At 39.5% G+C, this 125,153-nt stretch overlaps 1 protein-coding gene and 2 pseudogenes across 3 annotated transcripts; 2 read left to right on the top strand and 1 right to left on the bottom strand.

Annotated features, from left to right (window-relative positions):
• Window positions 1-20,570: 20,570 nt before the first annotated feature.
• On the bottom strand, window positions 20,571-21,942 carry LOC129138445 (omega-amidase NIT2-like; annotated as a pseudogene).
• A 304-nt stretch (window positions 21,943-22,246) lies between these two features.
• On the top strand, window positions 22,247-115,284 carry GIPC2 (GIPC PDZ domain containing family member 2). Of its 3 annotated transcripts, none has more exons than XM_063817034.1 (6): window positions 22,247-22,400; window positions 57,649-57,834; window positions 71,965-72,145; window positions 96,209-96,315; window positions 102,712-102,793; window positions 112,418-115,284. In XM_063817034.1, the coding sequence occupies exons 1-6, from the start codon at window positions 22,383-22,385 to the stop codon at window positions 112,567-112,569; spliced, it is 726 nt and encodes a 241-aa protein (XP_063673104.1). In that variant the 5' UTR covers window positions 22,247-22,382; the 3' UTR covers window positions 112,570-115,284. The 3 variants fall into 3 exon arrangements, with proteins under 3 accessions (XP_063673104.1, XP_016776741.3, XP_016776748.3); XM_016921252.4 differs by lacking the exon at window positions 22,247-22,400 and adding an exon at window positions 23,188-23,640; XM_016921259.4 differs by lacking the exons at window positions 22,247-22,400; window positions 57,649-57,834 and adding an exon at window positions 23,311-23,640.
• On the top strand, window positions 68,403-69,133 carry LOC134810852 (translocon-associated protein subunit gamma-like; annotated as a pseudogene).
• Window positions 115,285-125,153: the final 9,869 nt, after the last annotated feature.

Genomic DNA, 125,153 nt, shown 5'->3' with positions numbered 1-125,153 from the left:
CGAGGTGGGCAGATCACTTGAGGTCAGGCCTTCGAGATTAGCCTGGCTAACATTGCAAAACCCCGTCTCTACTAAAAATACAAAAATTAGCCAGGCATGGTGGCAGGTGCCTGTAATCCCTGCTACTTGGGAGGCTGAGGAAGGAGAATCACATGAACCTGGGAAGTGGACGTAGCAGTGAGCTGAGATGGAGCCACTGCACTCCAGCCTGGGTGACAGAGTGAGACTCCATCTCAAAAAAAAAAAAAAAAAAAAAAAGAGAGAGATGAGGTTAACTGAAAATCATAAGATCTGAAAAGTTTAAACATTAGGAATGAGGTTAGACTTTTTAAAAATCGCCTTCTTGATGTGCCTATTATGTTTAACAAACCAAAAATGAATTTGCAAGCATTTTATTGAAGCTATGAAAATGGGAGATCCTGAAAAATTTCTAGTGATCAAGGAATTGTAAATCATATAGTATTTATTATTACTAATTAAATGCACTCTTATCCTCTTTATTTAATACAATCTTCATTTTAGTGAATCTAAAAACTGTCTTCTTAGGGTTCTGCCTAAAACTATTTTTTTTCCCTTCACAACTTAAATCCTAATCGTTTTCTTATCTCAGTGCTTTCAGAAACATATCTGCTTCAGACTGGGAAATTATATTTTACTATGGCTTTTATACATTTCACTCCCTTACTTATGAAGGAAACCTTGAAAATTGGCACAGCTAACTTCAGAGTAGTAATTACACAATAGGAATAGTTAGACATTTTATACTTTTTTCCCAGAATATTTTATGTATAAATTTTGGAAGAAATTAATCAGATGTTAAAATTGGAAACCAGGCTTAAGATGGGGCTTAGTATTATTTAAAATTAGTTGCTAGGTTATATAGGCTTATTCTCATTAAGTTTGAAGATGGTATATAAAGTTAAAGCACCTCTGTTTTGGCACCAAAAAAAGGTAGACTTATATATCACAAAATTTATACAATATAAACTGTATTATTTAACCAAAATAATGTAACTTAAAATAAGTCAAACATTTAAAAATGAAATTGATATCTTATTTTGATTTACAGTTAGAATCTTGAGGTGTTGCGTATGAGAAATGAATTTATTTTACTTATTTATAGAAATGAGGTCTTGCTCAGTCAACCAGGCTGGAGTGCTGTGGCACCATCTTAGCTCATTGCCACCTAGAATTCCTGGCCTCAAACAATCCTCCTGCCTCAACCTCCCAAGTAGCTGGGATTACAGGTGTGAGCCACCACGCCTGACTGAGAAACTTATTTATTTTCTTTCAGTTTTCAAATTTTAAACAATGACTTACTTAATATTATGAATAGATACCAGTCATCTCATTTAATAATTTGTCTTAATAAATGTGATGGGTTTGAATATTAAGAAGATGAACCATTAGCCAGGAATTCTAATTTTATGTTGCTAAGAGATTTTAAAACTTTACCAATCTTTTAATTAATATAAAAATATTTTATTTTTTACTTGTATTTTCGATAATTGTAATGGATGTGAATTATTTCAAGACCTATATGTAGCTTTAAAAAAAGGAATATAGACCATATATACTATGTAAATATCAATAATTTCTTTACATAGGTATTTGATTTAAAAATGTGTTTTTTGTTCTTATGAAATAACATTTTATTAATTTTTTTCTCTTTAGTCAGGGTCTCACTCTGTCACCTAGGCTGGAGTGCAGTGGCATGATTATGACTCACTGCAGCCTCGAACTTCTGGGCTCAAGTGATCCTCTGGCCTCAGACTCCCATGTAGTTGGGACGACAGGCAAACACCACCATTCCCCTATACTTTTTGTATTTTTTGTATAAACCATGCCCCAATAATTTTTGTATTTTTTGTATAGATGAAGTCTTGCCATGTTGGCCAGGCTGGTCTTGAACTCCAGGGCTCAAGTGATCTGCCTGTGCCCATGGGCATATCCCAGCATGAGCCCACGCCTATAATCCCAGTACTTTGGGAGGCCAAGGCAGGTGGATTGCTTGAGCCTTGGAGTTCAAGATCAGCTTGGCCACATGGCAAGACTCTGCCTCTACAAAAAATATGAAAATTAACCAGGCATGGTGGTCCACATCTTTGGTCCCAGCAACACAGGAGGCTGGCACCAGATAATTGCTTAAGCCTGGGAAAGTGAGGCTGCAGTGAGTTATGATTGTGCCACTGCACTCCAGCCTGGGTGACAAAGCAAGACCCTGTTTCAAAAAAAAAAAGAAAAAATTTTTTTTTCAGAAAAGGCACTAAATCAAAGAGCAACATATAATTCTAACTAGTAAATGTAGTTAGACTTAAATACTTTAATATTAAATATATCTAATGTTAAAACATTTTATCGTATCTAGAGGCACATGAAAGAAAAAATATTTCAAAATTACTGTGAATGTGTGACTATTCTGAAAAGATTGAACTAAGTATCTTATGCCTACCTATATATTGCTGTAAGTACTTTTTTCTTTACATTGACAAATAAAATTGTATGTATTTACTCTGTAAAACATGGTGGTTTGAAGTATTTATACATTGTGGGATTTGTAAGTATTTTTAAAATTCGAAATAAAGGCCGGGCATGGTGGCTTACACCTGTAATCCCAGCACTTTGAGAGGCCGAGGCAGGCGGATCACCTGAGGTCGGGAGTTCAAGACCAGCCTGACCAACATAGAGAAAACTCATGCCTACTGGAAAAAAAAAAAAATTAGCCAGGCGTGGTGGCTAATGCCTATAATCCCAGCTACTCGGGAGGCTAAGGCAGGAGAATCACTTGAACTCGGGAGGCAGAGGTTGTGTTGAGCCAAGATTGTGCCATTGCATTCTAGCCTGGGCAACAAGAGTGAAACTCCGTCTCAAAAAAAATAAAAATAAAAATAAAAACCCTGCCTGCTTTTGATTTTAGTTTATGAAATACTAACTTCATGAGAGCATAGAGTGCAAACACATAGTTCATAATCAACATTTTCAAATACGTGGCCCAATATTTTTGTATAGTAATTGATAATTTTGTGAAGTAGTTATTTGTTATTACTACTTCATGTGGCAGATGAGGAAACAGAGATTCAGGCATTCTTAAGTCCTTTATCCCAGATCACACAGATAGAGATGCAACTGAGATTCACGCCCAGATTGTGATTTTCGACCTGCTATTTCTACTGTTCATGGCTACATGGTTGTGAAGATGGTAGTTGTCTTCATTTGTTCTACCTGAACAACCTGAACCAATCCTTCCATATCCACTGAATTATTTAGGATAATAATTTTAGGAGATTGACAGAAGCCACCAATTTCTTTCAATGAATAGTGACAAATTCATTATGATGCCTTGCTGTTGTCAGTGTCAGAATTTTTTTTTGCATAGGGCACCAGGCTATGCTGGGGTCACAGATAAGAATGATCTTTATAAAGGCCTTCATAAACTTGAGAATTGAGGACATAATACATAAAATGCATGACAGTGGAAATGCACCATATGCCCTCCTCCTATGAGAAATGTGTTTTCTACCACTAGTAGTTGTTTCTGCCTAGGTATCATTTAGGGGCAGAACCAAGAATATGAGGTTATTTTTTCCTTTTGTCTAAATTGTATTAGTTTTATGATACCCAAATACACCTCTTTTCTCCTGCTTTGCACAAATTAAGGAAAGATGGGGAAATTTATTATTTTATATTAATTTGATAGACATAAAATAAAAATTCATTTCTCCTCTGTGCCAAGATCTGTGTTAGATGTAATGGTGAATTTAACCAACCTGTTCCTTACCCTCATAGAACTTATTATTATTTTTTATATTTTTGAGATGGAGTTTCATTCTGCCCCCATGCTGGAGTAAAATGGCATGATCTCGGCTCACTGCAACCTCCGTCTCCTTTCAATACAGTATGTTTTAAAATTTTTTTCTTTTGAGATTCAGGGGATACATGTGTGGGTTTGTTACATGGATATTTTGCATGATGGTGAAGTTTGGGCTTCTAGTGTACCCATCACCCAAAGAGTGAACATTGTACCCAATAGGTAATTTTTCAACTCTTACCCCATTCCCACCTTTCCTCCATTTGGAGTCCCCAGTGTCTATTATCTGTAGGTCCACATGTACCCATTATTTAGCTCTCAAGTATTTTATTTTCTGTTTCTGAATGATTTCACTTCAAATAATGGCTTTCAGCTCCATCCATGTGGCTGTAAAGGACATGATTTCATTCTTTTTATGGCTGTATAGTATTCTATGATGTATATATACCACATTTTCTTTGTCCAATCAACCATTGATGGACACACTTAGGTTGATTCCATGACTTTGCTATTGTGAATAGTACTGTGATAAACAAACAAGCACCAGTGTCTTTTTTAATATAATAATTTATTTTCCTTTGGGTAGATACCCAGTAGTGGGATTGCTAGGTTTAATGGTAGTTCTATTTTTAGCTCATTGAGAAATCTTCACACTGTTTTTCATAAACGTATCAACATTTATCAGTTATCAAATCACCTTTAGTTAGTTGTTAAACAAGTATTTACTGAGCACACTGAGGCTATAACATTGTAGGTGCTAAAGATACAGTCCTACCCTTAAAGACCTTACATTCTAATCATAGAAGATAAACACTAAGAAACATTACTTGCATTAAAAAACAAGTAAGTCATTTTTTTGAATAATGATAAGCATTAAGAAAAGAATGATAACGGCATAGAAACTGACTGGAGGGGGAAGAAGTGTGTTACTTTTTAGCTAGAGTCATCAAAGACAGCCTCTCTGGGGAGAGAGACATTTGCATTCAGCCCTTAATGATTCAAAGCGGGCAGCTGTTGGAAGAACATTTAAGGAAAAAGGAACAGCAATGACAAAAGTCCTGAGATGGGAACCTTTATTGAAAAGCAGAAAAATATATAATTTACTTCCTAATTTTCAAATCCTGTTGATGTTATGTTTCCTAATACATATCAAAGAGGCAGAAGTAGATGTCAGATAAAGAAAATGGGACTAGAAAATGTCTTTTTTTTTTTTTTTTTTTTTGAGATGCAGTCTCACTCTGTCACCCAGGCTGGAGTGCAGTGGTGTGATCTCAACTCACTGAAACCTCCACCTCCGGGTTCAAGATATTCTCATGCGCCATCATGCTGGCTAATTTTTTGTATTTTTAGTAGATACGGGGTTTCCAGGTTGCCCAGGCTGGTCTTTTAATCTTACCCCATTCCCACCTCTCCTCCATTTGGAGTCCCCAGTGTCTATTATTTCCATCTGTAGGTCCACATGTAACCATTATTTAGCTCTCAAGTATTTTTATTTTCCGTTTCTGAATTATTTCACTTTGAATAATGGCTTTCAGCTCCATCCATGTGGCTGTAAAGGACATGATTTCATTCTTTTTATGGCTGTATAGTATTCCATGATACTTGGCCTCCCAAACTGCTGGGATTACAGGTGTGAGCCATTGCACCTAGCCAAAGATATGACTAGAAAATGTCAAGTGTTGGCGCCTGATCCTGGCTCTTGCTGTCTATAGAGGCCATTTCTTTTCAGGCTTGTGTTTCCTATTTGTAAATGGAGAATACTTATCATATGTACCTCTTAATAGAATACAGTTCTCTATAAACAATACTGGGTATGGATGAGATAATGTTGAAAGAGAAGTTTACTCAGACATTTTAAATTATGTTACATTAAAATGTTATCTTCAAATTTTTTCAAATGAAGATTTTAAAAGATATATGATTCTATATTTCTCAGGCTGCTGATTCATATATTGATAGTCTCCCTCATACTCTTAAATTTTGAAATGCTTTACCTCTTGAAAATGAAAATAAAAATTAAATTACAGATAAGATTCATAATAAAAATTTTAAAGATCATGGGTATACTACATTAAAAATTTATTTCATAGCATTGGTTCTAACCTTTTTACCCCAAATAGGCCTTTTATTACATTCTTACCCCCACCCATATTAAATTAAACTTTTTTTTGTGATGAACAGGCTGTATTTATTAATAATTATTATATTTATATTTGGGGATGGCTGTTAGAATTATTATATTTAGGCCAGGCACAGTGGCTCATGCCTGTAATCCCAGTGCTTTGGGAGGCTGAGGCAGGAGGATTGCCTGAAGTCAGGAGTTCAAGATCAGCCTGGGCAACATAGTGAGACCCCATTTCTACAAAAAATAAAAATAATTATCCGGGCATGGTGGCACATGGCTGTGGTCCCAGCGACTTCAGAGGCTGAGACAGGAGGATCACTTGAGCCCTAGAATTTGAGGATGCAGTGACCTATGATCATGCCACTATACTCCAACCTGGGTGACAGAGTGAGGCCCTGCCTCTGAGAAAAACAGAACTATTATTTTAATATATCCAACATAATATGACAGCTAGTCAACTACTGATAAACAGGAAGTGAACAGCTAGAAACAAAAAATGTGATTTTATTTTTTTTTGTACAGACAAGGTCCTTGCTATGTCGCCCAGGCTGATCTTGAATTCCTGGCCTCAAGCAATCCTCCTGCCTCAGCTTCTCAAAGCGCTGGCATTACAGTCATAAGCTATAGCACCTGGCTAAGAATGCTATTTAAAAAAATTCACTCTATAATCTGTTAGGTGTGTGATTCCCATTAGGTGATTTCCGATACTGAAAGTAGCATCACTTATCTATGTTACCTACCTCCTTTGTAGTCTCCTTGGGATGTGGAGACATCAGATTAGGAGCTACTAGCCTTGGCTTTGATTATAATTTTGGCGACGGCCGTTAGAAGGAGATGACATTAGATGAGGTCTGTCCTTCTGTAGACGAAACTGCCTTTAGAGATCATACCAGAGTTCACCCTGGAAAATAGACTAGAGTAAAATTTAATTTGTTAGTGTGTATTTTTTAAAAATCATGGACTAGAAGTTTGTGTTGTTAAGAAATTTGGAAGTGTCGGCAAGTATCCTAACAAAAATAAAAAAATAATAATGTTAGGGTAGAAAAAAAACTTCATGTTCTTTTTAATGTTAAGAAATCACAGTAAATGATGCATGGTATTAAAGTTAGGTAGTTGACTATTTTACAATGCTTTGTTTAAAAAAGCTTGTTACAAAGCTTGTTTACAATAAATTTTTAAATATCCATCCACTTTATAACATAGTATAAAATTTAATAACCACAAACATTTAATAAATAAGTAAAACTACTCTGAAATTCAACAGAAATAAAAACTCTTTAGGCTATTTTCTAGAACTATGTAATATAGAGAGCATTCTTGGGTGTGTGGGGGGGTTGTTTTTGTTGTTACTCTTTGCCAGTAAGAATACATTTTACGGGCAACCCGCTCGGGGCCCCTTCCACACCGTGGAAGCTTTGTTCTTTTGCTCTTCACAATAAATCTTGCTACTGCTCACTCTTTGGTTCTGCACTATCTTTAAAAAAAAAAAAGAATACATTTTACAGTATTATCTACTAGTTTACATTGTGTGTGAATGTATGTGTATATTAGTTTAAGCCATATGAAATCACAGATACTCAACTTTTTTGATCTATAAAAGTGGCAATATGAAATTACCTATCTTTTACCTATGAAAATAATAATTTCATTTACATATATGTATATAAAATGGAAGTTTAATAAACCATTACTTACCATTCCTAGATAGAATAACTCTGATGTTTTAAAATTTTACTCTAGTTTATTAATTTTTTTCTAATTGCATCCCACGGCATTTATTTCATGATCTACATTTGTGAAACAGCTCCACAGTTTGAAAAACACTCCTAGAATTCTCATAAGGATATAAATGTAGTAATTGTTAAATTTTAAAACTTAAATGTCAATTTGTTTAAATTCATTTAAAAACTACTGACTGGAAAATTTTTACTCATTATTTGATTGTTGGAACAGCAGTAGATATAGCTATTTTTGGGTCATAAGACAAATTCTAATAAACGACCATTATTTCGATTAGTTTATAGATGAGTTTATTTCCCCCTTCAACTTAAGATAATTATAGATAGGAAAAGTAAATTTCTGTTGAATTTGCCCTATTAAATTCTCATGTCAGTGGTGACAATAACATTCAGATTTCCTTCAAATTCTGTCTATATAGTATTTTAGCAAACCTATGCTAGTAACATTAGAAAAAAAATAAATTTACTAACCAAAGACTTTATGAAGGTCATACATGAAGAAATGGGTGTTTTAGTAAGAAACAGAAATTTCTTAAGCTTCTCATTAGATTTCTTTAGATTTTAGTTCAAAATAGATTTGAGTGAGTTTATTTCTGATGCGTTGCTTTACCCTGATTACAGAAAAGAGAACTTCTAAATAAATCACATTTAAAAATTTTTAAAAATTTACTGGGGCTGGGTGCGGTGGTTCATGCCTGTAATCCCAGCACTTTGGGAGGGTGAGGTGGGAGGATTGCTTGAGCCCAGGAGTTCAAGACCAGTCTGGGCAATTTGATGAAACCCCATCTCTTCAAAACACAAAAATTGGTTGGGTGTGGTGGTGCGCACCTGAGGTCCCAGCTACTGGGAGGCTGAGGTGGGAGGATTACTTGAGCCCTGGAGGTTGAAGTTGCAGCCAGCCATAACCACACCACTGCACTCCAGCCTCGGTGACAGAGTGAGACTCTGTCTCAAAATAAAAAAGAAAAATAAAAAAGAAAAAATTTACTTTAAATTTTAAAATAAGCTTAAAATTTACTTTAAAAAATTTCTGCTCAGTTTGCCAGCATCACAACCATTCCTCTAAGGATTATATATGAGAAAACAAAACACCATTAAAAGTATCTGACTAGGCTGGGTGTGGTGGCTCACACCTGTAATCCCAGCACTTTGGGAGACTGAGGCGGGCAGATCACCTGAGGTCAGGAGTTCGAGACCAGCCTGGCCAACATATAGTGAAACCCCGTCTCTACTAAAAAAATACAAAAATTAGCTGGGCGTGGTGGTGCATGCCTATAGTCCTAGCTACTTGGGAAGCCGAGGCAAGAGAATTGCTTGAACCTGGGAGGCGGAGGTTGTAGTGAGCTGAGATCATGTCTCTGCACTCCAGCCTGAGAGACAGAGCAAGACTCTGTCTCTCAAAAAAAAAAGTATCTGACTAAATTTTATTTTCATATTGTTTCTTAATTTTATGGTTATCATCAGTGACCACAAATATAATGTAGAGGAGAGTTATTCAATGGTTTTCATTTCTAAGCATTCAGTGTAATCTTAATGTTTTAGGAGACTGTACATAGTATCTATGTGTAGCCTGTTAGAATCCATAGACCTTTAGGTAAGTATCCTCTTTATTATTGCTATTTCAGTCCAAAGTGTGCTTCTGGGATAGAAATAAATGGGCCACTTAAATACATCTCTGAGGCAACAGCCAAGAATTGTCTAATAATTGTTTTTATAAGTAAGTTAGAAATTAGAAAATTAATTTGCATTAAGTGGTGTATGTGCATACATGTATATTTTTCAAAGCCATCAAAATATATTTTCTTTTCTTTTTTTTAAATATATTTTTAGGGGCTGGGCACAGTGGCTCATGCCTGTAATTCCAGCACTTTGGGAGGCCAAGGCAGGCACATCACCTGAGGTCGGGAGTTCGAGATCAGCCTGATCAACATGGATAAACCCTGTCTCTACTAAAAATAGAAAATTAGCCAGGTGTGGAGGCACATGCCTGTAATCCCAGGTACTCGGGAGGCTGAGGCAGGAGAATTGCTTGAAGCAGGGAGGCGGAGGTTGCGGTGAGCCGAGATCGCACCATTGCACTCCAGCCTGGGCAATTAGAGCAAAACTCTGTCTCAAAAAAATATATATATATATATACATATATGTGTGTGTGTGTGTGTGTGTATATATATATATATATATATATATATATATATATAAAGAGAGACAGAGAGAGAGAGAGAGAGAGACAGGGTCTCACTATATTGCCCAGGCTGCTCTCAAATTCCTGGCCTCAAGCAATCCTCCTGCCTTGGGCCTACCAAAGTTCTCAGATTACAGGCGTGAGCCACCACACCTGGCCATGAAAATGTATTTTAAGAAAAACTAAAACCTTCTTTTTAGAAGAAAAATATCAGAGTATTAGTTGACTGAATATATTTGGAAGATATTAGACCTATTAGGTAAATCGTTATACATATTAAGCACCTCAATGTATGTGGTTATTATAAAGAAGTATGTTTATTTTTCTTATTTCTTACAGAACACGGAAGGAAGTCATAGTTGTTTCATTTATTACATGTATTACCTCTTTTAAAGAAATAAGCACCTATAATAGTGTTTGGCTCAATAATAAACATTAGCTATTATTAGTCACAGCATCTCTTCATTTGAAAGTGGACTTAGATTTCTGGTTTCAGAATTCAGTTGCCAGAATTTATTCACTCAATATTAATTAAAAATTTAAGAACAAACCATATGCTAAGTATGTTTCATGAGAATTTGAGGGTTTCTGGTTTCTGGCCAAGATAGGAAAGCAGCGGGAGTGGCAAGCTCCCTGTTGCATAATCAGCCCTGTAGAAACTATAGAGCTAGATGGAAGCTAGGAATCCTTGTAGAGATTTAAGGCTGTTTTGAACCATTTTGAGTGTTAGGGTAGGCTGGTGAGAGGGTTAGTCAGAGGAAAGCTTTTTAAGTCTGCCCTTGACTTTTTCCAGAATTACCTTGTAACAGATATTGCCTGCAGCTTCACTGCCAAAATTGGAGACAAAAGCTCAGGGTGTGCATGCTGATACTGCAGAGTATTATCAGGGCAGTGCAAAAGCCTTGGTAGCAAGAAGTGTTGATGGAAACAAATGTAGACTGACTTGTAGTCCTTGGATATTCATTTCTCCTCCTCTTTCCTGTCCAAAACCCTTGGGCTGGTGTATTTCTTTCCCAAGGAGGCTTCGCACTAAGGATTTAAAGTAAAAACTCTGACACAGGAGTTGCCTAATGTATAAGCAGCAAACCAGAATGATCAGTAGTATTTACGTGGTGCCTGGGGTTCTGTGGCTTTGGGCTCATCTCCCACGCCCTTCAACTCACTGATTCGGCCAGGGTCCTTGTTGCAGCCCCTTCCTCAATTCACCTTATCAGCTAGAGGATCAAGGGGAAGTGGCCAAGGTAAATAGATATCAGACCATTTTTCTTTCATTCAAAGTGGACAAGTGAACGGCCATAAGTTCTACAGCCTAGGGGGAATTTCCTGTTACCATGCCTTTCAGGGCCACCCATGAGTGTAGTAGCTGTCTACTTCTGGCTGTTCCAGTGTAATGTGCAGAGCAGGCCTGAACTTTTTCTCTTTTATTAACTAGTCATTACGTAGGTCCAGTCTTGCATATATCATTCATATTAAATAATGGAATGCATGTCTCAACTTGAAGATTTGGTTGAGGAGTAGCTCCAGTCACATCATCACTTGGTAGTCTATCATAAAGTTGTCAGTCTCTCCCAGAACTCACCAGCAAGTCAGGAGCTGCTTTTCAATGGGAAAAAGCCTGTTGGCAGCAGAGGACATGGCTTACTCCAAAACCCTAGGACTCTGCACCCGGATTCTCCTATTGGGATTTGTTAGAAGCTCCATATAGCTATATCTGCCACAACACTTCAGATACTCTTGAGTGAATTTTGAATGAGCAGGGAACTCTCAGGCTGCCATGTTGGGAAAGGGCTTTCTAGGAGTTCCATGAGCAAAGGGCACAGTGGTGTTTAGGAACTTCTAGCACTGTAACAGAGCTAAAGTATATCATTTGATTTGGGAGAGAGGTAGAGAAATATGTGGGGAACCAGTGCTGAATGTATGCTATCCTAGGTATTTATATTTTATCCTGTAAGCCAGTAGTTTCCAAACTGTAGGGTGCATCAGAGTGCTGGGAGACTTGGTAAAACGTGGATTGTGGGTTTGGGGTGGGATCAGAGATTTTGTATTTACAAAAGTTCCTGGGTGATGCTGATAGTGCTGATTTGGGAACTACACTTTGAGCACTACAGAAAACAAGTAGTTTTAAACAGGAGACTAACACAATCAGATTTAAGTTAACCAAGATCACTCACAGGCAGACGTATGGCAGATTGATAGGAAAGATACAGCACAGGAGAAATAAGGCTAGTTGGAAAACAATCAAAATGATTGTGTTAAGAAAGTAAAGGGCTTGAGTTAAAGTCAGCAATAGAATTGAGAAATAGGGAAAAAACCTCATTTCAATGAGTATTTAGCACTTAGTAAATGCCAGGTACTCCACTTTGAATTTTGATGTCTCTCTGGATTTTTTCAAAGCATCTGAAATCTTGGCAGAGAAGGAAGTACTATAATGGCAGAGAACAAAGTGCTATAATGGCAGAGAATGGGATAAACTTTCTTTGGGGGAACATAAATGTGATTTAATCCCTAGAAAGAAAATGTTTGTAACAAACTTAGAACCAGGTATCAGGCAAAACTAAATCATATTTTAACCACCACAGGATAGAAAAATTTTAGATTTTCTATTTAAGAAGGAAGAATCCATTTTCACCTTCTAAATGATGCTGAATGACAAAAAGTTATGGTTCTATAGTTTTATATTGAATTATAGAATTATATTACTCTTGTATATAAAAGAATCACATCATTCAGTCAAACACTTAGCTTTTGGTAATATATTTTTTTAAACAAGTGAGGAAAACATTGCGTAATGCTGGTAAATGACTTCCCACAAGCTAATGGGTAGTAGAGCTTGAACTGGGTTTACTCAGTGCTGGTCTGGTGTTCTGCAGTAACCACATAATTGGTTATTGTCAATGGCTAAAAATAAAATTCAAACTTCTTCCTAGTATTTATGACTGTTTGCAATCTGATATCAACTTACCTTTTCCGTTTTACATATTGAAACTCCAACTCTAGGCTTGTTTGTAAGATAAGCCATACATAAACCATCTACTTATGTTTAGTCTCTGCAAGAAAGAATGCCCAACAATTTTTCTCTTCATGGGGTTCCCATTCTACTCCCATCTTCTATTTGTCAAAATCAAGGTCCAGCTCATGTGTGAGACATTTCTGATGTTTTTGAGAACCAGTCATTTTCTTATTCTGCTCATCTCCTTGTAGAGCTTATTACAATCTGCCTTGCATAATAATAATTATGTTAATCTTCCTCATTAGATTGAGCCTCCTTGAAAATGGACTTTTCTTCCCCCACATTTAGGTCAGTCCTTATAGAAAACAATTTTTCAACAAATGTTTCTCTAATTCATGCTGAATAATTGAAATAGTAAACATTTTGTGAAATTAATTTGTTGATATTTTTATTTAAGAAAGACATCCAAGGAGGCAGATTATATAAAATGTTTTTGAAACACAATGAATTGGAATAATTTTAGAAAACTAGACTATTCTGAATTAAATATTAAATACAGTTTATCACAGAGTGATAGTTTAGTTGATAACTTGAAATATTCATTTGTCAAGTAAATGTACTTCAGGACTGGAATAAACAGATTAAAAATGTGATTAGCATGCCAATTGTTGAAATTTCCAACTAAACTGCAAAATGATTGCAAGTGTTTTTAACATTTCTCTTATAACTTATATTCACTATTTAAATAAACTTTTCTTAGTCCAAAATGCTTGAATTAGAATATTGTCATTCATTATTTTTGAACAACTTAAATATATGCCATGTTCTGATAGCCTACTTTCAATGCTTAAGAGTACAATGAAATATGCCATATGAAAATTATGATAAAAAACAGAGCATGTACTTGATTTAGAAGATACTACATCCAGCCTGGGCAACAGAGTGAGTCCCCCCATCTCTACAAAAAAATTAAATATAAAAAATTGGCCAGGCATGGTGGCACATAACTGTGGTCCCATGTACTCAGGAGGCTGGGGCGGGAGGATCACTTGAGCCCAGGAGCTCATGGCTGCAGTGACCCATGTTTGTGCTACTGCACTCCAGCCTGGATGACATAAAGCGAGACTCAACCTCAAAAAAAAAGAAGATACTACAGGATCTTAGAGTATGCCATTCATTTTCATTACGAACATCTATTGTGCAATAATAATATTTTAAATCATTTATTATGTGGTAGGTACTGTCACCTGATACACAAGTATATTTACAGTATGTTTTATGCAATATTTATTTTAGCTATAAGAACTAAATATCTTTAAGTGTGAAAAATTAACCGAGAGATGAAAAGATTCGCCCAAGATTGTAATCGATTACCACTGTACAAACAGCACAATGACTTGAACCAGGTCTCTTGGTTCAATCTAAAACTCGTGCTCTTAATTGGCATACTGAACAGCTTCCTTCAATTATAATAGTTGTGGAAATGATAGAAAAGTGACACATCTCATCATTTCAATTTGTTAACTTGAATTCTGAAGGAAAAGTAGAACGCAGAAGGCCCACCAAAAAATTTTACTTGGATTTTCACGTTATCTCTAGTCCATATAAATCAACATTCTCTGAATTTTTGATTGGCAGATATAAACTTCAGCCCTGCTTCTGCTAAAATTACAACAAAACCTTAATTATGTTATATTGAACTATTAGGGTTATATTTTAATGATGGTTTTCAGGTCAAATTCTTAATTTAAAAAAATGTACTGGGTAAGTTCAGTGTTGTAAAATTAATCACCAAATGTGGCAAAATATTTTTGGATAACATTTACTAGCATTCCTTTTCCAGTATAACTGAGGAACAAAATGAAAAATATTTGGCGGTTTTTGGGAACCTACACTTTGCATTTATTTCAAGTTTAAAATGGAGAAAATTATCTCATTACCAGCTAATGACTTTCAGGGGTTGACAATCTTTTACCTCCCCCCTACCCCAGCAAATGGAAGGAAGATTGACTCCAGGTTTCATGTTTTTGGTCTACAATAGAATTACTCAAAAATTTCTACTCTTATATCAAATGTTTTTTTCTTAAAGACATTATATATTTCTTTTTGTCATTGCTGTATCTTGGCCTTAAAATTACTGTAATGATTATCTTCAATAGCTTTAAGTTATTCTTTTCATTGAAAATATTTGGACTGGGTGCAGTGGCTCATGCCTGTAATCCCAGCACTTTGGGAGACCAAGGCAGGTGGATCACGAGGTCAGGAGTTCAAGACCAGCCTGGCCAAGATGGTGAAACCCCGTCTCTACTAAAAATACAAAAATTAGCCGGGTGCGGTAGCAGGTGCCTGTTATCCCAGCTACTTGGGAGGCTGAGGCAGGAGAATCGGTTGAACCTGGGTGGCAGAGGTTGCAGTGAGCCAAGATCGTGCCACTGCACTCCAGCCTGGGTGATAGAGTGAGACTCTGTCTCATAAAAATAAAATAAAATAAAATTGTTTAACTCTATCCAGTATTTTGGGTCTGTATAACAGAAATTATTTGTTCAACTCTGAGTCATCAAAGGCTTGTATGTCAACCAATTACTATTACTATTTTTCAGTTTTGCATACAGTGCTTGAAGATTAAAATGTGTGACTTTGAATGTGGCTGTGCGTTAAACCTCGTGCAGTTTTTCCATATGTATGTTATTGTAGAACTAGTGTTAAATTAGCTTACTGTCCACATTTGTTCTTGTCTTTTCAATGTTTATTCACCATAACCTTGGAGATGTGGAGTAATCTGGAGTCCGTGCCAGAGGGTTTCCTCTAAGTATACGCAGATGAGATAATGCATGTAAAATATTGAGGACTAAGCCAGACACACAGTAGTTGCTTGCTCACGGAGCACCTACGTATTCTTATTATTAAATTTATTCTTCCCCCTCTATCACCCCACCTCCTTTTCCTCTTTCCATTTTCCATTTCTGTATTTCCAATTACTCATAATAAAATTTATTTGAATTTCAGCTAAGAGTTATTTCCTCCCCCATTTGCCACCTTCAGTTGTTCATTGTTGCCATGCAACTATAAAACATGCTATCTTTAGTCCCTGGGAAAACTGCATATGGTTTAACAAATCCTGTGTTTATTTTCTCCCAAGTATTTGCTTACTGGATACATACATAATGGAGAGTGGGGCATAGAGGGAGGTGATCAGTGTGTGTTTCTTCAGTACTCCTAATGTTACATGTTGTAATTAGAGGCTATATTTGCTGGGAAAAACAAGTTAGTAAATTTATCTTATGATTCATTTATAGCTTCTCATAAACAAGACAATTTCTTATAAACAAGACAATGTCTTATAAATAATATTGCTTTTGGCAGACATTAATCATAGAATTTTTAATGACTCATGCTTGACTTTATAGTTGATACTTTAAGGTTGTTGGGAACACCAAATGCTGAGTGGAAATATTGTAGATTGATAATGTGGGTTGAACTCTAAGCCTAGATATAAATTGAAGACCTAATACTTTTAATTAATTGTTTTTAATTTATCTTAAGTAGTAACAAAGGTTAATCGATGTTATCCAATTATATTTACTGATATCTATTATATATATAATACTATGGGAGAATCTGGACAGGATACCAAAGAGGAATATGGAACATGGTTTCTATCATCAAGGACTTATCTTGCTGGATTTCATAATTTACCCTATGTGAAAAAAGTCAGTATATATACAAACAAAACTTTGTTGTAAATAAAGTTTTTTACAATAGATGTGTATTAGGAACTCAGAAAAATGAGAGACTAGGTGGGCTGATATGCCACCGTTTCTATTTACATCTCTAGATCCAACCTCCAACCCTCTCCTCTCTCCTGGAGGCATCTGCAGCCTGGGCCATATCAGCAGAGACTCCATTCCCTCTGGCCTTGGGCTTAATTCAATGTTGAGTCTAGGTAGGCAATCCGAGGGTGGGACTGGAATGAGGTCGGTAGGCACATTTGTGGAACCTGGGACAAGAATACAAATAGAGACCCAGATACCATAAGCCTAACTATTTAAAACTGCTTGATAATCAACTGTCAAATAATATATGTTTTATACTTCTATTTTGGCCAATATATCTTCATAGTGAGCGGAATGGATAAGTCCAAATTTAGAGTTCTCCAATTCAATAGTTCCACACTGGAATATAGGGATGTGGGAGAAACAGGTCTCTGCCTGAAGCGTACCCCATTCTTTTTCTATCCAGCTCTGTTCTGTCCTTCCCTAATCCCCACTTTACCCTGGCCAAAAGCTGCTCCTTAGCCATCTCTCAGACATAGGGATGCTGGCTACCTGGACCCTGGTGAAGCCTATGCACATTCTGGAGGCAGGCCGGGGGCCACTTGGGCAGGGAAATCAGGGATCCTGGGTGTGTAGAACGTGGTCTAGAAAGGAGGGCATGAATTCTGGGTGGCCATTCCCCCTTGCCCTTGTGGACTCCCTACCTTGGGTGGTATGCAGCTAAAGGAATGCCAGAGCAGAACTTCTGCCCAGCTCTAAGGGTAATATTGGGTCAAGGTATTAATTTCCCCAAGTGCTTTCCTTCTAGATTGCCTTGGCCTACATGTTTCCTTCAAGCAAATGTCATAGCTGCTCTTAAAATGAACTCTCTCTACAGAACTTTTTAATTCCTCATGTCTTTGGATTTGGGGATAAAAACAGCCCTGGGGGCCGGGCGTGGTGGCTCATGCCTGTAATCCCAGCACTTTGGGAATGCAAGGAGGGTTGATCACGAGGTCAGGAGCTCGAGACCAGACTGACCAACATGGTGAAGCCCTGTCTCTACTAAAAATACAAAAATTAGCTGGGCATGGTGGCGCATGCCTGTAATCCCAACTACTTGGGAGGCTGAGGCAGGAGAATCGCTTGAACCTGGGAGGCGGAGGTTGCAGTGAGCTGAGATCACGCCACTGCACTCCAGCCTGGGCAACAAGAGTAAAACTCTGTCTCAAAAAAAAGAAAAAAAAGAAAAGAAAAGAAAAGAAAAAAAGAAACAGCCCCGGAGTACTAATATTATGCTTACTCTCTGACTACCACCTGCCCAGTCTCTTTATTAAACCTTCACCAAATACCTTAACTTGGATGTACCATTTGTTTCCTGTGTGAGCATGCCCAATACAGCTGGTTCCTTAAGTGAGATTTTACAGCAAAAGTGAATTCGACATAGCCTTGAGGGGAACTTTCACTTTCTAAGTAAGAAAAAACAGAATTTAGAAATTGAAAGGGCACAAAAGATTATAGAATCCAACCTTTCCACCCTATGTCAATACACTGGCTTCTTCCTCTGATATTTTGACATGGCTGAAAGATATTCTTCTCTTTGAAGTTTTTCTTAGTTTCACACCTTCTGGTGTTCTGTCACATGCTCGCAGATATTGATAATGAATCTGCCATGTACCTTATGATGATTCACTTCTCTTCCTACTTTTCTTTAGTCAAATTTCTGTGAGCTCTTTATTCATACAATGCATTGTGAAGTCATTGTGCTTTCACTTGATGGGAATGCATCATTTGCTTAGTATTATAGGTTTTCTCTTCTCTTTTCTCATTAGTCCAAGACAAAGTAATACTATTTAGTGCTATAGCAATCATAACCATGAAGGCAAATTTGAGCCCTGAAACTCTGTGGTAGTATCCTGTTTTCAAAGAGTTATTCAGATGAACCAGAATATATTACATTACTTTTTGGGGAGGAGGTGGTAAAATATGTACATTATCTTCATTGAAGTGGTTTATCACTCTCTCTCTCTCTCTCTATATATATATATGTCAGATTTTACCAAACTGTACACCTAATTTTTTAAAAAAAGTCAGTACAGGCCAGGTGCAGTGGCTCACACCTGTAATCCCAGTACTTTGGGAGGCTGAAGTGGGAGGATTGCTTGAGCCCAGGAGTTTGAGACCAGCCTGGGCAACATAGGGAAATCCCATCTCCACAAAAAAATCAAAAGAAAAAGAAAAGTCCATACAATTATGTGTCAATTACAAATTTAAAAATATTTAAAAAGTCGTTTGTCTTTTTCATTCTTGTTCCAAGTAACCAGTGCTGTTTTCCAATGGTTAAATGACACAATGTCTTTATTACACCAGCTCCTGAGAGCTGATTGTGTACAACATTCCCAACTCTGTTTAGAGGTGTCATGTAGATAGCTGGAACTCAGCCATGGTGAAGTATTTACACAATGAAAATTAGCAAAATCGAGGCTTTTTCATGAATAGCTGGTTAAACGATTACCAGCCCATCACTAGCTGTTAACATAAATAAAGACTCATTGCAGTCCTATAATACATATATATTTTTGACATGGGATCTCAGGTTGAACTCAAGGTTCTGGACTCAAGGGGATCCTCTGGCCTCAGCCTCTCAGGTAGCTAGGACTACAGATGCCTGCTACCACGCCTGACAGTCCTTAATTTTGTGTGTGTGTGCATGTGTGTGTCTCACTCTGTCACCCAGGCTGGAGTGCAGTGGCATGATCTCAGCTCACTGCAACCTCTGCCTCCCAAGCTCAGGCGATCCTCCCACCTCAGCCTCCTGAATAGCTGGGATTACAGGCATGCACCACCACACCTAGCTGATTTTTTTTTTTTTTTTGGTATTCTTTTGTAGAGACAGGGTTTCACCACTTTGCCCAGGCTGCTCTCGAACTCCTGGACTCAGGCTATCCTCCCGCCTTGGTCTCCCAAAGTGCTGGGATTACAGGCGTGAGCCACTGTGCTGGGCCTCAGTCCTTAGTTTATATTTGAAATTTTTATTTTATTTTTTATTTTTTTGAGACAGTCTCGCTCCGTTGCCTAGGCTGGAATGCAGTGGTGAGATCTCGGCTCACTGCAACCTCCACCTCCCGTGTTCAAGCGATTCTCATGCCTCATCCTCCAGAGTAGCTGGGACTACAGGCGTGTGCCACCACGCAAGGCTAATTTTTGTATTTTTAGTAGAGACAGGGTTTCGCTATGTTGGTCAGGTCCTGGCCTGCCTCTGCCTCTCAAAGTGCTGGGATTACAGGTGTAAGCCACCACGCCAGGCTTCAGTCCTTAATTTTTAACTGTGTAAAAGAATTCTGAGACCAAAAAGTCTAAGAATCACTTGGTAGTGATTGCTTATCTATGGAGCGAGAAAGTCTTACTAAGGGAAAAATTAAAAAAAAAAAAAAAAAAAAGGGACTTTGGACTTCCAGACACTCGACCCTATCAAATCTTTTGCAGATTCATACTGTTGCCTTCACCAAATGCCACCACTGCCATTCTCCCATGGGGGTCATTGTTGACCCAGTCTTTCCCCCAAAGACCAAGAGGGTCTGGGGTTGAATGATGAGCTTCTTCTTAAATTTGAAGAGCCCAAAGGCTGCTAGGAAGGAAGGGGCTGCAACCTCCTCTAGCAAACACCAAAGATCTATCACCTTACGTTCTATAGCTACTTGTGGACAAAAAATGGAACTTTAAGGTACTGCTAGGAAAAGAATGGCATCAGATCAAGTTTTCCAGATAATGGATTCCAACTCCAGCAAGTGGGATAAGAGGTTCATGACACAAATATGTTTGTATTAGGTGAATCAATCACCAGGATACCAAGATCGGTTACTTTCACAAACTGCTCTGAGGCAACTTAAATACGGAAGGAACTTCAGAGCCAGCTCTTCGGCTCCAGGCTCCTTTTTAACTACTTACTGTGGTGTGGAAAATATCAGCTTGCTGAGGATTTATCATCTTAATAGAGAGCTCCTTGGGAAGGAAAAGGGTGAAATTAAAAAAAAGGATCTTCATTAAAGAATAGGGAGTTGATTATGTTGCAGAATCGTATCTTCTTGTTTTGTGACATGTTGGAAACATAAACTTTAGAGCTTTTTCGTTTCCACTGCACAGAGGTCTGATTGCTTCTGTTTAAAAATGGGGATCTGCTGATAGATTTCAGCCAGCTTCTTCAGGTCTATGTCTGAATACATGATTGTTTCTTCCTTGAGAGCCCTAGCAGCAAAGGTTCACTACAGTGCTGTGTCCCCAGGCAACATAGGAGGCTTTGTCATCTTGGGCAGGAGAATGTGGCCACATACACCTGATTATCAAGAGCCTGAAGCAATTCCCAGTGGGCTGGTCCAGTGGTCAAACTGAAAGCCCCTGGATAAACCAACAGCTGGCAGCCTTTCCGTGTGTAGATTTGTGCAAGCTCTGCAAACCAGTGTCATAGCAGATGCCCCGACTCATTCTGCAGTAAGGAGTATCAAATGTGGAGAAACTGTTGCCCGGACTCAACATTGTGGATTCTTGAAACGTCATTTTTCCAGGAACACCAGTGTTAAGCAGATGGACCTTTCTGTGCTTTACTAGTAAAGTTCCATGAGGTGCAAACACAGCACAGGTGTTATCTAATTTCTCAGCATCCTCTTCAGGGATGGAACCTCTAGTGAGGCTGTATTCCTTTGCTACTTCAGAAAGCTTCTGTGTGGATTTACCAGGAATTTTCGCTGCATATTCAGGAAAATATTTTGTGCCATATGGAGAATTAAAGCATTCCAACAAAGAAACCATTTTGGCTCCTTGCGTTGCTGTCTCCCGGACAAGGCTACAAGCTCGAGTGTTGTTATCTGATTTGATGAAGAAACTTGAAGCTGGATGAGGGCCAAGTGGAAAGTTGCCCTGGCTCTCCTGGGAAGCAACAGCAGCAGCACTGGCTGAGTGCAGGTATCCCTGTATTACTTTTCTAAGTCACAGAAACATAAAACAAAAATGTTAAAGTTATCCTAAAGCTTTTTTTTTTTTTTTTTTTTTTTTCATCTCGCTCTGTTGCCCAGGCTGGAGTGCAGTGGCACAATCTCGGCTCACTGCAACCTCCGCCTCCCGGGTTCAAGCGATTCTCCTGCCTCAGCCTCCCGAGTAGCTGGAACTACCGGCATGCGCCACCACGCCCGGGTAATTTTTGTATTTTCAGTAGAGACGGGGTTTCACCATGTTGGCCAGGCTAATCTCGAACTCCTGACCTCAGGTGATCCGCCCGCCTCCACCTCCCAAAGTGCTGGGATTACAGGCGTGAGCCACCGCGCCGGCCTCCTAAAGAATTCTTAAGACTCTCCTCCCCCAGTACATCTGCTAACCTTAAGTTGAGAAACATGGATTTTCGGGACTGAATTGATGTGAGAGGCGAGGGAAGAGGAAAAATCCTGATACGACGACTCCACAATGTCTGGTCTGGGAGTGCTTGGTGATCCTATTAACTGAAATCAGGAGTAAAAAAAAGAAAAGATAGATGCAGGAGAAATGATGAGGTCAGTTTTGTTCAGTCTCAATTTGGGTTTCCTACAGTACATTCCCTTTCTGGTAGAATAAGCTGGAGTTGGAGACATTTGGTAGACAACAACGTCTGTGAAACCGAGAATGTTGATGTGACCACACAGGAAGAACATGCAAAGCTAAGTAAGAAGGGAAGTTTGTCGAGGAAAAACTGTCGGTGAATGCAACTCCTGGAGACTAGCAGTTAGCAAGGAGCAGGGTGGGGGACGGGGAGAGGAGAGGTAAGGAAGCCAAAAGAGGACAAAACTTAGGAAGAATGAAATGGGCAACGCAGACCAAGTAAGATAAAAACCTAAAAGAATTATTTGTATTTGGTAATTAAGATATGATAGTGATTTCACTCCACTGAAATTGCATAGTAAGTGAAATTTCAGTAGAGTGTGGGGGCAAAGTCTGATCACAGTGCTTCTAAGAGCAGAGAAGTGAGGAAATTTCGTAGCTAATAATTCAAGACTGTTTTGCTTTGTTGTAAAAAACGTAGTTGGAGGGGACTGGACTTGAAAACAATGCAATAAACGCGAGGTAGGGAATTGAGGGAACTCACACTTCACACCGAATGGCCTCAATTTTCTTTGTACTATATGAGGCAAGGTCCTCTGTAGAGACTAAGAAGGGCAGAGCTGGGGCAAATAGCTTTGGAGGCGTGCTGAATGTTGGGAGAGGAAGCGGCCCAGGAAATAGGCAAAAGGGAAACTCAGAGGTGCCGAGGACCCGGCTGAGGGGGTTTATGAATACAACGTAGCACCAAGCTCAAGGTTATGTGACTTTCTCTTCCAATTCTGCCCTGCAGAGCGTAAGACGCAGAAAATGCAGACGAAGGTTGACTTCTACTTAAATCCCTATCCCCGAAAGTCCAGACGTACGGACTCGAAGGCCTGTGGCCAAATCATGAGTGGGTGCCTACTACAGATTTATGAAAAGCAGAGAAGGGCCAGCGTGTTTGCCTTCTAAGGCGTATTGTTCTGTGGCGTCGGCATCCTCAGGCGTTCACGTAAATAGAGCCATTTTTTACAAGGAGTAAGGATAAACCTGGTGATAGGATGAGGGACTACGTAACTTTCTTTCTCTCCAGATCCATCCCGGGGGAGGCTGGGCGGGCGGGCGGCTGCTCCGGTCCAGGGGTGGAGGTCGGGGCCCTGACCCGACGCAGCCAGGCGGAAGCGCGGCTGCCATTGGAGGCTGCTTTTACCTGCGCGGGGCCCGGGGCGCAAAGTCCGAGGCGCCGGGGGGGAGGAGGCGGCGGACGGCAGCGCAGGTGGGCCCGCGCTCTCGGCCCTGCAAGATGCCCCTGAGGCTGCGGGGGAAGAAGAAGGCCAAGTCCAAGGAGACCGCCGGGCTGGAGGGCGAGCCGACGGGCGCGGGCGGCGGGAGCCTCTCAGCGTCCCAGGCTCCCGCACGCAGGCTGGTCTTCCACGCGCAGCTGGCGCACGGTAGTGCCACGGGCCGAGTGGAGGGCTTCTCCAGCATCCAGGAGCTCTACGCCCAGATCGCGGGCGCGTTTGAAATCTCGCCGTCGGAGGTAAGGCGCCAGGTGCTCAGGCTGTCCCGCCTCTCCGCCGCGCCGCGCCGCGCGTATTTCTGTGGGCCCAGGAGGGTTGAGCGGCGTTTCCCGGAGCGCGAAATCCGATGCCGTGTTGAGTCCACCGGGGGCGTCCCGGGGGGAAGTGAGTGTGCCTTCCCTGGAAGGGAAAATTTAACTTGGCAGTACCGGAGAAAGTCACATTCCCCCTTGCTCCGAGATCTGGCCTTTGGGAAGCGGGTTGAGGGAGGCAACCTTTCTTCCGCTTGCAAATGTGTTTGCTCCAGACGTCCCGGATTCCGCCGGCCGTTCACAGACTCGAGATCTGGCGGGGCAGATTAATACCCTCCACTTCATCTGGACTTTACTCTCCTGTTTCCTCCGCAGGCGTGAGAGTCACGCAGGTCATCTCCCTAGATTAACGGGAAAAAAAAAAAAAATAGAAGTGCCTTGCAGGTGATACCCAGATTAAGTGGGGGGAAAAAATTGAAGAGCCTTCCAGGTAATACCAAACGGAGGCCCACTTTCCCCCAATCTGTCATTTCTAACATCAGCACCAGAAACCCTTTGGTGGTATTTCCAAGCAGTTTAAAAAGCTGGGCTGTTATTCCAAGAGTGGATAACCTAGAGATTCATACTTAATCACGTGGGACTAGTTAACAAAATTTTCATGAGGAAGATCAGCTCTTTTACATCATATCCTTAAAAAGGGACTGAAATTTGCTTTAATTAGATTGCATGGGGGCCTGGAACTAAGTTTGACACAGGCATGACCTAAAGCACTAGTTTATGTGAACGTTTATGTGACCACTTTATTTGTGCTAACCCAAGTGAACTGCAAAGGTAGGTGTGAGAAGTTAGCTCAACAAAATATTTTGTCCACATTTCTAGGAAAAGCATATAATTTTGTTGCCCTGGACTCAGAGGAGTGCAGAGAGCTGTCTTTGAGGCCTACAGCGGCACCTGGAGTTCTTTAATTAGTTGTTTATCAGGTCTGTTCAAGGGAAATTGAGGTCAAGGCAAAATTCCAAGAGGAGACGAAAGAGAGCTTAAAGTGTAACCCTTTGTTCTTTCGAAGTTCCCAGGCACTAAGGGGCAAATCGCAAACCCATCTGTGAATTATTTGTATTGATATAGGATACTAATAATACTTCACATTTATATAGGATTTTTTTTTTTCAAAAAACACTTTCACAGGACACTTTCCTTTGATCTCTAGGGGAGGCAGGTGGCAGGTTAAATACGATAACTTGGACATGGAGCCAGGTTCTACCCTTTACTAGCTGTGTGGACTTGAATGAGTTTAACTTCTCTCAGTTTTCGCCATCTATAAAATAGAGATTAGAATATTTGTCTTGAAGAGTATTGTGAAGAGTGGAGTCCGTATGTAAACGTATCAGATTGCATAGTTTATGGTTAGGGCTTAATACATGGTAACTAATATGATTAATACCTAACAGTTAAATGAAAGACTGAAGTACAAAGTGATTGGCCCTTAGCCAAGGTCACATACCTAGCAAAAAAAAAAACTTGACTGTAATTTAAACTTGGATCTTCTGATTCCTAAGCTAGTGAGCTTGTTAGCATACTTAACTGACAACTTTAAATGTCTTTGCTGTAACCAGGGACTTCAGTTTTAGTTACAGATGGTCCTGGGTTTATGATAGTTAGACTTAAGATTTTTGACTTCGCCATGGATTTATTAGGATGTAACTTCCTGGACTTAAGATTTTTCCACTTTATGGGTTTATTGGGATATTAAATGCATTTTTGACTTATGATATTTTTGACTCACAATGGATTTATTGGGACATAACACCTTGGTAAGTAGAGGAGCATGTGTATTTTGCATTAACACTTCTCATCATTATATATGACATTCTGAGCTCAAGGTACATGATTTTATTCAATCTACTTAATCCCTAAGAAGTAAGTATTATTATTAATATCCCCACTTCACAGAGAGGAAACAGACTTTGAGGTTCAGAATTTTTCCAGAATTACACATAGCAAGTGGCAGAGCCTGGATTTGAATTCAGTGTATTCTTTTTTTTTGTTTTCTGCTTTTCTTTTCTTTTTTTTTTAATGAGATGGGGTCTCACTCTGTTGCCCAGGCTGGACTGCAGTGGTGCGATTATAGCTCACTATAGCTTCAAACTCCTAGGCTCAAGCAATCCTCCTGCTTCAACCTCCCAAGTAGCTGGGACTACAGGCATGTGCCACCACATCTGGCTAATTAAAAAAACTTTTTTTTAGAGATGTGGTTTTTCTGTGTTGCTCAGCGTGGTTTGAAACTCCTACTCTCAAGTGATCCTCCTACCTCAGTCTCTTGAATAACACAGACACGGAGCCATTGTGCCCATCTTTTTTTTTTCCTCCCATGAAGCTATATTGTTTCCCAAGTTTTCCAGAGTCTCAGCAATAGCTTGGTAGCCACGTTCAACATTTTCAGTGCACTGACTTGCAAGGTCAGTTTCCAAGATAATATACACGAGTTGTTTTCATGTGTTAGATCAAAGTTTATAACATTTTATAACCCAAGTATATGGGGTATATGGGTAAAACCCCAGTTTTACCATGTTTATGCATATAACCAACATTAATGCAAGTTTTCCATCTGGATTAGAAAAAGTTAATTATATGCAGAATAAAGTATTGGTCATCATAGCATAGTACACATAATATTTCAGTGGTTCACTCTGAAACAGAAGTAACTCACTAAAATGAAATGCACACCAAGGGGATTCCATTTGCATAGCCCATTTCCCCAGCAAGCAATTACCTCAGCAATAATGATGTAAACAACTTTTTTTTTGGTTGGTTTTTGTTTTTTGAGATGGAGTCTTGTTCTGTCGCCCAGGCTGGAGTGCAGTGGCACGATCTTGGCTGACTGAAACCTCCACCTCCTGGGTTCAAGTGATTGTCCTGCCTCAGCCTGCCTAATAGCTGGGATTATGCACCACCATGCCTGGCTAATTTTTGTGTTTTTAGTAGAGACGGGGTTTCACCATGTTGGCCAGGCTGGTCTTGAATTGATATCCTGACCTCAGGTGATCTGCCCGCCTCGGCCTCCCAAAGTGCGTGAACCACCACGCCCAGCCCTGTGATGTAAATAACTTTTGAGATGTCAGTGGGGACAAAAACATTTGCCCCCCTTAATGGGATTGAATAGATAGTTAACTCAGAAGTCCTGCCTTTTTTCTAGAGTGGTGGCTGTAAGGATATAAATAGCACTACATGAAGAGCTAGCCACTCTTTATTGAGGAGAAAGGGAAAAGACTTGATGTCAAGTGGAGCAGATAATCAGGGCCCATAATGTGCCCACAGCTGTGCTAGGCCTGTAAGCCTACAGTGTGTTCACTCCATCCTCACCAGAATGTTTTCATTTTACAATTGAGTGAAATGAGACTCTGAGAAGTTAAATAGGCTGGTATGTGGCTGAGCCAGGATATGAATTCTGGTTTCCTGGTTCTAAGTCTATTACATAGCAGCTGTGAGATTCTTGGTAGCTGCATTCAAATTCCAAATACGAACCCAGAAAAACCTCCTTTTTTTTTTTTTTTTTTTTTCTTGAGATGGAGTCTAGCTCTGTCGCCCAGGTTGAAGTGCAATGGTGTGATCGTGGCTCACTGCAACCTCCGCCTTCTGGGTTCAAGTGATTCTCCTGCCTCAGCCTCCTGAATAGCTGGGATTACAGGCACGCGCCATCATGCCTGGATAATTTTTGTGTTTTTGTAGAGATGGGGTTTCACCATGTTGGCCAGGCTGGTCTCAAACTCCTGACCTCAGGTGATCCGCCCACCTCGGCCTCCCAAAGTGAGCTGGGATTACCGACGTGAGCTACTGCACCTGGCCGATTCCAAGTCTATTACATAGCAGCTGTGAGATTCTTGGTAGCTGCATTCAAATTCTAAACACAAACCTGCAAAAACGTCTTTTGTAAACAAATTTTTTTTTTCAATAAAAGCCTCAGACTTAGCCACAAAAATATTTATTGCCTCAAAAAGATGTTGATGTGAGACTGACAGTTGTGGACTTCAGCTAGTGTTTTGTGGTCCCTGAAGGAATAAGCTAATGAAGGCTGTGAATCAGTTAAGATTTGTTATTAAGTTGAGACAGATGGCCAGTTATGCAAAAATCCCTCATATCTGATGCCTTTTTTCAAAACAATTAAATGAACAATTCAGTAAAAAGAAAAAAAACCCTGTAAATTAATCTCATCTAAAGAACAATTAACTCCTACATAAATGCAAAGACTCTTCTTGAGAAAGTTTAATACATACCATCTTTTTTTTTTTTTTGAGACGGAGTCTCGCTCTGTCGCCCAGGCTGGAGTGCAGTGGTGCTATCTCAGCTCACTACAAGCTCCGCCTCCTGGGTTCATGCCATTGTCCTGCCTCAACCTCCTGAGTAGCTGGGACTACAGGTGCCTGCCACCATGCCCGGCTAATTTTTTGTATTTTTAGTAGAGGCAGGGTTTCACCGTGTTAGCCAGGATTGTCTCGATCTCCTGACCTTGTGATCTGCTCGCCTCAGCCTCCCAAAGTGCTGGGATTACAGGCGTGAGCCACCGTGTCCGGCCAATACATACCATCTTTTAAAATATCCAGGTTACATGAAACTCTCGAGCTATGGTCATAAATTTTGTTGAAGGGGCATTTTGAATATTTGACTACTGTAATTGTTTGGCAAGTAGTTTTTACCATGATATATTTTCCTAATTCTCTATTATACGGAAAGATTGTAGGAAAAAATAATGAATGTGAAAACTTAAGAAAAGACGTATAATAAAAAAAAGAACCCCACTTTGCTCAATACATTCATTTTGTAAAATGTAAAAAAAAAAAGAAATGATGTCATCATTATTGATCCTTGAACATTAAAAGAATAACAAAGAAATATTATTAACAAAAAAAAGATAAGTTTTATAGTTAGAAATTTTACATGTCCAGAAACTGGAGATTCAGATGCAGTTTCTCTGCAGAATTCAGAAATTACTTCCTTTTACTTGTTTAGATTAGTTTGTGTGTGATATTAGATACCAAATAGTTCATTGAATAATAAATGAGTAATTCAGTGACTTATTCTCTCCCCATACATAAAGCAGTCAAAGAAAGCAGAGTACTTGAGAAGCAGAAAAGGCAAGAAGTGTTATTCTTTTTTTTTTGAAGTGGAGTCTCACTCTGTCGCCAGGCTGGAGTGCAGTGGTGTGATCTCGGCTCACTGCAACCTCTGCCTCCCGGGTTCAAGTGATTCTCCTGCCTCAGCCTCCTGAGTAGCTGGGACTACAGGTGCATGCCACCATGCCCAGCTAATTTTTGTATTTTTAGTAGAGACGGGGTTTTGCCATGTTGGCCAGGCCTGTCTTGAACTCCTGACCTCAGGTGATCTGCCTGCCTCGGCCTCCCAAAGTGCTAGGATTACAGGCATGAGCCACCGCACCTGGTGTAGAATTGTGATTTTTTAAGGTGAGATTTTATCCTCACAAGCATGCTGTTATTTCTCTTAAACAGACAAACCTTTTGACACCTGTTCCCATCCCCTATATTACCACCTCATTTCTCCTTTTTAGCAAAACTCTTCAAAAGTTGCTGTCTCTGAGATACAATTTGTATCTCATTTTCTGCTCTAAACCTTTCATGGCTTCCCCTCTCACTTGGAACAAACCAAAATACTATGATGGGCTACGGGCTCTGTTACCTCTTCAGAATCGTTGTTCCTTCTGCTCCAGCCAGACTGGTCTCCTTGAATGCTGGAGCCTTAAGACTTTTGCATTGGTTTTTGCCTCCGCCAGAACCTCTTCCTACAGAATGCCCTTCCTTAAGTCTGTTCAAATGTCATCTTCTTGGTGAGGCTAGCACTGATCATCTCTAGGTGCAACACTCCCTGTTCCCTTCTCTGCTTAATTTTTCTCCGTAGCATACTATCCTATGTATATTTAACTTATTTTGTTTATGGTCTGCCCCCTTGCCCCAATAGAAGCTCCACAAAGGCAAGGATTTTTGTCTTTGTTTACTGATGTGGCCCTCAAGGGCCTAGACTTTGCCTGAAACATATTATAGTTGGAGTTTAAAAAATAGTTGTTGAATAAAAGGATCCTCACCAATTCAGTAGTTAAAACCTAGTGTCTTTAGCATAAAGCTTTAGTATTGGTTACAATACTAATATCTTATGTAGGTGTTAATTTTTTTTATGTTCTGCTATGAGGAAAGAGACTAGCCTTTAGGTGGGGGTAGTGAGGAACATCACTCATATCTTTAAAATTTTTTGAAAATAAATGTATATATTTAAGGTATACAACACGATGTTTTGATATAAATAGTGAAATAATTATTACAGTCAAGCTAATTAATATATCCATCTTAGAAACTATGAAATTTGAGGCTCTGTTTGCAAGCAAAGTCACTTCCTAAATGAGTTACAGCATATGAGGAGCTGCTTCCTGAGGCTTCCCAGAAGCTGCTTCCTTTTCTCAATTTGCTGACACTAGCACTGAGCTCTTTTGAAAGTCAATATTCTGTATTTATGTGGTACTTCTAGAAGACATGAAATGTTCTGCAGACTTTATCATTTCCCAGCAGTGCAAATAACTGGCAAGTGGAACTGTTATCTTTCTGGTTCACAAATGGGAAACTGGGACGAATAGAGAAAATAGGGTTTTACTGATTTGCATATAGCACCCCCTGCCCTGGAAAAACAAGTTACAAAAATCTACAAAAAATGAAAGAATTGGGAATTGGGTGTGAATATTACTATTGAGGTCTGAGGAATATGAAGTAAGCCCGTCAAAATTGAGTAGAAAAAGTGTGAGAAGCAGTCCCTGACATCTGGTAGGGGCCTTGGCACTTGCAGGAAGGCCTTGGCATTCTGTTGCACATAAACAATTGCACAGCATGTCAACAGCAGATAAGACTGCCCTGACTGTGGTAATTTCTCCTACCTTACAGATAGGTTCACTAAGATTCCTGGTCATAGAATTGCACCCATTTCCTGACAGCACCCTATCCAGAACAAACCCATGCTTTGGACCCTCTCCCAAATCACCTAACACAAGCCCAAATCCTTTGTAATGTCTCTTTCTGAAACCCCCAGGATTTCCCATAGAGTGCTGTCACCCTCCTCACAAGGAGCAATAAACTGCAGGTGAGAATCCCTGGTGGTCTTTGCCTGGAAGGTATTGGCAGTTGTCACTTGTCACTGTTGGGTTATTACAATGCAGATTCTAAAGAGGCAGCCTGAATTTGGTTTCCCTGACTCCACTCATCCTTTTAGTATTTTAATGCTGTGATCATACCAGTCTAATCTTAGCACTTTGGAAGGCTGAGAAGGGAGAATCCTTGAAGCCAGGAGTTTGATTGACAACAGCCTGGGCAACGTAGTGATACCCTGCCTCTTAAAAAAAAAAAAAAATAGCCAAAAATAAAAAAAATTAGCCAGAGGTGGTGGTACGTACCTGTAGTCCCAGCTATTCAGGAGGCTGAGGTGGGAGGATCACTCAAGCCGGAGTTTGAGGCTGCAGTGAGCTATGATTGTGCTGCTACACTCCAGCCTGGGCAACAGAGCAAGACTGTCTAAACAAACAAAAACCTGCAAGGGGCTACTCATTACTTACAAACCAATTACTACCAGCCAAACAATGTCTCATATTCCTGTCTGCCTCTTGAGTCCTCTCCTATGCCCACTGTTCCAATCTCACTTCTTAATAATCCCCTTTACATTCAACAATATTTAACTGTTTCATTCCATTGTGCTTTTTCTCATGCTGTTCTTTGTTCCAGTAACTCCTACTCACTTTTCTAGTCCTGTAATTTCCTCCAAGAAGCCTACCCTGTGAATCCACAAATCTGGATACCCGCTATTGCATGATTTTTAACATAGCATTTGCACATAAAATTGAATTTAGTTACTCCTCTATTTCTTCCTGAGGGCTGGGACTTTTTTCCTTTTTAAATCTTGTTCTTAGATGGTTAGCTAGATGGTTTAGCTGCTCCTTAAAAGTTTACTAAATAAAAGTAGATAATGGATATAGTAGGAGAGAAAGCTGAGGATATAGATAGTAGTAAGACTACAAATGTCCTTGAAGTTGTATGGATTTTATTCTGTAGGCAATGAGAATAACTCAGATCTTTTTCGGAAGAAGCAAGGATCCCTGACACATGTTTTACAAAGTAGAAGCACACTCAACCATTCATTCTCTGTATTTTCTTTCTAAATAATATTCAGTTTAAATGGAATATAATGGTATTTTCTGGATTTACATCATACCATCTGAGAAGTTATAAATATATCACAGTCATTATGTAGGCTTGATATCCCCTCCTGAGCACCAGCCTCATTTTTATATGAAAAATTCAGGCAAGAAAAACATGACTCATTTTGAGAAGTGGGAGGAGAATCCAACCAGCTGCCTTATAGACCTCATTGCTGTCAGGAGGGTATGAAATGGATAAGACTGCTGTTGTGCTAGAAGTACCCTGAAGAAGATATCTGAACAACCCTAAAACAAAGTTTACACCCTTGGGCAGGGGTAGACTCCTCTTCAACCCCTGGCTACCTGTAGGTTAATAGCCAGCCCCTTCACATTCTCTCACCTGCAATCACCAACCCAGCTACCCTGAGTGGAGTGGAAGGCTCTTGCAGGTTATCTTGGGCAATTTGTATGTATGTATATGTCTGTCTGGCTGCTGTAACAGACTATCAAAAACTGAGTTGCCTCTAAACAACAAAAATTTATTGACTGGGAAGTCCTAGATTGATGTGCCGGCCATGTGGTATCTTGTGGGAGCCCACTTCCTGGTTCATAGACAGCCATCTTGTTGCATCCTCATGTAACAGAAGGGGAAAGGGAGCTCTCTCTAGGGCCTCTTCTATGCAGGCACTAATCCTATTCCTGAAGGCTCGACCCTCATGACCCAGTCACCTCCCAAAGACCCCACCTCCAAATACCATCACCTGGTAGGAGGTGGGGGATTAGGCTTGGGGACACACACATGTTCAATCCATATAAATATTTATATTAAAATGTATAGGGAGGTAAGGAAGCTTAGGACAGCTTCTGCAGCTGCACAGTCAGGTTCCATGGACAGTTGGAACGTTGCTCATTCTGTTCAGGTTAAAGCAGTAGCTTTATACTGTAGAGAACTGAGAGCAAGTCTAGTTGTCCTTAACCTTCCATCTCAGCCTCTCTCTCTCCCTGCTTATTCTACTTTTGACTGATTCTTTCTTCTCATCCTCTTGACTTTGCTCCTCCCATTATTACCTCACCCCACTGTGTCTTTGTGTTTTTTTACCTCTCTACTTTCTGTGCCCTGCCTGTGTGTCTTATTAAACTTCCTAAGAAAGAGTCTTTGTTGTGTCAGGGTACAGCACAGGTGGGACAGGACCCTTGGGCCTGTGGGTCAGGTTCATCTCTGCTCCAGCCTACAGGGTCATGTGGTACAGAGGTAGGTGAGCAGTGGATAAGGAGTCCTGCAGGAGAGAGCTATGCACATGGTAGATATTCTGAGACATCTTGATTTAGGGGAACGTAAATGGCAGACACCTTCCATGGCCTGTTTAGAAAATGAAAGTATTTTCCGTTCTCTATGACCTTTATGCATTGTTCTCTTTATCTGGAAATCTCTCCCCTACTCTTTCCCTGTTAACTCCTACTTGTGCTGCAGGACTTGCAGGTCATTACCTGAAGCCTCCCCACTACCTCAGGACTGGGTTCTGTGCCTATCCTCTAAACTTCCATAACTCTTATCAGACTTTATGGTCGTCATTGCTTTAATGTCTGTCTCTTCCATAAGATTGAGAGCCACTCTGGGCAAAGACTGGCAGTTAGTATGCAGTAAAACTTATGGCTGGGCATGGTGGCTCACGCCTGTAATCCCAGAAGTTTGGGAGGCTGAGGCAGGAGGATCACTTGAGCTCAGGAGTTCTTGACCACCTGGGCAACATGGTGAAACCCCGTCTCCACAAAAAATACAAACAAATTAGCTGGGAATGGTGGTGTGAGCCTGTAGTCCCACCTACTCGGGAGGCTGAGGTGGGAGTATGGCTTGAGTCTGGGAGGTGGAGGTTGCAGTGAGCTGAGATTGCACCAGTGTACTCCAGCCTGGGCGACAAAAGCCCTGTCTCAAAAAAACAAAAGAAAAAATTATTACAGAAATTTTAAATACATGCAAAATCAAGGAAATAGTGTAATTAACTCCATGTGCCCAGCTTCGACAATTGTCAACATTTGCCAACATTTCTTTTCTTCCCTCATTAACAAAATTTTTATTAAATATAACACAAGTAGAGAAAAGCACATAAATGTGTAAATTAATGGATAAATTGAACACCTTTGTAACCACACCTATGTCAGGAGATAGACTTTATCAGCCACCTGAGAACCTTCCATGTGCCCCTTCCCACTTGCACCCAAGAGTAACAACCATCCTGACTTTCATGGTAATGAATCCCATTATATAGTTTTTTCATTTATGTGCTTTCCTAAACACCATAATTTGGACTTCTTTTAAATATGTTTTTGAGTCTTTTTTAATCTATAGATTCCCCTTCGTCTTGTTCTCTTTCCAGTGTATTTGTTGAAGAAGCCAGATCTTTTACCCTGTGTGTTTCACAGTTTGTTTTTTGCTGATTGCATTCCTGTAGTCTAGTTTGGCATCCCCAGTCACTGTATTTCCTATAAATTAATAGTTGTAGTCTAGGTTTAATCAGTTGGGGTTTGATTTTTTTCCCGATGAGACAATATCAAAAGTGTAGTTAAAATTTTATATTGAATGAATAAAATCAACAGATAAAATAGGGGTCTTACCTTTTAAAATGTCATCAGTTCTATTCTACTGGAATAGACTCCATCCCATTTTGAAAAGTCTCTCCTATGTTTTTTGTTTCAGTTGTCTGTACGGTGAAGCAACTGTGTTTTTCTATAACCCTCTGAATGTATGGCTGGGACTATCTGTGAGCCCTTTATCCCTAAGAAACCCTCTCAGCTATACCCTCAGCAGAGCCAGATGTGCTTTTCCTATATCTGAATGCTGGCAGAATTTTTCTGATGCATTATAATTGTACATATTTATGGGATATGTGTGAGATTTTGATACAGGCATGCAATATGTAATGATCAAGTCAGGGAATTTAGAATTACTGGTGGAATTTTAATTTTTCAAAAGAAATCACGTGGAGATATTTCTTCCTGTTATGTGTATAAAGAACCAAATACAGGGAAGAAAGAACTAAAAACCCTGTAATAAAAGGTGTGTACCACGTCAAAAAAGTTTACTTTGATCATTTGTACATGTTACGAATTTATAGCTGGAAAGAGTGACTATAATACAGTTTTAAAATGGAAGGTAGATAATTTAGGCATGTTCAATCTTATTCTTCATTAGAAAACTTATTGGTTATTGGCTTTGTGCCAGTCACTGCCCCAAATGTTGGGATACATCAATGAATAAAATAGACAATAATCCTTGGCCACATGGAGCTTACATTCTAGTCCTCCATCCTATGAGATGGGTACTTCTTGAGTCAATGAGACTGAATGCAATAGACATTGTTGGGTTATTCTCTGAACTCTTATAAATTATAGGTTTTCTTTTTATACCCACATTTCTTGCCTTAAGGACCTAGAAAAAAGGACCTAGAAGCTTTTGCTAAGCAAGAGGAAAACATAAGTATGTTTATACTTTTTGCGGGAAAATGTTCCATCATTTATATGGCCACTCTTAATACCTCCTCTGTGCCATATACTCTTAAACCTCCCTTCTGTTTGGAAGCATGGAATTATAGTATAGCTTAGTGGTTAGGAGTGCCGCTTACTATCTCTGAGACCTTGGGCAAGTTATTGGCTGCTCTTTGTTTCTGTTCCTCATCTGTAAAGTGGGGTTAATGATACTTGTCATCACAAAAGGTTGTCGTGAGGGGTACATGAAAAATCATGTATGTAAGATCTGTGCCTGGCACATAGTAGGTATTTTTTAAATGGTAGTTATAATTCTAGAGTTGGAAGAGTCTTTATTGTATTCTGACTTTTGAACTTGTTTACCAAATAGACAACCATCTTTAGTTACTTTTAACTGATTTTTTTTTTAATTGAAGGATTCACTCAGAGCGCTTATTAGGAGTTCAGCATTGTGCTTGATGCTGGGAACTTAAAGGTGAAGATGACATAGCCCCATCCTCCAGTGGAGTGCGGTTCAGTGACAAACAATTTGACAAGCTAGTGCAGGTTTCCTAAAATGTGTTCCAAGCAACATGAATCCCTTGACATATTATAGAAAAAATGCCTCCAGTTGTCAAATAACTTTGGGAACTGTATTTTGTAAATTCATGATACATATTAATGGCTTTGAGAAGTCCACTAAAAATTTAAATATCCAAGAATCTTGGTGTTTATTATTCCCTTCACTTATTTGAGTATGGTGCTCTCCCTTTTTTCCTGCATAACAAACACTCCGTGGACCAATATTCCAAGATATATACTTCAAAAAAATGCTGGTATGTTTTTTCAAAAATGATTCATCAGTTATTCTGTGATAAAAAGGGACTCTATGGTAACTCATAACGTTCTGTTATAGTGAATGCCCATTTAGCACCAAAGAACTCTGCCAAATAGCTTCCATTTCATCCTTGTCCTTTGCTGATCGTTTTGCTGCCCTGTCCTCCTCACTATCCAACTTTGGGCAAGTCTTCCCTCTTGTTGGGGTGGGTGAACTACACCAGTGGTTCCCAAAGCCAGTTGCCTCTTAGAATCACCTTGGTGACCTTTTTAAAGAACACAGGCTTCTGGGCTTCACCCCTACAGATTTTGACTAGGGCCTGAGAATGTTGTCATTTTAAAAAAGCTTCCCTGATATACTTAGGTGGCTGGCCTGTCATCCATTGGTAGATTGTGTGTTTGGGAGCCACTGAATTAAATGAAGAGATCCAAGGTCTTTCTTAGCTTGAATGTTCCTCCAGAGCTTGTGCATTCAATTAAAAATATTCCAGTGTCATCTTTATGTACAAAGTATTGAGGGACATACAATGATGACTATGACAGTGTTTTGCAAGTGGCTTGACTATAGAAATCCTTGAAATGGTAGAGACCCTGGTGTATCTAAAGTCATTTAGGCTGGGTGCAGTGGCACATACATGCCTGTAATCCAAGTACTTTGGGAGGCCAAGGTCAGCGGATCACTTGAGTTCAGCGATTCAAGACCAGCCTGGGCAACATGGTGAAATCCCCTCTCTACAAAAAATACAAAAATGAGTAAGGCATGGTGATGTGTGCCTCTAGTTCCAGCTGTAGTCCCAAGTTGAAGCTTGGACAGGACTCGGGAGGCAGAGGCAAGAGGATTGCTTGAGCCCAGGGAGGTTGAGGCTGCAGTGAGCCATGATCGTGCCACTGCCCTCCAGCCTGGGTAACAAGAGTGAGAAAAAACAAAAAACAATAACAAAAAGAAAAAAAGAAAAAATAAATAAAGTCATTCAGAGATCACTTCTTGTTAGAGACGTGCTAGACAGAGAATTTAAAACTGAAGTGCCAATAGCACTCTGTGAATTAGAGATTAAAAAATAAAGATGTAGTATTTTTGAACTTAATGAGGACTTTTGGAAAATAGAATTCTATGAATATAATTCAGTAAGGCATAGTAGTATAAACTTGAAATAAGGATTTTTTTAGAAGCTGAAACATATTTTCTGCTTTTCTGACATCAAATGTAATGTTTGGAAATTTGGGATGGTGATATCACACAAATTCTTTTATAGTTGTTTCAAAGCTTTATAGGTAAAGGATATAGGTGGGCTGTAATCAATTCATAAGTTCTATTCCTAATCTAACCTGTTTCATCTCTTTTTTTTTTTTGAGACCCACAGTGATCATCACTTACTGAAGCCTCAACCTCCTAGGCTCAAGTGATCCTCCCACCTCAGCCTCCCAAGTAACTAGGATTATAGGTGCGCACCACCATGTGTGGCTAGTTTTTGTATTTTTAGTAGAGATGGGGTTTTGCCATGTTGCCTACGCTGGTCTCAAACTCCTGAGCTCAAGCAATTCTCCCACCTCAGCCTCCCAAAGTACTGGGATTATAGGTGTGTACCACTGCAGCCGACCGACCCTCTTTCATCTCTTGATTTTATCTCAGTGTTAACTGCAACCTACCTCTCAAGTCCTCCTCTTCCCATTAACCTGTTGGCTCTCAGTTAATGAGGGCATCCATAATGTTTGACCAGAGGCTGCCAAAGGAAAGTGATCTCTTGCTTTTGTGCTGCATTCATTTACTGAAGTTACTAGCAGAAATTACTCTCTATAAAGCTGAAGTCCACTGTGGAGCTACACAGTAAATGATTATTTTAGTTGAAAAAGTAAGGTATATAAATTGAATTTTTACATGGTAAACATCCAAAAGATGTGGGCCACCCAGAACCATCTATTGTAACCACTTTCTTTACTGTCCTTCCAGAAAAATACTCTATAAATGTGTGTGTGTGTATATAGATAGATAGATAGATAGATAGGTAGATAGATAAACATTCATATCTGTGTGGGTATATCCCCCCACTTTATCTTCTTTTTTTTTTTTTAACTCAATTAAGAGCATATTGTATTCTGTTCTGTATGGTTGGTAGTGGGAGAAGAACAGGAGTAGCCCTAAGAAAGAAATGCTGAGGCCTGGGAATGGCAGTCACTGTATCCTTGCAGTGTCTCATAGGGCCACCAGGGAGTCCTTGTGCAAGGAGAGCTGCCACTGTGTCTTTAATGGTGATTAGACAAATTTTAATAATTTCTAAGAAGTCTACCTGTTTCCTGAAAGGGTTTCCTGTGCTGCCTTTGTTTCCCTGTGTCTTCTTAGTGTAAACCCCCATCACCTGATATAACCAAACTGTTCCTTGACACTGCTTATTCAGAGAGAAGTAACTAACAAACACCTTTGGGCTAGTTGCTCACTTAGACAAAGAAAAGAGGAAGCCAATTGAAGGTGGACGGCTCTGTCACTGCTTGTCTGAATTGGGATCCAAGAAACTGGCCTTCATTACTCATCTCAGAAACTTTAGCCCTGCTGTTTGGGGTGTGTGGAGTATTCTGAGGTTTGGGTGATTAAAATGTGGAGTGGGAAGTTGAAGGGACTTAGAGCTTTGTCAGTGGTAGAATGTTTTTTTTTTTTTTTTTTTTTTTTTTTTTTTTTTTTTTTTTTGCGATGGAGTTTCCCTCTGTCGCCCAGGCTGGGGTGCAGTGGTGCGATCTGGGCTCACTGCAACCTCTGCTTCCAGGGTTCAAGTGATTCTCCTGTTTCAGCCTCCTGAGTAGCTGGGACTACAGGCGTGAGCCACCAAGCCCAGCTAATTTATAATAAAGTGTTCTTTACACTAATTTTAAACAGGCCCCAGTTTCAAGCGATTTTCCTGCCTCAGCCTCCTGAGGAGCTGGGATTATAGGCGCACACCACCATGCCCGGCTAATTTTTGTATTTTTAGTAGAGATAGGGTTTCGCCATGTTGGCCAGGCTGGTCTTGAACTCCTGACCTCAGGTTATCTGCCTGCCTCGGCCTCCCAAAGTGCTGAGATTACAGGCATGAGCCACTGTGCCCAGCCTGAATGTTTGCTTTTTAGAAACATATTTGACCCTCTGTAGGTGGTGTGGCTAAGAGGCTTAAGAACTCAAGCATTCAGAATGTGTATTTGCTATGTGTATAAAAATCTCCCTGGAGATAAATCAAAGCACATGGAGAGGGATGACTAAAATCCAGGCTCTACATCTCAGTCTATAAAAGTCACAGGTTCTTAAGTTACAGTGTTAAAGTAGCCTTAAAGGGATACACGGTAACAAAGTTGAGGAAATGATAATTGTGTATCTATTCTTAAAACAGTTTACATATCCATATATTTCATTAATGTAGTAGTGGTTGTATAATTGGCGTTAACACTATGTCCCTCATGATCCAGGGCCAGAACCTTAATTTAACCACCTGAAGCTTCTCACATTTGATACTAGCAGTGTGTTCTGGGTGTGGTTGGGTATTAGGTGCTGGTCATGATTCCTGTTATTTCCTTCCTTCTTCTGTGTTCTCTGTGCTTTCCCCTTCCTTTCTCCATTTTCCTGCCTGTATGTAAAAGTGGGTGGAGGAAGGGAAGCATTTCTTAAGAATTGAGGAGAAGGGAATTACTGTGTTTTTTCTTTTCTTTTCTTTTTCTTTTTTTTTTTAATTTGAGAGGGGGTCTCAGTCTGTCACCCAGACTGGAGTGCAGTGGCACGATCTTGGCCCACTGTAACCTCCACCTCCCAGGCTTAAGTGATCCTGTCACCTCAACCTCCTAAGTAGCCGGGACCACAGGCGCGCCACAGTGCCCAGCTATTTTTTTTTTTTTTTTTGTATTTTTGGTAGAGATGGGGTTTCATCATGTGGCCCAGGCTGGTCTCGAACTCCTGAGCTCAGGTGGTCCACCCACCCAAAGTGCTGGGATTACATTCATGAGCCATCGTGCCTGGCCAAGGAATTATTGTTGAACACCTATTACCACTTAACCTATGCTATCTTAACGGAAATGGTAATTCTTGCCAGAACCACCAGAAATTATTACAATCTATAGAAGAGGCAACTGGAGCTTAGAGTAAAAGTAAATTACTCAAGTTTCACAGCCCAGATGGATATCTTTGACTTGAGGTCTATCTGACGTCAAAGTCTGTATTCTTTCCTTTACATAAGTGATTCTTAACCTTAGCAGACCCAAAGGCTTCCTCTAATAACAAATATTTTGTGATACCGTCTTTACTTTCCTGAAATAGGATTTTAAACAATGTTTTCTACCTATACGCATAATTGATTCCTTAACTCTAATATTAGAAACAAACTTGGATTTTAATATCCAAGTATTTGGAAAAGTTATCTTAAAAGGCATCAAGCGGCTGGGTGCAGTGGCTCATGCCTGTAATCCCAGCACTTTGGGAGGCCGAGACGGGCAGATCACCTGAGGTCAGGAGTTCGCGACCAGCCTGGTCAACATGGTGAAACCCCGTCTCTACAAAAAATACAAAAATTAGCTAGGTGTGGTGGCATGCATCTGTAATCCTAGCTACTCGGGAGGCTGAGGCAAGAGAATTGCTTGAACCTGGGAAATGGAGGTTGCAGTGAGCCTAGATTGTGCCATTACACTCCAGCCTGGGCCACAAGAGCTAAACTCCATCTCAAAAAAACAAACAAACAAAAAAAACCAAAACAAAAAACATGAAGCAGTTGCTTGTATCTACTTGTAGTGAATACGTTTGGATTTGAAAAGAGTAAGAATAAGATGAGATTCAGGTTGGGTGCAGTGGCTCATGCCTGTAATCCCAGCACTTTGGGAGGCTGAGGCGGGCAGATCACTTGAGGTCAGGGGTTCGAAACCAGCCTGGCCAAAACATGGTGAAACCCATCTCTACTAAAAATACAAAAATTTGCCAGGTGTGGTGGTGCATGCCTGTATTTCCAGCTACTCAGCTACTCAGGAGGCTGAGACAGGAGAATCGCTTGAACCTGGGAGGTGGAGGTTGCAGTGAGCTGAGATTGTGCCGCTGCACTCCAGCCTGGGTGACAGAGCAAGACTCTCTCAAAAAGACAAAAAAAAAAAAAAAAAAAAAAAAAAGATGGGATTCAATTGATTGTTTTTGTCTCTTTTTCCTCATATTCAACATTTTAAAATAAGAGATATTAATGTTTGTAAATGCTCATAGAATTGCCATAGTGCAACGACAGGAGCAGACTGATATAAATGTTTTATGTTACAAATCCAAATAACATGGGCAGCATTGCTGTCAATGACTTGATTTTCTGAAACGATAAATAACTCTTGGTAAGGCACTGCATAAAAAAGTACAGTCTTCCCTTGATTTACATGGTAATTGCAGCCCATAGAAATTCAGAATAAAAAATACGCTGTGTGTAACACAGAATTAGGGGCTAGGCTTAAATAGTTGATAGTTTCCCCCCATCCTTCCAGCATGAATGTCTAATAGGACATTTGAGCATCATGTGGAATACAAAGCAGTTCTTCATCAAGCTGGGCTTCTCAAGCATTGCAATTCAAACAGAATCCTTAACCCATGCCCTGCTTCCCTCAAATGCCAGTGGTGCCATACAATCATTTTAACAATCAAAGAGACCCCTTGATATTTCCACCTGTTTCCTTAGAGGCCAGTATTGGCTGTCACCTCCAGCAATACTGTTTTATACCTGGTTGCTAGAGGTTAAGTAATTGTCCTACACTGTGAAGTTAGAAGATGATAAAAAGGGAGGTGCGGGAGTGAGTGGGGATGGGAAACAATAAGAGGGCGAACAAGGAGAAAGACCTCCTGTTGGTTTTGTACTTTTAGTTTTAGGATCCATCTTTTTAAAAATGTTTTTTAGAGAGAGGGTCTTGTTCTGTCACCCAGGTTGGAGTGCAGTGGTACAATCATAACTCAATGCAACCTTTTTTTTTTTTTTTTGAGATGGAGTCTCACTTTGTTGCCCAAGCTGGAGTGCAGTGGCACAATCTCGGCTCACTGCAATCTCTGCCTCCCTGGTTAAAGCGATTCTCTTGCCTCAGCCTCCCAAGCAGCTGGGATTACCGGCACATGCCAGTACGCTTGGCTAACTTTTTTGTATTTTTGTAGAGACGGGGTTTTACTATGTTGGCCAGGCTGGTCTCAAACTCCTGACCTCAAGTAATCTGCCTGCCTTGGCCTCCCAAAGTGCTGGGATTATAGGTGTGAGCCACTGTGCCCGGCCCTCACTGAAACTTTGAACTCCTAAACTCATGTGATCCTCTCGCCTCAGCCCCTGAGTAGCTAGGACTATAGACAAAAGCCACCACACCCAGCTAATTTAAAAAATTTTTTGTAGAGGTAGGATCTCACTATGTTGCCGAGGGTTAGTCTTACAGGACTGTAATTAAAAGAGTAGAACATGTGTTTGGCTTGTTAAATTTGTGATATTCTTCCTATGCACTGACAATGGTCAAGCTGAGAACCAAATCAGGAATGCAATTTCATTCACAATTACCACATGAAAAAAAAAATACCCAGGAATACGGCTAACCAGGGAGGTGAAAGATCTCTACAAGGAGAACTATGGAACACTGCCCAAAGAAATCAGAGATATCACTAACAAATGGAAATAGGAAGAGTCAATATCATTAAAATGGCCATATTGCCCAAAGCATTTTATAGATTCAGTGCTATCCCTATTAAACTACCAAGGACATTCTTCACAGAATTAAAAAAAAAAAAACTTTTAAAATTCATATGGAAACACAAAAGAGCCTGAATAGCCAAGGCAATTCTAAGCGAAAAGAACAAAGTTGGAGACATCATGTTATCTGAGTTCAAAATATACTATAGGGCTATAGTAACCAAAATAACTTGGTACTGGTACAACAATAGATATATAGACCAATGGAACAAAAAAGAGAACCCAGAAGTAAGGCTGCATGCCTACAATTATTTGGTCCTTGACATACCTGACAAAAGCAATAGGGAAAGGATTCCCTATTCAATAAATGGTGCTGGGATGACTGGCTAGCCATATGCAGAAGATTAAAGCTGGACCTTTTCCTTACACCATATACAAAAATTAAATCAAGATGGATTAAAGACTTTAACAAAATCCAAAATTATAAAAGCCCTGGAAGACAACCTAGGCAGTACCATTCTGGACGTAGGAATGGGCAAAGATTTCATGATGAAGACATCAAAAGCAATTGCAAGAAAAAGCAAAAATTGACAAATGGGATCTAATTAAGCTAAAAAGCTTCTGCACAGCAAAGAAAACTATCAGCAGAGTAAACAGACAACCTAGAGAATTGGAGAAAATATTTGCAAACTAGGCATCTGAAAAAGGTCTAATATACAGCATCTATAAGGAAAGTTACAAGAAAAAAAACCCAACTCCATTAAAAAGTGGGCAAAGAACATGAACAGACACTTTTCAAAAGCAGACATACATGTGACCAACAGTCATATTAAAAAAAGCTTAACATCACTGATCATTAGAAAATGCAAGTCAAAACCACAGTGATATACCATCTCATACAAGTCAGAATGGTTATTATTAAAAAGTCAAAAAATAACAGATGCTGGTAAGATTGCAGAGAAAAAGGAACATTTAAACACTGTTGGTGGGAGTGTAAATTAGTTCAACCATTGTGGAAGACAGGGTGGTGATTCCTCAAAGACCTAAAAATAGACATACCATTTGACCCAGCAATCCCATTACTGGATATATACCCAAAGGAATATAGATCATTTTACTGTAGAGACCCATGCACATGTATGTTCATTGCAGCACTATTCACAATAGCAAAGACATGGATTCAACCTAAATGCCTATCAGTAGTAGACTGGAAAAGAAAATGTGGTCCATATACACCATGGAATGCTATGCAGCCATAAAAAGAACAAAATCATGCCCTTTGCAGGAATGTGGATGGAGCTGGAGGTTATTATCCTTAGCAAACTAATGCAGAAACAGAAAACCACATACTGCGTATTAGCACTTATAAGTGGAATTGAAATGGTGAGAATGCATGGACACATAGAAAGAAGCAACAGACACTGGGGCCTAGTGGAGGGTGGAGGATGGGAGGAGGGAGAAGATCAGGGAGAATAACTAATGGGTACTAGGCTTAATACCTGGGTGATGAAATAATCTGTACAACAAACTCCCATGACACAAGTTTATCTGTACAACCTGCACATGTACCCCGAACTTTAAATGAAAAAAATCATGTAAAATTGAGTAGCGATTTTAGAAAAATTTATGATGTCTCAATCTTTTGTAATATCTTGAAGTGTCACCTGTTGCTGTGGCTATTTGACAGGTTTATAGAGTCCTATAGCAGGTGCAAAAGTTAGGGTGGAATGATAGGGAAGCATAGGGTTTGAGATCAGATGGGGAGGAGGGTTTCAGGGTAGGGTGGCCTGTCCTGGGTTTGATTCCTGTAGATGACACCTTCTAGCCATTTTCTCACTAATAAAATGTACAATGAATTACCTTATAGGACTGTTGTGAGAATTAAATGAAATAGCATGTTAGGTGTCCAGAACAATGGTACAATGGTTCAATAAATGTTACTCCTCTTTTCCTCAAAAAAGATGCTGGATGACACTTATTTTTGCAAATTTTTCTTTTCTTTCTTTTTTTTGAGACGGAATCTTGCTCTGTTACCCAGGCTGAAGTGTAGTGTCGTGGTCTCAGCTCAATGCAACCTCCGCCTCCCTAGTTCAAGCGATTCTCCCACCTCAGCCCCTGCGACTAGCTGGGATTACAGGTGCCCACCACCATGCCCGGCTAATTTTTGTATTATTAGTAGAGACAGGGTTTCACCATGTTGGCGATGGTGGTCTTGATCTCCTGACCTTGTGATCCATCTGCCTTAGCCTCCCAAAGTGCTGGGATTATAGGCGTGAGCCACTGCACCTTGCCTCAAATTTTTCTTATAATTTTTCTATTCTAGACCAGGTACAGTTTTCATTCTCCCACCCTTTGCCTACATCCAGAAAATAAGAACAAATTTAATGTCTATCTCTGTAGATGGTCCTCAGTCTAAACTACCTGTTTGGATTCTGTTATAGTAACTAACCCGGACTCTCTATGGATGGTCCTTAGTCTAAACTACCTGCATGGATTCTTTTATAGTAACTAGCCTGGACTCTTCTGATGAGGGCTCTTTCAATCAAATTTAGTATAAACCTAATAAGCAATTTCAGTCAACTAAGTTGAACATTTCAGTTAAACTTGGGCAATAATACAATTTATTCAGAATTGTTTTGTATTGCATTTGTCAATGCTTATTCTTCTAAGCCAAAAAAAAAAAACCTTTTAGTAGTACATGTAGTTCTTCATGTCGTATTTCTAGGCATAGAGAGTACCTGTGACAGAATTTGTTTCAGCATATAATTCTGTTATTCTACTTCTTTCCCCCACTGAACATTTAGAGTTAATATCCAACTCTCCCCATACTCTTTAAGTCTCCTAGAATCTTGGTCATTATGCTCAAGTTGTGGGGACTTGTATTTTCTCCCAAGAAGCCCAGGATTGGGGCATGTGGGGAAGATTACTTCAATACCAAGGGATAGAAGAACTCTACTACTGCCTTTCCTCAACATCCAAATCACATGACTTTCCTTTTATCCCATGCTGTCTTAGTCTCAGCATCTTGAAGTGGGAGCATTCTTATTTGATCAGCTTAATATAAACAGGTTAGTGTAAAATTGATATTTCAAACCAACCCAGATGCTTCAGAGAGTGAAAGAGATAGTATTTATAATTACTCTGGAACAACAGGGATAAACTGGGACCTAGAGTTATCCCAGTTATAACCAAACTGCTTGCTAGAAAAGGAGAGAGAAGAAAAATATGATGTGAGAAAGTTTATCATATAATTATTAATTGCCAACAATATATAAGCCATTTTCCTGGGGAATAAGGAAGGTTTTGCATTATAGGCATTTTTTGGAAGGCTAGGGAGAGGGAGTATGTGTGCTCATAAAAATAGAAGCAGGTAGCAAGGGCTCAGTGTCAGCACCCAGACTGGAGCCAGGAGACTGGTACTCCTCGTCCTGGCTCTGGCTTGGTGACACATTCCTGGGAGTTGAGGATGGAGTCCCGTGGTAGCCTGTCAGCTTCTTCAGCTCCTGCCCCTGCTTGGTCTTCTCCCTCTCTTTTCTAAGTGCTCTGCCTCCCCTAGCACCGGGAGTCTTGCAGGCAGGAATGGCGGTAATGTTGGCAAGCAGAGAGTTGGAAGAAACTGCTTGGTAAGAGTAGGGAACAGGTTGCTGATAATCAACAACTCCGAGCAAAGGTCAGTCAGCCAGGGCAGTGCCTGGGTATCTCCAAGTCTGTGACAGAATTCTGTTCTTGGCTGCTCTTCACCCTTTCCCATTCTCAGTTTCCTGGGCTTATTCTATCCCTGGGGCAGGAGATGGTTCAAAATTGAAAAGTCTGAACCTAGAAGAATCCTCACATACACTCCAGATTGAGGGCTAACCTCACTTGTGGATTCAGTCCTGTCAGGCCCACCCATAGGTGAATTTTCTTATGCTCTCAAACTTCCTGATGAAAAATATAAGTGTGTGAGGTGGTCAGTGAATTTGCCTTCACCCTTTTCTCCCAGATCATTTGGCTCCCTCATCTAGGGAACCCTGTAGTACTTTTTTTTTTTCTTTTTTGAGACAGAGTCTCTATCTCCCAGGCTGGAGTGCAGTGGTACAATCTTGGCTCACTGCAACCTCTGCCTCCCAGGTTCAAGTGATTCTCATACGTCAGCCTCCTGAGTAGCTGGGATTACAGGCACCTGCCACCACACCTGGCTAATTTTTGTATTTTTAGTAGACACGGGCTTTCACCACGTTGGCCAGGCTGGTCTTGAACTCCTGACCTCAGGTCATCTGCCTGCCTCAGCCTCCCAAAATGCTGGGATTACAGGCATGAGCCACCGCACCTGACCCCTGTAGTACATTTTTATGATGACTTTTAGGTGTTTTAGTTTAGAAGAAACATCTTTCTCTCTCAAGATGTTTGATATTTTCTCAGGTGGCCCATATTTTCCCCATAGAGTGCTCATCTCTTTCTGTCAGAATTCCTGTTGTAGGGTGTAGTAAGGAATAGACTGTCTTCCCCCATCACTCCCTCTGACACCTGAATGGCTCACCATGCTTACTTTCCAATTTTCCATGATTCATTTGGGTGGTTTTTAAATATCACACTCTCTTCAGACATTTCATTGTAGGGGTTAGAATTCAGCCTCGTGGGCCAAAATGAACACAGTGCTCTATGAACTTCTGCCAAACAAATTTTAAAGTTTTGTTTAAAGATCCTTTTGAGGTCTAATGGCAATCTTTTACAAGTTATATTTGTATATTTGTTTGGTAATTTGGAACGTTTAATCCACAAATCTCTTTACTAATAATTATAATGTATAATTATGATGTTTTATAAACCATCCTATTCGAGCATATAAAATGTCCCCTGTTATAGTCTCTCTTTGCCTGTTTAGAATCTCTTCCATCTTTAATGTTAAACAAGAGGAGGCTTTTAAGAAGATAAGTGGTTCAGAAAGCATGGAAAATTTAACAGCACCTGACGGGGGAAATAGCAGTGATTTATGATGTCTTTCAAATTGGCATGCAATGTTGCAGCATTATTAGACTAGGATAAGCTCAGGTATCTCCTCTGAGTGTAAAAAGATTGTGGGAGAGGATGATATATGTATATATGGCTATATGCATTTGATTTATTTTATTCGTTGGTTTAGTATTTGTGTAATGTCCACAAAGGCAAGACTTACACCTATTCCAATTCTTTATCCTTCTCTTATGTCTCAAGGATTGCTTTGGGATTTTGATTTTCTTGGATACACAGTTCCCTTTATTATATTTCATTAGTAAAGAAAATGTTCTTTTGGTTATGCTGGGAAGTCATTTGGTAGATTCAAAATATGAATCTGACTGTTTTTCTTTTTTTGGATAGAATTCTTATTTGTCATATTATTTTACTCATTAGTAATACTGAAAAAAGTAGTTCTACTGGAGAAGAGCACAAAGAGTGATGATTCACCTTTTATTTAAGGCTTGCCACTGCTGACCCAGGGCAGCTAATTTAGAAGTGAATCATTTATAGAAAGTTCTACACAGTTCAGGACAGAGCTTTATACAATATACTCATGAAGGTCTAAATAGAGCATACGGTATCATGTTTCTAAATATCTGTCTTGTCGCCAATTTTATATCTTTTCCAGCCTGTGAAACTTGTTTCTAGATGACTGTAGCTATTGACAAGATGAAGTCAAAGGCACTGTATATATAAAATGATGCATATTTTAAAACTAATCCTAGAAATTTAGTACATGCATTATACTGGGAAAATAATAGGCTGAGATTTTAAATTACTGTGTTTATAATACAAAGAAACAAATGTAACTAGTCATTTTTAAAACTAGTGGGAATAAATTTTAAAATCATTTATAATAATTTAAATTAAATAATGTTATTGCTATTTTGATATTTATGTTTGGCTTTTAAAGTCTAATTATAAATAGTTATATTATGCAAACTGTCTTACTCCTTTTAGAAAGTGAGGGGTTTATTAAATGAACACAATATATTTGGTTCCATATAGAGTATAAAACTGTATAGTCTCTTCTAGAAGGTTTTTTTTTGCTCCTCCTCTTCTTCCTCTTCCTCTCCTTCTTTCTCCTCCTCCTCCTTCCTTCTCCTTCTTCTTCTTCTTTCTTCGTCTTCTTCTTTCTTCTTCTTTTGTTTCTTCTTCTTCTTTTTTTTTTCTTTAAGAAAAGAAGAGGTCCCACTGAGTTGCCCAGGCTGTCTCGAACTCCTGAGTGCAAGTGATCCTCCTACCTTGGCTGGGACTATAGGTGTGTGCCGTCATGCCTGTCTTCTAAAAGTTTTAAATTCAAAGCTGTGTTTATATTTACATCACAGCTACAGTATCATGGGTTAGAAAAAGCCCGAATTCTAGTTCTGACTTTGTCATTCGCTAGCTGTGTGACCCTACACAAATCACTTAACATGTCTGAGCTGGTTTTCTTTTCTGCACAGGGCATATTGATACTTGTCTTCATGACCTGACTCACAAGGATTTAGTTCAGCTAACGCATTAGGAAGTGACCAGTAACTTAGATGTCCCCACACAGATAATAGTTGTCAGAGAGGCATTGCCGGGAAAACACCCTGGAGTTGGACAACCAGGGTTGGAGTTCCAACTGCACCAATTACTGTATATGTGACCCTACACAAGCCATTTTCTCCTCTAAACCTTTGTTTTCTAATCTATAAAAAATGGTATTATGATACATCTCACATAAAATTGTTGTTGATAATTAATTGAGGTAACATATGAAAGTAGCTGGTACATTAATCAGTGTTTCTTGGACCTTAATGTTGATTTTGAAAAAAGTCCTTGCTGACCTTCCTCTCCCCAGCTCATTTACTTTCACGATACAGCATTTCACTGGAAGTGGGAGCCAGTATCCAAACTCTGTACAAATAAGAGAGATGAGCAGTTTCCCAGTCTATGCATATAATTGAAGACTAGTTTGAGTTCTAGAAGTTCCTTGATATGACACATTTACCAAATATTTTGGGGGCGATTATGTAGCATAAGACACTCAGAGCTTTTTGGAAGAGTTTTGAGCAATGTGATTCTGTCCCCGTGGCTTAGGTAGAGCTGATCCTTTCTTTTCAAGCACTTAGGGTACATGACTATTTTTTTTTCTCCCCCATAATTATTTTATTCTTAGTTTCAGGTTGTTTTTAATTCCTATAACTTTAAGGACAGTAATTTAGATGGAGGTCAAATAATTATTATTTTTTCTCTTTGAAGAAAAGTCTTTGAGACTTAGATAATAGGAACAACCCAGATAAAACCTTAGTCACTAACAAAGGAACCATAATCCAGGTGGTTTTCTTATGTATAAATATGTGGTACTAACTCCTGAGGAAAGTATGGTTTCTTTTCTCTCTTATTATTATTATTATTTTTGAGACAGAGCCTTGCTCTGTCGCCCAGGCTGGAATGCAGTGGCATGATCTTGGCTCACTGCAAGCTCCGCCTCCCGGGTTCATGTCATTCTCCTGTCTCAGCCTCCCGAGTAGCTGGGACTACAGGCGCCCACCACCACGCCCAGCTAAATTTTTTTTGCATTTTTAATAGAGATGGGGTTTCACTGTATTAGCCAGGATGGTCTCGATCTCCTGACCTTGTGATCTGCCTGCCTTGGCCTCCCAAAGTGTTAGGATCACAGGCATGAGCCACCATGCCCGGCCTTTTTTTTTTTTTGAGACGGAGTATCACTCTGTTGCCCAGGCTGGAGTACAGTGGCCCGATCTCAGCTCACTGCAACCTCCACCTCCTGGGTTCAAGCAGTTCTCCTGCTTCAGCCTCCTGAGTAGCTGGGACTACAGGTGCATGCCACCACACCTGCCTAATTTTTTAATTTTTAGTAGAGACGGGGTTTCACCATGTTGGCCAGGCTGGTCTCGAACTCCTGACCTCAAATGATCCACCCATCTCAGCCTCCCAAAGTGCTGGGATTTCAGGTGTGAGCCATTGCACCCAGACTTTCTCTTTATTTTCTATAATGACATTGGCTGATATTTCTATAATGTTTATTTGAGATACAGTATAAAAAAGTAAGCAAAATTTTGGGGGTAGATTGAGATGTAGGAGGGTAGTCATATAAAAATAATAATACTGCTTATGTTTAAAATCACATATACAAATAATGTAACTCTAGCTGCATAAGCCCATAATTTGTTCCAGAGATCTTTGGAACATGTAGAATCTTTGGCCAGCTCAGTTCCTGTTTAAGGAAGGCATTCAACAAAAGAAAGTTGGAAGTGGACTTCCTGGCGTTTTAAACATGAATTTGATGTGTTTTGGGAGAGATTTGTTAACCTGTTTGTGGACCAGAATATCTTTTGAAACACTAATGACAAATAATTTATTTAATGCTATTCACAAAGCACATTGTGGAGTATATAATGGTGCCACCAGAGAAAAAGCAATATTAATTGATATTAATGGCTCTGTGCGATAGTTCAAACTTTTATCTTCCTAGCCATATTGAGTTTCAATGATGAATAATCATAACCATGTGGTAAGAATTTGAAAATACTGAGGAAAGTAGCAATTTAATATAAATGCACAGCAAGAAAACTGTCTGCAAGTTATTCTTCAACAACAACAAAAGTTGAAGGATAGTTTTTTTATGAGGAGAAATGCAATCTATCCTGGTTATGATATTAAAAAGGAGCAAAATCTGATACTTCAGGAAAGTTCATGCACTTTAAGAAGCTTTCAAGCATAAGTATAAATATCATTGTTCATGAAGCCCTGTATTCCAGTAATAATAATAAAAACCTTTAAATTGAGCCTTTTTATTTATTTACTTATTTTTTAGAGATAGGATCTTGCTTTGTCACCCAGGCTAGAGTGTAGTAGCACATAGCACATAGCTCACTGCAGTCTTGAACTCTTGGGTTCAAGCAATATTCCTGCCTCAGTCCTAAGTAGTTGAGACTACAGGCATGTGTCAGATAATTATTTTTTTATTTTATTTTAAGAGATGTAGTCTCGCTGAGGCGACTAGGCTGGTCTTGAACTCCTGACCTTAAGCGATCCTCCCACTTCAGCCTCCTGAGAGCTTTTTAGTTTAAAAAGTATATTTATACACTTACTGAATTTTTGTAATGACCATTTGATGTAGACCAAACTTTAATAATGCCACAATTTACGTGAGGATCAAGGAGGCCAAATGACTCAACTAAACCCCCTGAGACTGAAGGGTACATAATTGAAACTAGATCCAGAACTCTTAACTCTTAATCCATTATTTTCATCTCTTACGTTTCTTTTTCTCTTCTTTCTATTTAACACATTACAAGAATGAGACTATTCCAGTCTATCGATTTATTTATTTTACTGATATTGGAAGTAAGGAGGAGAGATTGTCTGAAATTTTTGTTAGGGGTGATAGAATATGAAATTAGGATGCCATAATACCTCAGCGTATTAAAAGAAACACAATTCACCATGTACTTTAGATATTTTTTAAAGGATAAAATGAGATGGTAGGCAGAAAGAACTTTTAAACGCTGAAGAATTATAAAGATACAAGGCATAATGATTCTATCAGTTAGGAGCCTTTTAGTTGAAAGTAACAGAAAATCCAACCCAGGATGGCTTGGTGAAATTTATTGACTCACGTAACTAAACATTCTGGGATAGGACTGTGTATCAGACAGTGTGTTTTCAGCTGCAAGTAACAGAAAACTACTTACTCAAACTGGCTAAACCAAGATAACTTAACTTATTATTTTACATAAAAGAGAGCTGTGTGTGGTGGCTTGTGCCTGTAATCCCAGCACTTTTGGAGGCCAAGCAGGAGGATCGCTTAGGCCCACAAGTTTGAGACTAGCCTGGGCAACATGGTGAGACCATGTCTCTACGAAAAATAAAAAAATTAGCTGTGTTTGGTAGTATGTGCCTGTGGTCCCAGCTACTAGGGAGGCTGAGGCAGGAGGATCACTTGAGCCTGGGGGGTTGAGGCTGCAGTAAACCATGATCACACTACTGTGTTCCAACCTTGATGACAGAGTGAGACCCTGTCTCAAAATAAATAAGAGGTAGAGTGGGCTCCAAAATGGTTAACTGAGCAACTCACCAATGTCACCAAGGACTTAGGTTTATTTCTTCTTTTTGCTTTGCCATTCTTGGCATTGGTGTCTTTCTCAGCTGGCAGGAAGATGGTGGTAGAAATTCCTAGACCACACACAGATAAGGCAAAATACAGAGGAAGAAAGGGACTGTCTCTTTCTGTGTTTCTTTATTAGGCGTGAAAAAATATTTTCCAGAGCTTCCTGGACATCTTCCTCCTATGTCTTATAAGCTGGCATTGGGCCACATGCTTACACCTAAACCATCACTTAGGCTAGTTCACTTTTATGCCTGGAATAGGGGATGTGAGTCATTTTCCTCCAAAGTGCTTGCAATCTGTACACATCTGGGAATTGTGTTAGGAGGGGAAAAGAGTGGACAATCTCCAGTGCCCACCCCTGACTGTCTCGAAGTAAGACTGGAGCCAGAGGCTCTGCTTTCCTCATGTCAGCGTTGTTGCCAGGCCCACTCTTCTAATGTTTGCAGTGATAACTGCAGTCATTTTAGACCTCATATAATTTAGAAGAAGTGAGGGACACAGAACCACCGTTTGGTAGCTTCTATGGAAAAGAGAAGAGGATTATTTCCCCAAACCCCCAATAAGTTCATTCTTGGATTTTCTTGGCCTAAATTGGTAGTCAATAAGCAATTTAAACCTGAGGATGTGGTCACTCCCACCCAAGCTACCATATGGCTTAAAATGGGGAAGAGAAGTTTCCAAAGGAAAATTAGGGGGAAAGGGAATAGATACCGAAGATGTTGATGTCTAGCACAATAATAACAATTCAAGGCCCTCCATCTTCTGGCCCCAAAGGGCAATAGCTTTCTCCTACAATTAGTCTGTCTTCCATATAGATGAGGCAGAGTGATAAGCATGCAGTCCCCAATCTTTATGGCACCAGGGACTGGTTTCATGGAAGACAGTTTTTCCATGTATTGGAACAAGTGGGATGGTCTCTGGATGAAACTGTTCCACCTCAGATCATCAGGCATTAGATTATCATAAGGTGCAGGCAATCTAGATCCCTTGCATGTGCAGCTCACATTAGGGTTCATGCTCCTATGAGAGTGTAATGCCGCTGCTGATCTGACAGAAGGCTGAACTCAGTCAGTAATGCTTGCCTGCCTGCTACTCACCTCCTGCTGTGTGGCCTGGTTCCTAACAGGCCAAGGGCTGGTACCAGTCTGCAGCCTAGGGGTTGGGGACCCCTGCAATAAGACAAATAAGGCTAGTAAGATAAAATCCCTACCTACTAAAAGGTTTTATTTTAATTTTTTTTTTTTTGAGATAGAGTCTCGCTCTGTCACCCAGGCTGAGGTGCAGTGGTGCAATCTCGGCTCACTGTAACCTCTGCCTCCTGGGTTCAAGCGATTCTCCTGCCTCAGCCTCCTGAGTAGCTGGGATTACAGGCACCTGCCACCATGCCTGGCTATTTTTTTTTTTATTTTTAGAGATGGGTTTTCACCATGTTGGCCAGGCTAGTCTCGAACTCCTGACCTTAGGAGATCTGCCCGCCTCAGCCTCCCAAAGTAATCCCAAAGCCTGGGATTACAGGTGTGAGTCACTGCGCCCAGCCTAAAGACATGAGATTCTAAAGCTGAACTACCCAATGTTGTAACCACTAGCCGAATTTGGATACTGAGCACTTTAAATGTAGCTGGTTCTTCCAAATTGAGACAAGACGTAAGGGTAAATACATGCTGGATCTTAAAAACTTAATTTAAAAAATGAAAACCATCTTAATAATTTTTACATTGATTATAGGCTGAAATGACAATATTTTGGATATACTGGGTTATATAGTTTTAAATTAAATTAATTCAGCTATTTCTTCTTACTTTTGTTACTGTGACTATTAGAAAATTTAAAATTATTTAGCTTACATTGTATTTCTATTGGGCAGTGATGCTCTAGAAAATGAAATAGTCATGGGTACTCCATCAGTTATGGAAATAGGCAATGATGGCAGTAAAGCAACAAATACAGATTACCCCAGAAGGTGTTAAGGATTTCATTTTACAATGAAAAACATCATTAAGATTATATCTACTGAATCAGTCATTTTCCTTACGTTGTGTGATACCTTGTTACGAGTTTACTTTCCAAATCTTTTTTGATTTAGTTTAGTTTGTCCGTCAGAGAGTGTTATATTTTAAAAAAAAGTTAAATGCTGCCTTTCACTGCCTGTTGTGTAGCGTACTTAGATTCTGGAAGCAAATATTTCTTAGAGGAGCATTGATAATATGGCCACTTCACTGTTAGTTTTATTGTTTTCATATGAGTATGAGTGAGGGTATGAAAGCTCACAGTAGCTTCTTAAGGTTCCTTCTGACTTAAATGTTCATTATCTTTTGATGAGTGAATGAGCAGGAACTTTGCATTCTTTAGAAACTAGTGTATCACTTTCTTATTTTGCAGTTCAAAATATAAAATCTTTGAGGATGCTTGAATTTCTAGACCTTTATCATATACTTAGAGGTATATTTGCTGACAGTTGTGCATTGATACTGTGATAGCTTCTTATTCTCCCGTGAAGAACTGATCTGAAGTCATGGAGCTTTAGTTACCTGCTGCTCTTATTCCACCTTGCAGTGGCTATCACATTCCTACAGGTTTTCAACACAGCTTCCCATGAAGTTCCATTCACTGAAAGATATAGCTGGCTCCATTCCTTACAGAAAAACTAATGCCCTGCTTGCCAACTTTTGGCTGTCTAGAATGGAATGTTATTCTGCACGGGAGGAAGCACGATGGAAAAGGGTTCTTCTACCTGCAGGAAATCTAATGTTTGCTCTGTAGTGAAGCATGCGAAAAGTTGAAAGAAAGGAAGCAAAGGAAGAGGCTTGGTCATTAGAAGTTCAGTTTGTGTGAGATTTCCTTTTTTTCCTTTTTGTTTTTCTCTATCCTGTTATACCATCATGGTATTTTAATTTTTTTTTTTCCTAGCTAATGAGTAAATTGCTTTTATATTGGTGTTTGGGACCCACTGTGAATACCATGGACAGATTCACCGGAAAAAAAAAAAAAAAAAAAAAAAACCAAGGAGGAGAAAAATGTTGTTTCTTCTACTTACTTCTCATCATTTTGTGAAGGAGAGTCAGAAAAGCTGTTTTCTACACATACTCCCTTCTCCCTCAACCCATTCACAGTGATTTTTGTCAGCAAACTAATATGCCATTGATTTTACAGTTAGGATCAGAAATATGCACCATTCTTGACTTAACCGATTTTTTTCCCCCTGAGAACAATATCATTTTTACACTAGAGAATATGTGCAAAAACTTATTATCTACAAAGCTGAATGTGTTTTGCCCTTGCCGGGAACATAAAGGGTTAAATTGAAGGCTCAACAAAGACTGGGATGAAAAGAGGACAAGTTGGGGGGCCATAGTTGTTTCCTGTAGGCATTCACTGTTTTGTAGCCAGTGGCCTTTTTTTCTGTCCTCATCACTAGCTCCTTTAACATACCTCTGGGATTTGCTCTGAGCTTGGCTGAACACTCTTGACCTTTGATTGTATAGCAGGGACAGCTTTATTTTATGAAGCTATTCTGATTCAGACACATTTTGACATGGCCTAAAAAGCCATTCAGTAAGTAGTAAATGCACCCTATTTCTGAGTGGGATGCAGGTTATGGATGTGTTAAGGCTCAATCAAGGTTCTGTTAGGAATTAGGACTGGTGTGAAACTCCAGGATACTGGGAGAGGGTTGAGAGTGAGGCCTGAGGTAAGGATCCGGGATGGAGGAAGAGGCTTGCAATGCCTGTGGTGGACATTATATGATAAATTTCATTTAGTGATTTTGGCATGAAACAGCCATATTAAAATGCCCTTTTTGGCTTATTAAATAGAAGCTACTCAATACATGTTTGTTGAACTTAGCTTCTTAACCGATGATACCTTTTCAACCCTACTTCTCTTCTATAATTTGGGCCCCACAAGTTACCCAGATTATGGTTGACAAACTTGAGTAGCACTGCACATTTTAGTCAAATGAGTCATATTTTTGAAGGAAAATGAGGTCAAATAAAGACTTGGTAAACATAAAAAGCCCCTTTGAAATCTCCACACAACTTTTCACCATTTGGTTTCTTTTTTGCTCTCTTTTTACTGTCACATGAATTGGTACAAGTTGTTTTAAAATCTCCAGACCCCAATTCCATGGCCCCCCTCCCCCTTTTTTAAATTGGGTTATAGTCTTTAAAGTCCATTTTAGTTCTAAAACATACTGATTTTAACACCTCATTCACTAAATAAATTGCTTTTTTCAGGCACTATAATGCAAGATAAATAAAATTGTCTATATTTAAAAATGTATTTACCAGCTTTCAAATATAGGCTTGCCTATATTTTAATTGTAGTGTATGCATGATGCAGACCTTTGGGACTATAACCTTTGATTTCAGCATTATAAAATGTCAGGTCCCTTGGCATAAACCACTTTAAAATTGGTGAGACCTGAACTCAAATCCTTGGCTCTGACAAGTACTGGCTGTGTGACCTTAGGCAAATTACTTATTTTTACCAGGCTTCAGTTTCCTCATTTGTAATATGGTGATACCAATGTCCTTTATAAAGTTACTGTAAAGATGAAGTGAGATAATGGGATGTGAATTGTCTAGCATGAAGCCTGGCCTACAGGAAACCCTCAATACATGTTACCTAATGCTACTGTCTGAAAATGTGTCCCAGAATCTCTCTAGCCAACATAAAAACACATTTTATGATGTAACTCTTTACATCATAAATTGAGGAATATTTCAGTCAATAAATGTTTATAAATAAATTAACGGTCAGATGTATTCCAAGTGGAAATGGACCTGACATTTTATTTTTCTTTGCAGATCTTATATTGCACTTTAAACACACCTAAAATTGACATGGAAAGACTCTTAGGAGGACAACTAGGACTAGAAGATTTCATATTTGCCCATGTGAAAGGAATCAAAAAAGAAGTGAATGTGTATAAATCTGAGGATTCACTTGGTCTCACCATTACAGATAATGGTGTTGGCTATGCTTTTATAAAGGTAAGTTTTAAAAAATAACAGTGTAACCTAATTGAGGATAACATTTAAGAAAATCTACCAGGCCAAAGAAAGTTAGAAATGATCTTCAGAGTGAGAGCCTGCTCAGCAAGGATGCATGAATTGGTAATGTTTCACTTTCATTTTAAAAATGTTCAGATATCAGTTTGTGTTTACTATTTTCTTAATTTCTTCCCTTTAGTTTAAACTTCCCCTAGAATTTAGAACTAACTGAAAGGAAAGTCTAACCCTGGTGCCTACTCATTATCCATATAAGCTTTTCCATGTCTGTAGGTTTTAACATCTGATGAATTTCTGGCTTATTTCTATTGAATTAGTGTTATTTCCAACTGTTCATAGTTTTGACTGCCTTATTTACTTCTTTAAAAATGCCCTTCAAAATTTTAGGAAGTATATAAAGTTGGATCTCTGTATCTGTAGGTTCTGTATTAGTGGATTCAACCAACCACAGATTAAAGATAGTTGAAAAAATGGCATCTGTATTGAACATGTATGGCCTTTTTACTTGTCATTATTTCCTAAACAATACAGTACAACTGCTTACGTAGCATTGCCATTGTGTTAGGTATTATAATCTAGAGATGATTTAAAGTATATAGAAGGATGTGGATAGGTTATATGCAAATACTACACCATTTTATACCAGGGACTTGAACATCAGTGGAATTTTAGTATTGATGGCGTGTCCTGGAACCAATCCCCCATGGATACCCAGGGCCAACTGTAATTCCTTTATTCAAATACAAAGAGAGCGATATAGAGCTTCAAAGGCAAGATAAAAGTTTGAAATGGTGTGAAATTAAGAACTGAGGAGAAAGGTAGTCTCATCTCTTAAAAATAACAACTCTATTATTGTAATAGTTATAATAGTAACAGACTTATATTGAATGCATGTACTAGGCACTTTGCATACAATTTCTCACTTAATTCTCACAATTCTATTTGGTTGGTATTATGTTTTTTCTTTGTATTTATTTTTTTGTTGCAGTATAAGACATTTTTAATGTACAGCTTAATGAATGTTTACATACTTATCCCTGTTTAACCATCACCCAGATCAGGATAAATTGCATTTCTGCCACTCAGAAGGCTCATTTGTGCCCCTTCCCAGTCAATAATCTTTTCCCGCAAAGTAGCCATTATTCTGGCATCTATTGCCATGAACTTCATATAATCATATATTATATACTCCACTATTTTCGGCTTCTTTTGCTCAAAAAGATGCCTATGAGATCCATGGATAGGTACTATTTCCAACCCTATTTTACAGATGTGGAAACAGGCTCAGGAAGGTTAAGTAGCTTGCCCAAAGTTATACAGCTGGACACATTCAGGATTTGGATCTATGAGGTCTGACTTCAGAGCTGGCACTTCTATTCACTCGATTAAGAATTAATGATAGATTTCATGCAACAGGGAATATTTTGTGCCTTTATTTTGTCCAAATCTTGATTTGCTGATGCATTGTCACCATTAAATAATCTTAGGGAAGTTATCTTCTTAACTGTAAATGGGACTTTCGCTACCCACTTGATAGAATGGCTATTTTTAGCTCTGCAAAAGATATGACTGTGCTGAAGGTTGAGTGAGTGACCAAATGGAAAATCTGTGACTGGGAAAGTCATATGGGATTATCCAAGGGAAGCTCAGGACATGAGGCACAGGCAGCAGAGAAGGGCTTGGAAGTTTCACAAACATGTGGATTTTAAAAATCTTAGACTCTGACATTCAGAGCTTGTCTTTCTATTTTTTAAAAAATGCTTTGTCAAACATGTGCCTGCCTCAGAGTACTAGTCACTAGCCCTGTGGAGATATAGGGCATGTTAGCAAAGGAGAAAGCAAGGCGTAATCTAAACTGCCAACATATAGTTCAACTTAGAAGAGAGATGCACATTATACTGTATACATGGTTGATGAAATTTTTTAAAAATTGGGAGAGGATAATTTCAAACTTACATAAAGATTGCAATAATAATACAAAGAACTCCTATAAATCATTTATCCAAATCTCCAATTTTTACCATTTGCCATGTTTGAGTTTTTTGTTCTGTCTCATACACACATATATATATATATATATATACTCTTTACCCCTTAGTACTTCAGAGTGTAATTACTAAGAACAAGGATATTCTCTTACATATAACTACAGTACAATTATGAAATTCATAGTCTAATATTGATATAATACTTTTAAACTAATCTATAGTTCACATTGTAGTCTTATCAGCTGTCCTAATTGTGTTCATTATTTTCCCCTCATACAGGTCCAATTTAGGATCCTGTATTTCATTTATGTCTTTTTAGTCTTCTTTATAATCTAGAATAGTTGTCATGTCTTTTTAGTCTTCCTTAATCTAGAATAGTTCCTCAGCCTTTTATAGGATGTCCTTGAATGTGGGTTTTTCTGATGTTTCCTCATGTTGATAAATAGATTGTGCATTTTTGGTAGGAAAATTACATAAGTGATGCTGTGTCCTTCTCAGTGCACCACATCAGAAGGTACATGAAACTGGTTTGTCTCATTGTTTGTGAGATTAATTTTTGTCACTTGTCTGAGGTAGTGTCCACTAGTCTTTTTCACTACAAAATTATTTCCCTTTGTGATACGTAATTGTGGAGAGATGCTTTGATATCATGAAAATACCCTGTTTTCTTACTTGCATGGCACAAATTTAGTATCTGTTGATGAGTCTTACCTGAATTAATTTTTCCTATAATGGTTGAAAAAATGATGATTTTTCTAATTCCATCACTCCTTATATGTTTCTCTGAAAGCATTTTATGGTAGGGAAAAAGCTGCCCTTATTTATTGTCAACATGGGTACATGACTTCGTGTTTTACTGAATGGTTTATAGTCTGTTACTATGAATTATATTGATGCTCAAATTTCCTGAGACTTGGCCTGCAGGAACTCCTGTAAGTGGGCCCCCATGTCCTTTTGACATGGCTCCTATCATTTTATTGAGTAAGTTCTTACTTTCTAGAACACAACAAGATATTCTAGACCCATCTTGTATCTCCTTTTCCTCTGACCTAGAATCAACTATTTCTCTCAGAAGCTCTGATTTTTACTAGAGATTGATAGTCAAGTTCTGGTGTTAGCTGTGCTCATACACTGAAGTCAAGTTCTGGTGTTAGCTGTGCTCATACACTGAAGTCAAGATTGATAGTCAAGTTCTGGTGTTAGCTGTGCTCATACATTGAAGTCAAGTTCTGGTGTTAGCTGTGCTCATACATTGCTATTGGAGTGCATTATTTCTAGATCCTTTCAGTGGTAGAATTAGAGAACATGTTTATTAGAAGTTATGAATTGGGCCAGGCATGGTGGCTCACACCTGTTATCCCAGCACTTTGGGAGGCTGAGGTAGGTGGATAACTTGAGGCCAGGAGTTCGAGACCAACCTGGCCAACATGGTGAAACTCCATCTCTACTAAAAATGCAAAAATTAGCTGGGTGTGGTGCACACCTGTAATTCCAGCTACTTGGGAGGCCAAGACAGGAGAATCACTTGAGCCTGGGAGGTGGAGGTTGCAATGAGCCGAGATCATGTCACTGCACTCCAGCCTGGGCGACAGAGGGAGACTCTGTCTCAAAAAAAAAAAAAAAAAAAAAAATTACGAACTCGTAACGATGCTTCTAATTGTCATCCTGTCCCACAGGGTTATTTCTTGGCTTCCCCATCAAAATTTTTACTTTCAAAGTCATTAAAATATTTACTCATTGTAGAGATCTTTCACCTTCCTGGTTAGCTGTATTCCTAGGTATTTTATTCTTTTTGTGACAATTGTGAATGAGATTGTCTTTCTGATTTGGTGCTTGGTTTGGCTGTTGGTGTATAGGAATGTTAGTTAGGGATTTTTGTACATTGATTTTGTATCTTGAAACTTTGCTGAAGTTGTTTATCAGCTGAAGGAGCTTTTGGGTCAAGACTATTGGGTTTTCCAGATATAGAATCATGTCATCTGCAAACAGAGATAGTTTGACTTCCTCTTTCCCTATTTGGATGCCCTTTATTGCTTTTTTCTGCCTGATTGCTCTGGCTAGGACTTCCAATACTATGTTAAGTAGGAGTGGTGAGAGAGAGCATATTTGTCTTGTGCTGGTTTTCAAGGGGAATGCTTCTGGCTTTTTTCCATTCAGTATAATGTTGGCTGTGGGTTTGTCATAGATTGGTCTTATTATTTTGATGTATGTATACCTAGTTTGATGACAGCTTTAACATGAAGGGTGTTGAATTTTATCAAAAGCCTTTTCTGCATCTATTGAGATAATCATGTTGTTTTTGTCTTTAGTTCTGTTTATGTGATGAAGCACATTTATTGATATGCTTATGTTGAACCAATCTTGCATCCTGGGGATGAAGCCTACTTGCTCATGCTGGATTAGGTTTTTGATGTGCTGCTGGATTTGATTTGCAAGTATTTTGTTGAGGATTTTTGCATCAGTGTTCAGCAAGGATATTGGCCTGAAGTTTTCTTTTTTTGTTGTGTCTCTGCCAGGTTTTGGTATCAGGATGATGTGGCCTCATAGAATGAATTGGGGAGGAGTCCCTCCTCCTCAGTAGTTTCTATAGGAATGGCACCAGCTTTTCTTTGTATATTTGATAGAATTCAGTTGTGAATCCATCAGGTTCTAGGCTTTTTTTTTTTTTTTTGGTTGATAGGTTATTTATTACTGCTTCAATTTCATTATTGGTCTGTTCAGGAAATCAGTTTCTTCCTGGTTCAGTCTTGGGAGAGTATATGTGTCCAGGAATTTATTCATCTCTTCTAGTTTTCTAGTTAGTGTGCATAGAGGTGTTTATAGTAGTTTCTGATGGTTATTTTTATTTCTGTGGGGTCAGTGGTTACATTGTCTTCATCATTTCTAATTGTGTTTATTTAGATCTTCTCTCTTTTCTTCTTTATTAGTCTAGCTAGTGGCCTATCTATCTAACTAATTTTTTTCATAAAACCAACTCCTGGATCTATTGATCTTTTGAATGTTTTTTTTTTGTCTTGTTCAGTTCAGCTCTGGTTTTGGTTATTTCTTGTCTTCTGCTAACTTTGGGGTTGATTTATTTTTGCGTCTCTAGTTCTCTTAGTTGTGATGTTAGGTAGTTAAGGTTTGAGATCTTTCTAACTTTTTTAATGTGGGCATTATAGTGCTGTAAGTTTCCCTCTTAAAACTGCCTTATCAGTGTCCCAGAGATTCTGGTATGTTGTATCTTTGTTCTCATTAGTTTCAAATAATTTCTTGATTTCTGCCTTAATTTCACTATTTACCCAAAAGTCATTCAGGAGCATGTTGTTTAATTTCCATGTAATTGCATGGGTTTTAGCGATTTTCTTGACTTCTATTTTTATTGCACTGTGGTCCAAGAGTATGTTTGGTATGATTTCAGTTCTTTTGCATTTGCTGAGGAGTGTTTTATGTCCAGTTATAATATGTGGTCAATTTTAGAGTATATACCATGTGGTGATGACAAGAATGTATATTCTGTTGTTTTTGGGTGGAGAGTTTTGGGTGTTGTTTTGGGTGTTGTTTTTGGGTGGATCTTTCAGATCCATTTGGTCCAATGTTGAGTTCAGGTCCTGAATATCTTTGTTAATTTTCTACCTCAATGATCTGTCTACTACTGTCAGTAGAGTGTTGAAGTCTCCCACTATTGTTCTGTGGGAGTCTGTGTCTCTTTGTAGGTCTTTAAGAACTTGCTTTATGAATCTGGGTACTCCTGTGTTGGGTGCATATATATTTAGGATAGTTAGGTTGTCTTGTCAGATTGAACCCTTTTACCATTATATAATTCCCTTCTCTGTCTTTTTTGATCTTTGTTGGTTTGAAGTCTGTTTTGTCTGAAACAAAACAGGGTCAGGATTGCAGCCCCTGCTTTTTTTTGTTTTCCATTTGCTTGGTAGATTTTTTTCTCTATCCCTTTATTTTGAATCTTGGGTGTTATTTTGTGTGAGATGGGTCTCTTGAAGACAGCATACCATTGGGTCTTGGTTCTTTATCCAGCTTGCCACTCTGTGCATTTTAAATGGGACATTTAGCCTGTTTACATTCAAAGTTAGTATTGATATGTGTGGATTTGATCCTATCTTTGTGTTATTAGCTGGTTATTATATTGGCTTGTTTGTGTGATTGCTTTATAGTAACACTGGTCTATGTGTAAGTATGTTTTGTATTAGCTGGTACAGTGCTCAGAGAAATTAGAGAAGAGACAAACACATGGAAAAATATCCCATGCTTGTGGATAGGAAGAGTCAATATCATTAAAATGGCCATACTACCTAAATCAATTTACAGATTCAATGCTATTCCTATCAAATTACGAATGACATTCTTCACAGAACTATAAAAAATTATTTTAAAATTCATATGGAACAACAGTGACAAAAAACCTGAATAGCCAAGATAATCCTAAGCAAAAAGAACAAAGCTGGAGGCATCATATTACCCGACTTCAAACTGTACTACAGGGCTACAGTAACCAAACAGCATGGTACTTGTACAAAAACAGGCACATAGACCAATGGAACAGAATAGAGAGCCCAGAAATAAGGCTGCACAGCTACAACCACCTGATATTTAACAAAGCTGACAAAAACAAGCAATGGGGAAGACTCCCTATTTAATAAATGATGCTGGGATAGCCATATGCAGCTAAGAAATGATGCTGGCTAGCCATATGCAGAAGACTGAAGCTGGACCCCTCCTTACACCATATACAATAATTAAGATGAATTAAAGACTTAAATGTAAAATTCAAAACTATAAAAACTCTGGAAGACAATGTAGGCAATATCATTCTGAACATTGCAATGGGCAAAGATTTCATGACAAAGACACCAAAGCAATCAGAATAGAAGCAAATATTGACAAGTGGGATCTAATTAAACTTACGAGCTTCTGCACAGCAAGAGAAACTATCAACAGAGTAAACAGACAACCTACAGAATAGGAGAAAAATATTTGCAAACTATATATCTGATAAAGGTCTAATATCCAGCATCTTTAAGGAAAGTTACCAGAAAAAAAAGACAACTCCATTAAAAAGTGGACAAAGGACATGAACAGACACTTTTCAAAAGCAGACACACATGTGGCCAACAATAATATTAAAAAAAAAGCTGAACCTCACTGATCATTAGAGAAATGCAAATCAAAACCACAGTGAGATACCATCTCACACCAGTCAGAATGGCTATTATTAAAAAATAAAAAAATAAGTTGCTGGTGAGGTTGCAGAGAAAAGGGAACCCTCATACGCTGTTGGTGTGAGTGTAAATTAGTTCAGCCATTGTGGAAAACAGTATGGCAATTCGTCAGCTAAAAGCAGAACTACCATTTGACTCAGCAATCCCATTACTGGGTGTATACCCAGAGGATTAGAAAGCATTCTACCATAAAGACACATGCATGTATATGTTTACTGCAGCACTGTTCACAGTAGTAATGACATGGAATCAACCTAAATGCCAATCAGCAGCAGACTGGATAAAGAAATGTGGTACATATACACCATGGAATACTATGCAGCATTAAAAAGAATGAGATCATGTCTTTTGTGGCAACATGGATGTAGCTGGAGACTATTATCCTCAGCAAACTAATGCAGGAAGGAAGAGAAAACCAAGTACTGCATGTTCTCACTTATAAGTGGGAGCTAAATGATGAGAACTTATGAACACAGAGGAGGAAACAACAGACACTGGGGTCTACTTGACCCCAGTCATAGTGAGACTCTGTCTCTACAACAAATAGAAAATCCCTTGACCCCAAAATAGTGAGACTCTGTCTCTACAGCAAATAGAAAAAATTAGCTGGGTATAGTGGCATGCACCTATAGTACCAGCTACTCAAGAGGCTGAGGTGGGAGAATTGCTTGAGCCTGGGGAACTCAAGGTTGCAGTGAGCCATGATCATGCCACCACTCTCAGCAAGACACTGTCTCTTAAAAAAAAAAAAAAAAGTCAAACTATATTAAAAAATACATTCAGAGATGTGTCATTCCTTCTCCTAACTCTTCTATCCCATTACTTTTCCACACTCCTTAGAGATAACCAATTTTATTAATTTCTGTTTTATCCTTCCTGTGTTTCTTTTTGCCAAGATAAGCAAAATGGAATGTTTCATGAGTTTGCATATCACCATGTGCAGAGACCATGCTGTGTGATTATAATTTTAATGTATGTGCTGCTGAAGTGAGCACTTGGTATGTTTTTAACTTGGCTGGAAATAAGAGTAGGTTAAAGTCACAGTAGGACAGTGTGGTAGGTGTTCAAATGAGGGTGAGCATTCCATGGTGAGAGAGGCATTACAGTGCGGTGCGTAGGGGCATGGACTTTAGAATCAGATAGGCCTGCTTTCAGTCTTAGCCAGATCACTTATTTACTGGCTGTGTAACATTGGCCAAGGCATTAAACTTTTCTGAGCCTTCTCTCAAGTGGGAATGTTAGCACCTACGTTATAGTATTATTTGGGGTATAAATATAATGACATGCTTAAAATGTCTGCAGTACTCACAATTAATAGCTAATATTTTAATAATAGTTCTAACAATAAACTATTACATAATTAGGAGAGATCAATGGCAGAGAAATGCATTTTATAGTTTTGTATGGTTCACACAGATGAAACTGGTTTTTTTGTTTGTTTTTGTAGAGACAAGGTTTTGCCATGCTGCTCAGTTGAGCAGGGCTCAAGTGATCCCTCTCTCTAGGCCTCCCAAAATGCTGGGATTACAGGGATGAGCCACCATACATGGCCCAGATGAAACTTTTTAGGTGAAAAAACAACCTACTTAAATGTTCATGATTTTATTATCTAAGTCTCAACATTTCCAAGAACAAAAAGTATATAAATAACTTAATCAGAAAATTAAGAGCATACTTATAACAAAACCTGTATATAGTTAAGGCAGCAGCTGGAAAATGTTTTCTGTAAAGGGCAGATGGTAAATATTTTGTGCTTTGTGGGTTATATGGTCTTTGCTGCAACTACTTAACTAAGCCCATGTAGCACAAAAACAGTTACAGATAATACTTAGATGAATGAGCATGCATGTTTCCCAGTGAGAACTTACTCATAGACACTGTAATTTGAATTTATTATAATTTTCACATCATAAATCTTCTTTTGATTTTTTTCCGAACTATTCAAAAAGGTAAAAACCATTCATAACTCATGGGCCATATAAAAACAGGTGGTGGCCCATGGTGGAGGGTACACATCACCCTGGAGTTCTGCTGTGAGCCATAGTTTGATGACACCTGGTTTAAGAGAATAGACTTGTACTTTAATTAATTAGTTAATTTACTTGCTTACTTATTTATTGAGACGGAGTCTCACTCTGTCACCCAGGCTGGAGTGCAGTGGTGTGGTCTTGGCTCACTGCAACCTCTGCCTCCTGGGTTCAAGCGATTCTCCTGCCTCAGCCTCCCGAGTAGCTGGGGTTATAGGAATGTGCCACCATGCCTGGGTAATTTTTGCATTTTTAGTAGAGACAGGGTTTCACCATGTTGGCCAGGCTGGTCTTGAACTCCTGACTTCAGGTGATCTGCCCGCCTCACCCTCCCAAAGTGCTAGGATTACAGGCATGAGCCACCACACCAAGCTGAGACTTGTACTTTCAAATTTAAAATAAAAATAAGGATTTATAACATGCAATTAAGAAATGAGGCTAAACTGATTTTTAAAAACCCACCTGACTTTGTTTTAAATTGAAATAGTTTGACTAACCACAAAACTGTCATTCTCAGAATATCTCCTGCAGATCTTTATGATTTACCATACTTTTGCTTTAGTAGAACCACATTTTAGAGTGATCATTTCGAGAAATATGATACTTACATATTTCTAACATTTTACTTGTTCATTTGCCCAAACTAAGAATCAGCAAGACTGGAAATGTAGGAAGTCAAGGGGGCAGAGGATTACAGGATGGAAGCTAGGATCTGAGCAGAGGTCTGTGAAGCCAGAATAGACATGATGATTTGTGAAAACAGGTACTGTTTGAGATCTGGAGACCATGATGAGGTGTTGATGAGAAACAGCTTTAGTAGAAATAAGGAAACGGAAAATGGAAAAATAAGGCTGTCAAAAAAAAAATTTCAGAGTTCAAAGGTGATAGATTATTTTGGACATTTATAACCCAAAACTTTGTACTTTAGGTCAGAAGACCTTGGGTTCTATACCTTTTTAAAAAACATTTTTAATTTTAAAAATTATGTCACCTCTGTTTGAGACCTAATTCTGTTGTTTATTAGCTGTGTTATCTTGGGCAAGCCATGTAATTATTGTGGCTTAAATTCCTCATTCATTAAATGGAATGATAAATATCCTTTTCCTAGGCTTATTGTGAAGACTAAATGAGATAACTATTTACAACTGTATGACTGTTAGCTTATTATTATGGGCGAGGTTTGAGGACAGTGTTGGAAGGATCAGCAACACAAATCTCAAAGTTGCTGATCATGGCGACTGGACATGTAGCTCAGAGTCTGGTGCTTAAGATTTTAGGGAGAGTGGAGCGGATAAGGCAGCCGCAGGGGCGGAGCCAGGGGCCTTTGCCTGGCTTGGTGGCTGGCTCTACCTTCCCTGTTTTCACCTCCCGCTGCGCTAATGGCTCCCAAAGGCAGCTCCAAACAGCCGTCCGAGGAAGACCTGCTCCTGCAGGATTTCAGCGGCAACCTCTCGGCCAAGTCCTTCGCGATCTTCTTCGGGAATGCGTTCGTCGTGTCTGCCATCCCCATCTGGTTATACTGGAGAATATGGCATATGGATCTTATTCAGTCTGCTGTTTTCTATAGTGTGATGACCCTAGAAAGCACATATTTGGTAGCCTTTGCATACAAGAATGTTAAATTTGTTCTCAAGCACAAAGTAGCACAGAAGAGGGAGGATACTGTTTCCAAAGAAGTGACTAGAAAACTTTCTGAAGCTGATAATAGAAAGATGTCTCGGAAGGAGAAAGATGTAAGAATCTTGTGGAAGAAGAATGAAGTTGCTGATTCTGAAGCTACAACATTTTCCATTTTCTATTAACAACACTCTGTTCCTGGTCTTGGTCATTTTTGCTTCTTCTTCGTTTTGAAGAACTGCAACCCCACAGTGAACTACATTTTGTCCATAAGTGCTTCATCAGGACTCATCGCCCTCCTGTCTACTGGCTCCAAGTAGACCATGTCAGCTTCACCCCCCGGCTTTGTGTCTGTGGGTGGCCTGTGGTATATGGAAAAGTAGCAGGGTGTTCAGGATGGGAGACACACAAGATGTTTTTATAGTCTAGAGCCTTTAAAAAACCCAAGGGAATGTAATTCAGTATTTGTTTATTGGCTGTTTTTGACAGATTTTTGAAATTAAATGAATTGAAAGGGGAAAAAAAAAGATTTTAGGGAGAGTGTATGCTGCCCTAGACTTCTGCTGACATCTGTGATGAGAAGGCAGAATTCTCTAAATATATGGGATGAACATAATGGAAGATATTATAATAATGATCTGAAATGGTTGGAAACCTCTATGTTTAATAATGTAAATCCTATCTTCCAATAAATAAATAAATCTTCTCTACCTTTTGCACCATCAAGCTTCAAAGACAGGTGAAAGTTCCTGAGTGTTATAGAGAATAGTATAAGTAACTCAGTAAATAAAGTATAGCATTAATGCCTCTCTTTTTTCCTTCTTATTCCTTTGCATCTGATTAGTGCCTTTGGCAATATTATTAATCTCTGTCAAGTTATTTTATGATTATCAAAGCACATTAGGTTTCAGAAACTTGTCTCCATTGCTCCCGTATTGTTTATTCTGCCCATTTTGGAGGCTAAGGCTCAGGTAACCCATAAAATATATAATCCATGTCTCCAACTTTGCTTCTTTATCTGGTTCATCTTCTCCAAGTTTCCTGTATTGATTTTCCTGTGTCTTCATTCCAGATTCTTATCTGCTGCCTCTGATAGTGAAATGTGCTGTGACTTTTCTCTTGCTACCTGGATTCTCACCCTGCTGTCTGCTCTGACTTCCGGTGACTGCCTTTCTTCCCTCTGGGCACTCTTCTGGTTGCTGAGGCATCTCTAGGATTACTGAAGTGACTCATGGGCCTCTGCAACCCTAGATTTCTGTTACTCTGACCTTTAATTCCCTGGTGAGATTCAGGTGTGTCTTCAAAGTCTTTAACTTTTATATAATGCTTATTTTAAATAAAATTGTAACTCTAAATCTTAAGCAAAAAATACTGTGTGGTGAGACTCTGAAATTTGTATGGTGTAGCTGACCAAATAAAAAAATAAATTCAAGATGTATCAAGAGATAAATTAGAATAAAAACTAAGAAAAAAAATCAAAGTATAGATTATTGAATTCTTTGATGAATTATGAATTGTGTAAAATATTTAATAGTTTTTTCTTCTTTAGACTCTAGTCTTTTCTTTAATCTTGTTTATTTTTCTATGACAGTTGAGAAACTCTAGTTGTACTGAGTGATTCCCATTGTTTCTGTTAGCGATATAAGTTTAATATGGGTTTCTAATAAAATAATGTCGGTAGATTATGAAACTTCTGGTATCTTTGCTTAACTGTTTCTAATGACAGTGAGCTCTGTTTAAATTGGCATTGTGACATTTGCATATAGCATGGTAACAGTCACTATTAGAATGAATGAACATAGCAATATTCTTAAAATTTGGGATAAAAGAGAAATCTATTTTGAGTTTTGATTTATAATAATGCAATTTAAACATTAAAAATGCTTAACCTTCCTAAGTTATTCTTGTTCCTGATGACAATATGACGGAGATGCTGGAGGTAGTTGAGATCAGTTTTCTCCTAGCTCTTGGACACAATGATCAATCACCCTGCTGATTCAGAAGACGTTATACTTCCACCTAGCAAGGGTAAAGAATACACAACCTTTATTACACAATAGCAGCCACTCCTGATATTGCTATCATTCCTATGAAGGATTTGGGACTTCTGAGACAGATTATGGCCTTCATTTTGCCTCATTCCTCATCACTGTGGAAGAACTTGTACATCTTCTGCAGGGCTGTTTTCTGCAATTCTGGAAGATTTTTCTGGAGGTCCTGCCCCTAAAATCCTTTCAGAAATTCTTGGTGCCATCTTGGGAATACTAGATACCATTTTGATACTTTACCCTACAGATGTATTGTAGAGAAGTAAGATAGATTTAAGAAAGACCAACTTGAAGTTTCTCCTTGGGGTCCTACATTCTGTTCATCTAAAATACATAAATGAAAAACAATAGCATCAAATCACCCTTACTGGCTCCCAAAATGATAACCATACTTATCTTTTATTGGGTATCAGGCATCTTAGCTAAGATGGTATTATTCTTTGTGTCTTTGCATCTGTAACTAAATGCAGCCAATTGAAAAAGCTCAAGCTCTATTCTTATGTGATGGGCCTCAATTGAAATGATTCAGTAATCACTAATGAAGGGACTTTGCAGGTATTGTGCTAGGCACAGACATGCAGTAGTGAATAAGACCATCTCTGTCCTCAAGGATATTAGTTTAGTAATGGAGACTGAGAAGTAAATGAACAATCGCACTGTGGTGTGTTGAATCTGGCAAATTACTTGATCTTCTGAAGCTTTAATCTTCCTGACCTGTGACATGAGAATCTCATAAAGGTTGTTAGAATTAAATGAAATAACAAATGTAAAGTGCTTAGTTTAGAATTCAGCATATACAGCAAAACGTAGTGTAGAAGCATGAGAGTGGCACCTTACCCATTCTTGGTGGAGTGGGTTGGGAATGTCAGGAAAAGCTTCCCAGAGGAGGTGGTGTATGAGTGAGCTGAATTCTGAATGATAAGGAAGACGAAGAATGGTTGGAGGTAAGATAGTGGTTCTTGGTTGCTCAGTCTTCCATCTCTAACTGAGCATCAGACTGCATTGTTATGTCAATACATTGTATTTAATGTCTCAAAAGCATAAAAAGTACTGTTACACAGTTTTTTTTTAAACCTGTAGCATCTGATATTCCCAGGCAGTCTCCCATCCAAGTACTAACCAGGCCCAAACCTGCTTAGCTTCCAAGATCAGATGAGATTGGTGCATTCATTACACAGTTCTATTTTATATTATGTTATCATCGATTTTCTTTCAGAGAATTAAAGATGGTGGTGTTATTGACTCAGTTAAAACAATCTGTGTTGGGGATCATATTGAATCCATAAATGGAGAAAATATTGTTGGGTGGCGTCACTATGATGTTGCTAAGAAGTTAAAGGAATTAAAAAAGGAGGAACTCTTTACTATGAAGTTAATAGAACCTAAGAAGGCATTTGGTAAGTCAGGGGTTGGTGGGCGGGTGTGTGAAATGTTTGCTTTCCCTGGTTTATCTTTCTAAGGGAAATGAGTACTGTGATATGGTGCTATGTGCTTTTAGTGTCTTCTTATCTAACATATCAGTTAAAAACATAGAAAATGGTAGCACTACTTATAAGAAAGACAACTATTGAAGGAAGAAAAAAGAGAAAATTATTGCCTTGTAAAAGGACATTTTCCAAACATTTGAAATTACAAAGTCTAATGTCTAGTGACTGAATTTGATGTGGCTGTTCCTATCTCTGAGAACAGCACATTGTATTGTTTTCATTTTGCTGAGCAGTAAGATTTTTGACTGAGCTCTTTAAACCATAATAACTGTTGCTCACGCATCTCAGCAGCAAAAATTATAGTTATATACAGAATGGTATTTAAAATGGTTATCTAGTCCATTTTAAAGACCCCCTTCCCCAATACCTTTCCTCCATTGGCATTTTGAATTTGGCAGCATGGGATGGTATGAAATTATTTCCACTTTGGGGTGACATCTGTACTTGCTTGGTTTTAGCCATGGCAGCTGTACTCCAACTGTTGTTCAATCACCCAGGGCTATCTCATCTACAGAAAAATGTGCCAGCTTCTCTCTTACCACCCAGAACTATTTTAATAAGCCAAACCAAGGCCTAGCATTCATCAGCGTTAAAATATCTTTAGCAGAATCATCTCAGGCTTGCTGTTACTCATCATGACCCCACGCACCCTATGTTCTTTCCTTTGTTCACAGAACATAAATATTCCATTTAGTTTGTCTCTAATGCCATTTTCTCAGGGCAGTTATTGGAAATAATGGAAGAATGCAGTGGATCTGGGGAATTATGTTTTCTGTGTCTTAGCAAGTAAGTGACAGGTCCTAGGCATGTGGAATTAGAATTTTTTCTCTGCTTCTACATGCTTCTGCACCATTTAACAGAAATACAAGTGTAGGTTATATTACCTGTGGGAGGCAGTTTTCCAGAAGGTGTAAGAAAAAGATGCCTTATACCAGTACTTCCTGGAGGGAGCACTCTAGGAACTACCTCTGTAGATGCTGTGATTCTGCCTGGTGCCTTGCAGCATCTGAGCTCACTTCTCACAGAGGAAGGAAAGCAGCACTCAGGTTTCTAACCAGTAACTCCTTTCAAGATGGCTTCATTTGGTAACCTAACTCCCCAGATGGCATGGTGAAATAAATTGACAGGGTGTAGATGGTTTGAGATAAATATTCTTATTTGATTTAGACTCTTTGTAAATCAAAGCCATTCTATTAGCACAACTCAAGAAATCTATTTTTTTCTGTATTGATCTCCACTACATAATCTGTTTCCAGAGTAAATTTTTCTGTTTTTTTTTTTCCCATTGTCTGCATCTAGATCTTTTGGTCCTCATGTCTTTGTAGAAACTTATTGATATACCTTAACTTGGATGCTAGGTTGGTGATAGTCTTAAATGTTGCAAAGGTCATTGTATTTAGCTATTACTGTTCCATGATTAGATTTTCCCTTCAGTGTTGTAGACATGAGTAGAGTCAGTATACTTCACTGCCTTATGTACCTAACTACTATTGAACCGGCTTTCTGTTGCCTCATGAAATCAATGGACACATTTGCAAAGTACCCTGAGTAGGATTTTCCTAATAGAGGTATATTATTTGAGCATCCTGAATTCTGATAGGGCTGTTGGTTAGAACATCCAGAGATTGACTTTGGAGGAATAAGTTTTTATTTTCCAAGGTTTCTATGGAAGTTTAACTCAAGCTGCTGGTCTTTATGCATTTTCTGTGCTGTGGATTGATTCTTGACTCTGGGCCCTAGTGTGAGGGGTTTCTTTCTTAAAAGTAAGCCTGGCTGCTCTGCCTATCCTCCAGCCCTGAATTTTTCTGCTTATTGTTTTGCCTCTGGGATAAAGACAAAGCTACTTTGTTTTTCATCCTTTGGCTTCGTCCCAGTGCTTAGCTCTTTGCCAGAGAGGGGAGCATATATCAGGGGGTACTTGGGGAATCAGGCTTCCCCCAATTCTCTTGGTCCTAATCTTATCTTTTGCTATATTTCCTTCCTTTTTTTCCTGTATTTTCTGGCATTATTATTGACTCAGGGCCAAGAATTCAAATTTCATAGTCCTTCATGATTGTCTGATTCTCTGTCCTCTTGGATTTCTACCAGGAGAAGGGCCAGTCTTAGTGAGGCAGAGTTTTCTCTGCATTCAGATAGGCCACCTTGGCTGTAGCTAAGTCACTTATAGGATTTTAACAAAAGCTGTCAGAAATGGCTATATGCACCAATATTTTGACATTTTCCTACCAACTTCCCTAAAGACTTAGCCTGGAGAGGCATGTGGACTATATCCCAAAACACAAGAGGAAGGAGCATAGTTGGCTGCTTTGCAATGGCGTAACTAGGACTGCAAGCACCACTTCTTTGTAGTGGGTAGGGAAATCCTTACTGCCTGCCTTCATTTCCATATTTTAGGTCCACCACTAGCTACACTCCACTTCCAGGGGCCATTATATGTGTTAATATTCTTTGATGGAGAGCTACGTAATAAACACTGTCTAATTTCAGGAAAAGGCATTTATTGGAGACTACCATGTAGGTCCCAGAAACAGTCAATTGAGCCTTGTCAAGGTCAGGAACCAAGCCTGTTTCAGGGGTGTGTGTACCAGGAACCATTCATGGTACTGGCTGAATTGACTCTTGGCAATTATTTTCTATTTTCATATCACTTCACTCAGGATTCAAATTCCTGGGAGAGGTGGAGCAAGTAAGTAGGTCTTGTACCCATCTTGATAATGGGGAAGGCAGGCTATATGATACACCTACCAAAATCACACATAACATGAAGGGATAAATTTCCTTATAGGTAGGAAAAAAGTAGCAGATGCCCATTTTGCTATTTCTTCTAAGCTGTTATATCTTGTTCTGCAGCCACAGCAGTATTGATTTTCTCTTGATTTTGAATCTGACAGTAGCCATGTATGATATCTGTCAGTCTGGGAGTATTGGAATGGATTTGGAGGGAGAAGCGTATTGTCAATTGTTGTGGGTGTTTGACCTTAAGGATTTTATTTTTCTGCTATGAGTTGGGTGCCACATACATAGCTGTTTGGCAGTGGACTATCTAGAGATGATGACAGCATCCAACTTTCTTTCAGAGAAAGAGTAAAGTCACATTTTCCTTGGTGCTGGCCATCAGATTTGGAGGGGACCATAATTACCAATTTTTACTATACTTCTAGGAAGATTTTTAATTTATCTATCTCACAAGTTATTGAGACTCTTCTGTGTTTCAGGTACTCTGTGTGGCATAGAAAATACTAAGGAGGAAGACTAAGTTATGGCTTCTGCCTTTCGAGGAGCTCATGGTCTAGCAGGAGGCTGTTATGGGCTGAATTGTGTCCTTCAAAATTCACATGTTGAAGTCCTAATCTCAGAATGCAACTGGATTTGTAGATAGGGGCTTTAAAGATGTAACTAGGTTAAAATGACATCATTTGGGTGGGCCCTAATCCAGTGTGACTGGTGTACTTATTAGAAGAGGAAATTTAGACACAGACACAGGGAGGATGCCATTTGAACATGAAGATAACTATCTGTAAGTCAAGGAGAGAGGCCTCAAAAGAAACCAACCCTAGAGAAACCTTGATCCTGAACTTCTGGCCTCTAGAACTCTGAGAAAATAAATTTCTATTGTTTAAGCCACCTAGTCTATGGTACTTTGTTATGGCAGCACTAGGAAATTATAGAGGATAATAGGAAAAAAATTACAGTACCAGTTCTTTGACTATGGAAGTAGACCTTGGGCTTCCTAATAATCTAGAAGGTACAGGTATTTTAGCATTCCTCTGGCCTTGGGAAGATAGCAAGAGCATACTAATATGTTTCCATTCAGACATTTGTTGAGCAATTAGTATATGCTTGTCTTAGGGTATTAGTTGCCCTAGACAATAATAGTCACCATTTATTGAAAGCCTACTGTATACCATCACCATACCACCTGCTTGGTACATGCATGAATAACATCCAGATCTAGGAACTCTTGTCTAGTGAGAAGAGATGGATATGAAAAAATAAATAAATTTAATAAAGGCGATTAGAGGTGCTAAAATGTACTGGATGTGTAAAGGTGGGAGACATCAAGTGTACTTAAGAAGTTCAGGAAAAGCTTTCTTTTCTTTTCTCTTTCTTTGTATTTTTTTTTTTTTTTTTTTTTTTTGAGACGGAGTTTTGCTCTGTTGCCCAGGATGAAGTACAGTGGCACGATCTCAGCTCACTGCAACTTCCGCCTCCCAGGTTCAAGCGATTCTCCTGCCTCAGCCTCCCGAGTAGCTGGGACTACAGGCGCGTGCCACCATGCTCGGCTAATTTTTTGTATTTTTAGTAGAGACAGGGTTTCATTGTGTTAGCCAGGATGGTCTCAATCTCCTGACCTCGTGATCCGCCCACCTCGGCCTCCCAAAGTGCTAGGATTACAGGCGTGAGTCACTGCGCCCAGCCCAGAAAAGCTTTCTAAGGAAAGAGATTTGAGTTGAATCTGAAGGTATGAATGGTGCTTACTTAGTGGATGAATTGGGGAAGGTTGTCCTAGGAAGTGGGAACAGAATAAGCAAAGTTACAGAGGTACAGAATAGCATCATGTATTTGGGAACACCTTGTTTGCCAGTGTTTTTGGTTAGAGGTTATAGGTGGTGGCGTCACAGGAAATGAAGCTCAAGAGTCAGTAGAGAACAAATATATCAAGGGCCTTATATATGAAGACAAAGACTGGGCAATGAAGAGGCAGAGGGGTAACATGTTGAGTCTTTAATTTTACAAAGATATTTTGGAGACTGTTAGATAAAGGGATATAAGATAGAGTTTAGGAGATCATAAAGGTTCTATTAACAATAATAGCTATAATTTGTTCAGTGCGAGAGACATGAATTAAGGCAGTGCCTGTAGGCATGAAGAGAAGAGAAATGGTTTGGAGGAATAGATGGTGGTGTGCTGGAGCCATTTGTACACATCTCTTCCCAACTCCTCCTTCATTGACATCAGGTTAATTGTTTTAAATGAGCTATAATGGGATATTTATAAAAGAGAAATAGGTAAGTCCTGTAAGTCAGGGCTCTTTATTTTAATTTTTTTAGTGCAGAGAGCTGATTGTTAAATGTTTACCTGCACACCACTGAATAATAAGATTGAATTGGTAACCTGTTGGACATAGAAGTAAAGGAAGGAGAGACTGCAAATGATGACCTCAGATTTGTGGCTTCAGGGAGGGAGTATGCTGTCATTCTTTGAGATGAGGAAAGCTGGCAAAGAAATAGATATGGGCGAGGAGATAGGATAGGAAAGAAATTATAAATACAATTTTGGACTAAATGAATTTGAAATCTGTGGAACGATTCAGTTAGACTTGTACAAAAGGGCTGGGTGCGGTGGTTCACTCCTATAATCCCAGCCCTTTGGGAGGTTGAGGAGGGAGGGTCACTTGAGGTCGGGAGTTTGAGACCAGCCTGGCCAATGTGGTGAAACCCTGTCTCTACTAAAAATACAAGAATTAGCTGGAAATGGTGGCAAGCACCTCTAGTCTCAGTTGCTCGGGAGGCTGAGGCAGGAGAATCACTTGAATCTGGGAAGTGGGGGTTGCAGTGAGCTGAGATCACGCCACTGCACTCCAGCCTGGGCAACAGAGTGAGACCCTGTCAAAACACACACACACACACACACACACACACACACACACACACGAGGTAGATGAGCATTGATAATTGGGGCCTAGAGAATGAGATTTATGAGTAATTTTCTGTGATTGGTCGCAGAAGCTATGGAAATAGATTCAATCACTGAGAGTGATAAAAGGACCAAAAACAGAGCAGTGAGGGGAACATCAGCATTTAAGGGGCAGAAAGAGAAGGAGGAGCCAGCACTGAGGAATGGCCAGACATGGAGGACCTGGCCTTCTGGGTAGCCTTTATCCAAGTACTCAAGATCAAGTCACTTGTCCCACGAGCAGATGTTCCATTGCACTTTCCCAAGTTGGCTGTGGGGCTCTGAGGGAGGAATAAAGGCCATTAGAAAATGTACCCTCAGAATCTTCTGTGCTGGTCAGAATTTAAATTACTGTTTTTCAACCAGTAGGTTTCAACCAGTGTGTTTAGAACACAAAGTAGAATAGAGTTGAAAATATTGTGCTTTGTACATTGCAAATATTGTTTCAGTTACAAATAAATATGTGTATTTCAGTTTTATTATCTTTGTGTATATTTATGGGTCATGATATAAGGTATGTATTTTTTACTGTGGGTCACAGAAAAAAACATTTGAAAGCCACTGGCTTAAATGACTCCCTTGTTGAAAGTTTGTAGTTGAATGGGAAATCTTTCCCATACTTAACATGGTTCCCCCTGGTCAGCTGGTTACTGATTCAAATTTTCCTTCTTCTAGCCATGAGCTGATGGCAGCATTCCCAGTCCTTATCAAGTATCGGCTGGAATGTCTGTAGTGGTATTTTTTAGGGCATGGCTCACTTCCTTTCTCCTTTTGCCAATGAAAAGGAGCATGGCTTTACAATGAGCTCAACCTTGCAGAGTTTGCCCTGTAAACCTAGATTTTCCCAAGGCCATGAAAATCCCTCTTCCATTTAAATGACTCTAAGACCAGACAAGACCAACTCATTTGTTTTCCTATAAGGTCTTTTACATGCAGAAAAAGAACAAATCCATAAAGCTTTGATTTGGTTTTACTTAAATGAGTCTCGACTTCATTTATCCTGCAAATTTCCAATTTGTGATTCTTGCGTGCCCTTTATGGAAAGAGGTTTGAGGAAGGAGGCCTGAAATATTTCTGTAAGAGTTTTCAAAAGCATGAAGAAAATTGGAAGAAGAAACTTACCTCCTAAAGCATTTATGGTCTTTATTTTAGGGTTAGATTTTGTAACAGATCATTGGGTTATATCTTCTTTTAGAAGGTTCATTTCTGTGTGGTGTATCCATCAGAATAGGATGTTAAGTATGTGAAGTGCATCTTAGTCTTTTGAGTCATTCACAGCTGGAAAACTCGGACCTCATCTTCGTGATTCAGCTTAACTGATGTACTCACTTCAAAGGCTAAGCCTATTTGATATTAAGAGATAAACTGTGGCTTTTAAGTTTTATATGACTTTTTAGATAGACATTTCAAACATTTAAAAATTACTTTTTATTATTCATGCTGTATCTAGGGAAAAAATTTCAATCAATCAATACTTTTGGTACCTTTTCATATATACTGAATTCTACAAAATATATTTGGGAATATGAAAAAAGTTACAAAAGAGATGATAAATTTCAGTAGTTAAGTGTGTAGGCTCTGCCAGGGACTGGCTTGTGATATGTGACATTGGGTAAGTTATTTAACCTTTCTGTGCCTTGGTCTCCTCATACAAAATGTGAAGATGTGTCTACCACATTGAGCTGTTGTGAGGATTAAATGATTAAACATGAAAGAATCATAGAGCAGTCCCTGGTATATAGTAAGTCTTCAATAAGTTATCTGTTATTATTACTATTATTATAAAGGTGTATCCTTTTCTTTAAGGAATAATTTTAGAAACAAGATAAACCCACTGAAACAGGAAAAGCAATGTGGATGAATTGGTGATCAACAAGTATTTGTTGAGAACTCTGGCACTGTTTGGATTCTGGAAAGACAGATGGCAGTATCACATCTCATATCAACTAATGAAATATGTCAGCACATCATAATAGTAGCTGCCATTCGCTTTTCCTAGGACTTTCTAAGTAGGAAATCATTTAGTCCTTACAACCAACCTAAAAGGTGAAGCAGTTTGCCCAAGGTTACAGCTAGTGAGCGAGGGAGGCACACTTCTAAACCAAGCAGTCAGCCTCCAGAGCCAGCTCTCTAACAGCTGTTACAGTGAGTCAACATGCTTGCTGTCCTCAGGGAACTTACAGTTTACATAAAGAGGCAGATACATTAAGAATCAAGTAATTCTACTAACAATAATAGCTACCATTTGTTGAATGAAATATAGTATAGCAGCGAAGAGCATAGACTGTGAGCTCAGTTACTTAGGTTTGATTCCTATCTTTGCTGCTTTTAAACTGTGTGATTTGGGGTGTTATTTAACCCCTCTATAAGCCTGTTTACTTACCCATAAAGTATTTTGAGGATGAAATGAGTTAATGTATGTATGTGCTTAGAACAGTGTTATGTAATTGCAACCCATTGTGACTAGGACTACTGCTATTATGGCCTGACTTAATAATCCTCATGCCATTCTTATGAGGGTTTTTCAGCTAGATAAACTGAGGCTTGGGCAGTTAATTCATTAAGACTGCCCAGTGGCAGGCGTAAGTGTGGGCATAGCACTCCAGTCCTGTTTGCTCTCAAGGTTTGTGCTCTGAACGTTATGTGTTACTGCTTCTTCAGAACATATTGCAGACCATGATGCATGCTATAGTGCAGATTTAAACAGTGAAGTTTATCTGAGAGCTGATTTGTCCATGATTGGGAGGGGTTCTAAGGCTTAGAGAGTGATAGGGATTGAGAGGTAGTAAGATTGGAAAGAAACTCCCTCAACAAAGAAAGCTATGAGACAGGTGATTTATGGCAGGTCCCACCAGTAACAGGAATCAATGTCCTGTTCTCATGAAAGGCGACAGGACATCTGATAGAATGGCATAAGGATATTAGAGCTTTTAAGTGCTATGGCTTTGCAATCTCAGGTGAAAGGCCCTTGTACACACTGGGTGTGGGTGTGGGGGTGGCCTGTGAGTGCACACACTGACTTGGATGTAGAGCTTCATGGTCTGGTCTATGACGGACAGAGTGCAGCATCAGCCTTTTGAAGCCTGGGAGATGGGGAGAGGCCTTCAAAGCAAAACCAAGAGTAAATTTCTCACCAAACCTGTGCCATGCCGGTGGTGTGTAGAGGGGGGAGGGGGGGCCGGGGGTGGTGCTCAAAGTCAGATTCAATTAGGCATTTCTTACGTTCAGAATTGTGGAGTAAAATTTAAAAGCCACTACAGAAATCTGTAGCAAATCAGGCTGCAAAAGCCGCTTAGGACCCTATTAATAAGAGCTCTGAAAACTCTTATTTTTCAGAGCTCTTATTAATAGCTCTGGGTTCTGGTGGGGAACCCAGGCTTGTTTTACAGAGTAATAGGGAATCATTTAGATGATATTAGAACTGAAGAATGACATGATGAAGCAGATATTTGGGAATTAAGCCCAGGAGACAAATGTGGCTATATATGACTAGAGGACAAACCATGTAAGAGGCTGTTGGAACAGTTCAGGAGGAAATGATCAGGACTGGGATTAGGGGCAGCAGTGGGAATTCAAAGGAAATAAAAAGTGTGAGTAATATTGTAAGGGTAAAAATGGGGTAGGAGGTGGATTGATGACACTTAGCTAAAGGGGAGAAGGGAGAAGGTTCAGAAGCAAATGTCACTCCCAAGATTTCTATCCTAGGAGCCTGTGATAACAATGATGCTATAATTGGAAATGAGGCAGTTGGGATGTAGAAATGGTTTGGGGGACAGTCAGGGATAAAAGTTCAGTTTCAGGTGTATTGCATTTTATCTGACAGTGGTACTCTCATGTATTTTTTGGCAAAGTAAGTGTACACAGTGACAGATTTTGAGGGGCAGAGCATACTGTCGATCATCTTATTATGTAGTAGAGTTTTTCCTGGCCTCTTCGTATCTAGCTACACTTTGGCTTAGCATTTGTCACAAAGATACTATGGGAGAAGATGAATAAAAAAATCCAAGTTCCCTTTTGTGGAGTGTCACAGATGTGTTAGACAAGTGCTGAGTGTAATTGATAAATTGGTTTTCAAGGTAGAGACCCAGCTGGATACCTAAATATAGATCCTTTCTACTCTAGTTGTAAACTTGCATTAAAATTTTTTTTATTGAATGCTCAGTTTTTAATCTGAGAAAAATGAAATTATTATAATCTATAATACTAAAAACTTTGTAAGCTATATTTTTCAAGATATTTACCCTAAACAGTGATTGATGTCTTGTAACTGTAATTTTTTTTTTTTTTTTTTTGAGATGGAGTCTCGCTGTGTCACCAGGCTGGAGTGCAGTGGTGCGATCTCAGCTCACTGCAACCTCCGCCTCCTGGGTTCAAGCCATTCTCCTGCCTCAGCCTCCTGAGTAGCTGGGACTACAGACACGCACCACCACGTCCAGCGAATTTTTTGTATTTTTAGTAGAGACGGGGTTTCACCATGTTGGCCAAGATGGTCTCAATCTTTTGACCTCGTGATCCGCCCACCTCGGCCTCCCAAAGTTCTGGGATTACAGGCATGAGCCACCTTGCCCGACCAGAACCGTAATGTTTTTTAAGGACCATTTAGAGTTAATAACAACCATGAATAGGAGGTACATAATAGTTTTCAACTGTTTTTAAGCTTATTAATTAAAACAGCAATGTGAGATGAAGGGGTAAAAAATGATGCTTAAATGTAAGTGGCTTTTCTAATCTGAATAGTATGACTATAATGTTATTTATTGGAAAACAGCAATTATATAAATAATACATATTCTCCCCAAGAGTATTTTTACAACAGGAATTGTCATTTAATTATAGGAAAATGGATCTAATAAATTATGTTAAAAATCGTAGTCAGAGTATGTTTTCAGATAAGTTAGGCAGATAAGCAATTTGATTTATGTGTGGAAAAATGTTTGTGAGGCCAGGCGCAGCGGCTCATGCTTGTAATCCCAGCACTTTGGAGGCTGAGGCGGGGGATCACCTGAGGTCAGGAGTTTGAGACAGCCTGGCTATTATGGTGAAATCCCATCTCTACTAAAAATACAAAAAATTAGCCGGGCATAGTGGCAGTCTCCTGTAATTCCAGCTACTTGGGAGGCTGAGGCAGGAGAATCGCTTGAACCTGGGAGGCGGAGGTTGCAATGAGCTGAGATCGCGCCACTGCATTCCAGCCTGGGTGACAGAGTAAGACTCTGTCTCAAAAAAAAAAAAAAAAAAAAAAAAGAAAAGAAAAATGAAAAGGCAGATTACGGCAGGGTGTGGTGGCTCACGCCTGTAATCCCCGCACTTTGGGAGGCCGAGATGGGCAGATCACGAGGTCAGGAGATTGAGACCATCCTGGCGAACACTGTTAAACACCATCTCTACTAAAAATACAAAAAAAAGCCGGGCATGGTGGCGGGCGCCTGTAGTCCCAGCTACTTGGAAGGATGAGGCAGGAGAATGGCATGAACCCAGGGGGCGGGGCTTGCAGTGAGCAGAGATCGCACCACTGCACTCCAGCCTGGGCAACAGAGCAAGACTCCATCTCAAAAACAAAACAAAACAAAACAAAAAAGACAGATTACAACACAACGTGCTGTAATATCCCAGTTTTGCAAAAACTTTTTAAGTGTAGAAGAAAAATACCTTACAGTGGATTTTTAATTTTATTTATTTATTTATTTGAGACAGAGTTTCATTCTTGTTGCCCAGGGTGGAGTGCGATGGTGCTATCTCGGCTCTCTGCAACCTCTGTTGCCCAGGTTCAAGTGATTCTCCTGCTTCAGCCTCCCAAGTAACTGGGATTACAGGCATGTGCCACCATGACTAATTTTGTATTTTTAGTAGAGACAGGGTTTCTCCATGTTGGTCAGGCTGGTCTCGAACTCACAACCTCAGGTGATCCACCTGCCTCGGCCTCCCAAGGTGCTGGGATTACAGGCGTGAGCCACTGTGCCCGGCCTAGGTGGCGAGTTTATGGATGGCTTTTCTTTCTCTTTCCTTTTAATTTCTTCTCCCTCCCTCCTTCCCTTCCCTTCCTTCCTTACTCTCCCTCCCTCTCTTTCTCCCTCCCTCTTTCCCTCCCTTTCTTTCCCTACCTTTTTCCTTTTCTTTCCCTCCTTCCCTCTCTCCCTCGCTCTCCCCCTTGCTCCCTCCCTCCCTCCTTCCAGGGTCTCACTCTCTGAGGGTGGAGTGCAGTAGTGCAGTCACAGTTCACTGCAGGGCTCAAAAGATCCTCCCACTTCAGCCTCCCAAGTAGCTGAGACCACAGGTGCAGGCCACCAACCTAGCGAATTTTTCAGTGTTTTGTAGAGATGGGATCTCACTTTTTTGCCCAGGCTGGTCTTGAACTCCTGGGCTCAAGCAGTATGCCAGCCTTGGCCTCCCAAAGTGTTAGGATTACAGGCATGACCTACCATGCCCGGCTGACTTTTTTTCTTTAGGCTTGTATTTTCCACACTTTGAATATAAAACAAACACATTAACTTTCATAACCAGAAAACAATTATTTTAAAAAGGAAGGCTGGCCAAGTGTGGTGGCTCATGCCTGTAATTTCAGCACTTTGGGAGGCTGGGGCAAGCAGATAACTTGAGGTCAGGAGTTCGAGACCAGCCTGGCTAACAGGATGAAACCCCATCTCTTCTAAAAATATAAAAATTAGCCGAGCATGGTGGCACGCACCTGTAATTCCAGCTACTGGGGAGGCTGAGGCATGAGAATCACTTGAACCTGGGAGGTGGAGGTTGCAGTGAGCTGAGATGGTGCCAATGCACTTCAGCCTGGGCAACAGAGTGAAACTCTGTCTCAAAAAAAAAAAAAAAAAAGAGCTAGCATTCTAGGAAGTAGAAGAAACTTATTCTACGTATTGTAGCTTTACAGTTTTCAACTATATGATGCTCCTCATTAAACAATTTTATTATAAATAGTTCCATGTGAGACATGTGGTAGAATATGTTATCAACTCTTTACATTTGCAGGATCTGTTTTGGTAACTATTTTTCTTAACTTTGTAAAGTCTAGGGGGAAGGTCCAGGCTGTGTAATAAACCAGTAATAAAGGTGAACAATAATTTTTATTTCTTGAATTCCCATGATAAAATCATATTATAGGGTAAAATAAGTGAAAGGATAAAACGAAATATTTTAGCTATCATTCTTTGTTAAAAGAACGACCTTTTACCTTTCCAAATTAGAGTCTAGAGGTTTGTAATCTTTTTTTGTAACACAGTCTCCTCTGGATTAAAGGTATGAACTTTTCCCCCAGAGATGCACATTAACTTGTGCCTGCAATTTCAGGGAGTTATGAAAACAGCGTTGGGGCTTTCTTAAATGACACCTTAACTAAAGAGCAAGAAGATTTCTGGCACAGTTATTGCACTTCTGATATGCATCACACCCTGTTCTGTCTTATCAACGGAATGGTTGAGCCACCTTTGTGTGCTTGTGGGGTTCATTCATATGTGGGCAGCTCTTTTGATCCAATAGACAACAACTGACACCTTCATGCAGGTGGCATCAGTATATGCCTCCTTTTCCTTGCCTTTGGTCTGTCTCAGCACCCTACTAATTGTATTTTTTTAAAGCCTATTCTAAAGAAGCTTCAGAAATATTGGAGAGAGGAAGGATGCAGGGAGAAAGGGAGTGTCGTTAAAATCTTAAATTCTGAGACACAAGCTAGGTTTTATGTCAGCTATCCTGAGGAGTGTGTACATAGGTTGTGGGTGAATGTGGGGTAGGGAGCATGTGTTTATGGACAATGCTGTTGGTATGTATCTAAGCATTGGAAGGTCTTTTCAGATGGGTTGCCTCATTACTTGGACAGAATTCTGTATCTGTGAGGTTTCTTTCATTTGGAGACCATGGTAAACCCTACTAAACTGGCTTAAGCAGAAACGGGAATCATACAAACCAGCAGTCCATGAGTGATGCTGGCATTAGCAAAGCTCTGTGTGGGGCCCATACAATGTGACTAGGACCCAGTTCCTTGCCTTTTCTCTCTGTTCTGATGTCCTGTCTGATGTACCTGCTTCATCATTTAGGTATCATCATATTAAGGTTAGCTCCACACTGTGTCCCAAGATGGTGGTCAGCAACTGCTGGGACCATCTGCTTTCTTATTCATGCAGAGCAGAAAAGGAGAGAGACTTTGGCTCAGAATTTCTAGCAAAAGTCCTGAGATTTATTCTGACCTTGCGGCCTTTAGTCACATGCTTGCCTCTGAAACAATCACTGTGATGAAGGGTATCAGTTTGGCTTGGCCCATTCTCGTGTCCCATATCTGAAGCTAGGAGCAGTCAGCTTCCCCTGATCCACAGTGATCCTTAAATGACCAATGGGTACTAAAACAACCAATGAAAGTTATTTACCAATGGCAACTCATAACTTTTAATAGAATGCAAAATGAGGTAGTGTTTCTAGGGTGGACCTGCCTGGCCTTTTGTTCCAGCTCTGCCCACTTACCTGGTTGTCTGTGATCCTGGTGAAATCATTTCACTTTTCCAAGCCTTGGTTTCCTGAATCATGAAATTAGGATAATAATCATACCTATCTCATAATAGTTTTATGAGTATTAAAAGCATGTAGATAATTTTATATGCTGTTACCTGGGATATAGTCAATGCTTGGTTAATAAAGAGGCATTACCTTTGACTTACCCCAAATAATTTACCTTGACTATCCCTAGATGAATATAGTGTGTTTTTTTTTCTTTTGAAATAAAATTGGTCTTGAAGAATAATGCTAGTTTAGAACCAACTCAAATGTCCAACAATGATAGACTGGATTAAGAAAATGTGGCACATATACACCATGGAATACTATGCAGCCATAAAAAATGATGAGTTCATGTCCTTTGTAGGGACGTGGATGAAGCTAGAAACCATCATTCTCAGCAAACTATTGCAAGGACAAAACACCAAACACTGCATGTTCTCACTCGTAGGTGGGAATTGAACAATGAGAACCCATGGACACAGGAAGGGGAACTTCACACACGGGGGCCTGTTGTGGGGTGGGGGAAGGGGGAGGGATAGCATTAGGAGATATACCTAATGTAAATGACGAGTTAATGGGTGCAGCACACCAACATGGCACATGTATACATATGTAACTAACCTGCACGTTGTGCACATGTACCCTAAAACTTAAAGTATTAAAAAAAAAAAAAAAAGAAACAGCCTATAATGCTTGATAGGTAGCCATCTGTAGAGGGAACCTCTACACCTTGAGAGATACCTGAAAATGGGGGCAGAAAGCCGCAAAGCCCAGGTAGAGCTGTTGACTCTAATTATTATTGCTTTGTAGAAATGTGTCATTCTCCAAGAGAAACCTAAAATTTGAATTTTTATGAGAAATCACCCAATATTTAAAAGGTTGCAACTAATTAAAAAATCTGAAAACACTGCACATCCAACAAATATGTCTGTATACTATATGTAACTGTGATCTCCCTGTTTGTAGTCTTGTCCTGAGAGAATTGTCCTTAATGCCAAAGTCCTTTGCTCTGGTGACATGCACACTAAACCTCTCAGGTAACCCTGTGAGTAGAAAACTTCAAAGGAATCATTTCTGGAAGGGATAGAGAACGAATGAACTGAGAGTAGCCTAGGTGGGAGGGACTTGGAAATGTAACCTCTCCATTCATCGCTTTTGGAATCTTTGAACTTGCTGAACTATATAGCCTGGAACACTTTCCTCTCTCTACTCCTCCCCTTTACCCATCTAGCCTTGCTGTCTTTACCTGTGATGGTTGAGTCTCTGCTTATGAATCACTTTCTCCAGGAAGTCTCAGGCATGTGAGAATGAAGCATGGGAGCCCACTTGGGCCTTTGATAACATCTCTCCCTATGGATTAATAAACTGATTTGGTGAGATCTGTTCTTTGTGAATTTGGTTAGTGTGAATCAATCCCTAAGATTCAGATCAGCTCTGGGAACACTGAAAAAAATAAGCATTCCTGGGTCTGCAATACTGAGGATTGTTGGTGCGCACATCCTGCCGAGTGCTGCTGAGTTGCCACCTGGCCCACCCTTTGATATTTCTCTTGGTGCTCTGTAACTTCAGAGATGGAAAGTACAGAAACTGTTGGTTGAATTTGATGAGATAGCTGAGTTCACCCTGCATAGGTGGTTAGGGAAGGGAGCTGCATGTTTACTTTTCTGGGATGGAGTGGTGATATGGATGGTCACTTGCCCACATGGTGTGATAAAACTCTAATAGGGGATTTGGGGCGGCGGGAGGTACTGGACAGAGACCACAGAGTCCAAGGATTTTACTCTTTTCTCTGGGCCCCTCAGTGGGCTCTTCTTCCCCTTCCTCACTAGAAGAAGCCCATTACTAAGTGCCCTGTGAGGGGCTGGGCTTACACTCATCCACTTTAGAGGACCTCAGATGGAGCAATGGGAGGGGCCATCTGTTGTTTCCACCCTCCTCTAAATTTTAGGGAGAAATCATACTGTTTTAAAGAAGAAATAAAATAGAATAAAGAAGAGACCTTTGCCCCTGGCCTTTCAAGTGACAGCTTTCTGAACATTTTACGAGGAGCCTTTGCATGTTTCATTTTTTAGAGAGAAAACCTATATAAGTTGTTTTGTTAGGAGACAGTGGAAGGGCACATTTCCCTCTCTCCAGGTTGAAACACACCAGCAGAAGCAAATTATAAACTCTAGCAGCAGCGTTCTATTAACGTGAGCCAGGCCACTGGGCAAAGCATCTTTCATACAGTGGTCATTTGAGTGCTTAAAACTATGCTGTAAATAGGTGTAAATATTTTGTAAATAAGAACTTATTCCTCAAGTTCACACAACTTGCAAGGTGAGGAACTGGGGTTTTAACTAAGGTGCTCTGATTCCAAAGTCCATGTTCTTAACCACAACACTGTGGATAACAGTACAGATTGAACCAAAATACTAATTTTCTTATAAGTAATCCCAGTAGATATCAGTGATCAGAATGCAATTGAGAGCATTACTTACGAGCATCGTGATACCACATTTGAAAACAGAGTGATGGTAGAGATAATCAGACCTCAGTACTAAAGTCCTTGTAAGATGTTTTAAGAGAGCCAGATAATATGCTTTTGAGAAGTCAGGAAAATTTTATCAGGGTCTCACTTTCAGCAGAGATCTAATCAGAAATATTAGAACAACTTTCATTTCACAGTTTGGAACTGACAGTAATTGGTTTGTTTCCTTTTTGTCACCAAAATGCCACTCATTATTTTTTTCTCCTACTTCATTTTCACACAGGCCCTCAGCCCACTACAGTGTTCCCCCTTTACAACTATTTCCAGATGTTCTCAAGGGTTTCACATGTGCTCCAAGGAAGTGTGATCCTGTTAGGCAACCTTGTTGACCTTCTCTGTGTCCGTAGCATCCCATTCTTCCCTCTGGGCATCTTTGGGCTATTTCTTGTTCACTGAGCAACTTGGATACAGCAGTGTCCATCTGTGCCCACTTCATGTTGAAATCATGGTCTCTGCCCAGGCCCCATAGGCGCTGCTCCATACTCCAGGCCAACCAGGGCTCTCATGGGACCAGAACAAGGCCTCGTTCTGTGCGGAAGTGGGGAGAATATACAGCCTCCCCACTGCTTGGTCCTTCCGACAGTTGAGGATCTAAGCCGTGTTGCATGTGCTACTCCTGAAAACAGTGCTTTTGTCTTCTGTCAGCACTTCTTTCCCTAGGGCCGAGGCACAGGCTGTTGGGAGGAAGACAGATCCTTTCTGCCTTTTCCATTTCCCTATCTCTCTACCTGAGCTTCATCAAATAGCAAAAACTAGGCGTTTGCTTGTTTATTGAAAATGTCAGTTAAAATAGGCTCTTGTAAAGAATGATACATGTGTATATAAACATTTTATTTTAATTTAAAACATAGATGTGAATAGTGAACAGCATTCGTTATTAGGGTGATGGGTACACGAAAAGCCCAGACTTCACCACTAGCAGCATATGCATGTAAGAAACCTGCACTCGTGCTCCCGACATAAAAACTAAAAATCAATGTTTAGGTTCATAGCAAAACTGAACAGAAAGTACAGAAAGTTCCCATTTCTATGTTTTAAAACATAGAAGTATACATTCTCTTATCACTCTTAATGTAAAAGGCCTTTTCTTTGAGTAGAGGACACAAATTGGAATTCTAAGATGTCTGTCTTATGTAATCACAACCTTAATGCATATGTGTGGGTTCTATTTCATTTAAAAAGAACAGATATGTGAAATGATGGCTGTTTAAAAATATTTTTTCTTTTCAATCATGGTTCACTGCAGTCTCAAACTCCCAGGCTTAGATGATCTTCACACCATAGTCTCCTGAGTAGCTTGGACTACAGGCATGTCCCATCATGCCTGGCTGATGAAATATTTTGTTTTTCTTTTCTTTTTTTGAGATAAGGTCTTGTTCTGTCACCCAGGCTGAAGTACAGTGGCGTGATCACAGCTTACTTCAGCCTTGATGTCCTGGGCTCAAGCAATTCTCCTGCTTCAGCCTCCTGAGTAGCTGGGACTGCAGGTGCATGCTACCCTGTCTGGCTAATTTTTGTATTTTTTTGTAGAGATGGGGTTTCACCATATTGCCTAGGCTGGTCTCGAATTCCTGGGCTCAAGTGATCCGCCACCCTTGGCCTCTCAAAACGCTGGGATTAGAGGCGTGAGCCACGGCACCCAGCCTAAAATTTCTAATAGAGACAAGGTCTTGCTCTGTTGCCCAGGCTGGTCCTGAACTTCTGAGGTCAAGTGATCCTCCCGCCTTGGTCTGCTAATGTGTTGAGATTACAGGCGTGAGCCACTGAACCCAGCCAAAAATATTTTTTCTAATCTCCTAGAGTCATCTTGCCCACACCTATTTTTTTTTTTTTTTTTTTTTGCAACTCACTCTTATGGAGTCTATCCAAGGCAGTCAACCATCAACCTAGTTTTCATAGCATTAATAACTCCTTGTTTTACACTCATTTCATCAGCTCATGTACTTTTAAATCAAAGCACGTAATTAGAGTAACAGATACAATTGCCACAAAAAGGTCTGGGAACAAACCTGATTGCTTCTAGGCTATGTGCAACTCCACTGTGGGAGCGGTTAGGCACCCACAAGCCGTGCATTCCTGTGCCCTAAGTGACGTATGGCAGGCGGACGGCCAGTACCCTCAACTGGGAGCCCTGGTGCATCTAGCGAGTCAGCTAGCTAGCTGCAGGTGCAGGCTGGTTACCAGTGCCTACTGTATCCACTGCATCCCTGTCATAGCTCAGCCCCAAGAGAAGCCTTGTGCAGATCCATTCATGTGAAGTGACTGATTTAGGGCTTGGCCTGGTTGGCCAGACGTGCTTAGACAGGCCAGCACCCCAAAAGTAGGCCAGGCTATAAATATTTGTGGTCTCCAAAACATTTCAAAAACACAAAACCTGCTTTTTCCCCTGTGGATGAACAGGACCATCCTGCTTGTTTTTGTGTATAAACAGATTGATTTATGTACCTGGATCACAGGCTGATAGACAAACACGGCTTCTGTTTCCTTAGAGGTGAAAACCGCCTTTCTGGAGGCTGGTCCAAGCCAGAATTTAAAATTTAACTTTTGCTTTGGTGCCACCAAGTGGTTAGCTTTGAGATGGCTCGGCAAATACATAATGATAAAAAAAAAAAAAAATCTGGGATGTATAGGAGGAGCTCAGAGGATTTTTAGGGCAGTAACACCATTTTGTATAATACTACAATGGTGGATATATATTATAATATACATTTATTCAAATTCATAGAATGTGTAACACGAAGAGTGAACTCTAAACTGTGGACATTGGGTGATTATGATGTGTCAATGTAGGTTCATCAGTTGTAGCAAAAGTCTTACTCTGGTGTTGGAGGTTGATAATGGGAGAGGCTGTGCCTGTGTGGTGGGGATAGGGAGCATATGGAAACCTTCTGTACTTTCTGCTCAGTTTTGCTCTGAACCTAAAACTGCTCTATCAAAAAAGATTTATTAATGAAAAGTCTTCTATGCTACATACATTTTCCCTTCTGGCTACCAGTGTTGCAGGTAAGAGCAAGATAAGATAGAAACGTCATGTAGAGAGGCCAGCTGACTTCTTGGGCAGGGATGATACAACCTTTATGAAGCCCCACACTCCAGAGGCTGGGTCCTTAGCTTTGTAAGTCCCAGAAACCTTTTTATTTTTATTTTTTTTTCAATGTATGTAGAGTTGTTCAGTTTTTCAGGGCTATATCATGCTCACCAAACTTACAAGAGACACTTTTTGAAAAGTCAGATTGGCAATATATTATTTTACAATTAGAAATGTGTAATCAGTGGTAAACCAAAGCACATGTGGTAGATGAGAAGTTCATTTTTCACCCTGCAGGAAATTTATATGGGCAGACAAACTATACCAAGTAGGTTGCTTGGTGAAATTGCAGTAGGGTCGGGGAAGGAGGTTGCATGTCTTAAGGTTACTACCATTAAGACGAAGCTATCTTCACCACTTTAGGGATATACATGACTCTGGGCTGGGGATACTTACATTGCTAGGCAGTACGGAATCCTGGACAATGCTGATGATAGGTCAACTTAATCTTTTTCTTTGGATACTCTTTTTGAAACTCTATGCTGAGTGCATGATAATTCTTTCTTCCCTCACACAGGACATACTGTAACTGGCAAGGCCAATACTGTAGGCTTGCTGATACAGCTCTGGTCTCCTGTGAATGTTGGGTCACCTGGATTAGCATTTGGATGTTTCCCAAATCATCAGCCACCATTTATAGGTTTTTGGTTAGGCGGGGCTAGTGTACTAATTACATGCTAATTTTTAATAATTGTATTCTCAGAGGAAGACTTATGTTTTATGTTTTGGTGATTCTGTTCCTGAATATAGGTCAAAATTAATATGCAAAATTAATATGCAAACTCCTTAATCACTTTGGCATAGATTCCTAATAGCAAAACAGTACTTGGCTGAAGATGGGAATTATCCTGGTTTATTAGTCTGTTCTCACACTGCTATAAAGACATACCTGAGACTGGGTAATTTATAAAGAAAAGAGGTTTAATTGATTCATAGTTCCACATGGCTGGGGAGGCCTCAGGAAACTTAAAATCATGGCGGAAGGGAAAGCAGGCATGTCTCATATGGCAACAGACGAAAGAGAGCATGCAAGAGCAGGGAAAACTGCTTTACAAAACCATCAGATTTCATGAGAATTGATTCACTATCATGAGAACAGCATGGGAGAAACCACCCCTCTGATCCAATCACCTCCCACCTGGCCTCTCCCTCCACATGTGGGGATTATGGGGATAACCATTCAAGATGAGATTTGGGTGGGAACACAGAGCCAAACCATATCACCTAGGTTCTTTTTAAAAATTATTATTATACTTTAAGTTCTAGGGTACATGTGCACAACGTGCAGGTTTGTTACATATGTATACATGTGCCATGTTGGTGTGCTGCACCCATTAACTCGTCATTTACATTAGGTATATCTCCTAATGCTATCCCTCCCGCCTCCCCCCACCCCACAACAGGCCCCGGTATGTGATGTTCCCCTTCCTGTGTCCAAGTGTTCTCATTGTTCAATTCCCACCTATGAATGAGAACATGCAGTGTTTGGTTTTCTGTCCTTACGCTAGTTTGCTGAGAATGATGGTTTCCAGCTTCATCCATGTCCCTACAAAGGACATGAACTCATCATTTTTTATGGCTGCATAGTATTCCATGGTGTATATGTGCCACATTTTCTTAATCCAGTCTATCATTGATGGACATTTGGGTTGGTTCCAAGTCTTTGCTATTGTGAATAGTGCTGCAGTAAACATATGTGTACATGTGTCTTTATAGCAGCATGATTTATAATCCTTTGGGTATATACCCACTAATGGGATGGCTGGGTCAAATGGTATTTCTAGTTCTAGATCCTTGAGGAATCGCCACACTGTCTTCCACAATGATTGAACTAGTTTACAGTCCCACCAACAGTGTAAAAGTGTTCCTATTTCTCCACATCCTCTCCAGCACCTGTTGTTTCCTGACTTTTTAATGATTGCCATTCTAACTGGTGTGAGATGGTATCTCATGGTGAGAAAGTTTTTGCAATCTGCTCATCTGACAAAGGGCTAATATGCAGAATCTACAAATAAACAAATTTACAAGAAAAAAACAACCTCATGAAAAAGTGGGCAAAGGATATGAACAGACACTTCTCAAAAGAAGACATATTGCCTAGGTTCTAAGTAAGAATGCAGGCCACTTCATGTCTGTGTCATGAGAGCTTTGCACAGACCTCACTGCCTACTGGTACTCACCAGCCTGTCCTGTGATGCCTCTCTGGAGTGCTCAGTTGTCTCCGGTTCTTTAGTGCAGGGGTCCCCAACCTTTTTGGCACCAGGTACTGGTTTCATGGAAGACAATTTTTTTCCACAGATGGGGCAGGCAGGAGAGAATGGTTTTGGGATAAAACTGTTCCACCTCAGATCGTCAGGCATTAGTTAGATTCATAAGGAATGTACAACCTAGATCCCTCACATGCACAATTCACAGTAGGGTTCATTTTCTGTGAGAATCTCATGCCACTGCTGAACTGAAGGGAGGCAGAGCTCAGGCTGTAAGGTAATGCTGTGTGGCCCAGTTTCTAACAGGCCATGGGCTGGTACCAGTCTGCGGCCCTGGAGATTGGAGACCCCTACTTCAGTGCAGCATCCCCTCCCCACCTGCCTCTTCCCCTGAACTGCTGCCATGTGGAGTCCTCAGTCAAGGAAGCGCACGGTATTTGCAGAGGTTATAAATTAGTATCCTGTGGTTGGAATCTGACCCATAGATCTCTTTTGTTTTTGCCAATATGTTGTTTTTAAAAGTTTGATTTAATTGTCCAAACTTAAAAAATTTAAAAATCCGGAGATGTACACAAAACTCTGAGTATCCTCTTTCTTTCCTTCTTTCCCTCTCTCTCTTTTCTTTTCTTTTCTTTCTTTCACAGGGTCTCACTGTGTTGCAATCATGGCTCACTGCAGCCTTGACCACCTGAGCTCAAGCTATCCTCCCACCTCAACCTCCTGAGTAGCTGAGACTACAGGTGCGTGCCACCATGCCTGGTTAATTTTTGTATTTTTAGCAGAGACGGAATTTCACCCTGTTGCCCAGGCTGGTCTTGAACTCTTGGGCTCAAGCGATCTGCCTGCTTTGGTCTCTCAAAGTGCTGAGATTCAGGCATGAGATTACTGTAATCGCTCTGGCCTGAGTCTCCAGTTTCATTGCAGAAAAAAAAAAAAAAAAAAAAAAGCGGATGATCTGGCTATGCAGGGCTTATATTCCCACAGCACAATAAGTTATTGGAGTGGGGCCTACGTAGGGCACATTTCTTCCAATTATCCTCTTTCTTCGCCCTTCCCTTTCACTCATTTATGTTACTGCTTGGTAACATATTTGGTGGTGACGCTTAGTTTGTTGCAAATGCAGGATAAGACACAACAGAAAAAACAAGCATAAGGAAAGTAGTGGCTCCCTGTGAACTCTTGCTCCCTGCTCTTGTCCTTGCTGTCTGCAGGGAATTCCTTCCTTGGAACCTGCTTTCAGGCTCTTTTTCTTTTGGACCCTATTTCTGTTAGTATGTCAACTCTGATTTTATCCCTTGTGCTTTCAAGAGGTGTGGGCTGGAGCGTTGTTCAGGAAAGCATATGAACTTTGAAATCTGGTCTGTATCTGCAAGACCTGGTTTTGAATCCCAGCCCCATTTCTTACTGCCTTCAGTTCCCTTATCAGTAAAATGAGGGCAATCACCGGTCTCATAGGTTGGTATGAGTATTAAATGGGATTTTTTAATGTAAAGCATCACACAGAGGGTAGATCCTCAAATAATAGTGCTCTTGTCCCTCTCTTTTCTCTTTTTTTTCCTTTAAATTTTTTTTTGTTTCTTCTTTTTCTGTTGGTCCATTGGGAGAAGAAACCTCTCTTCTTTCAAGACATGATTCTTTCCCTTTTTTTGTGACTTTGATGAAACCACTTACTCCTCTTTACTCTTTTTGTAGAGCCTACTGTTTTTTCTTCCTTGTAACTTTGTCTTTCCCATCTGTACATTTCACATATTCCCTTTTCTTGGAGTTAGAACTCTCTCATAAAGACTCTCTTATAAGAATAATGGATGACAAGCACATTTATTTTGCTTCGGGAAATTCTATAAGAAGGCCTACGTTTTATCAAATTTCTATAACAATTGTATATAGTTTTGTGATAGAAACTACATTAGCCTTCACAGTAATCTGTTGGGATGCTTTCTGTGTATATGCATGTTTCCCTGTTCATTGTATTGTAGAAATAGAGCCGAGGTCAAAGGCTGGAAAGTCATCAGGAGAAAAAATTGGTTGTGGAAGGGCAACACTTCGCCTGAGATCAAAAGGTCCTGCCACCGTGGAAGAAATGGTATGTTATGTTCATTTACTTCCTGTTCTGCTTAGAAATGTTGAGTTAGATAAAATTCCATTCATTCTAACCAAAACTTGGACTTTTAATTCATTGTCTATTTAAACAATCTGGAAATTACTGAAGGTATTTAAAAAGGAAATATAGAAATTAAGGACATGAGAAGAGATTGTGATCTATAGAAATTCTCAGTTACCTGTAGGTGACGTTTCTAGACTCTATAGACAGCTAGACTATCTCAAAAACTTAAGTCAACCAAAGCTCTCTGAGAACCAAGAAAATGTTTCAGAGCCACCTGTAGGAGTAAACAAAAGAAGATATTGATAATGAATGATTATATTCGTAAACTCCTCTTCTCACATAAAACACCTGTAGTCATCTTTGACTCTTTTCGTTCATGTCCCACGTCGCTTCCATCAGCAGATCCTAGTGGATCTACCTCTATAAGATACTGGAGTCCAATGACTTCTTACCACCCCTGCCCACCACTGTGCCCCAAGGCACCATCATCTTATCCTGGATTTTGCAATCACCTTCTGTTTAGTCCACCTGTGTTCACCCTTGCCTTCTTTCCACCTGTGCTCAGCACAACCCTCAGAATGATCCTTAAAATATGCAAGAGAAATTATGTCACTTTTCTGTTCACAACCCTCCAGTGGCTTCCCATGACACTCAGAATAAAACCTAAAGTCCTCAGAATGACCAACATGACCGAACTCCGTATTTCTTCTCTGTTCTCATTTCCCATCCCTCTGCCGTGGCTTCCTCTGCTTCAGTCATGCTGGTCTCCTTGCTGTTCCCAAACACTCCAGGTGTATCCCCATCTCAGGCTCTCAGTACTGCTGTTGTCTCTGCCTGAATGTTTTGCCCATTTATCTGCATAGCTTGCTCCCTTGCCATCATTAGGTTTCTGCCCACACATTATCTATCTCAAAGGCCTTTCCCGAGCATCCTGTATGAACAGCAACTCCCTCCACCCCTCCCACTGCCCACTCTTCCATGTCCTTAATTTTTGTCAAAGCAATTGTATTAGTCTGTTTTCACACTGCTAATAAAGGCATACTCGAGACTGGGTAATTTATAAAGAAAAAGAGGTTTAATGGACTCACAGTTCCACATGGCTGGGGAGGCCTCACAATCATGGTGGAAGGTGAAGGAGGAGCAAAGGCACGTCTTACATGGCAGCAGGCAAGAAAGCATGTACAGGGGAACTGCCCTTTATAAAACCGTCAGATCTTGTGAGACTTATTCACTATCATGAGAACAACGGCATGGGAAAAACCTGCTGCCATGATTCAGTTACCTCCCACCAGGTCCCTCCCACAACATGTGGGGATTATGTGAGCTACAATTCAAGATGAGATTTGGGTGGGGACACAGCCAAACCATATCAGCACTAAACACACTAGGACTCTATATCTTTGATTAATTTTGTCTACTGTCTAGCTCCTTTGCTCACATGTCTTGTTCACTGCTGCATCCCCAGCACCTAGAATAGGACCTGATATACCAAAGGAATGGAAATCTTTGGTGCATTAATGAATTAATAAACGATTCCTTTTAGTTTGAGAAAAGCAAGGGTTTTTCCCTTTGAATGACTTTGTCTATATATAGGTCAGTGTTTGAGTGAAAAACACCAGAAGGAGAAGTGACAACTAGAGGCAAGAAAGGTGGAGGAAGAAAACTGCAAGGTTGAGGTGGCGATGGTGAGGATTCCAAGTGGCAAGCAGCAGGCCCACAACAGCAGCAAAGGCATGGGGGTCAAAGCCCTCCCATGGGCAGACGGGATGTCGAGCAGGTGACTGATGCCTGTGAGCTCCGGGGGGCAGGGGCAAGGCTCTGGGCCCTTCTAGGGTCTCTCTGTATGTGAATGCTGTCTGGGTTCCTATGTGTTTGAAGGGAAAAACAGACAGGTGAACAGTTTTGAGGCTGTTTCACAGAGTGGGATCTCAGAACTTGTTGGGTGACAAGGTCCAGGGTTGGTCATGGGGGTGGTTTGTTGAAGCAGACACTTAAGGAACACATGAGGCCAAGGCTGTCCTTAGGAAAGTCGAGTCACCCAGGGTGTTGTCAGTTTTGGGGGGATCTAGAGGAAGATCCTGAGTCAAATGCGTGGGTTCTGGGAGAATGAAAGGACCGATCAGAGGCAAATGGCAATGAAGAGATCTGATAGAGCAAAAAGTGTTTTGAAAAGGAGATATGATGAGGTATGTGAAGGAAACCCAGGGCAGTGACTTCTGGGCATTTGGAGCCTTTATTTTCCCTCTGTGGCCCAGCACACTGCCTGGTATATTGCTGAAGGCCAGTAAATGTTTATTGAATGAATAAGCAAATCTCAGTGGAAGAAAGGAATTTATCAGAGAAGGGAAGAACAGAGGGAAGTTGCTGGCTGTGAGGAGCCAGGAGAATGTCAGCTCTGCCTTTTGCTGGAGGCTGTGAGGAAAAATGAGCAGACCTTTAAACAGCTCACAAAGGAAGCAGGTCAGCAGGAAAAATGCCATGTCCCTTCAGGAGGAGGAGCATCTTCTAAGGGTTAAATCATTCGTCACTCTTTGTTAAGCACCTGCTGTGGCAAAGGTGCCTGAATGGAAAAAGAGCAGCTTAAGATCTACCTGGGGAGGTAGGAAAGATTCATTCAAAGATAAACATCTAAAAATCTATTCCTATTTTCATAGTCTGTTTAGTAAAATAGGGCAATTAAAAATAGCTCATAATGAAAGGAAAAAGCTGTTTGGTGCTAACATTAAATTTGATACAAATGACATAAAATCTAATTTCAAACACTTTAAGGATTTAAAGGATTTATGGGATTTAAAGCAAATCACTCCTTTAATCACCTAGCACAAATTCTGAAAATGGTGTAAGATTCTCTGTATTAGTCCGTTTTCACACTGCTGTAAAGAATACCTGAGACTGGGTAATTTATAAAGTAAAGAGGTTTAATTGACTCACATTTCCGCATGGCTGGGAGGCCTCAAGAAACTTACAGTCATGGCAGAAGGTGAAGGGGAAGCAAGGCACGTCTTACATGGTGGCAGGAGAGAGTGAGTGTGCAGGAGAAACTGTCACTTTTGAAACCATCAGATCTTGTGAGAACTCCCTCACTATCACGAGAACAGCATGGGGGAAACCACCTCATGATGCAATCACCTCCCACCAGGTCCCTCCCTTGACACGTGGGGATTGCAATTCAAGATGGGATTTGGGTGGGCACACAGAGCCAAACCATATCAATTCTCCACTTGCATAACCTCATACTTTATTCAATATGTGCTTGCTGAGACAGGCACAGTCTAAGTGCTGGTGATACAAAGAAGAATAAAAACGCTGTTTGTCTTCTAAAAGGAGAGAAGCATGAAAAGAAGCTATTACAACCCAGTGGGATAGGGTTAATGGAAGCAGGTGCAGGATACACAGTGTCACAAAGAAGGGGCTGATCAGCCATTGACAGGGATTGGGGAAAGAAAGGAGGTCAGAAGGCTGGGTGCAGTAGCTCACGCCTGTAATCCCAGAACTTTGGAAGACTGATGTGGGTGGGTTACCTGAGGTCAGGAGTTCGAGACTAGCCTGGCCAACGTGATGAAACCCCATCTCTACTAAAAACATAAAAATTAGCTGGGCATGGTGGTGGGCACCTGTAATTCCAGCTACTTGGGAGGCTGAGGCAGGAGAATCACTTGAGCCCAGGAGGCGGAGGTTGCAGCGAGCCGAGATTATGCCATTGCACTCCAGCCTGGGTGACAGAGTGAGACTCCATCTCAAAAAAAAAAAAAAAAAAAAAAAAAAAAAAAAAAGGTCAGGAAGTGTTTCTCTCCAGAAGAAATTAGTGAGTGAGTTCAAAATGGGGAAGAAGAGTGTTCTAGGCATGGAACAATAATGGGTTTTGGGGACCTGTAAGCTGTTCATGAGATTGGAGTGTGAGGTGCTGGAAGTACTGGTTAGGTAGGGGTGATGAGGCTAGAGGCATAGGCTGGGGTTAGGATGTGAAGGGCCTTGTGGATAATGAGGGAGCCATTTAAGAATTATGAGGGGAGTAACACAATCAGTTTTGTGTTTTAGAAAAATCCCTTGGTTCCAGGGTATGGGTTGTTGAGCAGCTTGGATTTGAGAGGGTGAAGACCAAAGGCAGGGAGACAAAATAGGAAACCTCTGCAAATCAGAAAAGATGAGGACTAAACACTGGCAAACAGAAGGTGGATGGAGAAGAGGTGATAGATCCAGATCTGTTCCGTAGCAAATAGGAAATATTAGAATGGTAAAATATTGGTGGCCATTTGGGTATGAGGAATACTGACACTTGTCACCGTAACTTAAAACGTGCCTGGATAGATATAAAGGTTAATACCTGTTAGTTTGCATAGCCTGTTGCTTTATACAGACAATTCAAGATACATTGTAATGAAGGCAAGAGCAATATATTGTCTGTTATTGTTTTTAAGGTTTAGTTCTTGTAAATAAAAATATGAGAAAGTTGTATTAATATCTTCCAGGAAATAGATTTTTATTTGCTATAAAATGCATGATTTTAATAAAATTTGAGACTACAAAACAACATATATTTATAACAGTATTGAAAGTAACATGAAATTCTTATAATCTAAATAATGAATTCTACATTTGCATGTATAGTTGAGTAGTTAACATCTTTGGGCAATTCCATTTTCGGCTATGATGCCATTTAAAGCCAAGTATTGAAATAAACTGAGCAGAATTTACCAAATATTAAACCAAAAAGTTAAAATAATATTTTTACTGAAATGTTTAGTAATCATTTCGGGAAGAACAAAAATGTTTTGGTACCATTAATACATAACACAAAAATGATTTAAAAAGTATTATTTTATCATCTCATTCTTATAAAATTTCCTTTTTTGGTGTATTTTTATAATCTATACAATATATTAATATGGTAATACATGTGTAATTGATAAGCAATACATACAATAAAGTTAAAAATACACAATAAGGGTATTTGTTCAGAAAAGTTTTACTATTGGGATGAGCCATCAAAAGTTTGGAGACCCTGGCCTGCACAATAAAGACCAAAGTCCTTTTCATGGTACACAGGACTCCTCAAGATCTAGTCATATTTGTCACTGTGTTCTCCAGCTACATGGGACTTCTGGCATCCCTCTAACATGACTCTGTGACCTTACTTAGACTTTGCCTATCTATTGCATCCTACTTGAAGTGTCCTCTCCTGCTTATCTCCTCTTCATCATTGAAAACACAGTTCTTGGCTGGGCATGATGGCTCATGCCTGTAATTCCAGCACTTTAGGAGGCCGAGGTGGGCGGATCACTTGAGTCCAGGAATTGGAGACCAGCCTGGCCAACATGGTGAAACCCCGTCTCTACTAAAAAAATACAAAAAATTAGCTGGGCATGGTGGCGCACGCCTGTAATCCCAGCTACTTGGGAGGCAGAGGTTGCAGTGAGCTGAGATCACACCACTGCAGTTCAGCCTGGGCAACAGAATGAGACTCTGTCTCAAACAAAACAAAACAAAACAAAACAAGACAAAAAAACCCCACCACAGTTCTTAAGACATCCTTCTTTTTCTCTGAGACAGGGTCTTGTCCTGTTGCCAGGCTGGAGGGCAGTGGCAGAATTATGGCTCACTACAGCCTCGTCATCCTGGGCTCAAGTGATCTTCCCACTTTAGCCTCCTGAGTGGCTGGGACTAAAGGTGCATACCACCACACCTGGTTACTTTTAAATTAAATTAATTAATTAGTAGAGATAGAATCTTGCCATGTTGCCCAGGCTTGTCTAGACCTCTCAGGTTCAAGTGATCCTCCTGTTTCAGCCTCCCAAGTGTCTGGGATTACAAGCATGTGCTACCACACCCAGCTAATTATTTTAATTAATTAATTAATTTTTTTTGTAGAGATGGAGTCTCACCATGTTGCCTGGGCTGGTCTCGAACCCCTAGGCTGAAGCAACTCTCCCACCGTGGCCTTCCAAAGTGCTGGGATTACAGGTGTGAGCCACTGTGCTCAGCCAAGTCACCTTCTTTCTAAAGTCTTCCATGACCGTTAGAGATATAAATTTGCTTCCTCCCCTGTGATGCTTCTGTGCCTTTTATATCCTTTAAAAACTGTTACATGTTATTTATTTTCACATCTGTTTCCTCTTCTAGATTGTTAGCTACTTGGGGATTGTGTTCCTGGCTTTTCTTTTTTGAATCCGTAACACTTAGTGCTGACACTAGAAATAAGTATTTACTGTATTGATTTGTATTTAGTTACAGAGCACATTCTAGATCTATTTCCATTAAAATTAGCTGAAATACACAATTATGAACCGGCTCCACATCAGGCTTTCTCTTGTGTATGCCCTGACAATCAAGAGATTTTGTTGTATAATATCTTATTTCTCTCTTTTTTTGATAAAGCCTTCTGAAACCAAAGCAAAGGCAATTGAAAAGATTGATGATGTTCTTGAGTTGTACATGGGAATTCGAGATATTGATTTAGGTAAGATTATACTATTTAAAAAAGTCTTATATCTCTTAATCTGCTTAATGTTTATGTCTTGTTTGTACATACAGCCAATTATACTTTTGAAGATAAAAATATTTGTGGTATGATGAAAAGAATAACAGACATAAAGATAAGAATAATGAAGACCTGTTCCTTACCGCTTTCTAGCTATGAGGTCTTAGTGCCAAGTAAACTTTAAAACATTTTAGTTAGTTCTTAGTCATTAAACTGTGACTACTATCTCCTTTAGTGTTGTTTGTTTGGATTTAAAAAATATACATAAAATGAATTTTGTAGATGATACATATAAAAGGCATTATTATTTGATATATCAGAAGTGCATTGATTGAATTGCACCCTTTAACAGGGTTACTGAAGCCCTATGAACAAGGAATTAGAAATATGAAGAAAGGGGACACACTTGGCATATGACTGAGAAGGGCAGTTGAGCAGTTGAATTTCTGCGTATTTCTTATGTCATCATTAGGCTGTCAGGGTCTTGTTTATCAGTTAAGATTCTACCAGTTGCAAATGACTAAAACAAAAACCAAACAAAAAACCCTAATTCCAGCTGGCTTAAGGAAAAAAAAAAAGGAGAAACTTATTGGTTCTTATAATTGAAAAGTCTAGCGCTAGACCTTGGCTTCAAGAATGGCTGGATCCCAAGTTCTCATGCTGTCATCAGGATATGATTTCTCTTCTCTCAGTCTTGGCTTCATTTCAGGCCCCTGTGGTATCCCCTGGCAGCTTCAGTCTCTCCCTCATGGGGCCAAAATGACTGCTATTGCTCCACCCTCTGCATCCTCGTGGCATCAAGCACAATGAGAAAGAGGGAGGACCTCTTCCAAATGATTCAAACAAAATGCCCAATATTGTTGCTGGTTGGTCTGATTGGCTCAAGTGAGCCAGTCACTGAGGCCAAGAGGATGGTAGGTCTGGGTCGAACGCTCTGGAACTGACAGTGACCCTGAAATACAAGGGTCAAGAGTGTGAAAAAGGCCTGACCCTTTCCATGCAGAAGCAAGATAAATGTTCCACTAAGTAGGGCAGTTGCATGCTGGGTAGAGAAAAGAGAGTAAATGTACACTCCAGTGTGGGGGTTTATGTCTGCATGCATCCACAGGTATGCATTTGAATCAGGTACTTTCTACATTTTTTAAAGGTGAGAACTTGACTATTTTGTTTATCTGCTACCAGGTAGAGTATTTGAAGCTCGTTTATCCTTTTCTACTTCCACTCATATTCCATTTTCCTTATAGAATTACCAAAAGACAAAACAAATTTACCTTAAAAATCTCAACTGGCTTTTATTTGCAACTCTAGTATCAGGCAACACCTCAAAATGAGTGCTCTGATGAGCTGAGCAGAGGAGGTTGACTTTAGAGTCAGAAAATGGCTGAAGAAATCAGAAACATAACAAAAAGTGGGTTCCTGTTGCAAGGTTACTTTCTTCGTAAAGGTGAAAACAGAGGGAATTTCCTTATCATGCCAGCTAAAACTGGCCCATTTGGGGATTTGGCTATTACCTGTCTTTCTCCTGATTTCGTGGAAGGTCAGATAAACAACTTAGTTTGGCTTAGTGAGTGGAACTTCAGCATGAGTAACTCCATTTTGGTTTGGTCTGTTAGGCCTAGTACAGGAGCTCAGTCCAAACCAATCACCTCCTATAAATTTTATTTAACAATCTATTCTTATTTTCTTTCTTGCCTGTGTGAACTTTTATTTATCTTCTAATTTTTGAGACAGGATCTCACTCTGTCACCCAGGCTGGAGTGCAGTGGCACAATCATAGCTCACTGCAGCCTTGATCTCCTGGGCCCAAGCACTTCCCCTACCTCAGCCTCCCACGTAGCTAGGACCACAGGTGTGTGCCTCCATACCTGGCTATTTATTTTATTTTACTTTAACAAATTTTTTTTGGTAGAGTTGGGGTCTTGCTATGTTGCTCAGGCTCAAGTGATCCTCCTGTCTCGTCTGTCAAAGTGCAGGGAGAGATTACAGGTGTGAGCCATCATTGCCAGCCCTGAGTGAACTTTTAAAATAAAATTTCTGTACTGGATATACAGATGCTGTCTGCAACTTAAAAACATTGGTAGTTTGTTCCTTGCTCCTTGGAGAAAAATACAAAATTTTCCTGTGGATGCTTTTATCCTCTGTGCAGACAAGAAGTTAAAGCTGAAAACCAATGTCTGAGAACTTCTCTTTCCAATCCTTTTGCCTGGCTAATTTTTTTAATTTTAATTTTTGTAGAGATGGGGTCTACTTGTGTTACCTAAGCTGGTCCTGAACTCCTGGGCTCAAGCCATCCTCTTGCCTCGGCCTCCCAAAGTGTTGGAATTACAGGCATTGAGCCGCTAAGCCCAGCCTCAGTCTCCTGTTTTGAAATTGCAGATCTCAAGGAACAATAGAATCCATGCTATGGTCTGGAGTGAATCACAGACACAGGGCCCAGGAAAAGATCTAACTAGGAATAAAGACAAACATACACATAAACATGAATACTTTTAGACATATAAGGAAATATGTAACATATAAATAGAGGCATCAACGTGTACATAAATCAAATTTAGAATAGAAATGTTTATTCGTACAACAGTCTAGACTGTGGGCCATTCTTTAGTGGTATTTTTCCATATAGGAGGGAAGCAAATGTATATATGTGTACATGAATTTTTACATATACATACACACATATGCATAGATGTATTTATGCTCACATACAGTAAAAGAGATATGATGTAGTATTGCTTACAGGCATATATATTTGGCTTGAGGCCCTAACCCTAACCCTAACCCTAACCCTAACCCTAAAAGAGACCAGCCTGGGCAACATAGTGAGATGAGACCTGTCTCTACTAAAAAAACAAAAACAAAACAAAACAAAAAAATTAGCCAGGCATGGTGGCATGCACCTGAAGTCCTAGCCACTTGAGAGTCTGAGGCAGGAGGATCGCTTGAGTCCAAGAGTTTGAAGCTGCAGTGAGCTAGGATGGCGCCACTGCACTTTAGACTGGACAATAGAGTTAGACCCTGTCTCTAAAAATAAATAAATAAATAAATAAATAAAGAAAGAAAGAAAAAAGAAAATGCAGCTTAAAAAAAGGAAATTCAGGGCACTAAACATTCCTTACAAATTCTTCGTAAATTAACCAGAAATTTATTTGTAAGGTGAATTAGTTATCTGTAACAAATTCCTCTAATTGACATGAAAAGCCATTATCATTACACATGATTAGCAATGTAATCAGTTACCTAGAGAGGTAAAGTGTAAGGAAAGTAATTATTTGAAGAATGTAAGCCATTGTTAAATTAGGAATTTCTTTCATTATTCAGATCTGATTAGCATGAAATATAAATCACAAGTGTGATACTGATTTAACAGACAAATATATTTACTTGTATAAATATTCTCAGTATTTCTTAGCTTTCAGAAATGTTAATTCTTAATGCAAATTACACCGACATCACATTTTTCTGTATTTGTTAACGTAAGTATGTATCTTAAAAATTTAAAAAGTAATATGGCAACAACGTGACTTAAAACACTATCCTCAAAAAAAGATTAAGAGGTGTTTATTATTTGAAAATGGAAAATAATTTAAATGAATTTTTGTAGAGAGTAATCCTGAAGATGAAAGTGCTTCATTTGATTGTAAAGTTAAGTTGTGAACTTTTCTACCATCCAGTGTCAACATGGGTCACCTTGGGATGTTATCCATGAAAAAAAGTAAGCGTTCTAAAAGATGCTGAGTCCTATAAGACCTCACATGGTCTTGACCTAACTCAGTGGAAAGTTGTGTCATACAAGTTTCTTCTTGAATGTTTAAAGAAACTGTGTAAGTTGTGTATAGAACTATAATGTTTTCTGATGATACCAATTTAGGAGTTTGGAGATCATCCAAGCAACTTCAGAATTTTAGGGTTTCAAATTTATTGAGATCCTGAGATGTGTGGAAAGAAGATTTGAATGATTGTTTCAAAGTCATTTATTCTATAAAATCTTTTCTTTTTTTTTTTCTTTTTAAAAATTTTACTACTTTGCTTTTGGAGCAGATATGAAGTCTGTTATAGCTCTTGAAAAAGTATGCAGTAATGGTGTTTTAATAGTGAGAATTACATTTCTTCCTTTCTTCCTAGGATCACTTTTTTTTTTTTTTTTTCAGACAGAGTCTTGCTCTGTCACCCAGGCTGGAGTGCAGTGGCACAATCTCGCTCACTGCAACCCCCGCCTCTCGGGTTCAAGCGATTCTCCTGCCTCAGCCTCCTGAGTAGCTGGGATTATAGGCACCCGCCACCATGGCCAGCTAATTTTTTGTATTTTTAGTAGAGATGGGGTTTCACCATGTTGACCAGGCTGGTCCCGAACTCCTGACCTTGTGATCCACCTGCCTTGGCCTCCCAAAGTGCTAGGATTACAGGCATGAGCTACCATGCCGGGCCAGATCACTTTCTTTTTATAGTGAATTCAAAACAATGAACACTATAGAAAGTCATCCTTTTCAGATAAAGCCAATGAAGTTTTAGAACTTTTCATTAAAAATCATTCTACATTGACTGCATTTTTGATATTTGACTTGTGAATTGTTTGAAAAGCATTGATATTTATAAAAAGTCTTAGGAAAAGTAAGGCCTGAAGACCTTCCATAGAATGAGATGTAGTTGCATATTTTATGATTAAACTAACAATAATGATGACTAATCTTTAAACCCTGCTATTTGCCATTTTATAGATTTGAAAACTGAAATTCAGAGAAGTTTGATAACTTGCCCAAAGTTACCTAAGAAGTTAAAAACTAAGATTTAATTCTGAAACTTTGATACCAAGATTTTTAACCGTAAAGATTTTTAACCGTAAATATTTTATATTTAAAAGTTCTGTTTAAGTGTTTAAAAAGTTAATGGAAATTATATGTTGATCTGTATCACCAAAACAAGTTTGTCATTAATAATAATGTAAATGTAGTCCAGTGGCAGTGATAAAAATGGCCACTAGAGGTCAGCACTTAGCTGCTATATGTGGTAAAAAAAAATTCTCTTTACAGTTAAGAAAATTCTTTTTGAGATGGGGTCTCACTATGTTGCCCAGGCTGATCTCAAAATCCTGGACTCAAGCAGTCTCCCTACATCACCCTCCCAAGTAGCAGGGATTACAGGTTAAACATTTACTATTTTTTAAATCTATTTTTTTCTTTTTTTCTCATGTGTTTCTAAACATTATACTGTAAGAAAATTCTACTTTTTTTTTTTTTTTTTTTGAGACGGAGTCTTGCTCTGTCGCCCAGGCTGGAGTGCAGTGTGGCGCGATCTCGGCTCACTGCAAGCTCCGCCTCCTGGGTTCACGCCATTCTCCTGCCTCAGCCTCCCGAGTAGCTGGGACCACAGGCGCTTGCCATCACGACCAGCTAATTTTTTGTATTTTTAGTAGAGATGGGGTTTCACCGTGTTAGCCAGGATGGTCTCGATCTCCTGATCTCGTGATCCACCCGCCTCGGCCTCCCAAAGAAAATTCTACTCTTCTAATGGAATATTTTTTGCCAGATTGCATTCAGGTTTATTATTGCAGTATATTGTAATTTTATTATAATCAACAGATGAAAATAATCTTAGTGGCTATCTTATGTTAATATGCTGTACCTTTATAAAAAGTGTTTTATTTTGCTAAATTTTCTTTTGCTTTTCTCTTAAATCAGAGCTATAATATTTTATCAAAAAGGATGAATTTTACCATTTACTTATCCTGTAAAGATGTCTTAAAAGCTATGTTCACCAAACCCAGCTGAGGATGAGAAATAAAATAAAAAAGCGATGTTTGTACTTTATGTATTAGGAAAAATATATAACATATTTAGCTGCATGCTCCATTTTTGAATTCATATAGCAAATTACTGGTTTTTAAAAGATGTATAGAGCACTGTATTACATGCAGTATTTCCAGCACAATTATGTAGCTGTGTAATTGGCATTTTTTGTTGTTTCTACAAGATCAGGTATTTTTTGAAGGCAGATACCATATCTTGCTCAGTTTTAATCCCAGTCTTACCACAGTACCTCTCCAAGAGTAAGTACTTGATAAATGTCTGCTGAGAGTCACAAAAGTAGTGAATTCACAGGGAGCATGAGTCCTAATTTTATTAGTTTGGAGCTTTGGCCCTTGGGCAAATTATTAAACTTAGAATCCTAATTTTCACATCTATAAAAGGGGCATAATAAAAATAATCTTATAGGGTTGCCAAGGAATCAAATTAAATAATCTGTATAAAGTCCTGTCACATCATAAATAATAATGGGTGTAGGTATTATCATTCTTAGTGATGATCACTAATGATGATTACTATTAGTAGTTGTAATGGCAGTGGTAATAGAGGGAGAACATGTAGAGCTGTATAACTAGACTGTATCAGCAGCTCTGGGCAGTACTGAGTGTGGGGGTTTTTCTTCACTTTTCTGCTGTGCCAGAATGAGTGCATGAGCGAGATTATGCATTTTGGACTGTGAGGTTAGACTATGGGCATCTTGAAGCAGCATTTTCTTTCATTTTTGTGACTAGAAACCCAAAGCAGACATTGCAAGTCAGTGCAGGTGAGATCTACAACATGGAGTTCCCGGGCTTAGTGCACTAGACAATGCTGCTGAGCTTCCTGAGGTATAAAAAAAAAATCATGTACCAAGTTGTTTCTTTTTCCCTCTTATAGCCAAGGGTGTGTGTGTGTGTGTGTGCGTGTGTGTGTGTGTGTGTGTAGAGAGAGAAATTGATTCAGTGTCCATCAGTGAACATCTGCATCCTTGTCATTGTCTCCCCCAGCATTTAAGAGTGTCATCTATACTGTTAGTTTCTGTTTCTGAATGGTCCGTACATTTTCTTATGTCTTTTATCTGTATGCATCTTATTTCTTCCTCAGCTAGCTTTCTTAACATGTGTTACCCATATGTCATTATAATCTTTAGGTAGATGTCTTAATAAATGCTACCTGTAAAGCCTATGAGAAAGAGTTAAAATGGTAGAGTAAGCAAAATTCTGAACTGGAGTTCTACTTCAGCAATACTTCACCTTAACATTCTGGCTACTCTTCTTTTACATCCTGGCTATGAGACCAGAGTTCTGGACTTCACTTTCCCCAGTGCATGCTAACTGTGCCTGTGCAAAAAGTATGTAAGTGTAATTACACACCCTCCTCTTGCACCGCCCATTCACTAGCATTTATTATGCATGAGACACTGAATTAGTTACTATGGGCATAAAAGACTGAGTAAGCTACTCAAGATCTGTTGGGAGTTTATTCTTTTAGTAGGAGAGAAAAAATACAAAGAAAAATAAATGTCAGTGCAGAGCAATGTTGAATTTGCAGTCTAAGACCTTTTTATTGAAAGTGTTGCCTGAGGACCAGCATCACCTGGGAGTTGAAAATGCAGAATCTCAGGGCTGCAGAACTACTGAACCAAAATCTCCATTTTGCCAAGATCCTAGGTGATTTGTTTGTGCATTTAAGCATGAAAAACACTGGCAGAAGGGTTTAGAGAATGGGGATATCTCTTCCAGCTGTGGACAAAGGATTTCATGGAGGAGAGAGCCTTGAAGGAGAGAAGGATTTTGATGGTGGTGCTGGTGGCTAGGAGGAGGTTATCCTGGGCAAAGGCAGAAAGCAGCGAAGATAGCATTTTGAGTGGTCAGATTTATGAGGGTACAGCATTAATGTAGTGTAGTGTAGTGAGAACCAAGGGTTCTTTAGATTACACTGCCACTAGGGTTTAGTTTTAAAGATAAACATTGGTTACACAAGGAAAAAAAAATTGTGTGTGTGTGTGTGTGTATGTATGTATGTATTATGGATTCATGGCTTCCTGTTTTATTCACTGGAGTTATAATATATTACCATCATTACTTATTTGGATATTTAAATTATCCCTCATTTGGTCAGTGTGAACTCTTGCACTCTGACATCTATATCCTTTTCACATGTTCCCATCATTTTGTGACACTTTCTTACTTTCTGGTACAAGATAGTCTTGGTTCATATTGCACTTTGCCTGCTCTAGCCCTGGAATCTGCCATTTTTCTGAGGAAGTCTTAGTCTTTCTAATGGAGAATGGTATTTAAGAACCAAGATTTCGGTGTTTTGTGTACTCATTGTAGTTGGGATGTCATGCTTCCAGGACTGAGGAATGTGTATACACATGCATGTATGCATTTATGTCTGTATTTTTATAACACCTCAATTGGAGATATATATATATTTCCAGTGATATCTACAATTCTAATTCCATAGGGTTCATTCTTATTTTCTCCCTTTCCCTATTTATCCTTTTCCGGCAGTGACAAACTTGATTCCTGTTGTTCTGTATGTATGTGTCTGTGTATGTGTGTATGTATGTGTGTGTGTGTGTGTGTGTGTATGTATGTGTGTGTGTATGTATGTGATCCTTCTCCATATGTGTAACTAATCTCTTATCACCGTGGCTGCTGTCCTCCCTCCCCATTCCCATGCCATCCTCACCACATCTGTACTCTCCCACCCCATGCCAGGCTGCCTGGCCATATAGAATCCCTCCTTACCTTACTAGAGGTTTGATCCCTCTACTAGTTCACTGCACCCCCACCCTACTTCTGCTCTGATCCTGGTGCTCTTCTGTAGGCCACATCTCTCCCTTTTCTTCCTAGCCTGCCTTGTGTTAGGACTGAACTGATGGGAAGAGGCATAGCTTTTATCTCTCTAGACCTTGTGGCTCGTTCAGAGAAGTCATACAAACTTGGATTAGTTCATCCTTAACCTGGAAGGAAAGGAGATGCTGGAGCTTTTCCCTGGGGCTTTGGCGTTTCCCTTTCACATGGAGGTTTTTCACCCAAGTCCCACATCACATATACACCATCTCTTTCTGGTTGCTGGTGCTTCTAGGGTGCTGAGTGGAAATCCACCGAGCCTCTTGGGCTCCCAGACAGCTGGGGCAAGTCCTAAGTACTCCTGAAGATGCTGGTTCCAAGACATAGAATATGGAACCCAGGCAACTTAGTAGAAAAACTGAACAAGGCCGCCACTTTCATGTTCTATCCCAAACTGGAGAGGGGCTCAGAAAAGGTACCTTGATTCCACAGGTAGACAGATGTCTTCCTCTGCTTCTCCCCAGCTTGACTGCTCCAGTGCAAGCTGTCATCCTTTGTCTTTTTGTCTTTGGGCAGGGAGGACTGGACTCCATCTCAGTTGGCAGTGGGGGACTGGTGGAGGAGGGAGGGAGAGTAGTGACTATTAGGAGGTTGGGGAAGGGGTGTTCTTTAAGTTTCCTGCTAGGGTTAGTCACAGCCACAGGGTTTCTTTCAGGGGATCTTGTTCTACCCATGGGAATGCCAGAGGTTCCCAACTGATGGGCTCCAAGGTTGGGTAGGGGGCAAGGGTGGCAGCTGCAAACCTGGGTTCAGTGGACACATTGTTGAAAAGTATCTTTGCCACCTTGATGTGTGTGTGTGAGAGAGGGTATCTTACTCTTTTAATTTGCATTTAATTTTGCATTTAATTTGAAATATATTTATGCATGTTACTTTTAGCAAGTAATTTTCCTGTTGCCATTTTTCTCAGTCCTTTGATGCTATTTCATTTATTGTTAATTTTTTAATATTATTTTTGATAGCCACCACAATGTTTGAAGCTGGAAAGGACAAAGTAAATCCAGATGAATTTGCTGTGGCACTTGACGAAACTCTTGGAGACTTTGCGTTCCCAGACGAATTTGTCTTTGATGTTTGGGGAGTCATTGGTGATGCCAAACGAAGAGGATTATGATGTGTACACTCCATCTCTGAAGAAACAACCCATCGTTCTTTTTTTTCTCTTTTTTTAAAAGTCCTATAAGATCTGTTTTTGGACACCTTTACTAACTCTGGTTTAATTTCATGTGTATGGAATATATTCTTTGAAATATAATTTTGGTAATTTTGATTTCTGGGCACTTTTTAACATTGCTAATGTAGTATGCTTAAGAGAAATGACCTAAATAAGGATCAATTGTAATATTCATTCAAAAGGTTTTTAAAAGTAAGTTTTAAGGAGTATTTCTCGACAGATGATTTTCTTCTCCATTAATACCCATGCTTTGTTTTTCACATATAAATAGATGATTTCAATAGCTTTGTAGTTTTTTTTTTTTCAAAATCTTAATGTAAACTAGGATTGCAGTATGATTTACCTCATAGTATCTTCACTGTGTTATCCTAGTTTGAACAGGATATGTTCAGGAAATGAAAGGTGAATTATGCCCCTTATTGGTCTAGAAGCATTGTTTTTTTTTTTGATCCTCTGAGTAAGGGAAGGAAGATTCCTGTGGCATGTTGATTTCTATGGCCAACTTTCTCTCTTTGTAAAACAAAGATTGATTGATTTTCTTGTATGCTTCTTTATACATGCTCTTAAAACTTGTGGTTGAAATCTGTGCTGTGTGTGTGTGTCTCTGCATGTGTAAAAGAAGGGTAAAAAAGAGATGGGTAGGGTAGAACTACTTGCATTTGATTTTTTTTTTCAGTCCTTAAAACATTATTCCTTTTTTTCACTCATAGCCACTTTTATGTTACCTTTTATAAGCACTCCAGGGAAGATTTTATATTTTTTTGTAGAGTTTTTGGAAAGATATTTACTCAAAATAACTATGCTTTAGAACCTTTTTTTTTTTTTTTTTTTTGGTTAAACAGCAGCACTTTTTAGTTCCCTAAACTTTAGAAGAGATGCTATCAGAAATAGATTTCCTTCCAGTGGAAAGAAAGGAGGAAGGGAGAATTGAGAAAATATATTAGTCTATTATTTTAGAGTTCTAATACACTCCTCTAAACCTTACATTATAGAGAAAATTGAGAGTAAATGACTGTCTTATCACTCTTATTTGACATTTCATAGGTGTAAGAGAAATGGAAATGAATGGTTTCAACAAAGATCATTTAATACAGCAGAGCATGGCGTGACCAAGCATCTTTGTAAAGTGTTAGATGGAAAATGCTGTGTGCTGCCATGGTAATCAGAAATAATAACCTGTTAGAGATGTATTCTAGGAAATCAGAAGTAGTTCTCTTTTCTTGCTGGATTATTGCTTAGATAACTCTTGTTTTCTGGTAAAACTTTAGTTTTATTGCCATCCACTCCTTTTTCAAATGAGTTTAATGCCATAAAGCTGATATTCTTTGTCCGATTAATTTGAAATCTACACAGAAGCTGTTTTAGTCATTAATGTGTAACAAAAGTAGCTTATAGAATATGGACTGCCTTATTGCTGTTGCTTATCATTTGAAAATAAAATGCAGCTCAGGTTGTAACTTGTTGGTACTTGTTTAGTGAGTTCGTTTTGGAGGTTCTGAAATACCTATTAATTCTTAATATTACCTCTCTCTGAAAGACACAAAAAAAGAGCTGTTATTTTTAGGCATAAGATGACTTAGGAGGCCCATAGAAACATTCTAGTTTAAACAACAACAACAAAATAAATTTATCAGCACTAGATATTAGATTTGAAATAAGTCATTGTTCATTATTGATGGTTGTCAGTTTCTCCTTCCTTTTTGGGCATGCATAAAGACACACTTGGTGCTGATTCCGTGTGATTTATGGAATGTCATTTTCACAATGATCTTTCTAGAATTTGTGTGTAAGGTTGTGATATCCATGTACAGCTGTAACTATATATACTTGTCTGTTAGCATTCAGTGGACCATTATCATTACTATCATCACATTACCTGGGCTTCAACTGGGCCCAAGTACTCTATATACTACCTGTAATAGGTTTTTCCTTGAAATATCCTTATCTTTCACCTCTACAGCTAAACTGATAACAAGGTCAGTTTCTTTATGTCATTTTATTCCCATACCTAAAATTGCATCTATTTGTGAGCTTTCTGCCTTTTTGTAATGCTCAGTGCACAAAAAGGGTCTGTTTTTAGTGCAGTCACATAATATATAAGTGTGGGATACCCTTCTGCAGCTTCAGTGAGACAAATCACTTTTTAAAAAACATTCCATTTTATTGGCATCACTAGATGTTTTTAGGACCCTGTCCTTTTCACTTTTCTGTAGGCTTTTTTTTTAAATGGAAGATGATTATTTTGTTTGTTCTTGATTTCCTGTTATTGAAAACAGCATCTTCCTTCTTGCAATGGCCACTAATAGCACACAATGTGTTTTCTTTGATTGTAGCAGAAAATGCAAATGATAATTTTATGTTGGGCTCGATGAGGCCTTGAACATAGCTGAGTCCTAATCAGATGTATATACTCTGATGATTACAAATAGGTACATGTTGGGTTTCTGTGATGTTTCAAAAATACAATTATATAATTATGATGTAAACTCTTTAAGAATTCAATTATAAAAGCAATAATCAGGTAACCTCTATTTGGAGCTGCTACATCCAATATTGTGACTGAAAATTAACTAAAGAGAGATAATTTTTCAAATGATGTATAATTTGCAATATTTTCCCTTGTAACTTTAGCAAATACACATATTCCAAGTAAAACTTTATTTAGTCCCATGTTATTTATTTGTTTATTATTGACAGGGTCTCACTCTGTTGCCCAGGTGGGAGTGCAGGGGTTTGATCATGGCTCACTGCAGCCTTGACCTACCCAGGCTCATGTGATCCTCCCACCTCAGCCTCTCAAGAGCTGGGACTATAGACGTGCACCACCATGTCCAGCTAATTTTTGTACTTTTGTAGAGATGGGGTTTTGCCATGTTGCCCAGGCTGGTTTCAAACTCTTGGGCTCAAGAAGTCTTCCCGCCTTGGCCTCCCAAAGGGATTACAAGCATGAGCCACTGCACCGGGCCAGTCCCATGTTATTTATTGCTAGACCTTCATCACTTCTAGAGACTCCCTGGTCTCCTTCAATTATTGCCTGTCTAACATAGTAGCAAAATGGAGTTTTCAACGTAATGGTTCTTCTAAAAAGAGTACAGTTATCAAGCAAAGATGTAAAAGATTGATCATATAATGGCCCTTTTGCTCTGTGATACATCTAAATATATATGGATACCAATAACATTGCCATTACTCTGGTGGAGATACTAGGTTAGAAGGACAGTTAAGTGTTTTACCCAAGCTATTAGTGAATAGAGACACAAGAGATGCTATTCAACTCACAGTTCCAAGTATTAGTGCCCTGTATAAAATGCACATTTATTATCTTCTTGACACAGATTGAAGGAGATAAAGTAATTACAAGTTCTTACACATGTCATGGTGATAAAATATTTCTAAAATTGTGAAGTGTACAAAATGGTACAGCCTGTCCCTACCCTATTACCTGAAAACCTAGTTCTAAGAAATGACTCATGGTTATTATCTGCTAGGAGTGTGAAAATTGAATGTGACATCTTTAATTCAGTTGGATACAGTCTTCATAAGACTTAAGTATAACCATAGATATTTTTCAAGCAGTAACAGAAAGGAGAAATTTGAATAACCTTCTTAAAGGTAATTTTGAGTCAATATTTAATGTTTTGAACTGTTTGTGCCATGCAATAGTATTGACTATATGCAGATAAAACATTCTATTTTTGTGGGAAAAAAAGGTTTTTCTTTTTTTGATGAAAATCATTACTTAAACTTTAAAAACTTTTGAGATTGAAATCTGAGGTCTCTTAATATATGAAAGTGTAAATTATATTTTGGAACCATTCTAAAATGTATTGTTTACTATATTTATATTGATAGATGTACAGATTTAGTCATATGTTGATCAAAAAGTGAATTATTTGTAAAGCTATTATATCTATATATCTATATATAGATATAGATATATAGATATAGTTTTTTTTTTTTTTTTTTTTTTGAGATGGAGTTTCACTCTTGTTGCCCAGGCTGGAGTGCAGTGGTGCCTTCTTGGCTCACTGCAACCTCCGCCTCCAGGGTTCAAGCAGTTCTCCTGCCTCAGCCTCCCGAGCAGCTGGGATTACAGGCACCTCCCACCATATATTTAAAATATGACTCCTTAAAATAAGAACTTTTTCATGAAAAAACTGATGACTATTTTCATCATAAATAGAGTTAGAGTTTTAATAATTTTAGACTCTTTAATATTGTTTAAATAAATGATAAGGATAACACATGTGATTGTTCAGGCCTTTATGGTTTTAACATATCTTTGGTATATTTTTTCTTAACATATTTTATAGAAGGTATAACCTCTAAGTTCTATTTAAAATCCCCAAATTATTTGCCGTGATTCAGTAAAGATGCATAGATAAGCACTGCCATAATATTGTTAATATAAAATAGTCATAAGCTGTTTCTATTATAAGATGGAGGTTTACCCAGGGTGACACTTTATCCTTTGTTCCTTCATTCAACAAGTATTGTGGGAGTAGTTTCCGAACAATAGTGTAAGTCGATAAGTAGAAGAAATGTCAACCTATAGTTGTTAGGCAGTATGCCTTTGGGATTTATTATCTTCATTGATACAGTTTGAAAGCCCTATTAGAGCTGTTGGAAATCCTTGCAAATACTATGCTAATTCCATATGTTAAGGGGGGGCCCAGCAATCTGCATTTTGACATGTCCTCCAGGTGATCCTAATGGAGGTGAATCCTAGACCTTTACTTTGAGGTCTCTGAAGGCCCTGACGTAGCACTACAGTGAGAAGATAGACATGACTTCAAGAACTTATGATCTATCAAGGTAAGCAGAGACATGAAGAGATTTCTAATACAATCAGATAAGTGCTAACATGGACTATAAGGTAGTATGACAAAACGCTGCCTATGACAGTAGGATAGCTCTTAATTTTACAAAGTAGCCAATTTTCTAAATATAACTTGGTATGCTGGAATAATTGGTTACCTTAGTGAAATAGACTTCTTGATTGACACACTATGGATTAATCCATATGATGGTTTTGCCTCGGTTTACATGCAGTGTTTGATGCTTACCAACGATACAAATAAATATTAGCTATTTACTTATCCTTGTAAGGTATTTTATCCTCTTCTAGTTTTGCAGACGAGGATCTTCTGAAACAATGGTTTTCTTTTTTTTTTTTTTATTTTTTATTTTTCTTCTTCTTTTTTTTATTTTTTTATTTTTTTATTTTTTATTATACTTTAAGTTTTAGGGTACATGTGCGCATTGTGCAGGTTAGTTACATATGTATACATGTGCCATGCTGGTGCGCTGCACCCACTAACTCGTCATCTAGCATTAGGTATATCTCCCAATGCTATCCCTCCCCCCTCCCCCCTCCCCACCACAGTCCCCAGAGTATGGTATTCCCCTTCCTGTGTCCATGTGATCTCATTGTTCAATTCCCACCTATGAGTGAGAATATGCGGTGTTTGGTTTTTTGTTCTTGCGATAGTTTACTGAGAATGATGGTTTCCAATTTCATCCATGTCCCTACAAAGGATATGAACTCATCATTTTTTATGGCTGCATAGTATTCCATGGTGTATATGTGCCACATTTTCTTAATCCAGTCTATCATTGTTGGACATTTGGGTTGGTTCCAAGTCTTTGCTATTGTGAATAATGCCGCAATAAACATACGTGTGCATGTGTCTTTATAGCAGCATGATTTATAGTCATTTGGGTATATACCCAGTAATGGGATGGCTGGGTCAAATGGTATTTCTAGTTCTAGATCCCTGAGGAATCGCCACACTGACTTCCACAATGGTTGAACTAGTTTACAGTCCCACCAACAGTGTAAAAGTGTTCCTATTTCTCCACATCCTCTCCAGCACCTGTTGTTTCCTGACTTTTGAATGATTGCCATTCTAACTGGTGTGAGATGATATCTCATTGTGGTTTTGATTTGCATTTCTCTGATGGCCAGTGATGATGAGCATTTTTTCATGTGTTTTTTGGCTGCATAAATGTCTTCTTTTGAGAAGTGCCTGTTCATGTCCTTCGCCCACTTTTTGATGGGGTTGTTTGTTTTTTTCTTGTAAATTTGTTTGAGTTCACTGTAGATTCTGGATATTAGCCCTTTGTCAGATGAGTAGGTTGCGAAAATTTTCTCCCATGTTGTAGGTTGCCTATTCACTCTGATGGTAGTTTCTTTTGCTGTGCAGAAGCTCTTTAGTTTAATTAGATCCCATTTGTCAATTTTGGCTTTTGTTGCCATTGCTTTTGGTGTTTTGGACATGAAGTCCTTGCCCACGCCTATGTCCTGAATGGTAATGCCTAGGTTTTCTTCTAGGGTTTTTATGGTTTTAGGTCTAACGTTTAAATCTTTAATCCATCTTGAATTGATTTTTGTATAAGGTGTAAGGAAGGGATCCAGTTTCAGCTTTCTACATATGGCTAGCCAGTTTTCCCAGCACCATTTATTAAATAGGGAATCCTTTCCCCATTGCTTGTTTTTCTCAGGTTTGTCAAAGATCAGATAGTTGTAGGTAAGCGGCGTTATTTCTGAGGGCTCTGTTCTGTTCCATTGATCTATATTTCTGTTTTGGTACCAGTACCATGCTGTTTTGGTTACTGTAGCCTTGTAGTATAGTTTGAAGTCAGGTAGTGTGATGCCTCCAGCTTTGTTCTTTTGGCTTAGGATTGACTTGGCGATGCGGGCTCTCTTTTGGTTCCATATGAACTTTAAAGTAGTTTTTTCCAATTCTGTGAAGAAAGTCATTGGTAGCTTGATGGGGATGGCATTGAATCTGTAAATTACCTTGGGCAGTATGGCCATTTTTGCGATATTGATTCTTCCTACCCATGAGCAAGGAATGTTCTTCCATTTGTTTGTATCCTCTTTTATTTCCTTGAGCAGTGGTTTGTAGTTCTCCTTGAAGAGGTGCTTCACATCCCTTGTAAGTTGGATTCCTAGGTATTTTATTCTCTTTGAAGCAATTGTGAATGGGAGTTCACTCATGATTTGGCTCTCTGTTTGTCTGTTGTTGGTGTATAAGAATGCTTGTGATTTTTGTACATTGATTTTGTATCCTGAGACTTTGCTGAAGTTGCTTATCAGCTTAAGGAGATTTTTGGCTGAGACAATGGGGTTTTCTAGATAAACAATCATGTCATCTGCAAACAGGGACAATTTGACTTCCTCTTTTCCTAATTGAATACCCTTTAATTCCTTCTCCTGCCTGATTGCCCTGGCCAGAACTTCCAACACTATGTTGAATAGGAGCGGTGAGAGAGGGCATCCCTGTCTTGTGCCAGTTTTCAAAGGGAATGCTTCCAGTTTTTGCCCATTCAGTATGATATTGGCTGTGGGTTTGTCATAGATAGCTCTTATTATTTTGAAATATGTCCCATCAATACCTAATTTATTGAGAGTTTTTAGCATGAAGGGTTGTTGAATTTTGTCAAAGGCTTTTTCTGCATCTATTGAGATAATCATGTGGTTTTTGTCTTTGGCTCTGTTTATATGCTGGATTACATTTATTGATTTGCGTATGTTGAACCAGCCTTGCATCCCAGGGATGAAGCCCACTTGATCATGGTGGATAAGCTTTTTGATGTGCTGCTGGATTCGGTTTGCCAGTATTTTATTGAGGATTTTTGCATCAATGTTCATCAAGGATATTGGTCTAAAATTCTCTTTTTTGGTTGTGTCTCTGCCAGGCTTTGGTATCAGAATGATGCTGGCCTCATAAAATGAGTTAGGGAGGATTCCCTCTTTTTCTATTGATTGGAATAGTTTCAGAAGGAATGGTACCAGTTCCTCCTTGTACCTCTGGTAGAATTCGGCTGTGAATCCATCTGGTCCTGGACTCTTTTTGGTTGGTAAACTATTGATTATTGCCACAATTTCAGCTCCTGTTATTGGTCTATTCAGAGATTCAACTTCTTCCTGGTTTAGTCTTGGGAGAGTGTATGTGTCGAGGAATGTATCCATTTCTTCTAGATTTTCTAGTTTATTTGCGTAGAGGTGTTTGTAGTATTCTCTGATGGTAGTTTGTATTTCTGTGGGATTGGTGGTGATATCCCCTTTATCATTTTTTATTGCGTCTATTTGATTCTTCTCTCTTTTTTTCTTTATTAGTCTTGCTAGTGGTCTATCAATTTTGTTGATCCTTTCAAAAAACCAGCTCCTGGATTCATTAATTTTTTGAAGGGTTTTTTGTGTCTCTATCTCCTTCAGTTCTGCTCTGATTTTAGTTATTTCTTGCCTTCTGCTAGCTTTTGAATGTGTTTGCTCTTGCTTTTCTAGTTCTTTTAATTGTGATGTTAGGGTGTCAATTTTGGATCTTTCCTGCTTTCTCTTGTGGGCATTTAGTGCTATAAATTTCCCTCTGCACACTGCTTTGAATGCGTCCCAGAGATTCTGGTATGTTGTGTCTTTGTTCTCGTTGGTTTCAAAGAACATCTTTATTTCTGCCTTCATTTCGTTATGTACCCAGCAGTCATTCAGGAGCAGGTTGTTCAGTTTCCATGTAGTTGAGCGGCTTTGAGTGAGATTCTTAATCCTGAGTTCTAGTTTGATTGCACTGTGGTCTGAGAGATAGTTTGTTATAATTTCTGTTCTTTTACATTTGCTGAGGAGAGCTTTACTTCCAAGTATGTGGTCAATTTTGGAATAGGTGTGGTGTGGTGCTGAAAAAAATGTATATTCTGTTGATTTGGGGTGGAGAGTTCTGTAGATGTCTATTAGGTCCGCTTGGTGCAGAGCTGAGTTCAATTCCTGGGTATCCTTGTTGACTTTCTGTCTCGTTGATCTGTCTAATGTTGACAGTGGGGTGTTAAAGTCTCCCATTATTAATGTGTGGGAATCTAAGTCTCTTTGTAGGTCACTCAGGACTTGCTTTATGAATCTGGGTGCTCCTGTATTGGGTGCATAAATATTTAGGATAGTTAGCTCCTCTTGTTGAATTGATCCCTTTACCATTATGTAATGGCCTTCTTTGTCTCTTTTGATCTTTGTTGGTTTAAAGTCTGTTTTATCAGAGACTAGGATTGCAACCCCTGCCTTTTTTTGTTTTCCATTTGCTTGGTAGATCTTCCTCCATCCTTTTATTTTGAGCCTATGTGTGTCTCTGCACGTGAGATGGGTTTCCTGAATACAGCACACTGATGGGTCTTGACTCTTTATCCAACTTGCCAGTCTGTGTCTTTTAATTGGAGAATTTAGTCCATTTACATTTAAAGTTAATATTGTTATGTGTGAATTTGATCCTGTCATTATGATGTTAGCTGGTGATTTTGCTCGTTAGTTGATGCAGTTTCTTCCTAGTCTTGATGGTCTTTACATTTTGGCATGATTTTGCAGCGGCTGGTACCGGTTGTTCCTTTCCATGTTTAGCGCTTCCTTCAGGAGCTCTTTTAGGGCAGGCCTGGTGGTGACAAAATCGGTCAGCATTTGCTTGTCTGTAAAGTATTTTATTTCTCCTTCACTTATGAAGCTTAGTTTGGCTGGATATGAAATTCTGGGTTGAAAATTCTTTTCTTTAAGAATGTTGAATATTGGCCCCCACTCTCTTCTGGCTTGTAGGGTTTCTGCCGAGAGATCCGCTGTTAGTCTGATGGGCTTCCCTTTGAGGGTAACCCGACCTTTCTGTCTGGCTGCCCTTAACATTTTTTCCTTCATTTCAACTTTGGTGAATCTGACAATTATGTGTCTTGGAGTTGCTCTTCTCGAGGAGTATCTTTGTGGCGTTCTCTGTATTTCCTGAATCTGAACGTTGGCCTGCCTTGCTAGATTGGGGAAGTTCTCCTGGATAATATCCTGCAGAGTGTTTTCCAACTTGGTTTCATTCTCCGCATCACTTTCAGGTACACCAATCAGACGTAGATTTGGTCTTTTCACATAGTCCCATATTTCTTGGAGGCTTTGCTCATTTCTTTTTATTCTTTTTTCTCTAGACTTCCCTTCTCGCTTAGTTTCATTCATTTCATCTTCCATTGCTGATACCCTTTCTTCCAGTTGATCGCATCGGCTCCTGAGGCTTCTGCATTCTTCACGTAGTTCTCGAGCCTTGGTTTTCAGCTCCATCAGCTCCTTTAAGCACTTCTCTGTATTGGTTATTCTAGTTAAACATTCTTCTAAATTTTTTTCAAAGTTTTCAACTTCTTTGCCTTTGGTTTGAATGTCCTCCCGTAGCTCAGAGTAATTTGATCGTCTGAAGCCTTCTTCTCTCAGCTCGTCAAAATCATTCTCCATCCAGCTTTGTTCCGTTGCTGGTGAGGAACTGCGTTCCTTTGGAGGAGGAGAGGCGCTCTGCATTTTAGAGTTTCCTGTTTTTCTGTTCTGTTTTTTCCCCATCTTTGTGGTTTTATCTACTTTTGGTCTTTGATGATGGTGATGTACAGATGGGTTTTCGGTGTGGATGTCCTTTCTGTTTGTTAGTTTTCCTTCTAACAGACAGGACCCTCAGCTGCAGGTCTGTTGGAATACCCTGCCGTGTGAGGTGTCAGTGTGCCCCTGCTGGGGGGTGCCTCCCAGTTAGGCTGCTCGGGGGTCAGGGGTCAGGGACCCACTTGAGGAGGCAGTCTGCCCGTTCTCAGATCTCCAGCTGCGTGCTGGGAGAACCACTGCTCTCTTCAAAGCTGTCAGACAGGGACATTTAAGTCTGCAGAGGTTACTGCTGTCTTTTTGTTTGTCTGTGCCCTGCCCCCAGAGGTGGAGCCTAGAGAGGCAGGCAGGCCTCCTTGAGCTGTGGTGGGCTCCACCCAGTTCGAGCTTCCCGGCTGCTTTGTTTACCTAAGCAAGCCTGGGCAATGGCGGGCGCCCCTCCCCCAGCCTCGCTGCCGCCTTGCAGTTTGATCTCAGACTGCTGTGCTAGCAATCAGCGAGATTCCGAGGGCGTAGGACCCTCCGAGCCAGGTGTGGGATATAGTCTCGTGGTGCGCCGTTTTTTAAGCCGGTCTGAAACGCGCAATATTCGGGTGGGAGTGACCCGAGTTTTCCAGGTGCGTCCGTCACCCCTTTCTTTGACTCGGAAAGGGAACTCCCTGACCCCTTGCGCTTCCCAGGTGAGGCAATGCCTCGCCCTGCTTCGGCTCGTGCACGGTGCGCGCACCCACTGGCCTGCGCCCACTGTCTGGCACTCCCTAGTGAGATGAACCCGGTACCTCAGATGGAAATGCAGAAATCACCATCTTCTGCGTCGCTCACGCTGGGAGCTGTAGACCAGAGCTGTTCCTATTCGGCCATCTTGGCTCCTTCCTTCGAAACAATGGTTTTCAAAGAACATTTCTGCTTTTCGTGGAATGGAATTGCTGTGCACGATAAGAAGACTGGCCTCTCTCAAAGACAGTAAGTGCTATGGTTTTGATTATGCAAAAGCTAAGCTTATAAAAATGCTACTCTAATTCTCCTTGTCTAGATTTTCTTTTAGCCAGCATCCCTTCATGTATGAGGTAGGGTACTGAACACAATTTATGCTTTATCTTATATGTCATCTGAAAAATAATGTTTCTGATTTTTAAAAATTACAGATTCAGTGAATTAATTTAGCCTTGGAAAGTGGTTTCCCTAAAAGTTAGAATTTCTACCCCCTTGTGGTTCAGATAGGTTATTATATACATAGTTTGATTAGTTTTAATTCTTAACAACTATTCAGTGAAAAGTAAACGGAAATATAAAAATGAAATAAACCAAATACTTTCTTTCCCATAAAGCAAAACATGACCTCTTCTGCAGTAGCACTGGAGAAAAATGCAGAAATAAAATTCTGCAAATTCGGGGAATGGTGGAAGAATGCTGTGATATTTGAGAGAAGGTCCATGGGCACCTCGTAGCCATCTTCTGGCAACATCCCTCCTTTCTTACTCTTTTCTTTGCTGGCTCTCTTCTTCTTTATTCAGCCTCCCTCCATGGAGGCTCCTCAGGTCTCTGACCTGGGTTCCTTTCCCCCACCCCACCCTCTTTTCTTAGGTGACTCATTTATTCCCATGGCTTTTAACATCTTTATGTTTATGACTCCAAAGTACATATCCACAGTCCAGACCTCTCCTTTGAGCTCGGAACTCAATTCCACTTCTTCCTTGACATCTCCACTTGGTGTCTTGAAACTTTAGCATGTCCAGGATAACACTTTAGATTTTTCTTAAAAGTTTTGTTTCTTTCAGTTTTCTCTGACAGGAAATGGCATCAGAATTCCCCTCACTGCTCCTTCACCTGCTGCACCAAATGCATCAGCAAGTTCTTTTCATTGTATCTCCAAACTATTTCCCCAATATGGCCCTTCTTCTCGGTTTCACTGTCACATCTTCACATCTCTGGGCTGCTGCTCCTTCTTCAGCTCCTGCCCTCCTCCACTTTGGACTGTGAAAATGCTATGGCAGGACATGAGGGTGAAGCTTTTTTTTTCCCTAAGTGAGAATGTAAATGTCTCATTTCTTTCTTCTCTGGAAGGGCTTGATATTAAGCCCCTCTGTCTCTGAGGGAAGAGACACTTGTTTTTGGATGATTCATCTTCTGCCACTGTAGGGCCCACAGAGTC

This window comes from Pan troglodytes, chromosome 1 (genome assembly GCF_028858775.2).
Source record: "Pan troglodytes isolate AG18354 chromosome 1, NHGRI_mPanTro3-v2.0_pri, whole genome shotgun sequence".
Taxonomy (NCBI): domain Eukaryota; kingdom Metazoa; phylum Chordata; class Mammalia; order Primates; family Hominidae; genus Pan; species Pan troglodytes.
The sequence above is the reverse complement of the archived record's forward strand: the minus strand, read 5'-3'. Positions and strand labels throughout refer to the sequence as shown.

Coding starts and splice junctions, on each gene's coding strand:
- GIPC2 (XM_016921252.4), top strand. CDS start 23,404: ATGCCCCTGAGGCTGCGGGGGAAGAAGAAGGCCAAGTCCAAGGAGACC. Junction 72,146..96,208: donor AGAACCTAAGAAGGCATTTG/GTAAGTCAGGGG, acceptor ATTGTATTGTAG/AAATAGAGCCGAGGTCAAAG. Junction 102,794..112,417: donor AATTCGAGATATTGATTTAG/GTAAGATTATAC, acceptor TATTTTTGATAG/CCACCACAATGTTTGAAGCT.